Raw genomic sequence first — 144,179 nt, 5'->3', positions numbered from 1 at the left:
AAACGACGAGCCGCGAGCTGTGGTTACTTGCTGAGCCAGCCTGCCGCCTCTGCTCCACATCTGCAAATAAAGCCCTGAATTCAGCTGCGTTTTTATGGACTCTGCAGGATCAGGTTTCCCAGGGCTCTGAAATAATGTTCGAGCTGTACCCTAGAACCTAACTATCCGTTATTTCAACCTGGCGTGGAGAGCTCCGTATCATCACTCTTCGGACTGAACACCACAACAGCAAGAACATAAGAACATGGCCGTTACAATTTATAGGTGTGTGTGTGTGTGTGTGTGTGTGTGTGTGTGTGTGTGTGTGTGCGTGTGTGTGTATGTTCGTGTGTGTGTTTGTTTGTGTGTGTTTCCCTAATGAGGCCAGTATTACGTCTTAGGGAATTGGGTTTGACTCCATTCCAAGAGTATCCACGACGACTGGTGCTTGTTAATTATAGGTTACATTTTGTTTGTTTTTTCTGCAGGCAAACCGAGTAGCCGATCAGTCATTAGTAAGTAGAGTGAATGGTGCTTAGTACGAGACATTATGCTTAGAGATGGTTGACTTTGCCGAATCCGATTGATATCTTATATGGATTCGCTATGTCGGATGAGCCTTCCACATCATTCGGGAGGAAAAGTCTCGCCTCTGTGATGTGTGGAGCCGTGAGCAAGTGTAGCTGAATGTGGTGGTCATAATTAACACAGAATCCACCACTGTGGTTTGAGCTGTCACTCTTTCAGGTGCGTCCCCTGTGTCCATTGTCCAACAACTCGTTGTTTGAGAGCCGTGTCCTAGCGAGCATTGAACTTTGTCTGGGTACAAGTTAAGGTCTACATGTTCATTCTTTGTTGTCTGCGTGTTGCCAACGTCCTTGCCGCAGTGGTAACACAGGTTCCCGTCAGATAACTGAAGTTAATCGCTGTCGGGCTGGGCTAGCAGGTGAATGGGTGACCATCCGGTCTGCTGACCGCTGTTGGCAAGGGGGGTGCACTAAGCCGTGAGGGAAACTGAGGTGCTACTTGACTGGGAAACTGACATTCGGCCGGGAGAACGGAGTGCTGACCACATGCCCTTCCATATCCGCATCCAGTCACGCTTATGGGATGAGGATGAAACGGCGGCCGGTCGGTGCCGTTGGGCCTTCATGGCCTGTTCGGGAGGAGTTTAGTTTTTAGTTTAGTTGTCTGCGTATTGCACGCACATGTTCCTATCTAGGTATTTGGCTGGTTTGTCTTGACCATTGTCTGTCTTTAATATTCTCGTAGTGTGTTTTGATGTTACTTGCGTACTGTACACAAGCAGCGTGGCACTGTGTTAATTTTTGCCTTCCTTGAGAAATCTCGTTGTGAGTTATTCCTTAATCTTGTTTATATTGTTGAAGTAACGTCTGTATATGTATTTTAAGTGGTTGCGTATCTGCCACCAAGGGGTAATGTGCGTTCGCCATTAAGATCCGCTTTGCTCAGTGGGTATCGTAAGTTGCCTACAAGCAAACACAAGCAGCATCAGCTCTCTCGTCTCTAGCAGCGAGAAATCAGTGCCCAACGCTGACTATTAACAATGCTACCGCTTGTGCTGGTATACTTCTGTTAGTGTTCATAAGGCTAATAACTGCATAATTATACAGGGGTTTAAGTCCCTGCTCTGAATTGGAAACCTAATTAAGCTACGCCGATTCTAACTGGGTACATAATAATATCCGTTACGCATGTACTTTGTTGTGAATGTTGTTTCCTAAACATGGTATATTTTTCCTGCATATTTAATGTTTATTGAGGTCAAAAAGTTTGAAATCTCTAACGATTACTCAATGCGTGTCTGCTCCAGTTTTAAGGCATTGATCGATTCAGTGCTTTTATTTCGTGTAGCTTCAGATGTTGTCAGCCAGTGGTCGTGGTCGATGGAGTGAGAATAGTTCATTCAGATGTCTGTTTCGGATGAAGAGAGCTACTGCTCTCTACCGGTCTTATACTCTCAGCAGTTGAGGGGTGTGCGCCGTCCTTGCGACCGAAAGTGCGATGGTCGAGGTTGTTCAGGTTCTTATATCTCGGTCCGGTCTTTCTCCAACAGACACCGTGTGTTTCAGATCTGTAACAGATCTTAAGACTCGTGAATGAAATCTGAGAACGCAAAAAGGAAAAAACCTATTGAAACGAAATTTTTCAGCACAAGTGGGTCGCCCTTGCTAACAAATCAACGCTCCACTCACCAGTTACGTTCTCTGGTACAAAGCTTAATTCAACGTGTGGATTTCATGGTGGAAATGCATTAATGTAACTCTCATTATCGGAAACATTCTCTCTATTGGTGCCTGTAAACAAATAACTTCAAATATGAGGAATCAACCGAGCAAAAAGCGTATATGTGAACAATAGCAATTGCAACAATAATGTAGCTGTTTAAAAAATTAAATGAATTTTATTTCCTGAAATGTATCACAAATATTTACGTTTAATGAATTACTTTCAGTTGATGATTATGGTTCGTAACTGTATAATTTCATTTTATAATAATTGTTCTTAGCTTTTAATTTTCATTTTAGGTTTATGGTTCTTAATTATTTACTTTCATTTTAGGATTACTGCTCTGAACGTTTGACTTTTAATTTTCTATTTAGGATGGCTCGATAACGACAGACGTGCATGTACCCTTCAAACAGGAATTTCGGTCTCTTGGTACTTCAAGTCTTGTGACGAAATACAGCAAATGATTATCGCTCCTCTGCTATTTCGCTAACTATTTTAATCTCGACTTCAAAATTTCCACTTTCAGAGCTTAGAGAACTTACAAATGAAGAAGTAAAAGAACATTTTACTTATGACCGTATTTTGAATCACAACCTTTTTCAAGAAGATAAATTAATCTTAAGAAATAATAAATCAGTACTACATAGGAATGTGTGATGTTACAAAACTTAACTATTAGTGTACATGGTGAATTATATTTTGACTTACATCGGCTGTCGAGAACCGTAAGAGAAGTGGCAATAAATCTGTTACTTTCTTAAAAGTGCCTAATTACAACAATATGAATTTTTATCGTGTCATGGACTTGCAGCGTCTCCTCAACTTCTCATTGTAACAATTCATTTCAGTGACCTGGCAACTCTTTAAGGTACGTTACTTAGAACGCTAGGTAAAGAGAAAATGTCTGTGTTTCATTATATGTTTGAATAGGTAACGCTTCATGCAAATTCTGCAGTTTATTAGTATTTACAAATGGAGTTTAACAGAGAAATCATACTTGCGAAGAGAGTAGCTATTTATCTAGTCTGCGTCACCGAAGCAGATAATTCCATAGAAAGGCCTGGAGTGATAGTCTGATTAACGCCGCCGCGATATTGCTAAGCGCGAATCACCCAGAACTAAGCTTCGTGTGGATTCTCTGTATTCTCACAACCTTAACGCCCTTTTCACCTTCTCTCTACATTTAGTACTTCATTTAAGGTAGCACCATTGACGTTTTTCTTTGCTATGGCGGCGATTATCTGCATTTTCTTCTTCCCCTTTTAATTGTAACCACAAATCCTCTCAGTATTCAAGTTTTGAATTCAATGTTTGGTGAAGATAGCGGAATTTATAATGTGGTGTAACACGTGGAAGATACATATGCATGCCCTACTCAGGGATACGTAATTCAAATGCTTTCAGACGGAGAGTTGGTACCTGCATGTGGTAACTTAGAAAGTACATTTCGGTGTGTCGCAAGCACTTGTCCACTTACAGATTGGTCTTTCAAGATAGGAGTGGTGTTATTAAGGTAAATTAGGATACTGATGGTCTGGTTTCCTTTTCCCACTATTATTTTCTAAGCACATCACTATCATCCCTTGCTTTTAGTAATAAGTGTGAGCTATCACTGTACTAATTACCCACCTATAACATCAACCTTTACTCAGTTGTGAAACTAGACTTTCCGTCACCGCTCGGCTGTTTGCAGAGAATAAGGGTTGTAAAAGGCGATATAAAGTCATTGAAAAAAGGGGCATTTGCTGAACTTATATCCATTCCTGATCCAAGATCATCAGCCGTGAGTTCAGTACCTCATTTTCTGCACCGTCTCAGAATGACACTGGGCTAAGGTTCACCTAGATATTAGCATCGGCAACGTCAAAGAAGACGTAACATCGACTAACGATTAACTAACATTCGTCCTTAATCTGAGAATGTATTCCATCATATTACTGTTGCTTTCATTCCATCACTTTACAGTACGTATTTGCAATTACTGAAATTCGTTTTTAATACACCTACTAATATTAACCGGATGTAGTATTTCTAAGGAAACTTCCTTTTCCTTGTATCTCAAGTGTCTAGCTTAATAGCAGAACACTGAAAATAAAACAATGGTGAATGCAAGCAGAGTCTCTACGCTCATATTCAACACTGAAATACGTTTGAGTGATACCCTTTCATTCAAAGTGCTGTTACAAATTGTGTGTTGGACTTCCCACGAGGAATGTCAAGGTTACATAAATAAGAAGGGTATAATTGCTTCGCGCATATCCTCAGCTTACCGGAGATACTGTAATTCTTTATTTTTAAATGTATGGATCAATAATCAAACATTTAATATATCCTATAGTTTAACATCGATTTTGGTAACAACTGGAGTCTTTGAAGCTCTAGAAATGAAAGCGCATATGATGAGAACGAATCCAGAAAGACATGAAAGTCAGTTCGCATAATGATTGTACATTTATGTTGCTAGGGGTTTACATTCCACTTAGATGAAAAATATAGTGAATGGTGCTGAACTCCAGTAGTTTGTCACGAAGGTATATGCAACAACTTCTTCAGTTCTGGCGTTATAGGTGAATCCCACACGGGTAGACATATTTATGTTCTTGAAGCTGTCATTTTCTTACTAGTAATATCACACTTCATACTCTTCACTCCATTACTCTCCGCGTTCAACAAACCAACTTTGTGTCAAAGACCTAAGACGGAGAGAATTATTTAGTGTAGTTATGGTAACAGTAATCAATGCCACACATGTTTCTAAAAATTATAGCACCTTTTTTTCTTTTGAGTATTTTTACAAATCTGATGCAAAATACGAATTGTTGGAGTGAATATTATCTTTCTTTCCAATATGCGATAGTATTGCGACGGCAATTCCTCTCACTTGCAAGTTATCGTCAACACTGGGACGATTCATAATTTTACTTAGTTCATCTGTAAGGAAATTATACAGAAAAAAATTATCTATTTAATACACGTTCATTATACAGTATATTAATTTCCTTGAGATCTTGGAGTGGTTTGAAGTATAAATTAAGAATGAGAATGTGTTGGATGATAAATTTATACATAGGCATTTAACCTAGAGTTCAAAGTCTATGATTATACTTCTTGATTTCTCACCACCTCAAATTCATGTAGCTTAATTACCATAATTGATTAAAGAGTTAGGCGCATTGGCTGTCGAAGTGATATACGATATTTCTTTCTCTACATGTAGGAATCTAATCCTTACATTCTAAATCTGGATATATTTTTCTTAAGGAGGTGTTGAATATCTCCTACTCGTTCCGCGTAAATTCCAGGAGAGTTAATACGTTGTTATTGGGGTGAATAGGGCATCCACCCTTATGTGGTCGATATAGAACAAGCTCTTCTGTACTTCTTGCATGTAATGTATTTGTATGTATGCAAAATGAGTAACAGCCATACTACCAAAGTTGCGTGTTCATGTTCGATGTTTTATATGAGAACCATTGAATGATTTAAAGCTATAGGAGAGTCCACTTGCCGAAATTCACTGTTACGACAATAACTCAACTCATTTCAGGGTGGTTCACGTTTCCTATATTCTGTGGATGTACTGTAGTGATGTCAACATTAATTTTTGTCCTATAAAATAGTTCTGTAACTCTGGTATGAATACTGTATATCACTCAGTTGTCTAATTAACTTTGATAAGGGTCCGTGAATTGTCACTTTACAGAACTCAGAGTTTCTTACAGACCCTATCGTCTTCTCTGTGCATATGATCTAAACAGCTTCGCAGATCACAACATTATTTGTTGGATATTTGCACCTGAGCATCGTGAAATGAGATAGTAAACCGCTTTAGTTTAAACAGTTTTACTGGTTCGTATACGAGCGCTTCCGGGAATTATAAGCCTATCTTCAGGTGAACATGAACCGTAAGGCCCGCGGCCGCCGCACACTGGACATGAGGCTGTGGACAGATAGAGCAGCACCTGAAAGTCCATATACGGATACGGATATGCTTAAAATCTCCAGGAACCGCTGGTGATTGATCCAATAAAACTATTTAAAACTGAAACGGTTTATTTTCTAATCCCATATTCGTAAAAAAAGTTGTCTTCCATTCTTTCAAGTCAATGAAGTTCTTTCACAGTATCTGATGTTCCCTGGACACTCCTCAATGTACTGGATGAGCAGGGGATTACGTTCGGGACCTCTTTTGACGGATGATGTGGAGGTCCCCCAGAACGGAAATATTCGAATCGAAGGTGATCTGAAATTTAAAGAGAGTACTGATACTTCGGTCTGATATCTATGTTCGTCTAAGAGTCTAATGCAAGTGCCCACAAAGATGTTGATAGCACACAGTTTTATAGAAACAATGCTCTGCTAGCTGATGGCTACTCTTCATTTTAATTTTCAGATGGACACTTGTGCGATTGCCGCTATTTATCACGGTATGCCGCGATCCCTACTCACTGCATCATCCAACATTCCTTCTTCGCGACGAAAGCTACAGCTCACATTGTCACATTAACGTAACAATGACGATGCTGCCCAGTGCCCACATGGGAAATGCAAAGTACACAAAACACGTACTCAGCACTCGCTGGCTGAAATCTCCATATTGTTCATTTAGCACCTCCCATGCTAGACGCCTTCCAACTGATCTCACTTCGACTTTAAGTTTTGACTGCATTGTTCTTTACCTTAGTCTCTAAATTGTTAATCCCAAAGTTATGTGACCCCATTGGAGAAGTTCCATACCTCCTGAGATTGTGACAGATTCAATAATCGCAAGAACAAATAGTTGCACAGTCACTACTTCTGTAAAATAACTTAAGAACTACTGCCCATAATCTTACATTCCACTAGTTCACTGCAGTTCAGAATTTTGTGAAAAAAAAAAAAACACAGTTGATCTTGATATGTGGTGAAATTTTTGTAGATAAATTCAATACTAATATTTATTGACACATCTCAACTCAAATTCCACTACTTCAGTTCAGAATTATCATCAGTTTGTGAGAAAGAAAACCACGGTTGATCTTGATATGTGTTGAAATTTTCCATAATAATGCCAGTAGTAATGTTTATTGACACATCTTCTAGTACCCTCAAAAGACGAATTAGTGAACTATGTGAATTAGTTACCTCCTGCTCTCGGTGACACATGTCCATAACAGGAGCACACCATTCCACATGCCAATATCTTTGACGTTTTAAATTGATCTGCAGCTAAATCTTCAACAACCGGCACAAATTCATCATCAGTAAATTGTTGATTACGCTTAAATCTCTTTCGCAACCGCTCTGTTTTTCCAAATTAGCTGTTCCCTCTGTTTCTTTCGCAGGTTATTGAAAAAGACCTTTACCAATGAGGAGAAAAAGAATCACAAGAGTAGAATAAAAATTAATTCACTCATTCTGACGACACGTTCCACTCACGAGCTGGATTCTTCAAATATTCCACAATTTTATCGGCTGTTTATTAGAATGTTAAATATTTATCGAGATTCAGATATGTGATTCCGTCCTTTGTTAAGTGAATATTCGTAAGCCAAAACGCGCGACTTAAAGTAAGACTTAAAAAAATATCCATACAGTTATAATGGAACCCCCAAACTCTAAACCTATTTAACTCAATCTTTACTACCTTTCTTCTTTACGTTTCTTGCTTTTATAAGGTGTGACGAAATCATGAGGTGCCAAAACATATTTGGGTAATGCAATGCATTAAAAATCAATATTTTGGATAGAAGGCTAAAATATTTAGCAACTGCGTGAGTTACTAAAAGTTACTAGTTTAATTTAGTAGGTAGGAGGCAATACAAATAACTGCTAGCCTTAGTAATTATGGGATAAAGAATAATTCGTTGTCTTCAACCTTTTCCGGACAAATATTGTCCAAACAAGTCTCGAGTATGTGGTGAGTTGTTGTGGTCTCACTACCGTGTGTTAGGCACTTGAGGATACGTGTTAGACATCTCAGTCAGATACCTATTATACTCACTTGCAGCATGGCTTTCTGCCACGTTTCGTGCGAAGATGAAATGATGCACCCTCACTGTACTTAGTAGTTCGGATTTCATGGGCCCCGTATCTTGCTGTTTCATTTTCAGAGTGATCGCTCTCCATTACAATTCGGTTCTGGTTCCTAATAAAACTGGAGTAAACTTGTGTGTTTAAGCCATATATGAGCCCCGTTCTGAGGCTCGGTGCTCCGATTGGTCAGGCACCACATCGTTTTCGTCGGCAACGTCTGAATGTCCTTCTCCTCGTCACAGGCACCTAGAGTCCTACGTTTTAAAGCATTTTTTGTTGCAATAACGTTATTTATAACGGATCCAGTGCATGATTTTTTAAATAAACAATTACCATTAAACAGAAACATTCAAATCATTTCATAATTATTGGTCGACCATCTCGTTTTCCATCCCCATCTTTGATCTTGTTGTTGTTGTTGTGGTCATCAGTCCTGAGACTGGTTTGATGCAGCTCTCCATGCTACTCTATCCTGTGCAAGATTCTTCATCTCCCAGTACCTACTGCAACCTACATCCATCTGAGTCTGTTTAGTGTATATATCTCTTGGACTCCCTCTACGATTTTTACCCTCCACGCTGCCCTCCAATACTAAATTGGTGATCCCTTGATGCCTCAGAACATGTCCTACCAACCAATCCCTCCTTCTAGTCAAGTTGAGCCACAAACTTCTCTTCTCCCCAATCCTATTCAATACCTCCTCATTAGTTATGTGATCTACCCATATAATCTTCAGCATTCTTCTGTAGCACCACATTTCGAAGGCTTCTATTCTCTTCTTGTCCAAACTATTTATCGTCCATGTTTCACTTCCATACATGGCCACGCTCCATACAAATACTTTCAGGAACGACTTCCTGACTCTTAAATCCATACTCGATGTTAACAAATTTCTCCTCATCAGAAACGCTTTCCTTGCCATTGCCAGACTACATTTTATATCCTCTCTACTTCGACCATCATCAGTTATTTTGCTCCCCAAATAGCAAAACTCCTTTACTACTTTAAGTGCCTCATTTCCTAATCTAATTCCCTCAGCATCACCCGACTTAATTAGACTACATTCCATTATCCTTGTTTTGCTTTTGTTGATGTTCATCTTATATCCTCCTTTCAAGACACTGTCCATCCCATTCAACTGCTCTTCCAAGTCCTTTGCTGTCTCTGACAGAATTACAATGTCATCGGCGAACCTCAAAGTTTTTATTTCTTCTCTATCGATTTTAATACCTACTCCGAATTTTTCTATTGTTTCCTTTACTGCTTGCTCAATATACAGATTGAATAACATCGGGGAGAAGCTACAACCCTGTATCACTCCCTTCCCAACCACTGCTTCCCTTTCATGTCACTCGACTAATAATTGCCATCAGGTTTCTGTACAAATTGTAAATAGCCTTTCGCTCCCTGTATTTTACCCCTGCCACCTTTAGAATTTGAAAGAGAGTATTCCAGTCAACATTGTCAAAAGCTTTCTCTAAGTCTACAAATGCTAGAAACGTAGGTTTGCCTTTCCTTAATAAGTCGTAGGGTCAGTATTGCCTCACGTGTTCAAGTTTTTCTACGGAATCCAAACTGATCTTCCCCGAGGTCGGCTTCTACCAGTTTTTCCATTCGTCTGTAAAGAATTCGCGTTAGTATTTTGCATCCGTGACTTATTAATCTGATAGTTCGGTAATTTTCACATCTGTCAGCACCCACTTTCTTTGGGATTGGAATTATTATATTCTTCTTGAAGTCTGAGGGTATTTCGCCTGGCTCATACATCTTGCACACTGGATGGTAGAGTTTTGTTAGGCCTGGCTCTCCCAAGGCTTTCAGTAGTTCTAATGGGATGCTGTCTTCTCCCGGGGCTTTGTTTCGACTCAGGTCTTTCAGTGCTCTGTCAAACTCTTCACGCAGTATCATATCTCCCATTTCATCTTCATCTAAATCCTCTTCCATTTCCATAATATTGTCCTCAAGTACATTGCCCTTGTATAGACCCTCTATATACTCCTTCCACCTTTCTGCTTTCCCTTCTTTGCTTAGAACTGGGTTGCCATCTGAGCTCTTGATATTCATACAAGTGGTTCTCTTTTCTCCGAAGATATCTCTAATTTTCTTGTAGGCAGTATCTATCTTACCCCTAGTGAGATAAGCCTCTACATCCTTACATTTGTCCTCTAGCCAACCCTGCTTAGCCATTTTGCACTTCCTGTCGATCTCATTTTTGAGACGTTTGCATTCCTCTTTGCCTGCTTCATTTACTGCGTTTTTATATTTTCTCCTTTCATCAATTAAATTCAATATTTCTTCTGTTACCCAAGGATTTCTACTAGCCCTCGTCTTTTTACCTTCTTGATGCTCTGCTGCCTTCACTATTTCATTCCTCAAAGCTACCCTTTCTTCTTCTATTGTATTTCTTTCCCCCATTCCTGTCAATTGCTCTCTAATGCTCTCCATGAAACTCTGTACAACCTCTGGTTTAGACAGTTTATCCAGGTCCCATCTCCTTAAATTCCCACTTTTCTGCAGTTTCTTCAGTTTTAATCTACAGTTCATAACCAATAGATTGTGGTCAGAGTCCACATCTGCCCTGGAAATGTCTTACAACTTAAAACCTGGTACCTAAATCTCTGTCTTACCATTATATAATCTATCAGAAACCTGTCAGTATCTCCAGGCTTCTTCCATGTGTGCAACCTTCTTTCATGATCCTTAAACCAAATGTTAGCAAAGATTAAGTTGTGCTCTGTGCAAATTTCTATCAGGCGGCTTCCTCTTTCATTTCTTAGCCCCAATCCATATTCACCTACTACGTTTCCTTCTCTCCCTTTTCCCACTACCGAATTCCAGTAACCCATGACTGTTAAATTTTCGTCTCCCTTCACTATCTGAATAATTTCTTTTATTTCATCATACATTTCATCAATTTCTTCGTCGTCTGCAGAGCTAGTTGGCATATAAACTTGTACTACTGTAGTAGGCGTGGGCTTCGTGTCTATCTTGGCGACAATAATGCGTTCACTATGCTGTTGGTAGTAGCTTACCCGCACGCCTATTTTTTTATTCATTATTAAACCTACTCCTGCATTACCCCTATTTGATTTTGTATTGATAACCATGTATTCGCCTGACCAAAAGTCTTGTTCCTCCTACCACCGAACTTCACTAATTCCTACTATATCTAACTTTAACCTATCAATTTCCCTTTTTAAATTTCCTAACCTACCTGCTCGATTAAGGGATCTGACATTCCACGCTCCGATCCGTAGAACGCCAGTTTTCTTTCTCCTGATAACGACGTCCTCCTGAGTAGTCCCCGCCCGGAGATCCGAATGGGGGACTATTTTACCTCCGGAATATTTTACCCAAGAGGACACCATCATCATTTAATCATACAGTAAAGCTGTTTGCCTCGGGAAAAATTACGGCTGTAGTTTCCCCTTGCTTTCAGCCGTTCGCAGTACCAGCACAGCAAGGCCGTTTTGGTTAGTGTTACAAGGCCAGATCAGTCAATCAACCAGACTGTTGCCCCTGCAACTACTGAAAAGGCTGCTGCTCCTCTTCAGGAACCACTCGTTTGTCTGGCCTCTCAACAGATACCCCTCCGTTGTGGTTGCACCTACGGTACGGCTATTTGTATCGCTGAGGCACACAAGCCTCCCCACCAACGGCAAGGTCCATGGTTCTTGGGGGGGGGGGGGGTGTCTTTGGTATAATAGTCTTAAATATAAGATGGTGCAAGCCACTAAGTAGTAGTACATCTCTAAACGAATTAAATCATCTCATCTTCCACTTTATGAACCGCATAAACTTAGTTTCCTGGGTACAAAATTTGTCATATCGCGAAAATCAGAATGGAGGACATTTTACGTACGGAATATTTTACCTGAATGTATTCCTTCATCCTTATCGCATACACTAGAGTTTTATACGCTCTAAAATACGACTGTTGTAGTTACCCCTTGCTTTCAGTCGTCTGCAGCATCAATAGCAAAGACATGCTGGACAGTCTTACAAGGCCACGTCAGTCGTTCATCCACACTCTTGCCCTGAAACTACTGAAAATGCTGCTGCCCTCTTCAGAAACTATATGTTAGTCTGACGTCTGCACAGGCGCGGATCCAATGTGGTTGCATCTACGGCGTGGTTAATCATGCCGGTTAACTACGCAAACCGATAAACCACATCTATTTCATACTTATATCGAAATCTTTCAGTGATCAATATACAGGCGAAGTGTTCGCTGTTATGACTTTTTAGTTCATGGTAACTTTTTAGACAATCTCTTACTTATGATTTTTGCTTTTCAATTAAATTTCTTATGATATCAAAATGCCATCTGCTTAGAGATTTTTTCCATCTCTTCTTATCTTGTGCTGTTGAATCAGATTTGCGTATGTGCTAAACTCACCACTCTTTTCTCTATTCTACTCTAAATTGGTCACCCGCACGAAACCTTAAAACAGGGGATCATCCGTCACTTAGTCTGACAACTGGGGAACAGACAGCTCGTTTGCTTGACGCTTATAAAATAAATAAAATAAAATAAAATATTAATTATTAATTATGTATGATAGTGATTGGATGTAATTAATATTTGCTTATCTGGAACGTGGACGTTTAATTATTCGGTATCAGACGCTTCACAATGGCTTTTTCGTAAATATAATGTTATTCGTAGTTGACCGTGAAATAAGACTCAAATAATCGGACTTCGTATTTAAATCGTTTCCAAAGACTGCTGCGGTAGGTGCGGACTCAAGTCTAAATCTCAATATTAGAATAATTTGCCAGCCATGTCAATACGTCGTACAGAGGTGACTGTCTACTAAACGTAAAAAGTTTACACAGTTAGTTAAATCAGATAAATTCAACGAATAAGGCTACAGTTAAATAATTCTACTTACTTTCATAAATATAAATTCTTTACAGAATCGAGTACCTAGTAAGATTGCAACTCGCAGTGTTCTCATATAACATCAAATATGGCGGTGTGCCAGTCAATAAAATATACGTGCTTCCTGCACCAGTTGTTGCACAAGACCTCCCCTTGTTAATGAAACATAAGAGTATCGTAATTGTGTTTTGTTTTATCAGCAACACAGCGCTGCAGTTCTGTGCCATAGGCTTTATTTATTTGTCACAGATTAATTATTTAATTAAGATTTCGCGTTTCCGAGGAAACTCACGCACGGCATGCAAATGTGCCTTTATATTGCCACCTGAATTGCGAGGCGAAAGGACACACCTGCAGGCGAGCAATTCACCTAAAGACACAAGAAAATCTAAGTTATCTACAACTATTTACATGACTTACATTATACTGTATATTATATACAAAATTTGAATGACGCGCGTGCGCCGTAAAAGTTCTTATGTTGGCAAAATAGAGTGTGCGCATGCGCAGAAGCGTCTATGTGACTCCGGCACTGCCGTTATATCGTAAATTTAGATCACGCGGCACAGTATTGCAGTTCATATTGTTCGTGTGCGCGCGCATTTCTTAGTCGTTGCACAAAGAAAATATTCCACCAAGATTACATATGAAGACTACATTCTGTGACAGGTAACTTAGTTTTAAAATTACAATATTTGTTATAATACAATACAACTTTAGATTGTTGAATGTTCTTAGTTACATAGTATTGCATTGAAATGCTTCAAAGAAAAATGTCTTTTTGTTTCAGATGCGTTCACCTATACACATCGTGTCGTTATTACAGTTTATATTCATCTGCTGCACAATAATTTTTCACAGGTTAGTGTCGTCGTGGTAAAGTTTTTTGATCACAGTAACATCGCTGTATAACAACGTGATTGATACATAAGCATGTCCATTTCCTATTTCCGTTATAGTCGTTGTGATGCAGTTCGTTGTGACAAAAAGCATTGTTTATTACAGATCAGACGTGACCCGTCGAGTAATTGGTCCATATGCAGTTCGTTTTCGATATTCCGTGGAAGCTTGGTTGCAGAACCTCGGACAGCACATAGCTGGCGTCGATCCTTGGACAGTCCAGGTAAGTGTGTCCGTCACATTTCGAGAACATTCCATTCCCTGAAGTTCCAACCAAAATTCTTCCACTCGTCGTGTTGTTTTCTGGACAGGCACGTTGTGACCATTTAATCCAGTTAACATCTTGAAGTTAGATACTGTGGTAATGTCACTAGACGATGCACCAATTACGCACTTCACATTTTCAGTTTTTTGCTAAATGTAGCTCACCTAAATGTTCGTAGTTACTTATCAAAGAAATCGTTCATCGCGTTTACAAAAGTACGATGCATGATGAATGTCATTAACAGTTTCTTTCACATAGGTTTCTGCGTAGTTGCAGACTTAGTAATGTACGTTAATGTCCGTGAACAGTGGTTCACTACGCATTTTTTTTTTAAAGTTTTTCACATTTTGGCACTCGTCATCGTTCAAATTTTCACATAGTAACAGTTACATTATACATCAGTCACATATTTTCGTAGCATAAACATAATACAGTTACACATAAACATGTTTACATCATCATTACATAGCTATAAATTATTACATTGTGTCACATTTGATTACATGAATTGCAGATATTTACGTCCTCTTTAACGGTTTTGCTGGGATTTTATAGATGTTTTTTTGTGATGTCATCTGAAATGAAGATAGGTTAGACACAACATTCATTACATCAGTAGGCAAGACCAGGCGTTTTCACTACTCAATAAATATTCAAAATAATAAGAGACGGAAAGCTGTTAGATTCCTCGCGTTTTGTGCGTGTGTGTATAGTGTCTGCGTGGCCTTGGCTACTGGTAGATGCTATTCTTGCTGAGAGATGTGCGTCTAATCTATTTCTCGAAGTAAAAGATCGCTTCACAGATGACGTCTGTCGGTTCGTCAGGTGTCATACCAAGTCAGTGGTACCTACAGTCACAAATGTTGCGTGAAAAATTAATATATCATTCACTGCTACGTAATCATAAATTTTACTTTAATATTCAGTCTTCTCGGTGGTGCCGCGGCGTTGAAAGAAAAGTTCTTCTGTCTTCAACTGCGTCACTGGAACCGCTGAAATGAAAATTTCTGTACTACTTATTATCTGTGTTGTAGCAAACAGAGTTTTGCGAGTTGCTTAGCAATGTTTTCATGGGTATGACTTTGACATTATTTAGCATGAAATGCTCTAAGACCTCGGTGTGCGTATAGCCCAATAATTTTGTTAGTTCTAGAATGTTGTAACAGATACGCACCAGGATGCGGCATGTTAATAATTATATAAGGTCCTTCATATAGCAGACGCCACTTAGCATTGCGTCGTTTGAGTGCTACAGATTTATGATTAGTACGAAGTAGTACAAGCATTCCTACCTTGAATTTTTGTTTTCTTTTTATTATGTTTGTGTGATGTTTGTTTCGTATCTGTGCGTGATGTGTCAGTGTAGTCAATACTTCTTTTATTTTCTGTTCAGGTGTGATTTCCTTTTCTGACAACTTAGGTAATGGTTCTATCCATTGATCGTTCTGCTTGCAATTGAACATGATCTCGTTAGGTGTGTAATTTGTATTGTAAATATTTAAGTTATTGTGTACGTCTTCGAAAAACTTAGGTAGGGCACCCAATTAATACGTTTTGATGAAATATAGGTCCTCATGAATCGGTTTAGTTCTCGGAAAAGTCTCTCAGTCGCGTTACATTGTGGACTAAACCTTGAAATAAATATACTTGTAATGTTATTGTCCTTCAAGAAATTTCTCCATTTGTACCCAGAGTAGAATGCTGCATTATCTGATAGAATTGCTTTAGGTTTTCCCACGTGCGTCAGGTAATCACTTGAGAATCTTCGTATTATACCATTTGCAGTGGCGGATTTTAAAGCATAAAGTTTTACATGTTTAGAAAATATATCGTAAAAAGCTAAAATATATTTGACGCCTCCAGATCTTGCTGGATGCGGTCCACTGATGTCAGTACACAGAATTTCCAGGGGTTTTCTCGGTAAAATAGAATGTAAATCTGTTTTTGTGGATAAATTCTGAGGTTTTGATTTTTGACATATGACACATGTTTTCAGTTCCCTGTAAATTTTTCTTCTCATATTGCTAAAATAACAGTATGTGCTGAGCTTTGCCAAACACTTTTTCGTCCCATAATGACCCCGAACTAAGTGTGTGTGCCAAACCAAATTACGTTCAGACTCTTTGGGAATGCATACACACCAGTTAGTAGCATTTGGATGCCGGCGATAAAATAACACATCATTGTGTAACTTGTAATACTTAGTCAAAGGATGATTGTGTTTTTCTACCAGTAATGTTATTATCGTATACCAGTGAGGATCAGATTTTTGTAATTTAGCCATGTTTCTGCACATATCGATATAATATTGGTGATACTGCTTGTCTTGCATTAAGAGAATCCTGTAGTCATTTATGTTTTCTAAGTCACTGTTGGTTTCATTCATACCTTGTGGAAGTCTAGACAAAGCGTCGGCAATGGTGTTGTCCTTACCTTTTATGTACTTAATTTCAAAAGAGTAGTTCTGAAGAGTAACTGCCCATCGTGATAGTCTAGGATGTACAAGTTTACAAGTTAACAAAAATGTCAGGGCCTGGTGATCGGTATAAATTACTGTACGTTTTCCAAATAAATAATAATTGAATTTCTTGAATGCCCAGACTATGGAAAGTGTTTCTAACTCAGTAGTGGAGTATGTACGCTCACATTCAGTTGGAGTACGACTTGCAAACCCAATAATTCTTATCTGTTCCTTTTCCTTATTCTTTACAACTTGAAATAAGCAACAGCCCAAGCCAGTACGTGAAGCGTCACAAGTCATAGAAAAATCTAAATTGAAATCTGGATGGCTCAATATGTTTGCATTCACTAAAGCATGTTTAATTGTATTAAAGTCATTCTGACACTGTTCCGACCAGATCCAAACTTGATTCTTTCTGAGTAGATTTAGCAGATGTTTACTGTTCAAAAGTGGTTGTGGTAAAAAACGTCTGAAAAATGAACTTAGCCCAAGGAATGATTTTAACTGCTTTTTAGTTCTAGGGCTAGGAAAGTTTCTGATAGCATCTAATTTACTGCGATCAGGACATATGCCCTGTGAATTAATGATATGTCCTAAATATTTTATCTCACTGCAACCAAATTTTGATTTTCTAAGATTGGCTGTGACTCCAGCTTGTACAAATTTTTCTAAAATTCTTTGAAGTGTGTCAACATGTTCATTCCAAGACTGTGTAGCTATCAGTATATCATCTACATAGTGTGTGACTGTCTCAACTAAATCATCGCCAAGCACAGTATCCAGGGCTGTAATGAATACTCCGGAACTGACATTCAATCCGAAGGGTAGAACACAAAACTGATAGGTTCGCCCCCCAAACATAAATGCAGTATATTTCCGAGAATCAGGAGTGATACCTACTTGCCAAAATGAATTAGCGAGATCTATTGTGGAAAAATATTTTGCATCTAGAAATTTTTGTAATTACTCTTCTAAATTTTCGGGTTTTGTGTGAACCGGTAAAATTATTTCATTAATTGCTCGTGCGTCTAACACTAGCCTAATGCTACCATTTCATTTTTTGACAACAAGTAGAGTAGAGGACTACAGTAAGATGAGGTGGATGGTTCAATGACCTTCCAGTCTAACATTTGTTTTAATTCTTGCCACACAGCAGGTCGTTGAGATAACGGTACGTTATATGTCTTGTGGTAGAAGATCTTGTGAGGCTTAACTTCAATCTTGTACACATACGTGTTGATAACACCTAATCGTTTGGTAAAAACTTGTAAATATTTGGATAGCACTTCCTGTAGTTTTATACGTTCATGTACACTGAGAGCTGTAGCTTCATTTATCTTATGATCAAGCAGTGTTTTCAAGTCCATTAGCTCTGTGTCAGATGAGTGTGTTTGCATGTCTTGAATGTCATTGTCAAGTACTAACTGAACCTTGTACTCTGTACAGTGTTTGTCATGCTTTAGAGTTCTCCTGTCCAAATCAATAATAATTACACTGCTTTTATCATTTAAAATACATTTACCTTTGGAGAAGTCTATAATGCAGTCCTTCTCGCTCATAATATCAATTCCTAATATGCAATTTGTCACAAGGTTTTGTACAACCAGGAATGGCCATTGTACGGTTCCATTACCTATTTTAATGTTTACAAAAACTTGCTTCGTAACCCTACATGACTTATTACCTAGAGCAGTAGTTATTTTACAGTTTTGGACAGGAAACTCAGGCACAGGCTCCAATTCACACATCTTTTTATAGAAATTAAAAGACAAAACGCTCACAACTGCACCTGTAGCTAAGATAACAGTAGTTGGAATCCCACCTACTACACCAGTAGTAGAGGCTAAAACAACTTCATTTGTGTTTGAACGACATTGTGTACTGTCTTGCAAAAGTTCATTTGATATATTCTCATTGTGGTTATATCTTATAAATAAAACAGGTAGTTTTTGTTTAGAATTATTAGGTAAATCAATATTTTGTTGTTCAATGGTGGAGTCAAATAACTGAATAACATTGAAGTCGCCCCCCAAGAATTCTTCAGCCACGACCCGGGGCATAGAAGTGACTGTTTCTAGTTTGTTGGATTAGCATTTGTATTAGGTACTGACACAGATTGAGGTTGTGTATCAGGTGTCATTTCTATTATATTCACATTCGGATATTGCCTGTTGTGATCTCCAAACTTTTCCGATTGTTGTTGCTGTTGCGCATTATAACTTACGTGTCGGTCGTAAGGTATGCTCCAATTTTGTCCTGGTGGCTGCTGTGATAAAGCAGTGTTTGAATGAAAGTATTGATCGCTACGAGTCCAGCCTTGATGCTGTCTTGGCTCGTAGTTATTATAATTTCTACTTCTGTTTATATTTTTGTTGTTACATTTGTATCCGTTGTTACCGTTGTTGTTATTACCGCGGTGCCCTTTGTATGGATTGCCGCATGAAGTGTTATTACAGTTGTAACTGTTGTTTGTATTGGAATACGCGTGTTGATTTTGATTTCCGTATTGATACGGCATGTGAGTTTGCTGTTTTTGCTGTACCGCGTATCCAACTGTGGGCGCGCCAGAATTGAGTTGGCAAGCCTGCATGTTTTGCATACCACTAGTATAAAAACATTGTGGCTGCTGTTTTGCCGCGCGAAGCGCTGATGTTCTAGTAAAATGTCAACCGAATCTAAAGCCGTTAAAAAATAATCTGGATCGTCATCCGGAATATGTAAGAGCTTTACTATAATGTTGAAAGGCAATTTGGCCTTCAGCGCACGGAGTATATCACGTGTTGCGACTGGTTCGTCCAAAAAATGTCCCATGTTCAAGTATTTTTCAAAATATCTGCGTAAGTTACCATTTTTATTGTTAAAAGTTTCAGGTTCTAAAATTTGTCTTCTGAGTCGCTCCTGGACGGATTGCGACCAGAATTTGTTCAGAAAGGCACGCTCAAACTCACTGTACGTGGTACATACGTCAGCTTGACTGTATGCCCCGACAGATGTATCGCCTTGAATGTAACCGACAATATATGAAATCTTTTTACGGTCACTCCAAGTGCGTGGAAATGTGTTACTGAAAGATTTAAGAAAAATCACCGGATGAATGGTTCGTTTTTCTGGGATAAAAGTCTGAAATTGCCTGTGTTTTATTAAGCTTTCTTCTTCCTTTGCATTATGATATGGATTTGTTCCACTGTAATTACTGTAATGTTCAGATGGCGAGTAATTACGATAATGTTGCTGTGGTTTAGCATGATAATAGCTTGTGTTTGTGTTTGCACGACGTGGTATGTGTTGTTGTCGTGGTGTGTTTTGTTCTTGTGTGTTTGTTGTGTGCGGTATGTGTGCGTCATACTCGTATGTATATTGGTTTCTGAACTGTACATTTTGACAGATATTTTCGGTACATTCAGACTGTGGTTGATCCGTGAATTGTATCATTGGTGCACTGACGGATTGCACTGCGCCACTAATCAGCTGTTTGTTATTAGTGATGTATTCCGCTACGGTGTCGTGCACAATTGTTGGTAAATTTTCACGTATGCATCTACCAAAATGTTTGTCTTTGCTCTCTACCCAATCATGAAATTCTTTATTAATATTTTGAAAATGAGCTGTGACATCAGATTGTAATCTGTCAGTCAGTTGTTGTTCAACATCGCCAAATTTATTCTGCACGTCAGTAATTCGTTTTTCAAGGTTGTCATGTACTGAAGGATATGTTTGAATTTGTTCAGTAAGAGCTTCACACGTGACATTAAGGTTTTTTACTTGTGTCTGTAAAAGTGCCACGTCATTTGTAGTCTTTTCTTGTCTCGTATTAAGCTTGGAAAATTTCGTACTGAGTTCAGTCATCTGTTTGGTCAGTGTGGCGTCTATAAGTTCCACACGTTTACATAAAGTGTCATTACATGCCTTGATTGCAATGAGGTCAGATTTAATTTCGTCATTTTGTGTCTTTAAGATTGCCAGGTTTTCCGCGTTCTGCATCCTTAAAGTTGCCATATTTTCTGCGTTTTGTTTCATTAGCATTTGTAACATGTTGGCAATGTTTACTGTTTGCAAGGTCTCTGCCCTCGCCGCGTCATAAGACGTGACGTCATGTATTAACATGGGCTCTGACTGAGACTTTGAAATTTTTGTGGTGGACGGCCTATTGTCAAAATTTCCGTTAGCACATGCGTCAATATTTGATGAATCGTCACTACCGGTTGCTGTCGTAAAGTCATTTTCTAACATTTGTCTCTCGTCCGAGTCGGATTGCGTCTGGATAGTATGTCTTTGCTGTTCCATCTTTGCGTATTGTTTTCTAGTTATGACCATACCACACGTATGGTATGCTTCAAGAAAATATAGTTTGACACTGGTTTTAAAATAAAATGCAGTTGAACATGAATCGCTCGTAGCAACAATGGCTGTTTGTTAATTTAAAAATGTAAACTCAATATCGGATTATTCTTAATGGCTGCTGGCCATGTTACAACGTATCGTACAGAAGTCGGCCATATTGTACACTCGTGTATTGGTATTGTTGCAGAAGTTATTGTTTAAGGAAAAGCACTGAGAATGAAATTTATCACTGACAACTGCTACGCGCGAAAGAAATACTACAGAATCTACTGAAGAGCTAATACACTGAATTATGCGCCTGGTCAAGCCTGCCAATGCAAAGATGCTGCGTCTTACCTTATTTTGCTGGAAGCTTCATTGCGTCTTCCCGCAAAATTTTAGAATTGGAAAATATCTTCAGATTTTTGTTATTTCTCATACATTCACGTCCAGGTCCAGAAAGTTGATTTTTCACATGAAACAAAGAGAACAATGTAACAAATGACAAAATAACAAGTCCGACACGCAGTCGCCAATATAAAATAAATAAAATAAAATATTAATTATTAATTATGTATGATAGTGATTGGATGTAATTAATATTTGCTTATCTGGAACGTGGACGTTTAATTATTCGGTATCAGACGCATGACAATGGCTTTTTCGTAATTGTAATATTATTCGTAGTTGACCGTGAAATAAGACTCAAATAATCGAACTTCGTATTTAAATCGTTTCCAAAGACTGCCTTGGTAGGTGCGGACTCAAATCTAAATCTCAATATTAGAATAATTTGCCAGCCATGTCAACACGTCGTACAGAGGTGACTGTCTACTAAACATAAAAACTTTACACAGTTAGTTAAATCAGATATATTCAACGAATAAGCCTACAGTTAAATAATTCTACTTACTTTCATAAATATAAATTCTTTACAGAATCGAGTGCCTAGTAAGATTGCAACTCGCAGTGTTCTTATATAACATCAAATATGGCGGTGTGCCAGTCAATAAAATATACGTGCTTCCCGCACCAGTTGTTGTACAAGACCTGCCCTTGTTAATGAAACATAAGAGTATCGTAATTGTGTTTTGTTTTATCAGCGACACAGCGCTGCAGTTCTGTGCCATAGGCTTTATTTATTTTTCACAGATTAATTATTTAATTAAGATTTCGCGTTTCCGAGGAAACTCACGCACGGCATGCAAATGTGCCTTTATACGCTCTGAGAGTTTAGTATGTGTCAATACAGCCGAATTTTCTGCTTCGACAGCACTGTATAGGGATACATTGTGACATAGTTAAATGAGCTGCCCTGCTTCCTTTTATCATATTCTTTGGTGATGCTTTTGCTGTGCCTCCTAACATCTTGGCAGATTCGATTGTTCTCTTGAAGTTATCTCGTCAGATGGTTTCTTGTGCAGCGAGCACGAGGCTACTTGGGCTCGTCCTAGTTTCCGTCGGGTTCTCTTTAGAATATCGCCGTGGCTTCGTGTGGTGGCCTTCCTCGAGGTGGCGGGAGTGACGCGGCCTGCGACGACAGGTGCCGGGGCGGTCACGTGCAAAGTGTCTAAGGTGGCTGTTACCCGCGTAGCAGCGTGGTCCGGCTGGCCATTGCTAGAAGCACGTGTGTCTCGAAGGGCTCTTTTAGTATCCTGAGGAGCAGATCAGGAGGCTGAGTGCTATTTTGGAATTCTGAGAAGCGGGTTCTTGTGGTATCATCAATGAATTGGTGATATATTGGCAGACTATTGTGAGAGTGTTATCAATTATTCTTCCGCCTGTATTCTGTCACCACCATCTTAAATACAGGTGGTCTAGAGAGCTAAGCTATGTGCACATTGTTTCCTTCTACCGAGTGCTCCAGAAAGTGGCGAGAAGTTTTGTATTACTTATCCCGTTCCCGCGCTCTGGTTACATGAGAAAGCCAAGCTATATTTATACTCATGTAAACATCTGAACAGTACTGTGACCTCAACTTGGTCGTGTTTGTTAACATTCTAACCAATAGCTACTGCACATAACTTATGTATAAATGCCATCCCTGATGTTTTAGTTACGTAGGTCGATTGTGGTAACAAATATACGTTTGAGCTATTTCTATCCAGATATTCTTCTTTGTTAGCGAATTGTAAATGACCCCTTGATGATGATTAAGTGAGTCTGTCTAAAGATTTTATATTTTGACCGCCTTTTACTTCCGATCGCTCGGAATTAATGTTGCCCTTTTATCAAATCCTGCTTTGTTTGCTTTTATGGATTATGAGAAAGCTCATCAGCGTTTACCACTATTTCATTTCAGTTGCTAGATCAATCTAATAACCACTAATTATAATTGATTTTTAGATCTACTACTCCCTGAACTAATTTGTTAAGCCTTTTAATTTTCTATTCCTTTCGTTTCGCATCGTCTTCTCTACAGGCAGCAATCGGGATCTTCATACTCTTCAGTCAATGCATATCAAAGTAGTGGTGATCAAGAAGCTGTGATCTCGGAGGCACTTACAACTTTAATTAATTTCAAAGCAACCTCATAGCAAAGTTAGTGGATCAAAATCTTGAGCTATAGTGTGATACAGGAGTTATTACCATAAGCGAAACTGAAGGAGGTCATTGGTAAAGCTCGCTCGCATGTTGATTACAAACCCTGCAAAACCGTTTTCAAACGAAACAACCATGTCCTGATGCGCCTTTCAGTGATCTGGAGAGAAGAATTAAAATATGAGAGGAAATCGTACATTACGATACCACCAATTACGTACATTTTGGAAGTGTGGTACTGAGTGCTATTCGCTGCTGAATCAATGTCTACGCTAGAACGAGAGGATAACCATATGTAGTGTAATGTAATTGTAGTTTGGACACTGCTATCAAAAGACAGATATAGTTTTCAAAAACTATTCCTGAATTATCATTTCCTACTTGGCAGATCGGTAGCAATAAGGTTTGCAAAGGAAAACGTAAATATTACTTACCTTATTCGAAATCTTTATGTAATGATTACCGATTACTTCTTTTCGGAGTCTTATAATGACTGTAAAAACACAGTTATTTGCTGGAATTCGCCACCTCAAATACGCGAATAAATAACTTCTCTGAGTGTCAAGAAATAGGACAACAGTTTTAGTTTGATAACTATATTCTTTTTCAGAATTTCTACAATAACAGGGAAAAATTAACAGCTACGTGTTTGTTGTGTTCTGGAATTCTCTCTTTTAGATATCAACTGTCTTTTCCGGCAGCAAAGCTTTCCTGCTCTCGTCTCAGACAAGGTTTCAACCGATATTGTTATCGCATGCATCATTTAGAACAAGAAATTAAGAACACATTAAAAGATACATTTCTAAATATTAATATTAAACTTTAATGACCCAGACTAGACACGAATGTCGGAATAGTGGTCCACTGTATGACCTCATCGTGTACTTCATGCAAATTCTTGATACCACCGGGGAAGTGTTTAAGGTACTCATTTACAAGATGGCTCATTGTCAGAATATCACCACAGTCGCACGTAGAGTCGGTGCAAAAGCATTTCTTGTACATGTTGTGTTTGCACATATTTTCTTCAGTCCGCTATCTCTTAAGGTGTACCCACACCTCCCTAGTACGATGAAAGCCTGAAACTTTAAGAGTTTGCCGGCCGCTGTGACCGAGCGGCTCTAGGCGCTTCAGTCTGGAACCGCGTGACCGCTACGGTCGCAGGTTCGAATCCTGCCTCGGGCATGGATGTGTGTGATGCCCTTAGGTTAGTTAGGTTTAAGTAGTTCTAGGTTCTAGGGGACTGATGACCTCAGCAGTTAAGTCCCATAGTGCTCAGAGCCATTTGAACCATTTTTAAGTGTTTGTTTGTTAATAAGTTGGTGGTTCCAGATTTCGTAGCTTACCACTCAAGTATCCATTCTGTGGCACGTTAGAGTCCAGAGAACAGCGTGTGGACTACTTCATATGCTAGGTTTCGACTTACGAGGCGTTTCCTAAGTAGGGACAGTATATCTACCTGAAGAGAGATTGATTCATTTTTTGAAATTTGCTAGCAAAGGTTGCAGAAAGCCGTCTTTCGGCGAACGTATGCTGAGTAGGTAATCGATAGTATTTGTAACCAGCATACAGGTGTAGATTTTACTCTGCCGCTAATGGCTCACATGGCTGCTTTAAAATGAACCTCAGCTTTCTTAACATGAGCGCTGTGCAGCCAATCTCGTGCTCAAAATTCTGCTGCGCAGTACACCAATGCATAAGTTGCTTCACGAAGGAATTATCTTTTCTTTGTCCATGTACTACGTGCAAACTTCCTTACCAGGCTCACTTGTTTTTGTACCTTTTTAACTATGTTGGAAAGACTTTCACAATTTCTTGGCGTTCTGTCTAACGTGACATCAAGATATTTTGGCTCATCGTTGTATATGTCTACTCCTAGAGGGCCAAACCATGGGATGAGGTTTTCTGATGCTGTACAGTGAGAGAAGTGGAAAAGACATATTTCTGATTTAGAAACATTAGGTCAAGATGGCCGTGTCTGAAAATATTCATAGAGTTTTGTGAAGATGTGTGTTGGGTTTTTGTCACATTCTGAAAGTTGTTCGCTCTGATATGAAATTGAAAGGGCATCATGTATTTCAATTTCTGGCAGGTGAACTTCAGCAAGTCTGTTGCGTAGAAATTGAATAACACAGCAGCAATGACAGAGCCATGAAACAGGCAATAACTGAGTTCTTCCTATCTGCTCGTCTTTACGCCTTGGTGTAATTAAGACCGTCAAAAGCTTAACAGATTGCATTGATTTTTACGAGGTTTCTCTTTTTAGGTATTTCGCTATTTGACCATCGTGTCACCATCACAAGCTGCTGACATGTCAACGAAAACTTCCCCATCTGCTCTTATTTTCACCTTGGTGTACATAAGTTGGTTGCTCAGTATGTTGATAAGTGGTTACCTTGATTTTTACAAGGTATTTCTCTCTCAGACCTCGTGCCACCCTCTGTCATACGATGCAAACTGTTCAACGAAAACTAAGCCAGTCTTGAGTTTCTTGTGTTACAAGGTTTCTACGTGAGTAGTCCAAGATATCTCTTGAACTCTCCAGTTTCTAGGCTGTCTAAATCCGGCTTGTCTCGATGGCACCGGGGATTTAATTTGATTTTGTATTCGGTTAAGATCATTCTTTCCTAGAATTTGTAAGGACAACTATCTAGATGAATTGGACGGAAGTGTTCTGCAGCTGTTCATTCTTTTCGTTGCTACTTGATTCAGGTAATTTTATCTCCCTTAACATTTTCAGGTAATGATCTTGAGCTAATAATTGCGTAAAAATCGAACAGAGCTGAAATTATCGCTACCAGGGGTGTCTTGAGTATGACCTCTCAGAATGTTTTGTTTACATGGTCTACTCTGATGCATAATGTAATGCAATGATGATAAGCCAACTGCAGGTTATCCTGCTATGATTAAATGCCAGCAATTTTAATACGACTAACAACCACAAATATAGTAGCTCACTTAAATAGTGTTTTAAGCACTGACGTAGCGAACTACGTAAATTCCACTTACGTCTGTGTTATTCTTGTGAATCCATAATACGACACCGGAGACGCATTTCCTAATCTGTATTTATACCTGTACGTCTTCTTTGTATCTACGACAGAAATACCGTCACGGGTTTAATAACTAAATGCTTAATAGCGGAGATCGTTATTTCTCTTGTTGTTACATGTTCGAACAACCGTTAAAAGCATTACGGCGCTATGTTTTCGAAAAAGCCTTTCTAATATAAGGGATGATCAAAAAGTTTCCGTTAGCAGGCCGTACAGTTGCACTGTTCCTCCTCCCGTGTCATTAGCTACAGGCTGCCTGCGACGAATTAATTAATGGATAGGAACTTTTATCTCTCCTACAGTTGCTGTTGTGACCGTGTCGGCACGACGCAGATGCAAATCGTATTGTGATCAGAACCAAGACCAATTGGCAATAATACTCAAGCGATTCACATTTTCTCCAACAGCAGATCCTTATCGTTTACGAGGAGTATACGCACGGGTAATTTGGACACGGAATGTTGAGTTACGTTCGAGGGAAAATTTTCGATATTGTGAAACAGATGAAGACTCCAAAGATCAATGGTCGAATAACATGTTAATCTCTGGCGTTAAATCCTCTTTCACGAACTTTTGTAGTGAAATATTAAACGATAAGCCTTTTCTCGAATGCGTAAGCGTTTGAATAAGTCACTTCAAGTTTTACCATTAGCTGCACTTCGTTATTACAGTTTAAATATTAGTGTTCTTGTCAGCTATGAATCGCAGTCAGAGATAACTCACAATTAATCGCAATAATGCGTGACAGAATGTCACTGTGGTATTAAGTCTAACTGACCTGCAAGACACCAGTAACCCAGATAAGTCATAATTATATCGTATAAGTTCTTCAACAAGGTCCAAGAACCGTTAATATTTCTATTCAGTTCAGTCGGTGCAACTTACATCCAACAATTCACAACAATCGTATTATAATTCAGTGGTAATTTGTTTGTGGTTCGATCCTATGGGACCAAACTGCTGAGGTCATCGGTCGCTAGGCTTACACACTACTTAACTTAAACTAACTTACGCTAAGGACAACACATACACCCATTCCCGAGGGAGAACTCGAACCTCCGACGGGGAGAAGTCAAACGGACTGTGACAAGGAGCCTCACACTACGCGACTGTCCCTCGAGGCTATAGTTCATTGGAGGAAGTAAGGAAGGCAGATTGGGTTTAACGTCCTGCCGACATCGAAGCCATTAGAGACGGAGCACAAGCTCGGATTGTGATAAGGATGCCCTTTCGAAGAAACCATTCCACTGAGGGCCAAACCACACTATAACCCTGGCTCCGGTGTGGGGCGGCGGTGGGGTGGGTATACTGCTGTGGCCTGTTGTGTGGTTGTGAACCACTAAGGACTACGGCGGGAGCTAGCCTGTCTGTCGTTTCTAGGTCCCCAGTTTAATACATACAACACGCTCCATTTAAGTCGTAAACTGGCGTTCCTGGATCTCCCATAACAAAACTTGACATACATCATGAACCTCGCCCGGAAATGGAAATTCTATCAATTCAAAAACAGAATCTTATCATTCAACACCCCATAGTACTGCTTATTACACTGACATCTCCATTCCTGTACGTTTTGCATTAACGCAGTTGGCAGCTTCATAGATCATATCAGGAATGAAGCCTGATTATAAAAGGTGGCTCATGAGTTACGATTTCCGTATTTGCTTGTGACGTTCCGCCATCGCACTCGCTTCCTAGTAGAGAAGGCGAGGAAGGTAATGCAGACCAATCCAGACTTAGCGAGCCGTCGTTTCCGCTAGATCATAAAGGACAATTTGGAGAGTTTTCTTACGTCCACAATTTATTTGAAGTATCTATTGTCACCAAATTATGATAACTACATTATAATAATATAATACGCATTCATCTTTTGGAAAGAGGAATTCACCGAGTTAACTTGGTTGTAACTTGATCGAATAGTGACAAAATTAAGGGTCTCATAATGTCTTTGCCGCTGTCAAAAGAAGAAGTTCCACCAACGTCAACCTATTGTAGCAAAAAAAGTACACACGTAGCTGAGATACAGTTTATACCATTATCTGAGATCTTCTATTGTAGCGATTACATAACTTGGTCCTCAGTAGATTCAAACTTTTAAAATGTAAACCATATTCAGCAAGATGCTTACTGTTTTCGGTTGTGGGGAAAGTGTCCAAACTGTAGAGCAGCATGGTAATGTATGGTAAAAGGTATTGTAGTTGTGCAGACACGCCACGTTCTGTCTTTGCTATTAAAATGAAAAATGTCAAGAAATTGGTAGCATGAAGAGCACATTACGCCAACGAAAACAGAACACCAACTGATGAGAGAAATAAAACTTACTTACACACTGAACTAAAATTAGCCCACAAACCAAATGCCTCTACCAGGCAGAATTTACGCATGGGATAATGCTAATACTGCATTCCAAAAAATTTCATCTCTGCCACATTTCGCTTCCTCAGATGCTTCATGGCAATGACTTTCAAAAATGGTTGCCGTGGCCGAGTTCTGAATACGTAGGCTTCTAAGTGTATCAGAGTTTCCACGCAATGTTTAGTTTACGTATCAAAAGTAGTTTATGCTTCAGACACCTGTGACGGAAGCTACTGCATCTCTGGTAGCGTTATTGTGTACAGAAATCGCTGTTGTCACCGTGTCGACTGATTGTCACACTTACCCAGCCAGTTGCATCCCGAATAACGCCGAGTTGCGCGCTGTGGTTACTCGCCGAGCCAAACTGTCGCCTCTGCTTCACTACGTTGCTACGTCTGTCTGCAAAGCCCTAAATTCAGCTGCGTTTACTGTTACTTTGATGCATTATACAGGGGCAAATTGGCAGGGCGTGGAGTGAATATTTGTGCTGCACTGACAGGATGTTTCAAAAAGGAGTTTACAACTTTAAAAATTCATAAAAATTTATTGAAAGAAGATGTAGAGCTGGGTTTTGGGTTTTTTGTAGGGAAACACACACTTTTTTTTTTACCTTTTACTAAAGGCTTCAGTTGGTTGTCCTGCACACATCCCACCGAAAGTCAGTTTCTACCCGAACTCGCTGCAGCATTGTAGGTGCAACTTGCTCAGTGGCGGCTTAAATTCTTGATCTAAGTTCAGGTAGAGAAGCCGGTACATGAGGTACAAACACGATATCCTTGATGAATCCCCATAAAAAAATCGTGTGGTGTCAGGTCTGGGGAACGTGGGGGCCATGCAATTGGCGCGTCACGTCAATCCATTGACACGGAAAGCGTTCAGTGAGAAAATCCCAGACGTAAGCCAAGCAATGGGGTGGTGCACCGTATTGCATGAAGTAAACATTTCGTTAAAGTGGGGTCGTACACTTTGTTCTTGCACAAAAAATGTTCAGTTATGACTATCACGAACACGTTGCAATGTTTAATGTGGATTTTCACTGCCCCAAATCCTACAGTTATGTGTGTTAACATTGCCACTTCAGTGAAAAGTCGACTCGTCAGAATAGATTATTTTATCCAAGAAATGGTCATCCTCACGTAATCGATTTAACATATACGCACAGAAGTTCTTGTGAGCAATTTTATCAGTGTCTTTTATTGCTTATACGATATTCAATCTGTGCGGTTTCAAATGCAAGTGGTTGCTCAACACACGGCGTATCGATTTCGTAGCGCTGTTGACAAAACGTTGTCTCACTCCCTCAGTGACATAGTCAGATGTGCTTGGACGTCATGATTATTTCCCATGTCTTACAGAGTACGTAGTTTCTAAAAAACCTTTATGGCACTTATAAATTGTAGACCTACTAGAAGGATCTTTAGCGTACTTGGTAAGGAAATTACGCTGTTGTCGCCGACTTCGATTCCTCAAATCAAAATAGACAGCCATCTTTAGCCCAACTGCCGCACCGCTGCTACGAAGCGATTCGGCACTAGCGAAGTATGCGAGACAAAACTTGATGTATTTCCATACCAATTGATACTACAGTCACCTCTGTAAGTTTTAAGAATTAATTTATATGAATTTTCAGCGTTGTAAAGTCCTTTTTGAAAAACCCTGTAGTTGCTGTTTGTGTGTTCTTTAAATCTAGCATGGAGAGCTGCATAGCACCAGTCTCTGGACGGAAGACCACTGCAACAACAACAGGGCTATAACACGTTAACAGTGTGAGTACATGTGTGTGTGTGTGTGTGTGTGTGTGTGTGTTTGTGTTTGTGTGTGTGTGTGTGTGTGCGTCAGTGAGCACGTGGATGAGTGAGTGCGTGCCTGTTTACAAGTGGATGACGACTGAGTTGTTAATAGCGAGGAGGATGTCCCAAGTTGTACTGCTTTCCAAAGATTTCAGAATCCCGCCACTAACAGCTAGCGATGCTCTCTGTGAGTGTCGGGATCCCTGACGGCCGTTTTCGCTAACTGAGCTTTGCAGCGAATGGAGATGTGGCGTTTGCTATACTGACAAGCAGTAGAGCGGATCTTGCCAATAATATCGGCCGCCTCTAGGGTTTATGTGATAGGTTTTCCTCCCTAAATCGCTGGGGCGTGAAGTCACGTCTGCAGATGGTGTTGTTGCAGGTTCCCATCCCGCCGTCACGTGCAGCAGAGTAGAGTTGGATAGTATCCATTATCCGACGAAGAAGCGGAAATGGTTCGAGTATTTTACTCAGTTGTTCAATTGTATGGCTACTGACTTTTTAATTAAGAAAGCATTGTCTAGTTACGCTATATTCTACCAGTTGTAGTTAGTGGCTGACGTCTGCGTGGTTTCGTGGTGAGTTAAGTGTGTGTGTTCATGTGCATGCGTGTGCGCGCGCGCGCGTGTGTGTGTGTGTGTGTGTGTGTGTGTCAGTACCTAGTCATGCATGTATTATGTCTCTGGAAATTGGGTTTGGCTCGGTTGCGAGTGTTTGCAAAACAGCGCGTGATTGCTGATTAGGGACAGTAACGTTTTCTTTGTTTTCTCACACACATATTGGGTGGAGTATCATTCACTAATAGGGTGACTGCCTGGTGTCTTCTCTTAGCTATTCTTTTTTTGACTCTCTATATCAGATGCGTAGTCAGTTTATATATGGAAGAAAAATGTTTTGCACGTCATTCTGGAAGAAAGGATCTGGAAGTCTCGCTCCTGCAGTGTGTGTAATCTTGAACAAGTATACTTGAATGTGGCTGTCGTAATAAAAACTGACTGCACCACTGCAGTTTGAACTGTCACTCGATCGGGTGCTCCTCTGTATGCGTTGTCAGAGGACGTGTGGTTTTCTGCAGCCTTGTTCGGTGGACATTGGGATTCGTTTGGCTAGGAATTATGAGTTAATTTTAAGCTTCTTGGCTGTGTGTGCATTGCTCGCACGTGTATGTATCTTATGTTCTTGCTTTGTCCTGATTGTATCCGCTCTTCAGTATTCTCGTGGCGTATTATGGTGTTAATTGTGTATTGAATATATGCCTCTGGATCGATTTTAAGAGCTGCCATTGTGATGGTCACAGCTTGCCTTGAATATTCTCGTCGTATGTTATTTCTTAATGTAGCTGGTGTTACTGCACGAACTTCTGTATATCTGTTTTAAATGGCTACGTTCGTTTGATCAGAACCTGGTAATTAGGAGCAACGTGCGGTTCTTCATTAAAGTCCGCCTTTCTCAGTGGGTATCCTAACCTGTCACTCCAAAATTTATAGCAAGAACTGTTCCATCTCCAGAAGTGATTAATCAGTGTACATTGACGACTAATGGCAAGGCTTCCGCCGTTTTCTGGTATGCCACAGTTAATGTTCATCAGGCTAACGCCGGTCTAGGTAAAAAGCGATGAAGTTCCCATTCTAAACTGGAAACATAGATTAAGCTAGGCTTGTGCTGATTATCGTTTTTGTAAGATAAATGGTTGTTGCCATACTGTAAGTGACCTTGTCACTGAAGTTAACAAACAGTAAGGTACAGCTCTAGCCAAAGTATCTCTTTAAGGACGTCAGGTGTTCATATTTGCAGCGGTTCCCAAGTCTTGTTAACGAAATTTGAGTTAGCAAAATTTAAAAAAAGGCGACTGAAATAAGTTTCCAGCACAACCAGTTAGCACACGCTAACAAACAAGCGCCGCACTCCTCAACCACATCATCTGGCTCGTGGCTAAATTATGATGAAAATGCATTAATGTAATTATCATTTTGGGAATTATTTTCTGTCTTGGAAATATTTTCTCTATTAACCACATAAACTGAAAAATGTAGTATCAATTGGGCACAATGCATCTATGTGACTACCAACAATTGCTAAAATAAAACAACTGTTTAAAAATTTAAATCTGTTTTATTTCCTGAAACATTCCAGGACGAGTGAAATTTAATGTATTACTTCCATTTTATGATTATGATTCTTATTAATTTACTGTCACTTTAGGATTGTGAATCCTAATTATTTACTTTCACTTTAGGATTATCGATCCTCATTTTTAACGTTAATTTTAGGATTATGGTTAAATAGGAACACTCATGAAAGTATCCATGAAACAGGAATTTCGGCCGTTTAGTGATCCAAGTCTTGCGACAAAACACAGCAAATGATTACGGCTCCGCCATTTCGATTACATAGTTGTAGTACTCTTCAACTTGATTATCTGCTGCGGCTCGAACTATGGGCTCCGAATCTGCTAACAAACTCTGAAGCACTCCGGCGAGACGTGATTTGAATGTTTGCACTTTCAGAGATTTCAGAACCTGAAAAAGAAGAAGAAAAAGAACATTTTACTAGTGGCCATATTTGGAACAAATTCCGTCGAAGAAGATATATTTGAGGGTTCTTAATGTAAGTTTTTTAATATATAACCAAGTGATAAGTTATAAATAAACTCAACTTAAAACTGGATGATGTAATAAAATTTTGCTGTTATTGTATTTTTCTATATTATGTTTTGTGTTACACATTCTATAAAGGATCATGGGAACTATGATAAAGCTGTTACTATTTTAGGAACGCCTAGTTGCTACAATATTTATACTCTAAAGGATTTGCAGCTTCTCTTTAATTTCCTGCTGTGTCTGCTAAAAATCCATTACAATTCACTACTAGATTATTTGCAAAATGTAGAACTTTAGAAGAAAATATAAAGACACTGGAAAAAAGGGAATGAGACAGAAGTAATATCCAGTCCTGATTCAAGTACATTGTTTCAGTACCCAGTTTTTCAAATGGTGCACCATGACAGTATGACACTAAGCTGTACACCATCTGCGTTCTATAACTCCCGTTAGAATCAGACTAATTTACGTTATCAAGAAGAGTACAATGGTTCACTTAAGCGTTAGCCTCACCAATGCCAGAAGAGACGTAAAATTAACTAACCGTTAACTATCAGCGTTCCGTCATACGAGAAGCATGTGGCATTTCTGAGGCTACTGACTGAGCAATAACTCTTAAACTTTGTCTAAGCAGCGTTTGAACGAGTGATGGACCATCACTCCAACTAAAAGTCTGGTATCAATTACTTTCATTTGCTTCCGTACCACGACTTTAACGTAAGTAAATTATATTACTCGAATTTGTTACTTTCGAAACTGGTCTGTAATACAACTACTAACTAATACAAATTGGAAATAGTATTTTTAAGAAAACTTCCTGTTAACAGTAACTAAAGTGCCTCAGTTAATAGCGCAACGCTAAACATACGATAATCGTGTCAATGCAAGTAAAAATTCCCTTAGGCTGTACGTAAATATTCAACAGTAAACTATGATTGCGTGATACACTTACCTTCAAAATGCTGTTAGCAATCATGTGCCGGATTTCCCACGAGGAATGTCTAGAATACTTCAGTAAGACGGGTATAACTGCTTCACGCATGTCCTCAGAGAGTTGTGGATATGTGGAAACATCGATTAGTAAGCGAGCTCCCTTCTCTCGTGGGCCAGCCTATAGAAATGGACGTAATTTTCAGTTTTGTTTGATTGATCACACATAGTAAAATCTTGACGTTATGACTAAAAATTACTTAAACAAAAGGATTATTAACTTAGAACTGTATTTTCAAGTTTGCCCAAGAATGAATTTCGTATCACAGCATCTCTGAACCTACACCTCACTAGAAGTTTCCCATATTATGTCCTTTTCCTCCCGCAAGTGTCAACCAGTATAGTGTTTCATTAATACAAGGAGAAAACATCATCCAATATAATTTAATATGTGTGTCCCTGCATTTTCACAATTGTCGTATATGTAATGTATGTGGGCATACTGTCAGTGTGTTGGTTTCAGGAACGATACACGTCTAGCCAATGTCAGATATCAAGTTCACAACCAATTAACAATGCCACCCAGTACGGAAACTGGAAGCAGCAAAGAATAAGAAGAAGAAGAAAAATAAGAAGAGGAGGAGGAAGAAAATACTATCAGGCGAATTCCGTTTTCCACAAAGAGATTGTAGTTACGTTACGTTTAAATGTATGAACCAATTGAAACATTCAGTATATTCTGTAGTAGTTTCACGCGTATTTTGGTAACAACTAAATCCTTTGAATCTCTATAATTGAACATGCACTTGATTAGGCGGAATCCAGAAAGACTCAGTTGTCAGTCCGGACAGTGATGGCACATTTCTGTTGCTAGGAGAATAAATGCCACTTTAATGGACGAGAGGTCTGATGAATGGATCTGAACCCCAGTAAAATATCACGAAGGTATCTGCACTGGCTTTATCAGTTTTTGCATAGCTGGTAAATAACAAAGTGGTAGGTATATGTATGTTCTCTAAGCTGTCATTTTTTTACTAGTAATACCATATCTTCTACTATTTACTCCAATGCCTTCAGTGTTCAACAAACCAACTTTGTGTCAAAGACGGTTTGTGGAAATAACTATTCATTGTAGTTATCCTAACAAAAATCAATGCGAGACATGTATGGTGAAATTATAGTACCTCTTCTTCCTCTGCGTATTTCTCCAAAGCTGATGTGAAATACGAAATGTAGGACTGATTATCCTCTTCATTTTCAGAGTAAGCTAATGCAGTGGCAGCAATTCTTCTCACTTGCAACTTATAGTCCACAGTCAGACGATTCATAATTTTACGCAGTTCATCTGCAAAACAAAATTTCCTAATGAAGTACAGCACTACAATTTTCTAACACATTTGTTATTAGCCTCAAAAGATGAATATATCAACTATGTGAGTTACTTACCTCTTGCTCTCGGTGACACACGTCCATAATACGAGGACGCTAATCTACATGCCAATATCCTTGACGTCATAAATTCCTCTGCAGCTAAATCTTCAACAACCGCGACAAGGTCATCATCAATAAGTTGTTGATTACGGTTCAGAGTCAAATCTCTGTCGCAGTCGTGCTGTCCCACCAGCTTAGTTGCTTCCTCTAAAGGATTCGCAGGCAACTGAAAAACGATAAGGACAAATAAATGAAAAATATGATCACAAGAATAGAATAAATATTAATTCGTTTATTCTATTGACACTTTGTACTCAAGAGCTGGACTCTTCAAGTTTTCTGCAATTCTACTGGCTATGCAAAATGATTCTATGGTTATTGCAACGTCAAACAATATATGGAATTTCAAAAATATGTTTCCGAATTCAAAATATAAATTTTGGTAAGATGCAACATGCTGCTTAAAGTATGATCCAGGAAAACATCTATACAATGAATTCCACAAACTCTAGACCCGTCTCACTCACTGTCTTTTTTTCTTTATATTTCTTGCTTTTACAAGATGTTATGAAATCATGAGGCCTGCCAAAACTTTACTTGGATAAGAGTTTAAATTTACTATCCATATTTGCAGAGATGGCAGGAATGTTCGGCAGATTTCAAAACCGTTAACATTGAGAAAAACATGAATAGTTGGTTATTGTAATGAACAGATGTATGCGGAGACGATACTCACCAGTAGCAACAAACGACCAGATTTACAAGAAAATCAGTTCATCTGTTGCTACATGTGAGTATAGTCTCGTCATTAATCTGTTCAGTATAGTAACCGTCTTTAACGATTTTTCTCTATGTTAATGGTTTTGAAATATTTTGAGGTAATCATTTGATTTTCTGATGAGGATACGCGAAGTCACTGCCGAAACCAGGTTAAAGTGAAATATAGTAGCAACCGGTTGGCTATATTATACAACTCATATTGTAGCACGGTTGCCGTCTCATAGCCATGTTAAAAATTGTGTGCTTAGTATTTGTTGTTTCATGATTCATAGACTCTGTATTTCCCGCTCCACAGTTCGGCTCTATTGTATGAGCCTGCTGGAATAAAATAAACTTGGCTGCCTTACATTAACACAATGTTAGGCTGGCAGCACGCTCTGTGTCAACGAGCCATCCTTGTCAGGTTCGGTGATGCTGTTGATCAGCCACTATATCGCTTTGGACGGCGACACCAGAATGTGCTTCTCCTCGTCACATGTGCCTGGAGCCTTATTTCACTTTTTTTTCCTTTTATTAATAAACGGTTAACACTGCATAGAAACGTACAAATCTACTCTTGTTTATTTTTCGATCATCCGGCTCCCACGCCTTACTTGTGTCTCGTCTTACGTCTTAAGTCATCACCAGAATACTGTGTTTATTCTCTTATTTATAAGCTAGTAAGAGCCACTGAGTTGTAGAATAGAGTATCTTTTATCTGTTTAGGGAAATGTTCCGTATAGTTTTATTTTCCTGCAATCTATTCTCATTACCTGGAAGGATTTGCAAGGGAGGTTACACCCCTGGCTTAAGATGTCTTGTTTCTACATTAATCTACCAGCTACACGCAGCCATTTGTTTCAACAATATTAATAGTGAATTAGTCTATCGTGTTTACCATTAGTAGTTACTACTCAGAAAAACTGCGATGGTGTGACGCCTGATACACTGATTGTGACTTACGACATACAAATCTTTCTCTCGCAGGTTATCAAGTAGGGTTTCGTCACATTGTCAATTAGTGTCGATTCCCAATGGCACAGAACGAAGACGCAAAATGTCTTTCGACATGCAGTGTAGAGACTGTCTATCGCAATTGCAATAGGGGCTAAGTGAATACCCCAGTTTCCAGTAAGCAAAATCTCTGTTCAATAGTTGGTCCTTGCACTCTACCGATTGCGCATGGTATCTCTGCGTCAGCAGATAATCGGATATCCCGTGTTTGTTAATACCTTGCTCGACTTCTCTATACATTTATGGATTGATTGACTGATTCATTCATTTATTCGTCCACTTGATTATTTTTCCAGCCCAAGATTCTTAATTAATTTTTTACAGTGACAGCAATACCTGTACATAATTCGGCAAAGTAAAAGAAAATGAAGGGACGCTAAGGCTGTATGAAGTCCTTTGCTGCATTCCACACATTGTGACAGTCAAATATTTCCATACTTGCAGTTCCACACCGATTTAAACTGAGAGTATAAATTTTCTGTATCAGTCTAAACGTAACGGTGACTCACTCGCACCTAAGAACTCTTAGTTGTCCTTATATGTAAATAACAGTCCTTATTGACACGTTTGTTTAATTTCCTGTCTGACAATGTGAAACGAGAGGTATATTCAGTGAAACCTACATCGACATATCCTCATATACCGTAATTTAAAGATTCTCTACGCTTAGCTCGGTTACGTATGATGAAATAGCGTCGTATTGCTAACCTGTGATTCCTCTCTCTTCACATCCTTGAAGTAGAATTCCTCTTCCTCTGGTTCTTTATCGGAAGTACGCCTCTTCCTCTGGTAGAGGCAGCCAAAACAGCAGTCCAGCTCCTTGCGGAACAGACGGCTCAACACACGACGAAACATCTGATACAGAAAAGTAAACAGTCATACGAAGCGTTTAACAACACTTAGACATATCTGATCTACAGTATCACAACGCAGAATTAGTTCTGTTACCTCTAACAGTGAAATACCGTGAGACATAGTAATAACCAGAGAAGCTAGAAACTTGTTCCTCTCGTGATTACAATCTTTAGAACGATACAGGTATCGTCACTCTGTTAAAGTAGTCACACAAATGACGAGATTCATCTAATTACGGTATCCTATCAAATTGTTGACACCAGTTTATCCAAGTCTCCCAGTACCTAGACTAACTCTCCCAGAGAATGTTCGGTCTAATCCACATATTTCACTGTTGTGATAAAATACGAAATACAACTAATAACACACGTCTGCGACTAAAAACTGCATAGAATATCTTAACATTTTGTTATAGATTTTGACCTCCCAATAACAGGAAAAAATTCAAAAAATTCTATCACATAGGTTTTTATGTATATTGCAGTATTTATGTTCATTAGTAATAAACCTATGTGGTTTTTTAAATCTAATAATTATTAAAATTATATCAATTATAATCGATAAAATAAACTAAAATTTATAATATTACAGTGTTAACTATTCCTTGTTACCACTTGCAGGTTTTAGCGTAAACTCCTGGGCGCCAGAATCAAATGCCAACAATCTTATTGTTCAGTTTTATCGTGTTGCGACAAGTCAAGTGACGATTTGTATAACGCATGAAATGTTGAGAAACTCTCAGTAGACGTATTGCTATTCAAGTGAACAGTGCTGTTGTTTCTGTCTAGTCATTATTGAAGCAACAGAAGTAGTTTGCAAGGAACCATGTATGAACCTGCTGGAATCAACAATAGAAATTGAAGTGGAAGTAATCATCAATAAAACCAAATACACGCGAGTAATTCGACCAGAACTAAATATGGGATTATAAATTATCCAAGCACCAATAGAATCTGTCAGAGAATTTGTCTATCGGCGTAGCCACCCGCCTAATAAATCCTTTTCTCGACTGGCCCACTACTAAAAGGTTGTGCTATTTCTCCAAACAGTTTTTGTCACATCTGTGGTGAATACATTATTAAAAGTCAACAGAGAAACATAAGTGATTTTGTGAGGTAAGTTTATTTTTCTTACTTTAAATTAAAACTTTGTGATCAAGATAAACCATGAGCCCCGCATAAGGTGTGTAGAAGATGTGAAGAAGATCTTCGTCTGTGATTTAATGGTAAGAAAAAAGCATTTCGATTTGGAATTCCTATGATGTGATGTGAGCAGAAAAACCATACCACTGATTGCTACTTCTGTTCAGTTGACGTAAAGGGTTCCAATTCCAAAAACAAAAGAAGCATAAGTTATCCTAACCTTGACTCAGATATACGTCCAGTACCCCGTAGCTCTGAAATACCTATCCCACAGTCACCTTCCAGTTTGGATGAATACTCAAGAGAGTTGGAGGACGAAGTTACATTACCTCTTCAGGGTGAATGAAGCTCAGATTTTTCTTCAGACGAAGATGTAAGGACGCAACTATTTTCTCAAAGTGAGGTCAATGATCTAGTAAGAGATTTAGCTCTTTAAAAGATGCAGAAGAACCGTTAGGTTTCAGATAAAAAAATAAAAACTTTTATCTTCTGGCTTCTCATTTTCGCGGCACAGACATCGAGAAAAATAATTTACTCAGTTTTTCTCAAAAGAAAGGAATTTAGTTTTTTTTCCATTGATGTGGAAGGACTCATGCATTGCTTTGATATTCAGTATGACTCATCTGAATGGATCCTATTCATTGATTCATCCAAAACTAGTCGTAAGTAGTATTATTGCACAATGCAAATAAATTTGCATCGCTTCGCTTCCCATGGAACATTCTGTGCACATGCACGAAAACTATAACGATTTGGAAATTATCCTGGAAAAAATCAAATATCAGGACCATCAATGTATGGTTTGTGGGGACTTCAAAATACTCACGATGCTTTTGGGTCAGCAGGAGGTAGGCTATACTAAATACCAATGCTTCTTGTGCTTGTGGGATAGCAGAGCTAGAGAACAGCACTGGACTAAAAGTGATTGGTCACCCAGAGAAACTTTAAAACCTGATGAGAAAAATGTTATCAGTACTACTTTGGTACCACCAGAAAAGGTTTTATTGACCCCTCTCCATATCAAATTGGGGTTGATGAAACAATTTGTAAAATCTCTACAGAAGGGTGGGGACTGTTTTAAATATCTTTGTACAAAATTCTCGAAGCTGTCAGAAGCAAAGTTGAAAGAAGCGGTTTTCACTGGCCCCGACATAACAAAACTTTTAACCGACACAGTTTTTGTAGATAGTATGAATGAGAAGGAAAAAGACGCTTGGGTGTCGTTCAAAGGTGCAGTGCGAAAGTTTTTGGTAAATACTAAGGATCATGACTAAAGGCCATTGTTCAACGGATGCTAGCAGCATACGAAGCTCAAGGCTGCAAGATGAGGTTGGAGTTCCATTTTTTACACTCCCACATAGACAGCGGAAAAGACTCGGTGAAGTATCAAGGAAAGGAAGAAAAGGTTTCATAAAAAACATGAGTAAGTATAATATTGTTACTATATGTCTCAAAATAAAGTGTCATTGGTCGTAAAAAAGTATTATGTATAATACTTATGAATAAACGAGTGCTTTCACCAATTCTTTGTGTTTGAATTTGCAAAAAACGTGTGACAGAAGAAAATGGACATCACTTCTGAAATCAGCGCATTCTAAAACATATAATTCTTTAAGAATATATCATGCAGCTGACAAAAGAATTTTTTTTTCAGACCAGTGTAATCATTCATGGAAGCTTACACTATTTCAGTGTTACCAGCGACGCGAGAAAAGTTCGATGATTTCCATAGTTTTATCGATGGGAACAGAGACACTTTCCCAATGCACATTTAGAAAACACTTGCGCCAACTATACTACGGTCTCTACAAATGTCTCTTGTAGCTAGCGGACTACCGAGATCGGAAACTAAGCTGTGTATTCCTCAACAGCATCGTTTATCATTCAACTCTGAGCGGGCTCCGTCTCTTTTCAAATTTCTGGACTAAAACAGAGAAACAAGTAATGACAGTATTAGCCGGCAATAAAATAAACGGCAGATGTCGCTTACCGCGTAAGAGACGTAGTCTTTCCAGGCAAGCACGAACAGATTCGTAAGCAGCGAATCAACTCTTTCGTATAACGCCTCAGACTGTTTCCTAGCAACGTCACCCGTCGCCTACAGCCATTTCCTATTGTTGACAGATTTGCTGGCCACCGATTTACGTAGTGGAAAGCGTGCTTTTTCGTAGCACGACGATCTTTCAATCCACATGTCACAAACCATCACTGTTTGAGATCGTTATATAAATGAGGTGAACGGAATAAACAAGAAAATGTAGTTTCTTTGTCATTCCTATTTGAAATGCACAGTTGGTGTTAGATTAATGACTGCATTAAGTAATCATATTTGTGACCCTTCAATTGACATCATTCATCTTCAACAGCAGTATCGGTTGTTTTACTTGCTAGTTTATAATTTTCCCGTGTTTCTGGTTTTATTCGAAATAGTGAAACCATGCAAGGTGAATACCATTGCCCGCAAGAAATAAAATGAACTGTACAGGGTACCTTCCAGGAACAGAAGTGTCCTATGTAATACAACGGCCAGAATAGTGAACTCATATTTGCTGTGCTATTTGTAGTCAATCAAAGCATTGAACATCTGAGAAAACTGGCGACACTACAAAATGATGTTAGTATGGAAATTAAGTGGGGCATCTATCTAGGCAATAAATGCTACTATGGCCACGCCCCTCCACTTACGTCTAGAAATCTGTCACGAAGAACAAAAAGTGAACTGTAAAAAACTTTAAGAAACTCAGTGTTAACATACGGCCCAGAAACCTGGACACTGACACAAAGAGCTAATATGGTGTTTTGAACGAATCTATGATGTTTTGAACGAATCTATGAGGCGACTAATGAAGATGGAGCATGGTGTAGACGATATAATTTTGAACTCCACATGCTATATAAGCTCTTAAAATCATAAAGTTTATTAAAAAGAACTGCCCTAAAGGTGTCGGCCTTGTTTCTTCTCATAGAACATGAGAAACTCACAAAAATAGCGCAGCTACAAACTCTACTTGACGAAGAAGGAAGACGAAGTCTTCTATACGTGGATGACATACTATAAGATTTAAAAATTATTGGTGTCTTGGCATGAAAACGGAAGATTCTGGACAGGGGCGAATGGATTCGTGTCCTAGAGCACGCCAAAGCTTATCCAGGTCTGTAGACGCAAGAAGAAAGAGAAGGCAAGTTCTTCGTAGCTTTTTCTATTAATATTCAAACAACGTCTCTCTTTAGTTTCAGTAAAGATCAGGAACGTTCCAGAAGTCGGTCATCCAGCAGTCTCATTGGGTCACGGCTCTAATATTTTATTTTATTACTCGGATAAAGCAACAGAAAGAAGTAATGCGGGAGTATCAGGTCGTTGTCAAAAAAAATACATTGCCCCAGAAAAAGACAATACGGCCATACCGCAAGATGATTTGCTACTGTATAGCTCTGTGATCATTTCAGCGGCTCAGTTAAATTCCCATACAAGTAGTGTTCTCAATATGCGTTTTGCAATAAAGCCTAAAAGTTGGTAATTAATTGTTTGTTAATTTGCTTGATCGGAGTTCTACAAACTTTTGTATATCGGCGAAAGCGCTCTTCAGGTCGTCAGTGCTAGAACCACTTGTTAGGATATCAAATTACAGCAGCATAGCATAAAGGTAGCAAAGTTAAGTCGATCTGCTATGATAGTTCTCTCGGACAACGCAATTTCTTTCTCGCGTTACATCTGTTCAAATGGCTCTGAGAACAATGGGACTTAATATCTGAGGTCCTCAGTCCCCTAGAACTTAGAACTACTTAAACGTAACTAAACTAAGGACATCACCATATCCATGCCCGAAGCAGGATTCCAACCTCTGACCGTAGCGGTCGTGGGATTCCAGACTGAAGCGCCTAGAACTGCTCGGCCACACTGGCCGGCGTTAGATCTGTATTCGTACCATCTATTTCTATCGGATAATCAATTTATGGGGATCATAAATAAAGCTTTCATTAAAGCGTTGCCCGAAATACTAATAACTCTCGTCAAAACCTCCTCTGATACACTACTTAAATAAGTAAGAACACTATTGTACCCTTCGGGCACATTACCATTATTATATGTGGAACTCGTCTCAAAAATAAATACCTACCTACCTACGTACCGTGTGACGAAGGCCTCCCGTCGGGTAGACCGTTCGCCTGGTGCAAGTCTTTCGATTTGACGCCACTTCGGCGACTTGCGCGTCGATGGGGTGAAATGATGATGATTAGGACAACACAACACCCAGTCCCTGAGCTGAGAAAATCTCCGACCCAGCCGGGACTCGAACCCGGGCCCTTTGTATTGACAGTATGTCGTGCTGACCACTCAGCTACCGGAGGCGGACTCTAAAATATATGATATAACATTAAAGTATACGGTGAGTAATTCGCTTCAGTCTGGAACCGCGTGACCGCTACGGTCGCAGGTTTGAATTCTGCCTCGGGCATGGATGTATGTGATGTCCTTAGGTTAGTTAGGTTTAAGTAGTTCTAAGTTCTAGGGGACTGATGACCTCAGATGTTAAGTAACATAGGGCTCAGTGCCATTTTCTTTTAAACTAGTACCCAACCATGCAAGATCAGGCATTTACCTACATCAATTTTACCAGGGAGGCGAGAAACGTATCAAAGATTCCCATTGTTCCATCTATGGGAACATTTAAGCTCTTTCGTAACAAACAACTAACAAATACTTCAGCCAACGATACTGCAGTCTCTACGAATGTCAGACGCAGATAGTGGTCTACCAAGACAGGAAACGATGCTGTGTATTACTCAACAGCGTCGTGTATAATTGAACCTTAAGCGGGCAGTGTTCCTTTTCAAATTTCTAAACTCAAACAGAGGAACAAGTAATGTCACCATTAGCAGGCAATAAAATGAACAGATGGCGCTTACCGCGTAAGATACGTAGTCTTTCCAGGCAAGCACGAACAGATTCGTAAGCAGCGAATCAACGCTTTCGTATAACGCCTCAGACTGTTTCCTAGCAACGTCACTCGTCGCCTCCAGCCATTCCCTATTGTTGACAGATTTGCTGGCCACCGATGTTACGCAGTGGAAAGAGTGCTTTTTCGTCGCACGATGATCTTTCAATCCACATGTCACATACCTTCACTGTTTGAGATCGTTATATAAATGAGGTGAACAGAATAAACAAGAAAATGTAGTTTCTTTGTCGTTCGTGTTTGAAATGCACAGTTGGTGTCAGAATAATAACTGCATCAAGTAGTCATATTTGCGACCCTTGAATTGAAATCATTCACCTTCCACAGCAGTGTTGGGGTTCTTTTACTTGCTAGGTTGTAATTTTCCCGTGTTTCTGTTTTTACTCGAAATAGTGAAACCATAAAACGTGAATACCATTGCCCTGCAAGAGATAAGATGAACTGTACAGGGTACCTTCCAGAAACAGAAGTGTCGTATGTAATACAGAAGCCACAATAGTGAACACATATTTGCTGTGCTATTTGTAGTCAATCAAAGCATTGAACAACTAGTGACAGGATTTAGAACAATATGCCCAAGGATACATCGTATCCTAGTAAAAGGGAAATACCTTAACTATAGTCCGCTAAATGCACCTACCACGCCACTATTGGCTTGCCGGTGAAGAGAAGAAGGCCTTGTACGAGAAACTGGAGCTAGCTTATCATCAGTTTCCAAGAAAAGATTTTCAGTTGGTGGTAGGACACATGAATGGTAAGGTAGGGGAAAAGCGAGACTTCCTTCGTGCTATTAGTTTACACAGTCTCCCTGCAGAAACTAATATCGTCTGACTACGGCTCATAAATTATGCTGCATCACTTAACATAACTGTTTGTAGCAGAGGCTGCAGCATAGCAATGACATAAAATGGCATTTGTGTAACCAGATCACAATACTAGGAACCCAGTTAATCTTCTGTTAATATGTACCAGTCATAGATCTGATAGGGAGTAACTAGCCTACACCAAGTCACCTAGCAATCACATCTTGCCAGCGGAGTTTATTAAGTGTGACTGAGAACTTCTAATTAGATGCATGCACGCCCACATCGCAGATATATTGGCGTAAATAGTCACGCCAGGTGAATGGAAAAAGGTAGTCACATCACAAGAAAGGGACATCCTGGAATGTACAAACTATAGGGGAATTATATCATTGTACACCGCATATAAAATATTATCCTCGCTGCTCTGTACCTATGTAAAATCTTTTGTAGATAAAGTAATTGGGTGACGTCAGGGAGGCTTTACATCCCGTAAAATAGCTATTGAGCAAATACGCATCTCGAGGCAGATTCTAGAAAAAAAAGGGAATACATTACAAAAACACATCACATTTCTGTTGATTTTAAAGTAGCATATTACACCGTGAAAAGAAATAAACTATTGACGTCACGAATGATCTGAGCATACCACGACAGTTAATACACCTCATAAGTTTGACCATAGCAAAAGTGGTATGTACAGTACGGATACAGGGGAATTTAACACTAAGTTTTGAAACTAACTGTGGGCTGAGGGAAGGGGTTGCACTCTTATGTATGCTTTTCACCAAGCACTGGAGAAGGTAATAAGAACAGCTCAAATCAACACAACAGGCACAATATACAACAGAATGGTGCAGGTTCAGGCCTAAGCGGATAATGTGGGTATTATTGCAAGAAGAGAACTTTCTGCTAAAGAAACATATAGGGCACTGGTGGAAGCAGTAAGAGAAATTGAACTGGGAGTGAACATCAATAAAACTAAACGAAATACAGTATTAGAAACTCACCAGGTGCAAATAGCATGTTTTAGTGAATTTTTCAATTTGGGAACGCTGATAACATAAAAAATGATATTAGTATGGAAATAAAGTGGTGCATGCGCGTTGGTGATAAATGCAATTATGGGGTGGCCCCACAACGTAAGTCCAGAAAGCTGTCCCCAAGAGCCAAATGTCAATGTATAAAACATTAAGGAGTTCAGTTTTAATATATGGCTCAGAAACCTGGACATTGATACAAGATTGTGAAGAGGTAATTGGATGTTTTGAACGAAGAATGCTATACAAAATCTATGGGCCAGTCCATGAAGATTGTGCTTTACAGGCTACATAAATACCTTGAAATCTCAATGTTCATTAGCCCCTTCAGGTCTTCTGCCTACAAACGTGTAACTTTTACTGTGTCTTAGCTGCAGCAGAAGAATTTTTTTCCAAACGGAAAGCTGAGGTACACATTAGTGAATGTTCAACATTTTCATCAAGTCCAAGTCTTGCCAACTGTTGGATATCGCTATGAAAATATCAACAAATCAATGTAGCAGTGCGCAGCTGCTCATGACCACCAGAATACAAGGTTGTGATTGATAAGCTATACTCCACTGTATAGTTGAATGTTGTTACTTTTGTTTCACTTGGTAATTATTGAATGATAATTTGACTGTTAATTACAATAGATGATATTTTGTAATTAGTTATTTTAGTCCATTAAATGAAGAAAAGTGTATAACGTATATTTTGAAAATAGGTACATATTTCTGTGTCAATCTGGCGTCTAAAAATGAAAGCAGTACCAGAAGCGGGAAACTTCAATTGCATTTTGGAATTAACTGTAACCTATATCGGAGTAAATAACACAGTGAATGAGGGAGAAATTAAAGGAAATATATATTGATGGCGTTTTTGAATAAAATTTAGTGTGAACATAACTTTTTGTCGCTACACTTTGTGGTAAAAAGTAGCCGGACACCTGGCTGAAAATGAAAGTTCGTGGCGCCCTCCATCGGTAATGCTGGAATTCAGTACGGTGTTGGCCCACCCTTGGCACAGCTGCCTTGGCCGCTCGGGAAGTTCCCCACTGTGAGGATGTCCCATTCAGCCCCACTGCCGTCTGGTGGTCTGCTGCTCCAGTGTCTGACACTGGCGCATGCCGAACTGCACGACGCTTATCATAACAAATACAACATAATCTCTGTCTTATCGAAAGAACAACCGGAAAACAATTCAATGAAATCTTTCTGCTTCTAAAGATAGATACCATACAAACTAACAAGCCAGACAAGTACTGAATGTAACATTTATCTTCATAATATTCACAACATCTTTTCTGTTGTTCTTCATTCTGCGAGCTCTACAAAAAACACTGACATACACTATGTGGTCAAAAGTATCCGGACACTCCAAAAACGTATGTTCTCATATTAGGTGCATTTTGCTGCCACCTACTGCCAGGTACTCCACATCAGAGACCTCAGTAGTCATTAGACATCGTGAGAAAGCAGATTGGGGCGCTCCATGGAACTCACGGACTACGAATGTGGTCAAGTGATTGAGTGTCACTTGTGTCACATTTTGTACGCGAGATTTCCACACTCCTTATAGTCCGTCTGTAAACTCAAGAGCGAGCAGCGCTTTTGGTGGGGGAAGCGGCCTTTCCCGGAAGAAAGCTGTCTAGCGGCGTAGATCGGCGTGTAGTGATATACGTCGTTTCTGTTCGTGGGTTCTTAGTTGCCAGCGTCAGTCAGTTAACTTTGTACACTTACTGATATACTTCGATATGCGGGAGTGATGGATAATCGTCTAGCACTGCAAGAAAAAGTGCAGAATACGAGGAAGAGGAGGTATTTGCGGAGTGACGAGTTCGACCGTCTCTAATGTAATTACAGCGTGTATTAGAGAGGCGACCGAGAAGGAACTATTGGCTAATATTACCAGTCCCAATCAAAGGGCTGCAATTTATGCAAATGTCAGCCTCGTCCAATAGAACGCGAAAAGAAGCCGCATGGTTTAGTGGAATCGACACGAAGGAAAACTAATAACCTTGGGAGGAAACCGATCGTTATAGACAGTTTCAAAATCACGGAAGACCTTTGATGCTTAAGGAACACTAAATCTCTATCTCGGTCACTATTCACCTGATTCTGAGGCATATTGCATGAAATATGTGCTCAATAGCTATTCTAAACATTGCTCAAATTTTTTTAGAAACATGTACATCGATTCTGGACTTCTAAGCAAAAAGCTTAACGTACGAGGTGCGTTCACGCATTAATTTTTGTTTTTTGGTAAGAACTTTATTTCTTAATCTACAGCAATGTTATCCTCTTCAAAATATTCCCCATTACATGCTATACACTTGTACCAGTGCTTTTTCCAATTCCAGAAATTCTTTAGGAACTGTTTCTTCGGGATAGTATATAGGTCCCTTAACTGTGCATTATTAATCTCATCCATGCTTGTAAAACTGCTGTCCTTTGAGGCTTGCTTTGAAATGTTTATATCACTTGTATGTTCTTGGTTCACTCATAACAGGCTCACCAAAAGCAATATTTAAAATTTCTAAACATTTCATACACTTTATTCCATTCCTATAACAAAATTTAATACAGATTCTCTAATCTGTTTTCATACAAAACAAATAATCGTCGATCCTACAAAAATACATGTAACCTATTTGACAGCTGACAACAGAGTAATTACCCAACATGCATAACATTGTACAACTACTTTTGAGACATGTTCATGAAGACAGCGACAAAAAAGTAGTGCAAATCAGACTAATACAACACACAAAATTATAAATTTTGTTACTTTTTAAACACTCTTCGTGTTGCAAGTCCTTCAAAGAAAACTTCTCCCTTTTGGTATAAACACAAAGTAAGAACAATCCTTAAATTCTACAGACTGATTGCATTATGTGGGGTTCGTTTTACGAATAGACATTGAGGAACATACAATACATTCACATGAACATGCATTCGGTTCTAAGTTTGTAGTATAATCCTGACTTCCACTGTAATATTATTTACTCTATAATGCTGTGTTTCGGAAGAAACTATCGGTTTTTGTATTCTTATGGTCTTAATGCATTTGTCTAAAAATGAACGCAGCCGAGATGTATCTGTGCACGGCGTTGCCACAGATTTAAAGCGCGCGCCGCGGCAGGGCCGGTACTACGTAGTGAAACAGCCTGTAGAAGCGCCTTGTGACGTAGCTGGGTTGGCAGAGTGGGGAATCGCTCGCTCGCTCTTCAGTTTACCGACAGACTATAACAGCCCTAGGTCCACTGTTTCCGATGAGATAGTGAAGTAGAAACTTGAGGGGACACGTACAGCACAGAAGCATAAAGGCCCACCACGTCTGTTGACCGACAAGAGACCGCCGATAGTTGAAGAGGGTCATATTGCGTAATAGACAGACATCTATCCAGACCATCACACAGGAATTCAAAACTGCATCAGTATCCACTGCAAGTACTATGACAGGTAGGCAGGAGGTGAGAAAACTTCGATTTCATGGTCGAGCGGCTGCTCATAAGGTACACATCACGCCCATAAATGCCAAATGACCACTCGCTTGGTGTAAGGAGCGTAAACAGTGGACGATTGAACAGTGGAAAAACGTTGTGTGGAATGATGGATCACGGTACACATTGTGGTGATCCGATGGCCGGGTGTGGGTATGGTGAATGCGCAGTGAAAGTGATCAGCCAGCGTGTGTAGTGCCAACAGTAAAATTCGGAGGCGGTGGTGTTATTGTGTGGTCATGTTCTTCATGGAGGGGGTTGCACTCCTTGTTATTTCGTGTGGCATTATCACATCAAAGGCCTACATTGATGTTTTAAGCCCCTTCTTGCCTCTCACTTTTGTGCAATTCGGGGACGGCGATCGCATCTTTCAACACGATCGAGCACCTGTTCATAATGCACGGCCTCTGGCGGAGTGGTTACACGACAATAACATCCCTGGCATGGCCTGCACAGAATCCTTACCTGAATCCTATAGCGTCGACTTCGTGCCGGGCCTCACCGATCGACATCGATACCTCTCCTCAGTGCAGCACTCCTTGAAGAGTGGGCTGCCATTCTTCAGGAAACCTTCCGGCACCTGACTGAACGTTTGCCTGCGAGAGTGGAAGCTATCATCAAGGCTAAGGGTGGGCCAACACCGTACTGAATTCCAGCATTACCGATGGAGGGCGCCACGAACATTCATTTTCAGTCAGGTGTCCGGCTACTTTTTATCGCAAAGTGTAGCGACAAAAAGTTATGTTCACACTCAATTTTATTCAAAAACGCCATCAATACATATTTCCTTTAATTTCTCCCTCATTTACTGTGTTATTTACTCCGACATAGGTTACAGTTAATTCCAAAATGCAATTGAAGTTTCCCGCTTCTGGTATTGCTTTCATGCACACTCTATAGTTTTCCTCGTATATGAGCTAGTTTTCTTTAGTCCGGTGATTCTCACTATGCTATACCTCAGAGCAAAAAGGAACATATTTGTTATGCTGTGACAGATTTCCCGTTATCCACATGTGTTCCGTTTCCAACTGCTGCATGCGTCGCTCTTTCGTTTTGATGAATTACTCTGTTGCCTGTGATTTCCATCTATTGCAAGGTTCAGTGACTGTAGTAGAATTGTCTTCAGTGATGAGCCTCTATTCGAACTGAGCTCCGATGACCAGTGAAGACATGTCTGGAGACGCCATGGTATGTAGCCCGCCATACCGTCGGACGATCGGTTGTGATTGTCTGAGACGCCATTTCTTTTCGTATGAGGACACCTTTGGTTGCTATCCGCGGTTCCTCTACTGCACAGCTGAACGTAGGCGATAATCTACACCTCGTTTTGTTGCCCTTCACGACAAGTCATTTTCGGTTTTCATTTTCAGAAGATAATGCCTGCTCACACACGACGAGAGTTTCTGCGGCTTCTCTTCATACAAGGTCACTGGATCTCTGCCCACCTGAGAACTTTTGGAGCATTATGGACAGGGACCTCAACCAAGTCTGGATTTGATGATCTGATGCTTAAGGTGGACAGAAGTTCGCACGATATCCCTCAGGAATACATCACACGACTCTATCAATATGTGCCAAGCTCAATAAGGCTGCCATTAGGGTAAGACCAACGTGTCATTGATTTGCTAAATTTATGAAATTTTTTCTCTTGAAGAAACCACTCAATTTTTGGGGAACTGTGACCATATTTGTGTGTGAAAATACACATCACAGATACAAATTTTTGTTCCATTCGGATAAATCTTTCGTGGTTCGTCATGGTTTATGCTTTTATTTTTCTTATTTTTTCGTACGAGCGTATTTCCTAATATTTTTTTAAACACTGCATGTCCTTCATGGTTCTTCGCATTTGATGCTTCGAAATGACGTCTTCTCTTTAACAGTTTACTTCTTCTTTTTTCTGATATGTGTTTCTTTCGTTACAGTTGCACATGGAACGTACGTAAAACGTACCGTTTGTAAACACACCTCTTGATCAAAGTCGTAGCAGTGTGTTACGGAAATACGGAAGATGCAGAATTTTTCGACGCTTGATGATGTGCATAAATTACTCCGCTGGTTTTGTACCCTTCTCCTAACCTTCGCTTCAAATATTGAAGTATCCACCAACTAACCCATCAGGCTTCTTCGAACATCAGTATACATATATCGACACAGGGATGCCGGGGGCTGTGTGGATGGAACTGAGCGGGTTTTTGGGTTGGAGGGTCTCGGGAAAGGTCGTCAGTCTCAAATGGTGCAAGGCAAACTACCAACAGTCGGTACTGTAGCTGTGAATGTCGTAGCTTTGTTGGAAAAGAACCATAGTTCCAAGCACAAATAGCAAGCGCAAAAGCTCAAATCTTTATAGGTGTGGGAAGCTGGTTACCGCTGGAAATTTGTGGAAAGGACCTCACTGTGTTCAGAAAGTAAATGTATCAGTTGATGGTGGAGTGTTTGCTGCTGTCAGAAGTAGTTTGACTTGTAGTGAAATTGAAATAGATAATTCAATGAGTTGGTATTGGTACAGGTTATACTTGACTACCGGAATAAATTAATGATTGGTTCCTTTTACCGACCCCCAGTCTCATACGATTTAGCTTCTGAAACAGTTCAAAGAAACCTTGGGTCTCATTTCAAATAGCTACACAATTCATAGAATTAAAGTTGGTAGTGGCTTCAATATACGATCAATATCTTGGCGAATATACAACTTTGAAGTAGGTTCAAATGGCTCTGAGCACTATGGGACTTAACTTCTGAGGTCATCAGTCCCCTAGAACTTAGAACTACTTAAACCTAACTAACCTAAGGACATCACACACACCCATGCCCGGGGCTGGATTCGAACCTGCGACCGTAGCGGTCGCGCTGTTCCAGACTATAGCGCCTAGAACCTCTCGGCCACACCGGCCGGCTTTGAAGTAGGTTTCAGGCATAAAGTGTCATCTAAAATCGTTCAATGAGTTCTCAGAAGATTATTTTGAAAAATTAGTTTAGGATGCGCATTCGAATCGTAAATTATTGTGAAAGATACTTGCTCCCTTTGCAACAAATAACCATGTGAAAATAGGGAGCTTCATGCTGAATACAGGGACTAGTGACCACAAGGTTGTTGTAACGAGACTACCTACCGTAACATCAAAGACCACCACAAATGAATGCAAAATCAATCTATTTAAAGAAACAGATGAAAATTCGCTTGACACCTTCCTAAAAAATGATTTCTTTTCCTGCCAATCCTACTGAGCGTAGACCAGATGTGGTTTAAATTCAGAGATGTAGTATCGATGTAATTGATAGAGAAATACCATATAAACTAATAAGAGAAGATACTGATCACACATTGTACACCAAACAAGTCACAGTACAAATGCAGAAGCAACGAAAAAAGCATGCCAAATTTCAAAGAACGCAAAACCCTCAGAATTGGCGGAGTTTCACAGAAGCTCGAAATTTAGAGCGAATATCAGTGCGATATGCTTTTAACAGTTTCCAAAACTTGGCTCCGTCTTAAAATCTCACGGAATATCCGAAGAGATTGTCGACTTATGTAATGTACACAAGTGGCAATGCACGATCAATATCTTCACGATAACTGTGGTGAATTTTGTATCCCGCCTCGTAGGATGCTAGGAGGAGCTGGTGAGGGAAAACACTTCATACTGCAATTAAAAGTGGTTTTACTTTACTTTGGCTGAGATGAGCAGGTACATGCGAAGCTATACATCAATCAAGTTACATTTACAAAATCTATAGTGGCTCGCCCACTATGAAATAGAAACAATGTTGCTTGGTCGTCTCCTCGGAATCAACTGGGCGGAATCTGGAGCGGCGCTCGTAAAGTTGCACAGCGCCTAACACTCCAACAAATTAGGAACAAAGTCATACAAATCAGTTAAAAGGCTTACTTATCTTTGTGACTTGCTGAATAATGACGTCTGCAACACTGCATTTGCCGCGCGGACTTAGCCGAACGGTCAAGGCGTTGCAGTCATGGACTGTGCGGCTGGTCCCGGCGGAGTTTAGAGTCCTCCCTCGGGCATGGGTGTGTGTGTTTGCCCATAGGATGATTTAGGTTAAGTAGTGTGTAAGCTCAGGGACTGATGATCTCAGCAGGTAAGTCCCATAACATTTCACACACACACACAACACTGCATTTAACGTAACACAAGAAAAGGCCCACAATGGCTAAGTGCAAATAATCGTAGGTAAACTTCACAGTATATAGCAAATGCAATTTACAACAACTCCTGTTCACTTCTAAGAGTTCACTAAACGACGTTCCCTCTCTAAGTCAGCCCTGACGAAGATCTATAACCAAGTGGGTGAGAGCTACTCTTCTGTCATCCGGGTAGGCTTCTGTCTGTTGTCGTTCGGTCATTTGCGGACTGTACTCGAGCGGCAATTGGCCGAGGCGAAGTCAGTATCTTCAACCTCAGTGCTACTCGCGGTGCCGGTGTAACTCGCGCAAGCGGCGAGTCTCCATGGCACTGGCACCAGCTCGCATCTTTGCACCTGTGGTCTTATCTTGTCTGTGTCTTATTCCGACGACACAGAAGTTTATTAAAATTCATTTATCTTCTTTGATAAATTGTGGTTCCAAATACCGTGATTAGTAAGATAATCTTGTTCTCTTCTTTTTTAGGTTCTTAAACCTTTGACAGCGCAGACACTCAAGTGACGTATTGTTGGAGTGCCTCAGAAGTTGTTAGTACATTCGGAACCCATAGTTCGTATGACAGCAGAGAACAAAATTGGAGATTATTACAATTATCTAATCGAAATACCAGAGAAGCATTATCTTTTGCTGGATTTTGTTGCACAAGATTGCTCAAAGAACGAAATTCTTGTATTAAGAACACATCCACATCTGTTCTTTTCGAACCATAATCTTTAAATGAAAGTAAACGGTTAAGAGCTATCAGCATAAAATTAAAGCAAGCACTCATTCTTTCATTCTGAAATCTTTCATAATATAAAACAGATATAGTTTTTTAAACAGTTGTTTTATTGTATAATTGTTGTTGAACACACACATACTCATACACACACACACACACACACACACACACACACACACACAAACACACACACACACATACACACAGACACACAAGGCTCACATTCACACACTGATGAAATGTTGGTAGTATTGCTTCCAAGTGTTGCTGTTGTTGCTGTTATTCACTTCAACCCAAAGATTGGTGCCATGCAGCTGTGAACGCTGAAGTATCTTGTGCAAGTCTTCTCCTATCTGTATAATTGCTGCAACCTCTACAGACTCTGACAGATTTATAGTGTCATACATAAACCTGAAAGGTTTGATTTCTTCTTCTTGAACTTCAATTTCCTTTACGGTATCTTCTTGCTTTCCATTAATATTTGTTTAGTGTACAGACTGAATAACATCTGGAATGGGCTACAAACTTGTCTCATGTCAACGTTTATAACCGCGGTGGTGCATATCTAGAAGCTGTACATACCTTTTCATTCCCTGTATTTTATCCCAGAGACATGCAGAAATTGAAAGTATTCCAATCAATATTCTCGAGATCTTCCTATAAATCTACTTTACTAGAGAGGTCCGTTATATTTCATCGATCTGTATTCTGATATATGTTGTAGAACGTAGTGTTCATACATTTATCTGATCAAAACCGGTCTTACCGGGAGAGGCTGCTATCAGCTTCTCTATTTCATGCAGATAACTTATGTCAATATTATACAGTCATATTCACAACTTTTCACGTCAAAATTTCTTGGAGTTGTAGTTGTTACAACGTTGTTAAAGTATTATGGAATCTGCATTGTGAAATGGGTGTTACATACCAGTTTGATTCTTTAGTCATAGTATACTCTCAAAATGAAATCAATAATTTTGAGAGAAAGTAGTCGATTCCGCCTTCCATGGTCGACTGTTTGCGATATCCGAATACTTAAGAACAAAAAACATGTTTTTTACATCGTGTACTGCAAGAGTTCTGTTGTGCATCAGTAAATTCTGATACTGTGGTTAATAATGGTCTACCAAACATAAATGCAACCGGTGAGATCGGTTTTGATCAGATAAATGTACGAACACTCTATGTTCTACAATACATGTCACAATATATATACAAAACCATAACCAATGTAAATAAACTGGCATTAGCTGTTACCCGTGGCTGCCCTCGCATATCAGTAGTCTTTTTATTTCTTTTGTGAGTGATGGTGAGTAAGTAAACTGCTGCCCGTGCAGTAACATCAGCTGTGCTCATACGTCTGCTTCTTCAGCTAAGCATGGCTCTCGACCTGCGTCCCGCTCTCCCTCCCCCTTGCAAATTCTCCCGATGCATGATGCCCCCGCATGTCGCCAGCGAGCATTGCGTATAGCAGTGCATGGACCGGAGTTGGCATTTATACATCATACTATTCATGCAGCTATACTTCATACAACGTGTACATCATGCATCCAGTATGTGGAAGTATGAATCGAACACATTGAAATTATGTAAACATTGTATTCATTAACTTCAATTGTATCATGTATCACATACTTCATTACACAATCAGAGCATTTTCACAAAAATGCGTTGAAGAGTAACTAGTTTTTTTAAAATAGTGGATATTTTTGTCAATTAACGTAATATTTCTCAAATAAATAAATGTATTGTAATACAGACTTTCTAAAGTGTCGTATATTCTTGCTACTTGTTCAAACTATCTTCTTACCAAAGTTCATCAAATCGGTTCAGCGAGATAGTTGTGAGAACGTAACACAATGACTTACTTGCATATTTATAAACTTACAGTTACTACTTCTTTCTTCTTGATCCGATTGTGATGAAATAAAGCCTTCACGGTGCATGAGGCTATGCCCAAGCTACCAATGAAATCCCCGTTAACGATATTAGCGTCTTCAGGCAGGGAAACAGACAGAAAAGACGGTTTTACATAAAACTTCAAATCACGAATCTTTTTTCGGTGATCCAGTCTTGACGAAATGTTGCATATACAGTGGCCAACCTATGCTCATGTTCGTCTAGTCTAGTAGTTTTGGAGATTATTTTTGTGATTATCGTGTTGAAATAGGCAGACAGACCAGACGGTTTTAGTAACACTTGAAAGCAAGATTTTTTTCAATCCAGTTTTGATGAAATAAAATGCATACTGTGCCCCAGGAGACGCTTAAGTTACCTACAAAATTCGATTAAAATTTTGTCTGGTAGTTTTGGGGCTCATACCGACAAAGAGACACGTTTGTATTACAGATTTGTTATTAGTATAGGTATGGGAAAAGGTGAAACAGTATTCCCACCTGTTAGGCTTGAACAGGAGTTCACAGTAGCAGACTTCATGATGTGTAAAGGGCTCTCACTGTCTAGACAAATCGAGAAAGGTAATCTGGACAGTTTTAGGCAGCTTGCTCAGTTGTGCAAGGCGGCCAAACACTGGCTACTTCCACTGACCAGATCAGCGTTTCTGGTACCTTTCTAGTGTGCTCATGCATGAAGGACCGTTCAAACTTAGCACAAAGGCAAAAGGAAAAGCCCATCTTGATGAAAATTACTAACTTCTGAGTCTATTGCAATTACAACAAAAATATTATGATTTACATCTGCATATCTGGAAATCATTAACGTCTATGTGGTATCACTCGTCTGAATTCGTAACAAAAGTAAAATCACGAATCAAAGTTATAGTAAAGTTTCATTCATATAGAAATTACAGTGTTACCTGGAGGGGTTTGTGAATCACAAATTAACTTAATTCTGATGTTAAGATAATAGTCTGCCACATGTTAAGTGTGTTAGGTAACTGACTGGATGTAAAACTGAATAGACAAACGACAGTGCAGTGCAGATGTGGAGATAACAGTTCGCCACACCTTGTGAGTGTTGCTTGATAAATGCTGCAACAGACTGTATGTAAAAAGAATGGACACACAGACACTACAGCGGAGTTCGAACACTCCTCGAACCGCTACAGAGCTGCCTCTGCATAGTTCTTCAGAACGGCAGTGAAGGCAGCTGCGTACAGGGCTTTGCTGAGGGACGTAGCAACGTAACGAAGCGGAGGCGGTAGACTGGCCTGGCGCGTGTAACCGATTTGTGGAAGCAACGGACCGGCCGGCGAGGCGAGGCCAAACAACCAGACTGGACGGCAGATTGCGATCGCCTGCAAGGCCCGGAGACCCCGGGCACCTTGGGGGCAGCGAGGCCTGGGCTGAGCGTCTGAAACTAGCCCCCAGCATGACTCAGCACGTTGTCAACGTGCTTTTCTGAGGATCCCAACGGTAGCCCAGAGGTGTTTGGCGCAGCGGCCTGAAACGCTTCAACCATAGCCAACGCAATCTCTACTTGTCTCTCTGCTGCGACAATTTCATTTGTGTTTTTGCACCACAAACAGCCGCTATTCACGTCATCATGCACCGAAGTGACAAGTCATGAGATAGCTATATACAGGCATACAGATGGTCGTAGTATCGCATACACAAGTTATAAGAGGGCAATGCATTGGCGAAGCTGTCATGTGTACTGAGATGGCCGGCGGAAGTGGCCGTGCGGTTCTAGGCGCTACAGTCTGGAGCCGAGCGACGAATCCTGCCTCGGGCATGGATGTGTGTGTTGTCCTTAGGTTAGTTGGGTTTAAGTAGTTCTGACTTCTAGGGGACTGATGACCTCAGATGTTCAGTCCCATAGTGCGCAGAGCCATTTGAACCACTTTGTACTAAGGTGATGCATGAGAAAATGTATCCGACGTGATTATGGCAGCGCTACGGGCATTAACAGTCCATGAACGCAGAATGGTAGCTGGTGCCAGATACCTGGGAGATTCCATTTGGCCGGTCGGGATGGCCGAGTGGTTCTCGGCGCTACAGTCTAGAACCACGCGACCGTCAAGGCCCATAGTGCTTTGAACCATTTTTTTTTCATTCCGTTTCGAAAATTTCTAGGGTGTTCAATATTCGGAGATCCACAGTGCAGTGTCAAGAATGTGCCACGAATACCTAATTTCAGGCGTTACTTCCCATCACAGGTAACGCAGTGACCGAAGGCCTTCATTTAACCACTGAGAGCAGCAGCAAAATGAGTAGAGTTCTCAGTACTAACAAGGGGAGGCCGCCAATTGTGAAATTCAGATTCGATTCATACTGCGCTTAATAAAAGCTCATGGCCAGAGGTGTAATGTGGCAAAGCACCAAGATGCACTTCTCAGCCGTTGTCGAGAAAATCGACAGTTAATAGAAACCGTTGCGGTGAAATACTCTCTACGATTTATAATTTCCTACAGCGTCGTGGCGCAGCGGAAGCGATCGGGTTCGTAATCCGAAGGGCACCAGATCGAATCTCGCGCCATGCAGCCTTTTTTTTTAGTATTTGTTTTTTGTAATTCATATATATATATATATATATATATATATATATATATATATATATATCGTGGGGTCTCTACTCTAATTCGAACGTTTGACTTACACTATACGTACTCGTTTCGGAATATCGTTTCTACATCTTCCGTTAACTACACGTGTAAACATTATGAACACAATGAATAACAATTGTGAAATACAACTTTGTTTGCGGAAAACATAATCATGTTCGAAGTCGCCAGTTTTTCCACGACAAACGGCTTTCAACAACTTATTATATGCATGATTGTTGCAACTGATTGCCTGGAATATATATATATATATATATATATATATATATATATATATATATATATATGAATTACAAAAAGCAAATACTAAAAAAAAGTTGCATGGCGCGATATTCGATCCAACGACCTTCGGATTACGAACCCGAGCGCTTACCGCTGCGCCACGACGCTGTAGGAAATTATAAATCGTAGAGAGAATTTCACCGCAACGGCTTCTTTTAACTGTCGATTTTCTCGACAACGGCTGAGAAGTGCATCTTGGTGCTTTGCCACATTACACCTCCGGCCATGAGCTTTTATTATGCGCAGTATGAAACGAATCTGAATTTCACAATTGGCGGCCTCCCCTTGTAAGAGCCAAGAAATATTGCGTGAAATAAGCCCAGAAATCAGTGTGTGATGTGTGACGAAGATATCCGATAGGATAGTGCGGTGAAATTTAGTGTTAATGAGCCGTGGCAGCAGACGGCCGACGCGAATGACTTTTGGTAACAGCATGATATCGCCTGCAGCCACTCACCTGGACTTGTGACCGTATTAGGATCCTGCACCCGCAACACTTTCGCAATTATGGACAGCTACAGAGGCAGCATAGCTCAGTGTTCTGCAGGGGACTTGTGGAGCCCATAAAACGTTGAGTTGCTGCACTATGCCGGGCAAAAGAAAGTCCGATACGATAGTACGATGCATCCCATAGATTTTGTTACCTTAGCGTATAAGGAGCGAGGGCCTTGCTGTAGCGTTCATGCAACCCAGATGGACTTTAGTAGGGGTACATTAGCGTGCAATTAAGGGGAAACGTTAGGGAAAACTGCGACATGTGGTACTGGCTGCCTCAAGACGACTAACGTCGACATGTCGCAAATACCGTAAAACAGAATTTACGTCAACTCAATTGTGAGAGACTCAGACGTCCTCCCCATAGTCCTTATCCCTCCCCATGTGATTATCGAGCATTCAGTCCCTTAAAGAAGGCCTCGAGGGTTCGTCGATTCCCGTCGGGTGAGAATATGCAGTAGACAGTTACGGACTTCTTCGCGAAGTACGATATGGCTCTTTACAATACGGGTATCTTGAATCTGGGCGTAAGTGAGATGATTGCTTCTACGCTTACGGAAATCTTGCCTGTTTGTCTTACCGGTTACGGACTTAATGGCCTTAGAATGGAAACACTTTGATCGCAGTTTATATCTAAAAACGGTGCGAAAATGGAAATACATAGCAGCGAGTGAGTAATTGAGAAAGAAGAAGCGGAGGGGACAAGGTACAGAATTAGCCAACTGTGGCGCTACCAAAATTTGGGTAAATGCAACAAGTAACCAGTAAAAGAATAACAGAAAAATAAACAAAATGAAGCAAAATACAAAGACCTGCAAAATATAGCCTGCGAAGTTAAATATGTGAAATATACATAAAAAAATCAGCTAGTGTTCACTTCTATTCAGAAGCTCGTAAGAAGTATAGAAAATGAAACGTCGTGTACGAGCTAAGAGCTGCTGGTGCACCTTCTGTAAGTTCCGCTCTCTGCTCTCGATCAGAAATGGACGTCATGTATATTTGCGAAAACAGATTTGTCCATATTTCGTAAACTACGGTTAATCTGTAAACAAATGTTGCGTCGAAAATCCGGATCACTTTGCGTTCGAAGCAGACACCATTCGGGGACAAATACGAAATGCCTCCTACTGACAACTGGACTGCGTGCTAACATTGCTGAATATATACGTTACAATTAGCTCTGTATTTGGCATTTTTATTCGTTGACATGTTTTACTTCTCACGCTTCCGCTTCACTCAATTTTTATTTCCTGTCTTACGAGGAAAGGGCTTGAAGGGTGGTCGTGGTCAGGATACCTTTCACGATATAACAGCAATGCTGTTCTATAACTTTTCGATCAGTTGAGTACCTAATGTTTTCTATACTTAGGTGAGAAATTCGAATTGGGGGTCTAAGTTTTCTACTGAATAGGTCCTTAGATGGACAATTTTTTTCGTTGAATAGCATGTTTACTTTACAGTATATACAGAATACGCTGACGAGACAAAAAGTAATGGCCACCTGTTTTATAGCTTGTGTGTCCCTCCTTGGAACCAAACTACATCATTCATTCTGCGAATCAGGCATCTGACAGTTTTCTAGGTTTGTGGAGGTATGCTGCATTAGATGTCTACGCACAGATCATGTAATTCGCGCAAATAACGGGACGCTGAGTCACTTACGCGCTGATGGCGCCCCATAACGACGCAGTGGGGTTCCATAGGATTTACATCAGGCGAATTTGGTTGCTCCGGCTCCGAGACATGGACATTTATACTGTTGAAAGGTGACATCACCGTCGGGGAAGACATCAAGCAGGTAGGGATGGAGGTGGTTCGCAGCTGCCAGCGTGCATTAGATTGCTACCACAGGTCCCAAGTAAGCCCAGGAGAATATCTCCCACAGCATAATACCGATCCCGCCGGCCTGCGTTCGAGGCGCGCTGCGCGTTTCGAGCCGCAGTTCCCCTCGACGTCGGCGTTTGTGGAAATGACCATCGACATAATGTAGAAAAAATGTGATTACCTAGAAGTGGCGACACGTTTCCACTGATCGACGGTCGAAACCCGATGATGACGTGCACACTACAATTGTAGCTGACGATGCCGTTGGGCCAAAAAGTGAACACGTCGGGATGGTCTGCTGCAGACAATGCACAATGAACGGCGTGCTCCAAAACACTAGTTCCTGCACCAGCATTGTGCTCTTTCGACACAGATGCCACAGATTACCACCTATCCTACTTTTCAGAGCTGATAACCCACGTTCTGTGAAGAGTAGTGGACGTCCAACGATTTACCACCTAGTGGTAGTTTCTCTGTTCTTCCGTCTCTTCCCATAGATACTCACGACAGTAGAACGTGAACATTCGACTAACTTCTTCATTTTCGAGGTACTCGCTCACAGGCACTGTGCAAAAGTCATCTTCCCTTTATCAAAGTCGCTTATCTCAATGCATTTCCCCATTTCCAGCACGTATATTCGTTAAAGTAATTCCCCGTCAGTGTCTGCCCGCTTGCATACTTTTGTTACCATGTCAAGCACCAGCAACGCCACCAGGAGGCAAACAACGTCGCGGTGAGAAGTGGTCACAATGTTTCGGCTTATCGGTGTATATGGTTCGGAGATTTCAAGTTTATCTAACAACTGTTTCTTTTAGTGTTGCCCAGGTGCACGTGTAGCCTTCTGCTACTATCACGAACTAGCTTTACACCCGGTTCCACACAGGTACACAATTTTCGCCATCGTTTTGCACCCATCAAAATATGATCACCTCTCTGTTTTGTATTTCGTAAATGGAAAAAAAATGGTTCAAATGGCTCTGAGCACTATGGGACTTAACATCTGTGGTCATTAGTCCCCTAGAACTTAGAACTACTTAAACCTAACTAACCTAAGGACATCACACACATCCATGCCCGAGGCAGGATTCGAACCTGCGACTGGAGCGGTCACGCGGTTCCAGACTGAAGCGCCTAGACCGCACGGCCACACCGGCCGGCTCGTAAATGGAACATTTCACCGTCCTCCTCTCTTGAAAATTGAAAGCAGCCTCAGTGCATGTAAAGCAACTATTTCTATTTGGAATTTACGAATTCCCAGTGAGGGAGCATTTTCAATATGTTCCTCCAGATCTTCTTACTGCAAAATCTCCAGTACCACTTTACACATCAGTTTATGAGCATGTTCCTGGTCTACTTACTTCATTGTTAGAGAGTTTTGAAATTATATCAATTAAACATTCAGCATTACTAAAAACAATTACTAGGAGTTCAGCTTACCTCTATATACACAGAGCTGACAGAATCAAATGAAATGAACAGCATTTCTGGAATGTCTGGTGTTCCAAAGCTTGAAAATATTGACCATATGTAATGCTAATATTTGTATGACCTAAACTGCTGAACAGGATGTACTTTTCCTTTTATGAGTTTGTTGCTACACTGCTAATGGGCTCATGCCAATCTTCTGCCTCACATATGAGAAATCCTTGCATAGGACATAAAGGAAGGTATCTGAAAACGAGATTTAGAGAATATACAAATCTCAAGGGTACATAGCTCTCTTTATTCAGTTCACATACAAATGGCTGGAAACACTCAGCCCATAACATAGAATATATGTTGTAAATCTTAAACAGTGCTACAAAATGTTTCAGAACAAACAGAAATTTTCGTTGTTTGATTAAGGATCCCATCACTGTTGCGAATGGCCATGTCATACATAAAACAGAATATATATGTATGTATATGCGTATGCCTCACATTCCATTACAAACACTTGCATTTATTGGGTTTATAACCTCCTGGCCATCAATAGCAGTGGAGATTTTCTCCAGCCCCTAATACTTATGTTTCCCAACACAACCGGGGTTTTGTGAGGGAACAGTATCAGCTTGCTAAGTCAAGCTGCTTTCTAGAACAGTCTAAGTGTCAGGGCCAAGAAACTGTTTTCTTGTCCCCAATATGCCGGCTGCACCAAATGACAGGTCTGCTTTAGCACCTATTTTAATCTGCCTTGCCTGACAGGTGTGTTGTGGGAGTACTAACAATCTGCTTTTGTCACCTGTATTGCAGGGGCAGCACTTGCAAATGAACATGGGTGGGGACAGTTTGAGATGGATAGAGAAGGGAACGGAAATAGCGAGAGGGACAGGGAAATGGACAGAGAGAGAGGGGAAGGGGGAAAGTCATAAGTGAGGAGGAGGGCGTTGAGGAGAAGTGGGTGGATGGAAAAGGAAGAGGAGAAAGGGGAGAAAGATATGGTCGGAAGTGGCAGAAGAATATATGGTCAGATTCAGGGGATGGAGCAAATGGACAAAGGGAAGAGGAGGAGGAGGAAATAGACAAATTTTGGTAGATGAGGTGGACAGACAGACAGAGGAAGAGGTGGAAAAAAAATGGCCCTCAGCACTATGGGACTTTACATCTACGGTCATCAGTCCCCTAGAACTTAGAACTACTTAAACCTAACTAACCTAAGGACATCACACACAACCATGCCCGAGGCAGGATTCGAACCTGCGGCCGTAGCAGTCGGGCGGCTCCGGACTGAGCGCCTAGAATCGCTAGGAAGAGGTGGACACACAGAGGGGAACGATTAGGTGTATTCAGTGCTTATGTCATCAACTTATGTGGGTGAAGCCAAGGGGAGAATTGTGGTACTGTAAAACAAAATCGAAAGTTTCATGAGTATTGTTGTGACCATCTAGGGGCCCCACACGAACGATGGATCACTGCCAATGACACCACCTGCAAATTGCCTGTTCATCTGAACACAACCAAATAGGAGTTGTCTATCAGGCAGTGTCGACTGCACTGTCGAGCGCTGTTGTGTGATTAATTTATGCCATGGAAACTGGGGTGTTGTATTTAGTGGCGGCTGTAGTTGATCAGCATGAGCGCACTAACATCTGTAAAAGAAAATTCCCTACCAATTGTTGGCTTTTAAATGGACAAGAGACATGTCATTCCAATTTGCAGAAGCAATTACAATTTAACTCTAATAGTTATCTGCATACAACTGAAGGTATGCATCTGAGTTACTAAAACTTGTTCCAGAGAAAAGAAAAGCTACGCACGTATAAAGCAGTCAGTGTTGGCTCACGAGCTCCTGTATGTAAATTTAAGGTCATTAGCAACTGGGAGATATTTTGAACTCGAAATTTCAACTGTGATACCACCACGGCATTTGGGGATAACCGTTCCAGATACATGTGTAGCCATTCAGAAAAATTTAAATAATTACTACAGCATAGAGCCAAAGAAATAGGCACATCGGGCTAATACCGTGTAATGCACCAGCGAGCAAGCAGAAGTGCCGATCCACGACGTGGCATTGGACTCGACTAATTTCTGAAGTAGTGCTGGAGTGAACTGACACTAAGAATGCTGCGAGGCTGTCCATAGCTCAGTAAGCGTACGAGGGGTGGGAGACCTCTTCTGAACAGCACGTTGCTTGGAATGCTAGAAATGCTCAATAATGTTCGTATCTGATGAGTCTCCGGGCCAGAGGGTGTTTGAACTCAGAAGAGTGTTCCTGAAGCCACTCTGTAGCAGTTCAGAACGCGTGGTGTGTCGTATTGTCCTGCTGGAAGTGCCCAAGCCTTTCGTAATGCACAACGGACATGAATGGATGCAGGTGATCAGACAGGATGTTTACATACGTGTCACCTGTCACAATCGTATATAGACGTATGAGGGGTCACTCCAATTATACATGCCTCACACCATTACAGAGCCTCCATCAGCTTGAACAGTCCACTGCTGACATGCAGGGTCCATGGATTCATGAGGTTGTCTCCATACCCACACACGTCCATCCACTCGATCCAATCTGAAACGAGACTCGTCCAACCAGGCAACATGTTTCCAGTCATTAAGAGTCCAACCTCGGAGTTGACGGGCGCAGGTGAGGCGTAAAGCTTAGTGTCGTGCAGTCATCAAGGGTACACGAGTAGCTCTTCGGATCCGAATGCCCATATCGATGATGTTTCGTTGAATGAAGTTGCTAATGAGCTTCATTTTACTTTGAGGAGATCGTGAGCCAACATGCATTGCCTCATATTTGTGAAGCTTTTCTTTCTTGTGTAACAAGTTTTAGTAACTCAGATGCATACTTTCAGTCATATGGAGATAAATATTCGAGTTAATTTGTAATTGATTCTGCAGATTGGAATAACATACCTCTTCTTTCTTTAAAAGCCAACATTTGATAGGGATTTTTCTTTTACAGCTGATAGTATGCTCATGAAGATCAACTACAGTCACCACTAAATACTACTGCACTCCAGTTTCCATGGCATAAATTAATCACACAACAGCGCTCTACACTCCAGTCCACTGACACTTGTTCATGACGTAGCATTGAAATCTGCCGCAGTTTCCGGAAGGGTTGCACTTTTGTCACGTCGAACGATTCTCTTCATTCTTCGTTGGTCCCGTTCTTTCAGGATTTGTTTTCGGCCGCAGCGATGTCGGAGATTTGATGTTTTACCAGAGTCCTGATATTCACGGTACACTCTTGAAATGGTCGCTCGGGAGGATCCCCACTTCATCACTACCTCGGAGATGCTGTACCCCATCGGTCGTGAGCTGATTGTAACACCAGGTTCAAACTAAATTAAATCTTTATAGCCAGTCATTGTAGCAGCAGTAACCGATCTAACAACTGCACCAGACACTTGTTGTCTTATACCTCTGTATTTGAATACGCTTGCCTATACCAGATTCTTTGACGCTTCAGGGTATAAGCTAATAAGACAGAAAGGAAAATAGTAGTTTCCTAAACTTTTGTTGTAAAGATAGGCAATTTAATAAGGAATGTTATGAAGATGCATTAGAAGTACACAAAGCTTTGTGGTGCTGTGGTTAGCGCACTGGACTAGCACTCTAGAGGACGACGGTTGATATTCCCGTTCAGCGATCCGCATTTAAGTTTTCGGCAATATCCAGAAGAATGCCAGGATGGTTCGTTTGAAGAAAGGGCATGGCCGATTTCCGTCGTCATCCTTTCGTAATCCGAGTTTGTGCTCCGTTCCTAATGATTGTGACGGGAAATTCAACTCCAAACTTCCCTTCCTTGCACTTTATTGGTGACTATCTGCGAATCATTTGTTCCGAGTTAGGAACTGAAACATGATTTTTCAGTATGGCCCTCGAACAAAAATGCATTTATCAGTATTTCTGCATAGAGCTGCTACATATTGTGCGTAGCCCCCAGCTTACAAGCTACGTATTTACCAAATATATCGGCGATATCGCCTTTTTGTATTTTTACCAGAGTTTCCTCAGTTGCTTCAGGCGCTTTCTCCAATGCAGCGCGTGCGGTTCTAGGCGCTGCAGTCTGGAACCGCGAGACCAAAATGGTTCAAATGACTCTGAGCACTATGCGACTTAACTTTTCAGGTCATCAGTCGCCTAGAACTCAGAACTAATTAAACCTAACTAACCTAAGGACATCACACACATCCATGCCCGAGGCAGGATTCGAATCTGCGACCGTAACGGTCGCTCGGTTCCAGACTGTAGCGCCTAGAACCGCACGGCCACTCCGGCCGGCCAACCGCGAGACCGCTACGGTCGCAGGTTCGAATCCTGCCTCGGGCATGGATGTGTGTGATGTCCTTAGGTTAGTTAGGTTTAACTAGTTCTAAGTTCTAGGGGACTAATGACCTCAGAAGTTGAGTCCCATAGTGCTCAGAGCCATTTGAACCATTTTTTCCAATGCAGCGACCCTCTTCCTCTTAAATAATCCTCTACTGCTCTAGCTCAGAATAGTCTATAAGGTTTCTTCTTATTATTTTTCTTCTTCCCGCTTCAAGTGAGTGCTCTGGAGTTGTGTGGTATCTTGTTTCGCTTCTTGGAAGATGGAACACCCGGAAGTAAACCGTGTTGTTCAGTATTTGTTACGTTTCCCTTCTACAGGGAAAGAATGGAAAGAAATCGCAAAGATATTCGAAAAGAAATTAAATTTTGCTAACTCTCTGTTTGTAATCCACGGAAAAAGTGTCCTTTATACTGGCACATGATGCAGGATATTATTTTTTCGGCTTCATTGTATCACAGATGGGAACAGAACTCACCTAGCATTTGGAGACGACCAGTCCATACAGTATTACGAGCACCAGCTGTTACTGTGTTACAGCACACAATCAGATCGGCGGGCGAAGCATTATGGTTAATTAGAGCAGCAGGGGCAATATGACGGTCGTCCCTTTCTATGGCCATATTGTGCGGTACAATAACCGCTCGTCACTATTCATGTCACTTTACGAAGGGTTAATGATGGGAGCAGCTGTTTCAAATCCTTTCGATCGTAGCTGACAGCTCTTTCAGCGCTGGCGACCTTGTCAATCATAGTTAGCAGGTAATAAAGTGTCCAATGCATCTACTAGCTCTTGAAAAAAACACGGCATAACTCTCGTAGTTAGAGAACACTGATATGTTATACGTAATGAATTCAAAATGGTTTACTTTTTACATAATAATCTTCCCCTACGTTGCGGAAAGCTAAGGAAAAAAGTGACTATCAGTCAGTCAAACATCTCGTTTGATAGAGCTACTCTTGTCAGGCAACGCTGTATACCTCTCCATTAAGTGATCACGTAATATCTATAAGCCTCATTTCTACTCGTTCTTTCGTCATACAGCGTAACATTGTAGCAGCTTGCATAATACAGTTAGACCTCTCAAGCTCTGACAAAACTATTTAAAAATGTTTCTGCCCCGTTGGAGTTTCCTAACATACTGACACGTGCTCTTTAAAGTCCGTGAGACATAATTTCTCATGTATTAACGTTTCCAATTCTTTCTGTAGCTCTTTACAGATTGGGTTTGGTATAACACTGACGTATCTCGTTACTCAAGAGTGTTACTGGTATTCGTGTGGGCAATTTCCGCGCTGCCAGTATGTTCGCATTTAAGGGAACTGACTTGTTGTAGAAACTAAAATTTAACCGTAAGGGTTTTCACTCTCGCCACCCATCCCCTTGCATCCCTCTCCAATTCCGCCGCCCATTACGCACCATAAAAAGGTATGAAAATCATTCGTCTTTTCTTGATTTTCTGCGAATTTAGATTTCATTTTGTGGAAGGAATTTTAACGTCTTGTGACTGAGCATTGAGGCATTAAAGTAGGTGTGTGTGTGTGTGTGTGTGTGTGTGTGTGTGTGTGTGTGTGTGTATGAGTGGGAGAACCTTAAAAATTATCTCCATTTTCAGTGCCCCTAAGATGTCCAACAGCTGTTTTATTTCTTAATAAATTCTTTAAATCAGAAACGTCATGCAACTGCAGCACTTTAGTAGCAGTTTTTGATGCTTTTATATAACTGCTTTCTTAATGGGCAATTAGGAAGTTCTATTCAGAGCTCAGGGTCCTTGCGAAGAGATAGCAGCTTCTGAATAGAACGCTTTCTCTTCCGAGAAAGCAGCGACGTTTTCATGCAGACAGTCTCATCAAGTCGTTTCGCACAGCTTTATTGTGAACTTCAGGCTTGGAACACCTGATCCGCACGTCTTGCTTGTCTAATCAATATTGTGCTCTTTTTTTACTAATAGCATAGTTCCTGCAAAAGAGCCCCATCATCAGTGAACAAGAATCCTCCGTAGGCGACACAAACAATGTCACATATTAAAAAAAAAAAAAAAAAATGTACTAACGAAACAATGTTCGTCTACTCCGACGAATAATAACACAAGATTGACAACATGTAAGCCACTCAGTAGAATGAAATACCAGCGAAATTTCTCTTCTTTTCATTCATTCGATGACTAGTTTAGGGCTGAGATAAATTTTCAAATCATGATAGCGAAGTCGAGAATGACATTTCCGAAGATGTCAAAAAAGTGCAAAGAACATTCACGCTGCATACAGATATCTGTATGCAATATGAATGTTCATTGCACAATTTTGACATCTTACCTTTTCTCTCTCGCCTAATGGTTCTCGGAGTTTGTTACGCTGCCGAACAACACTTCCTATGACTATATTGACTGCGTGCTGGTCTGATGTACAACCTCAGCGTGCGCCCTATTGTTTCCCATACACGCATTATGTTCAGAGTCCAGCCTATTAAACCTATTGTTTCATTTATAACTCATTTTGGATGCCAACTCCTCTGGAGAGTACTCCAGACACCAGTATGCACCTGTGCGTGGTACTCACTCCCCGATTTCAATGTATCCAGCCACATCGGTAAAATTAAGATGTGGCGACAGAAAGGAGAATGGAAAGAAATACTGCCGGAGAGGCTGTCAGTAGTATAACGTGCAACCTGCTCCTTACAGAAGATCGGTGTATATGGATTGAGACTGCGACAGAACATACCCATGTCCATTATGGATGCGACTCCATCACGGGAAATTACTGTAACTGATTCTCAATGCGAGGTAGTTATTTAAAACACATATACCTTTAGAGTGGATCGTATAACGATCAGAAGTAACTTTTTTGAAGAAATTAAATTGTTGAATATGTGTTTTCCACTATACTCCTCACTACCCTCGTAACTGCACATTAAAAAACTGAAAGAATCATTATGGACTTTTCAAAGGCTTATTAGGCCTGATTCCCATTGAGGCAACACAATGCGCGATTCGGCTCATGATATGTCACAGAAGCAACCAGCACTGCTCCATTCCATAAATCAATAGTTGAAGCGACTTCTCTGGTTTACACTGGCACTGACACGTACCTCTGTCATATTGCCCAGATTAAGAGGAGCCCTAGTTGTTCCACGTAACTTTGTCATAGGATACAAATTTATAGCCAGAAAATGTGCCTCAAAAGGTACGTCCACTTCTCTACTTTTTTTTAGATCTGGATGTGATCTCCACGCTATGTAGTCTATTTCATTTAATTCTAAGGGAGTTATTCGCCCCTGCCACCCCCCCCTACAAAAATGATAATACTAGATTTTGCCGCATCACGTTGTTCCACAATGGAGCTTCATAGTGAACTGATTTTAATTTCGCTATTAACCACACCTTTGACTCTGGAAATAATTAAGCCACTGGCCGTATTTTATAAAGTTTGCAGTGAAGAAGGTAGACGAGCGCCTGTTACGTTTGGTGACTTTTAGGTGATACATTGCTGCATGCGAAATATAGACAACCCATGGAAATTGTTTTGGACGGTGGACGGACAGCCATACCTTTTTACTTTCTCTAGAAAATACATGATGTGTGTTGGAAGTTGTCTGCGATGAGGTTGGCAGCTATTCGTGACACGAGGATAATGCTGCATGCTATGGCTTTTTATGCGAGATGCGAAACTTCCTCCTCTTCATCACATGCCGCCGATAGAAGTCAAAGCCGGAAATGAAAAGGTTTTTTCATTGTATGCTCCCAGATTTCTGGAAACTTGGTGACAGGCGTAAAAGTGATCAGAAAACTAATTTCCTGTTACATATCAATGAAAAGTCGTACAAGCCGACGACATCTCTTGATTTTTCGCTATCGTCATCAGCTTCGTTTATCTCTTAGAAAACATTCTCTACCTCCTACCCGTTGCCATATCTTAGATCGTGCCTCGCCTCACTTAAAACGAAGCGTTGTTTCCTCTGAACACTTTGAAAGCTGAATCATACACGACTTTGCAAACTGAACGATTTGGAGAGGTTATCCAACCTTTTTTAATTTGTAACCATTACTCATATATGTACCACACTGATTAAAACAGAGACTTTCCCTAATTAAAGATTCAGTTTCGGGGCGCTGCAGAAATAGAACACTGCATGTTATTGACGCCGGGGGAAACACCGTGGAACAAAGAAAAAGTAACGAAAATTTGACAGTATTGTAAGTAGGCTGTTTAAGTTTTTATGTTGGTAACGCTACGTAGTGCTCTGTATGAAAATCACTGACTGCGCTGTGTACAGTCTGTGGCTGGTTGGGCTCATTGTTGGAATATTCGCTAGTGTAGTGCTGGGCGGTTGGATGCGAACAGCGCGTAGCGTTGGGCAGTTGGAGGTGAGCCGCCAGCAGTGGTGGATATGGGAGGGAGAGATGCTAGAATTTTGATATATTAATATGAGTGGATAATCTGGACATGCGTCCGTCAGAAATAGGAAATTTGTCAAACTGGATGTTAAGAATTGATATACAGGGTGGTCTATTGATCGTGACCGGGACAAATATCTCACGAAATAATCGTCAAATGAAAAAACTACAAAGAACGAAACTTGTCTAGCTTGAAGGGGGAAACCAGATGGTTCTATGGTTAGCCAGCTAGATGGCGCTGCCATAGGTCAAACAGCTATCAACTGTGTGGTTTTTTTTTTTTAAGTAGGAACCCTCATTTATTATTATATATTCGTGTAGAACGTAAAGAAATATGAATGTTTTAGTTGGACCACTTCTTTCGCTTTTTGATGGATGCCGCTATAATAGTCAAAAACATATGGCTCATAATTTTACGCGAACTGTTGGTAACAGGTAGATTTTTTTTTAAATTAAAATACAGAACGTAGGTACGTTTGAGCACTTTATTTCGGGTGTTACAATCTGATACATGTACCTTTGTGAACTTATCATTTCTGAGAACGCATGCTGTAAATATCACATTAATGCAGTAAATGCTCAAAATGATGTCCGTCAACCACAATGCATTTGGAAATACGTATAACAACATTCCTCTCAACAGCGAGTAGTTCGCCTTCCGTAATGTTCGCACATGCATTTACAATGGACTGACGCATGTTGTCAGGCGTTGTCGGTGGATCACGATAGCAAATATCCTTTAACTTTCCCCACAGAAAGAAATTCGGTGACGTCAGATCCTGTGAACGTGCGAGCCATGGTATGGTGCTTCGACGACCAGCCCAACTGTCATGAAATACGCTACTCAATACCGTTTCAACCAAAAAGTACATCGCCATTCTGTCATGCTGTGAAACATCTTGCAGTAACATCTGTAGAACATTACGTAGGAAATCAGCATACATTGCAGCATTTAGATTGCCATCGATAAAATGGGGGCCAATTATCCTTCCTCCCATAATGGCACTCCATACATTAACACGCCAAGGTCGCCCATGTTTCACTTGTCGCAGCCATCGTGGATTTTACGTTGCCCAATAGTGCATATTATGCCGGTTTATGTTACCGCTGTTTGTGAATGACATTTCGTCGATAAACAGAATGCGTGCAAAAAATCTGGCATCGTCCCGTAATTTCTCTTGTACCCAGAGGCAGAACTGTACACATCGTTCAGAGTCGTCGCCATGCAATTCCTGGTCCATAGAAATATGGTACTGGTGTAATCGATGTTTATGTAGCATTCTCAAAACCGACGTTTTTGAGATTCCCGATTCTCGCGACATTTGTCTGCTACTGATGTGCGGATTAGCCGCGACAGCAGCTAAAACACCTACTTGAGCATCATCATTTGTTGCAGGTCGTGGTTGACGTTTCATATGTGGCTGAACAATTCCTGTTTCCTTAAATAACGTAACTATCCGGTGAAAGGTCATGCCACTTGGATGATGTCGTCCAGGATACCGAGCAGCATACATAGCACACACCCGTTGGGTATTTTGATCACAATAGCCAAACATCAACACGATATTGACCGTTTCCGCAACGGGTAAACGGTCCATTTTATCACGGGTAATGTATGACGAAGCAAATACCGTCCGCACTGACGGAAAGTTACGTGATACCACGTACTTATACGTTTGTGACTATTACAGCGCCATCTATCACAAAGCGAAAAAAGTGGTCGAGCTAAAACATTCATATTTCTTTACGTACTACACGAATATGTAATAACAAATGGGGGTTCGCATTTTAAAAAACGCAGTTGATATCCGTTTGACCCATGGCAGCGCCATCTAGCGGGCCAATTATAGCGCCGTCGGGTTTCCCCCTTCAAGCTAGACAAGTTTTGTTCTTTGTAGTTTTCTCGTTTGATCCTTATTTCGTGAGATATTTTGCCCTGTCACTGTCAATGGACCACCCTGTATATAACGACTTTTGAGCATTGTTTGTTCTCTATCAAAATCTTTCATTTGCTAACTATATGCCTATCAGTAGTTAGTTCATTCAGTAGTTAGAATCTTTTATTTAGCTGGCGGTATTGGCGCTCGCTGTATTGCAGTAGTTTGACTCACGATGATTTTTGTGAGGTAAGTGATTCATGAAAGGTATAAGTTATTGTTAGTCAGGGTGATTCTTTTGTAGGGATTATTGAAAGTCAGATTGCGTTGCGCTAAAAATATTGTGTGTCAGTATAGTGATGATCAGAATAAGTAAAGAGATAAATGCCTGAGTACGTTCAGTTTTACTCAGCTGTTTGAAAATCAAATAACGTAAGAGTTTTTCCAGCACTGTCATTCTTTACATACAAAGGGGAAGTTTCAGTATGTGGCACCGTAAGAGTTAGAATATGCACACTAACAGAAGTGTGGCTCACGGCTGTTCTTCAGTGTGCATGAAACACGCTCAACATCACTATCTCCACGAAGAATCACGCGCTGCTGGTGAAGCTCTTTTACAAGAACGACGATTGTGCACCAGTAGCCGTGTAGGAGTTCCGGACATTCAAGGTTCTGCAAAAAGACATTGGTGCGATGTTTGCTAAGGGTCTGGACAAAATGACTACAGTTACGTTCCTTTGAAGTGCACTGTGGGAGTAAAGCAGTTGAACAGACCTCTGTTGAAGATGTGGCCACAGCACTGCAGGAGGGTTCGAGCGGTCGAGTGAGTATAGGCAGTGCTCGGCGAATTGCCACAACTCTCACATGGCTGCGAGCATGGTGCATAAAATCGTACGGAACATCCGCCACTGCCATCCATACAAAATCAGGAACTGCTTTCTGCTCACCTGCCAGCAAGACAAACGTTCTCCCTGTAATTTCATGCTCAAATGGAAGTGGACAATGAATGGCCATGTAACATTCTGTGAACATGCAAAGCCAATGTCCATCTCCGAAGACAAGCCAATAAGCTGAACTGCAGAATACGGGGAACGGCAAACCTGCACGAAAGTTAACCGATACCAATTCATTCTGCAAAGGGGACTGTGCCATGCGGGTTGACAGCATCCTTTATCGTAGGGGCATACGTTTTCGAGGAGATGAGTCCTGCGGATTCTGTTACCTATACTGTCACTGATCAGCGCTATGAGAGTTTTCAGGGCATCAACGTCATTCCTTCCCTTCAACAACGTGGATGTGTGGGTAGAGCCATTTTTATGCAAGATTTTGTCCCTCTGCACATTGCACAGCCAGTGAGACGGCTGCTATAGAGACATTTCGGAAATGTTTGAATTATCGAGCGTCATTATCCTGCAGCCTGGCCGTCAAGATCACCTGATCTTAATCCATGTGACTTCTGGCTGTGGGTTATCTGAAAGATGTTGTGTTCAGTGCTCCAGTTACGAACGTAGCTGATCTGAAGGCATTCATTACGAAACAACACTCGGACCTGTTGTGAAACATGCTGTTCCTCGATTTCAGCTTGTGGTAGAAAACGGTGGACAGCATATTGAACAAGTCTTGCCCCAGCCTCACAACAGTTAGAAATCGATGTTATCATGATTTTAATGCGGTTTTTTCCCAGGACAATTAAAAAAAGATTTAATTTTGCTTTCTATGGGGTTATTGGCTCCAGAAGAGATTAAAAACCGATTTTTCGCCTCCTAAGTGGTACGACCTTGCCGTGGTTGATTGGCTTACCTAACTAATAGTGCCACAACTGTTGGCTGCCGAACATATGCAGTGATTCATATCGAACAGTACGGATGGCGTAACGCGCAGCCCAAACAATAACCGTCGTATTGCTATTCAAATGCCATTTGTAGCCTATCCCACTTACGTTAAAGTGCTTACAGCACCCCCTGCTACCAAAATTTTCGTTAAAATTTCTTTTGTTCACGAGCTTTCCCTCAGCGTAATTAGCGTGCTATTCATATTTGATGACATTCTGAGCCGTGTTTCATTTTGTACAGCGTTTTGAAAGCAGAACTTTCATTATGGACATCCAGTAATATTCTAGGCTGTATTAGAAAAAAAAATTCACCAACATACCTCATTTTAATAAGTAGCTTCTGAACAGGGCAAATATCAAGTCAAAAACTTGTGTTCCAGTTCGTCAGAGGAGCTGATACTAGTTGCTCCAAATGACGGTAACTGTCCATCTTCATGCTGTAGAATTTGTGAAAATTTTGTTCAAGCTGAGAGACCTAATAGGAAGCCACAGCCAAATAATGTTAGATATTACACCCCGTTACTTCCTTTCCTTTTTCAGTTTTTTGAGCTTGCGACAATGATAAGCCACAATAACTTCCTCTTCAGAAGACCTCATAATGGCAGGTGTAACTGAATCAGAAACGTGGTCCATGTTGTCTGGTTGCTTGTCACATCATGAACCACACAGCGTATCCGATGGAATATTGCATTACTGAAGGGGAACACGAGTGTGGCATCAATAAGCGTTGCGTCGCGCAACCTCTATCGCAACATTTCGTATCGCGTATTACACCAGCTCCGTGAGAATTGCGGCTTAGCTGTACGTGTTATTGTGCACTACCATAGACTGTAACCCAAATGATAGTGCACATCTGCCAACTACGTTACATTTATGTTACGGAACCCTTTGTTTAATCATCCACATCGACATCTATTCCTACATCCCGTAATCCCGCACACGGTGTGTGGCGAAGCGCACTTATGATACCACTAACTACGTCCCACTCCCCTTCCCCTTCCTGCTCCATTCACGAATGTCACATGGACAGACTGACTGTCGGTATAGGTGTAATCTCTCGAATCTCCTCTGTTGTGATTATTTTGCAGCAAATCATTCCATGGCGCAGCACTTCTCTTGTAGCGCCTGCCACTGCAGTTTGTTCAGAATTTCTGTAGTGCTGAGACGAAACGTGTCGCTCTTCTTTGGATCTCCTATATCTCTCCCATTAACTCAATCTGGAAAGGGTCTCAGACTGATAACAAATACTGAAGAACAGTGTTTTGCAAGTCACTTCTTGCGTGAATGAATCACATTTCCTTAAGATTCTTCCAGTGAATTTCAGTCTGGCATCTCCTTCTCCCAGAGTCCCTTTTATAGAGATACTCCACTTTAGGCCACACCGCTTGGTTACTGCTAAGTATTTTACGGTAGTTACTGTTTGCAGTCATTTGTCATTTATAGTGTAGTAGCACAGTAGCTATTTTCTTCTCCTATTCGTTCGGATTACATTATTTATTTAGGTTCATGGTACATTGCCAGTCCCTGCAGCACTGATCGATCATCTGGTGGTCTGTCTACAATTCCTTACTACCATCTGGCGTTGCTAGATCTTACAAAAAGTCACATCACCTACGAACCAGAAGGAAACGTTGCAATGTTAACGAATATTTTCTTTCTAGAGTTACCAAATTTACCTCAGTAATCTAGAACAGTTTTATTTCTTGTTGGTCACAATGACGTGTTATTATGATGCAGCTTCAGCTGCAGTGCTATTTTAGGAATTTTTTTTTGATGTACAGTTTACGTAATACAAACGTCGACTCGACGGCTAAAAAGCTGGACACCACTGAATTCCGATGTGTAGACCGCACCTGAATGTATGTAACCAACATAGTATAGCTGTGTTGCATGTCCTTTAAACCCTCTGCAGTAGAGTCGTTTGATTATAAACAGTGAATACCATAAGAGACTATGGGAGTCCAGATGCTCTTTATGGCAATATGTCCAGATGTAAACCAATGGCGTCATACAAGTATCAGAAAACACTCCTTAACGCTTCTAAATTAAACTTCATAACCATAAGTGAAAATGCAGAAGTCTTATGACACTCATTAAATAACGTGATGGATTGTTGCATTTGATAAAAAAGAAAATGAACCCACCTATAACCAAACAAAGCTTGCTTATCTGGCTTATCTGATCAAGACCTGACTAGGCATAAAGAGACATAATTATCGAAGTGTTCACCACTATCAGCTTACAACGTTGAATGTCCGAAGCAGGAAATAAATGACGATACATGTAGCACTGTACTGGGGGCCCCATGCAGCTTTTATTGGCCCTGAGAAGTAACTACGAAAGATGTGTAATAAAGCTGGAGACAGCGTCTGCCGTAAAATACCTTAAGTGGAATGACCACATAAAACAGATAGTGGGAAAAGCAGACACCAGATTCATCGGAACAATCTTAAGAAAATGTAAGTCATTCACGACGGAAGTGACTTATAAAGGCGCTTGTTCGCCGGATTCTTGAGTATTGTCATCTATCTGGGATCCATATCAGATAGGAATGATAGAGCACATAGAGAAGATCCAAAGAAGAGTGCCGCGTTTCGTCACGGGATCGTTTAGCTGGCGAGAGAGCGTAACGGAGATGCTAAACGAACTCCAGTGGCAAACTTTACAAAAGAGACGTTGTGCATCACGGAGAGATTTACTACTGAAATTTCGGGACAGAACTTTTCAGGAGTAGTCAGACAACATATTACTTCCCCCTCACATACATCTCGCGTCGTGACCACGAGGAGAAAATTCGAGAAATAAGAGCCAATACAATCGACAATCATTCTTCCCACACACTATTCGCGAATGGAACAGGGTTGGAGGAATCAGATAGCGGTACCGAAAGTACCGTCCGCCACACACCATTAGGTGGCTTGCGGAGTATGATGTTGGTCAGGATGAAAGTGCAATACACAAGTGTGAAACATAATGAAGTTATGGTGATAGATGGGGAGTAGAATCCAGTACCTATAAGAATTTTTAACGAAGCACATTCAGATGTCATATATTAAATACGTCCACCTATAGCATGAAACGGCGATACAAATGATTTTTGCCTGGCAGGGGTCGAACACAGAACCTTTCGCTGTTTTGTTACAGCTACAAGTAGATATGAAAAATTTATTGTTTCTTCACCAGTTAATCTAAAGTGAACTTAACAAACAGTTCTATACGACCTGGGACTTCGACCTTGCGAATATCTTCTTCGTTGATACTACATGAAGAGGTGTAAACTATCAAGTTCCCTTTCACTAGTAGTTAGGATCGCGCCGTTAGTCGAAACCCGAAGGGGACTGGCGTTGTGAGGAAATAACGAAATGATTGGACACTATCAACTAGAAGGGTTCAAATGCGGAAAAAAATTGGAATCTGAGCTAGACTCCCAGTGCAGTGCGAATATTTTCAAAATCTAAAGGTCACTTGAAATAAAAAATAAAGATCCTGTGACCCTACATGACGAATGATTTGTGAACTAAAATACGAGGTGCATTCAAGTTCTAAGGCCTCCGATTTTTTTTTCTAATTAACTACTCACCCGAAATCGATGAAACTGGCGTTACTTCTCGACTTAATCGCCCTGCAGACGTACACATTTTTCACAACGCTGACGCCATGATTCCATGGCAGCGGCGAAGGCTTCTTTAGGAGTCTGTTTTGACCACTGGAAAATCGCTGAGGCAATAGCAGCACGGCTGGTGAATGTGCGGCAGCGGAGAGTGTCTTTCATTGTTGGGAAAAGCCAAAAGTCACTAGGAGCCAGGTCAGGTGAGAAGGGAGCATGAGGAATCACTTCAAAGTTGTTATCACGAAGAAACTGTTGCGTAAAGTTAGCTCGATGTGCGGGTGCGTTGTCTTAGTGAAACAGCACACGCGCAGCCCTTCCCGGACGTTTTTGTTGCAGTGCAGGAAGGAATTTGTTCTTCAAAACATTTTCGTAGGATGCACCTGTTACCGTAGTGCCCTTTGGAACGCAATGGGTAAGGATTACGCCCTCGCTGTCCCAGAACATGGACACCATCATTTTTTCAGCTCTGGCGGTTACCCGAAATTTTTTTGGTGGCGGTGAATCTGTGTGCTTCCATTGAGCTGACTGGCGCTTTGTTTCTGGATTGAAAAATGGCATCCACGTCTCATACATTGTCACAACCGACGAAAAGAAAGTCCCATTCATGCTGTCGTTGCGCATCAACATTGCTTGGTAACATGCCGCACGGGCAGCCATGTGGTCGTCCGTCAGCATTCGTGGCACCCTCCTGGATGACACTTTTCGCAATTTCAGGTCGTCATGCAGGATTGTGTGCACAGAACCCACAGAAATGCCAACTCTGGAGGCGATCTGTTCAACAGTCATTCGGCGATCCCCCAAAACAATTCTCTCCACTTTCGCGATCATTCCGTCAGACCGGCTTGTGCAAGCCCGAGGTTGTTTCAGTTTGTTGTCACACGATGTTCTGCCTTCATTAAACTGTCGCACCCACGAACGCACTTTCGACACATCCATAACTCCATCCCCACATGTCTCCTTCAACTGTCGATGAATTTCAATTTGTTTCACACCACGCAAATTCAGAAAACGAATGATTGCACGCTGTTCAAGTAAGGAAAACGTCGCCATTTTAAGTATTTAAAACAGTTCTCATTCTCGCCGCTGGCGGTACAATTCCAACTGCCGTACGGTGCTGCCATCTCTGGGACGTATTGACAATGAACGCGGCCTCATTTTAAAACAATGCGCATGTTTCTATCTCTTTCCAGTCTGGAGAAAAAAAATCAGAGGCCTTAGAACTTGAATGCACCTCGTAGCATCACTAATATAAGAAAGCTTACTAGAGACAGAGTTTTTGTAAGCAGCGACATCTGTCTCTGGTGGCCAAAATTAAGCCAATTTCGTCCCAGTCAATATTTGGAATTTGGAACCGCCGCACACTCCTGTGTTCTTTACTTGGCGTTACTGGAGGTGAAGAGGGCATGTTTGTGGCTGTTACAAACTGGTACCCCAACCAGGTATCGAACCTGCCTTAGCCATGGCATGTTAGCCTCAGTCCAACCAACCACTGAATTTGACATGTGTTATCAGCATGTTTTTGTCATAATGGGGTACGCAGCATACGGTACAAGATGCGTTCCAATTTAGCTCTTGTTATGAATAAGCTATTCGTGGTCTAGTACTCAATATCATGCCGTGTTAAAGCAAAGCAGTGATGCCAAACTCATCGTTTCCCTTTTCTATTAAAGCCGTCTGTCTGCTAAGAGCATCAGTTTGATGGAAGGTCAGAGAGAGTTTCGTTCATTTTCTAACCAGGCAGTAATAGAAAAATCTTATGAAAACTTGTGAAAGGGCTCGTGGGTGTGTCATGTTAAGGCCAATTTCAGCACGATCAGCCAGCGTCAGCTTGATACAGACAGGTGTCCACCCAAGTGGTCGCGACGCATCGGGTACAGAGCCTATGATATCCAGCAGACATTCTGTGCACGAATTAGCGGGTACAGCGTTATGTAAAGTTGCGCATGATATAATATTTGTGTGGCATGCTGCTATAAAAGTATTTAACTATGATCTTCTTTTGTATAAGATATTATATTATAGCTCGTGCCATGATAAATTGATTATTTTTCGTTTTTCACATTATGAGCAACGTCATTTATGCGTTAGTAAACGGGTTCTAAAACGGACTAAAGGATGGCATTTGTGACATTGTGCTCTTTTTGTCTTTAATAAAAGGGTGAAAGCAGTGGAGGCAGCTCGAAACACCTGTGTCCTGTATCGAGTGAGTGCTACCGAGTAAGTCAGGTTGTATTCGTTCAAGTACAATCATCTAGGTAAATTAATCATCACATTCAGGAAGAGAAACAGGCGTTGATAAAAGACGTTTCTGTGATTTACAACTATTATCAACGGCAGTGGTTGTGACAAATGGCAAATGTGATGACCAATTAACCTTCGTGTGACACTGGCCTTCAGTAGTCATAGTGAGTTTAAAACAATGGAAGGAGTATTATGGAATAATGTCTCGGCGAAAATGAGATTAGACGTGAAGCAGAATCTTGAATTGGCAACGAAGGCGATGGACGTCATTTGTGTCTTTGAAAGGATTGATCCTGTCATTTGCGGTAATAGATTTAAGGAGGTCACCGCAAACCTAAGTTAGTGCTGCCTGATGGTAATCTGACGCACTGTATGGTAACTCCATAACGAGAAAATACTCGGAAAACCATGACAAAGATAAAAATTTATTGTTATTGATATACAGCTGGTGGTACAAAGAATGAGTTTTGTATTACGAATTGTTTCACAGGGACGTGTCCTTCGCAGTTGACATTTGTTAGCAACAAATGACAGACTAAAAACTGTGACCTGTAACACAGCACCAAGGAGTTTGGGTGCAAAGACGCCCAATCCACGTCTTCTAATCTGGTACCAGCATGTGTTTACCTTTAACGGCCCTTATCGATCAGCGAGCATGAAAGTTAGTTTTTTGTGTTTTGTTTCAGCACCTGCGGTTTAAACGTGGCTGAAGTCCTAATCATCTTTTCGCTAGATGCATGGGATCGAAAAACTACCTGTGCATCACCAGTTGGTTTTTGGTAACGATGTGGGCTATATTGTTAACAATTTGTCTAATATTAGTGTCTATTTCGTTCAATAACCTAACAGGAAACGCAATTAATACGCACTACACCATACAAATGGTGTCTCATCATAATACCATACAACGAATGGCTACCTGAATTAAACGTAAGGCCTTTCGTCATACTCACGTAGACTACAACATAAAAATGGCAATGTGGCTGTTAGAGGAGTTGCTTAGTGAAAAACAGTTACCAAAGTAGTCATTGATACGATTTCATTAACAGATTTGTACATTTCCAGCAGCGGTTCCTCAGTATTTTATGTTTCTTACCTCTGTATCTACTGATTACTGAACGCAGCGAAACGTCTTATGATGACAAAATTTCAAAAGATGTCGTTCTGAATTCCATGTAGCTGTTTGTAACTCTGCCACAGAAGAGGGAAAATATTACTCTGAACGTCAGTTTGGAACTTGGTTGTTTTAGGTTAAAAGCAGCGTTTTGTTTATAAAACTGGTGTGCAAGTTATTTACAGTGCTTCTTTACATATTTTGCTTTTCCCCTCCTTTCCAGCAGCGGTTGACGTCGAAAGACATATGCACTTGACAGTTTTTGCCATTCTGCAGTATTTTTGCTTTGCATTGTTTACACTTTACTTTTGTGAACTGTTTCTCACTCCGCACAGTAACAGTGTTTGTGTCTGTTCCTTTCTTTTCGCTCACGTTGTGAGTTTTTCCAAGCTGTGAAACTCTTGTGTGTGTGTGTTCGTGTGTGTGTGTGTGTGTGTGTGTGTGTGTGTGTGTGTGTGTGTGCGCGCGTAAATTAGTGAAATTGTCATCTGAGAGGAGATGGGTCGGGTGGTTGATTGCAAATATTTTAGGAGTTGGGGAGCGGACCTGGTTAGTGATTTCAGGACAGAGTGTGGGAGGAAATGACGGTAGTAAAAGGAGCCTCTGGTTATAATTAATGTTGTATTAAGTTGTCAGTCAGTTTATATATGATATATTACGACTGATAGATGAACCAAGCAATAAAATGAGCCACTTACACAAAGACAAAAATGCTGTTCATGAAATTTTGTAATAGAGAAAGACCAAAACAGGCAGGTTAAATTTCATGGACATTACCATAAAGATTCAAAAGAACCAAGACACAATTGATACGTATTGAAAACCATCAACACAGAAACAGTTATATATAAGACGTCACAAGACGCCAGTCCTCAAAAGCAGGCAGCACTGAGATACATCCTGCACAGACTAAACACAGTACCATTAGATACAGTCAATTACAAAAAAAAAATATCATAATACACATAACCACAAACAGTGGATACTAATAGAACTTAGTAACATAGCTGAACAAGGTAATCAAGAAACAGAAAAGAACAAACACCCAGCTGTCACCAAAACAAGAACAAAATCATATACAAACAAACACAACAAAATACAAGGACAGGAACAATAAAAAGTGTGAAAGAAACAGAAAATAAAAGTTGTTACCCAATGACATACAACCGCAAATATGCATAAAGGACAACCAAAATTTTCAAAAAAGCAAGGCACAAGAACAGCCCACCAAAACAACAACTCAGTTCAGAAACACTCCCCCCCCCCCCCCGAAAAAAAAAGAACAGGGCAAGCTGCTCTATACCAGAAATCGGGAATATACCAAGTGAAATGCAATACATGTGGTGGAGGATAGATAGGTCGAACCATGAAGACATTAGATACCAGACACAAGGAACTTGTAACAGCATGGAAGTACAGGACAGTCATTCAGCATAAAGTTATCTCCAGAGACACAGACTTGGAAATCATAAAGATAAGCACCATGAAAAACACCTTCTAACCTTACAAGAAAACTACCACATTCAAAAAACAATAAAAGAAAGGAAATAATTCATAAATCATCATACCAAGTTGACAAAGTAGACACTCTTTAAACTGATTGATCCCTCAATATGACATTAAATATCCACATACAACAACCGGCTCCATTTACCACTACCATCTCCTCCTATTCTGTTCTATAATCACCATCCACACTCATCCCCCCCCCCCCTGAAAAAAACTGTAATCAATCTCCCTCCTCCACCTCCTCTCACATCTCTACCTAACATACAAGGCAATTTTAACTGATTTACACTAACACACACATACACACATGAAAAGAGTTTCCCAGGTTGAAAAAACTCACCACGTGAACGAAAACACACAAACAGGCATAAACGATGTTACTGTGCAGAGCAGGAAACAGTTTACAAAAGTAAAGTGTAAATAATGCAGAGCAAGTAATACAGCAGAAAGGCTAAAACTGCCACGTCAACGGCTGCTGTCAAGGAGAAAAGAAGCAGAATAAGTAGATAAACACCATAAGTAACTTGCACACCAACTTTATAAACAAAATGCGGTTTTTAACATAAAACAACCAAAAATGTAAAAAACGTATGTGTCCAGTTAGCAGAATAACCATGGATGATGCTTTATACATAAAAGCGAAACACGTTTGCTGTAATTTTCTTGAATTAAAATTGCAGTAAGGTCAAGACAGCTAACCAATAGTAACTAATATATTTGATAAGATGATGTTAAACGAACGTGGATTTCATTCAGAATCTTTGTTTGGTATACCACGGATATTTCGAGTGAATCTTGTGAGATGATTCTCTGTCATTCCAGGAAGTATCACAACCGTCACAGAGTCACGACACATGTTCCACTACGTGGTCATGATCCTATAATAGCCGTAGCAGGATGATTATGTTTCTACATGCCATGTCTTTCTCGAGTGGGCTAACAATTTAGGAGTGTTTCTAGTGCATAATCGATGCAGCAGCTTTTACTTTTCCTATGACCTCATGAGGAGTATTGTAGTATTTATGATGAGGGAGAGGAACGGAAAGTTGCACAGAACACTGCAATACATACGAAAGAAAATAAATGTAATGAACTGAGTTACAGATCAATGTCATTGACATCGACTTGTAGCAGGACCTGTATACAAATACTTTACTTCAGCCTTATGAAACACCTCGAAATATATTGCCTATTGACATCGAACTTGCATGGATTAGGAAAGCATCACTATTGTGAGACAGTTGGCACTATATTCGCACGGTGTAATGCGCACAGGGGCTCTCGAATTCATTCCGTAGTTAAAGAGTTCTAGAAAGGCTTTTGATGTTGTTCCTCATAAAAAGCTACCAACCACATTGCTTTCCTGCGGACTATCGTCTCAGTTTTGTGTCGCGACTCGTAAATTCCTGTCTGAAAGGTCACAGTTCGCAGTAACTGACAGGATGCCACCTCGTCAAATGGAAGCGATGCGTGTGATTCCGCAAGTAAAGTGATGGAGACCTTCTGCTACTTCTAATTTATATGAACTATTTAGCAGACAAGCAGAACAGTTCCGTTAGATTTGTGACAGGTAATGCTGCCGTATAGTCAACTCCTCAGAAGATCAAAGCGAACTGCAAAATAATGTTGAAAATATATCTTCACAGTGCAAAACGTTAAAATTGACCCAAAACAAGAAAATGTGTGAGGTTGCGTCAAAATTCAAGAAACTGATTAGTAAAACAAATCTGAGGGTTTCAGATATAACAGAAGTACCCGCCAAGGTAGCCGAGAGTGCTAACGCGCTGCCTCCTGAAGTCGGGGAGGCTCGCCGGCTCTGGATCGCATCCGCCCGGCGGATTGACGACGAGGGCTGGTGTGCTGGCCAGCCTAGATGTCGTTTTTAGGCAGTTTTCCACATCCCACCAGGTGAATACCGGGCTGGTCCCAACGTTCCGCCTCAGTTCCACGACTCTCAGACATTTGAAACACATTCGCACTATTTCATGATTTGCACTCGACGCAGACATCTGGAGTACACTGTTTCCGTCTTGGGGTGCATGGGGTGGCGAGAAGAAGGGCATCCGGCCACCCCTTCAAAGTTAACCATGCCAGATCAGCATTTATAAAGCAGAACCCGCAAGTCGGGATAAATGCTTGGATAGAGAGAGGGATGTAACGGAAGTCCTGGATGTTACGAGCATAAATAGCGTAATTGGAAATATCTTAGAAGATTCCTGTGAGTCAGCTAAGGAGGCTATCAGCGCTACACCTAATCGACCTCTTCAAAAATATTGTTGAGCACTGTACTATCATTACTTTGACAGTATTGACGTAAGACATCGAGAGCGTTGAAAGAAGCAGCTGATTTTGTAGTATAGCGAATTACGGGAGAGAATGTTGCTAATGTCTTTCTTCTTTTCCCATGCGTTTGGAGGGAAAGGGAAGCAATATTAAAACGAAACACTTTTACACTGTCGCACTTTATTCCCACGACACTTAAACCACCATCTTTCTCCTCTGAATGCAAACAGTTTTTGTTGCCACCGCCGTACAATAGATGATATTACAACTGTAATAACATAAAGATTTTGGTGCTCATTTTTCTCCAGCTTCGTACGTCAGAACGATCGAGGAATTGAATCAATTCCGTGAACCATTTACGAAGCACTTAACTATGAATTACTGAGTAGTGTTGTAGCATTGCGATGCAAATGAAGCGCCTCATCAAAATGTAACTTCCGTTCTGCAGCTGTTATTGTTTCAGCGACACTGAGTACACTTTAGAAGAGCTCAAACTGAAAATGACATACAATGTATTACATTTATTTGGGAAGGTTGCAAACCAAACTGTTTACTTTTGAAATCCGCTTAGGTGTATTGGTAGAAGGGATATTTTTTAATGAGAGATCTAATGCAGAGTGCTTACAAAAATGAATAGTTTCCTGTCTCATGCGACTGCTAGTTAGTTGAAATATTTTTTGGTAGCTATTTCTTTAACGTACTGTATTCTTTAACTTATTTAATTGAATGAAACATCAAAAGTAGATGTTCCTGCTAGTGTTACAGAAAAATAGCTCTGCGTTAATTTACACTACAGACCTGTGTAGGGTAAATGAAACGTGTGATCCATAAAGGGGGGAGAGCGGTTGTGTGGCTTTGCGATCTTGGCCTGTATTAGACGTGGTTCACGAACTATGAACCAACCGGTGGTGGCCGGCCAACAGTCCCCCCCCCCCCCCCCGCCCCCTCCTCATCCACGACGGGTCAGCGTGCCAACAGTGCGTGGCTCTGTCCTCGCGACTCCTTTTGACGTAAATACGTAATTTCCTTTCCGGTATAAGAGCGCCAAGCAGAAGTAAACATCAGGCGGTCTGGTCTGTTGCAATGGCTCACTAGGACAGATCGATTTGAAATAGACTCGTCAGTCTTTGAAGAAGGTGCATGTTCCACCAGAGAAGCTGGAAGAAGGTACAACTACAACGAGATGGTGGAGGAATTACCTTGAAAGAGGCACTACCAATATACCTCCTGGCTTAGGTAGGAAGACAGTGAACTCACAGCGAGAGGACAGTGCGCTAGTGTCTAAAGCAGACTAAATCCCTTTCTGAACGCGAAACAGTTTCGGCGGGAGACCAACATCTCAAGCTCCAGTGACACAATTCGTCAAAGGCTGAGGCACGCTGGACTCCACTATCGATGATCCGCCGTGAAACAAGAGCTCTCCCAAGACAGTGTTTTACACCGCCTTACACTTACAGAGCTCCATCTGATTGCGTCGTCAAAAAACGTCATTTCCTCTGACGAAAAGGTGTTTTCCACCAGAAACGACCGTCCGAGAGTCGTTTACAGGCCTCTAGGAACTCGTCATCGACGCGAAAATGTAACCATGATGAGGACAAAAACATTTGTTTCACTTTCACCACAATATGTGATGTTTCTAATTACGTTGTTTATATTTGTAACACGCAGGACTCTATTTAGACCTGAAAACCTAAAATTTTCTCTACTTATCGATTTCTGAAAGCTTGAGAAACCTTCTTAGTAATCACGTGGAGAACCTTACACATTTTATTGCTTAGAGTCAACTGTCACGTTTTTCACTATGAAGATACATTTTTAACATCATTTTGCAGTTCGGTTCCATCATCTGAGGAGTTGACTAAACGGCAGCCTTACCTGCCACAAACCTAAGAGAAATATTCTAACTGTCTGCTACTTAAATTTCATGTATATATTAGAAATAGGGAAAGGTTTCCATCACTTTACTTGTGGAATCACACTCATCATTTCCGTTTCATTAGATGACGTACCGTCAGTTACTGTGAGCTGTCACTTTTCAATCAGGAAATCACGAATTCAGTCGCAGAACTTAGACGATGAGACTATAGTCCGTAGGAAAGCTATGCGGTTGGAAGGCGGATATCAAAAGCGTTTTTGAATCTCTATAAATACGGAATCAATTTGAGAGCCACTTTACACAGCACATCGTGCGTAAAAATTGCCAGTTGCCTCACAAGAGTGATGCTCTTCAAATCCATGCTCGTTTGATGCCAACAGGTAATATATTTCGGGTATTTCATAACACTGTAACAAAGAATTTGTTCACACGTCCCGCTCCATTTCGGTGTCAATGAAATTGATTTGAAACTAAGTGGATTATGTTTATATTTTCTTGTAGTTATTGCGGTGGTCTGTGAAACTTTCCACTCTTCTCCCTCACCATAAATACTACAATACTCCTCATGATGTCGTAGGAAAGTAAGTAAGCCCTGCATCGTTAATGGATGAGATGCACCACTAAATTTTTTGTCGACTTGAGAAACACATTGCCTGTGGAAACTGAATCGTAATGCTGCGACAGTAGGCGTCTTTGCCAACCAAGTTCATTTGTCCCGTCTTCCACATCGTATTTGCTAATTTGTAACTGCAAGTCATCTCATTTGTTGGCAACAAATCTCAACTGCGAAGGACACAGTCCTATCAAGCAGTTCATAACAAAAGACACCTTTCGTTATGTATATCCTAACAATAAATTTTACGATCGCACAGAGACTGCTTGAGATAATGTTTGTCATGTATTACCCACTATTTTCTCTGTACGAACTTACTACACAGCATTTCAAACCGCCATCAAGCCACAATAACTAACAGTGGCCTACTCTTTTTGTCGTCAACTGTACATCAGACCCAAGTGCGAATAACATCGAAAAGAGACTGTCACTTCTAAAGCTTAAGTAGTGCAAAAATATTTAAAATGTTGCGTTTCCTCTTCTTGTGAAAGGAAAAATTTTGAAAATTAACGATTACTTTAGTCATAGCTATCCTGTTTTGAAATGTGTGTTTTGAAATGAGTGTGCTGTTGTCGCAGAATTAACCAGTGTCCCAGTTCAACCAGGTGGCAGACCAAGTCTCCATATTTAAATATAATCATCAAAATATATTCGTTCTGATTATTGACTCCGGAGAGACAAATTAACGCAATTTTGTACTATGTCTGAACGTAACGCTCCATATTCTGTCCAACAGAGATGCCTTTTGCGGTAATTAGTAAGATATTTTCAATATCATTAAATGTAACATAGTTCACCTCGTTACAAAATAAATTTGGTTCTCGTAACCTGGTGCTTGGCAACAGAAGGCAATGTCTGTCTAAAATACATTGACATAGAACAGACGAAATTTTTGGTTTCTTAAACAAAGTTTCTCTAAATGTTAGCTACAGAACTAGGCTCATAATATATAGTGGTATAATTTTCCACTTAGGATTTACTTGCACTTCATAACAGAATAGTGCTGATTAAAACAAATATTTTAAGATATTCGCACGTAATATATCCGTCGAGTCTATACAGGAAGTCTCTTGACAAATATCAGAAATAATGCAGTGACACGTTTCAAGAGAGCGCTGCCGCATGGGAAATGGATTTTTAAATTAATCGCGCGATTAATTCTGCGCACTGTTTGATGTTAAACAAGTTTTAAATAACTGTGAATTATCGATAATCCGCTTGTGAAATAGGTCGTTATCCGGATGAATTACAGGTATGGGATGTATCCGTTCCGGCCGGTGTGGCCGAGCGGTTCTAGGCGCTTCAGTCTGGAATCGCGCGACCGCAAGTTCGAATCCTCCTTCAGGCATGGATGTGTGTGATGTCCTTACGTTAGTTAGGTTTAAGTATTTCTAAGTTATAGGGGACTGATGACCTCAGATGTTATGTCCCATAGTGCTCAGAGCCATTTGAACCATTTTTTGATATTTCCGTATCATATACTACACCGCGAATGTGTCGTGAAATTATCAGAAGTACGGAGGGTTAACATCAATATTCCTGGGCCCAGCACATTACCTAGTCATCTTTGATTGATTTTTGTCTGTTTTTAAGCGGATTCCACTTTAAGAGTTCCTGTGCATAATCAGTGAATAGTTGGATGTGAAAATGACGAGGCTCTGCTGTCTTGTGTTGACTTCATCCAATGGTAGGCCGATGGAGCGACTTTTGGAGTCCTTCGTTACCTAGAATAAGACTTGCAAGATTTTCAGCGCAGGCTCTAAGGACGACAGCTTTCAAGCCAACCTTTTTTCAAGAGTCACTGGTATGGCTGTACAGTGTAGTTGGTGTCTGTTGGTCCCCAGAACAGTTCGACTTAAACTTCCTATTCATGTTGAAAGTGATGCACAACTCTGATTCATGGTTGTGTCTGTTTATAAAAGAAATTGTGGAGTCCCAGGACGCGACTTTTACCGGAAACTCACGCTCACCGGCCGGTATCTGCATGCAGTGATCTGCCTTCCACACCACGAATGTGCTGAGGTTGTGAGGGGTCCACTTGTACGTGAACCCTTATTGTGATACTGACAACTTGAAAGAAGACGATGACTCACGTTATGTGTGTATTCAAGTCAAATGGTCACTCTGATAATTTTTTCTGTCCTTGAGTTTGGGCCATCAACGGAAGTCGAATACAAAGCAGCTGCCTTCCATCCTTATGTTGAGGGTGTGTCCTTAAGGACTGGAAGAGTTTTAAGAAGGCTGAACCCCAAGCGTTGTCCCACACCCCAGGAAAGGCTAGAACGCTCATTGACTCCGTATAGGATTGTTGTGATTTAGGAAAATTCGGGGTGCACAAAACTGTGTTTGACAGTTCTTACAGTTTAGACTTTAGAGCATATGCTTCGAATATCGTTGTCACTAAAGGCTTCAACAACCGGAGAAACACGCGATAGCCGAGTGCTTATTACCTGAGGAGCAATGGATGAAATGTAAGGACACAAGCAGATATTTACCAGAACGTCTTAGAAATGGGGACGGTGTCCTTATGGAGATGATGGGTAATGTATTGGTAGATAACCGCAGGAGACGTTAGAGATTGGAAACAACCATATTATCTTTTTGGAGTCCAAGGCCGAGCAAGTATCGAGCCACAATGGTGTATTCAAAAGACTTCTTGCTTACTTTCTTTTGCTTGTGCCCTTATCCCGCGGTTTCGCAGGGTCGGCATGGTTAGGAACGGATTCGGCAAGGTTAATGTTAAGGGGTGGCCCGATGCCCTTCCTACGGCCACCCCGTACCCCCAGGACGGAATTAATGTACCACAGCTGTCTGCGTCTAGTGTAATCCATGGAATAGTGCGAACGGGTTCAGATGCCTGCGAGTCGTGTAACTGAGGCGGGAAGTGGGGCCCAGCCAGTTGTTCACTTAGTAGGATGTGGAAAATCGCCTAAAAACCACATCCAGGCTGGCAGACACAATCGACCTTGTCGTTAATCCGCCGGGCGGATTCGATCCGAGGCCGGCGCAGTTAGCCGAGTCCAGGAACCAGTGCATTAGCGCTCTCGGCTGTCCTGGCGGGCATGAGTTCAAAACACTACGCCCGAGTATAGATCGGGTCGTGATTTTCTCGCCGCGCGAGAATCCTGTCGCTCGAAAACTGGACTCTTTTGGTATAGAACAACGTACGGACCTCTCGATACCTGTATCTTGACAGGCGCTGGTCCGTGTTGTCAATTTCTAGAACTGTTTCGAGACAAACATTAGCGAATGTAACAGTAGTTGCCGCAATTTACTGAGCCAACATGATCATGTTGGCGTAATTGCCTGGGTGTACTCGTTAAGTTACGCAGTTGGTTGTAATTATGCTACAAATAAGTCACGTCTGTTCATATCTAAATAATTCTCATATAGCAAGAAATTTTGGAAATTCGGGAGGAAGAAATTTCTCAATATCTCACCTCACAATTCTTTTGGGAGAATAATTATACTTTCTGTCTTCGTGTTTTAAAATATTTAATCTACATAAGAACTGAAGTAGATAAGAAAACTAAATATTGAAGCTTGGTCTTTTTTATTATGTGTTACTCATGAAGGTATATCAGTTTCTTACGTACCAGTAAACCTTCAAATAGCAACATAAATAGCCGGTTTTATAGCTCCGAAATTCTACTAAGTGACCGGTTGTGAAGGCCTCCAAGCCATTTTGCAGGACATAGAACCCCGTTTGCATCGCCTCAGAAAGCTTAGGAGGCAGTCTACCAGATCTTAATAGCGTTGCGCCATGGCTTCACAAGGGATGATGAACTGCTCCTGCATCGATCAGCAAAACGACGTCATAGAGGGAGAAGCGCCCTTCAGGGCTATTGCACAAGAAAACGTATTCAGGACGAAATAACATTCATAACATTCTTTCCCCAAGCATGGAAAGGGCTACGCAGCGTCCCTGGAAGCCAAAGTTGCGACATTTTACAGCTCCAGTAGGGCCACTGTCGAATTTGACTAGACAAGAAAACTGGGGCAAATAGGGCCATCCTGCCAAAAGGCAACTCCTGGCCACTCCAGTCGGTTTACTGCTTCTGGGATAGGAGTGTTTCTGTAGGGGAAACGCAAGCCAGCCAGCTCACATAGCCTATATACCACTCTCAGATATTTATTGTACACTGCAGTACCCAGGTGTATATGGCATGCCGAGCGATTACTGTCTATGAAAGCTGATGACTACGAGAGAAAGATCACAGGTGGTACCAGATGAAGCACACAGCCGTCACTCATAGACTTTTGTCACTAGTAGCTACTGGCTTACACCTGGATAGAAGTCAGCATGTTGTTAATTTGATGCCTTTACACAACTGAGCCACCTGTTGGATGACTACCTTCTACTGGCGGCCACTTCCTTGGTGAGCCACGGGTTCGAACCATGGCCAGCTAGATAGCAATAAACACTGTCGCTGGCCAACTCCAGTGGGCACACGCCATCGCCTAAGGTTATGTTGGGCACTACTGTTTAGAGCATCGACTATTCTGGTGTGTTGTACGCTGCGGCCATCAGCGACCGAGCGGAGAGGGGCTGTACATGTCACCCACCGCTTGTACCACAGCCGCAACCATTGCTTGCTGGCGAGAATTCCCCGACTCCTGCGTGCCGTGCGACCGAGGGTTACTATAGCGCAAGTATTATGAATAAGAGATTGCTGAAGTTACTACAAAGTATGAGCGTATAGGAAATTGAATTTTAAATAGACTTTCTTTTTCGTGAAACTCGATACAAGGTGGTGAACATGACAAAAAAAGAAAAACCACAAGGTTTCAATAAACGGTTTTTCGGAAATAAATAAAAAACTATAGTTTCCATCAAAAAATTTTAAATGAGAAATTTGTAGGGCTTCAAAGGATCTACCAATAGTTTTCTTTAAAAAGTATCGATTGCTTTCTTAAGTTTCGAAATATATCGAAAAACCCTTAAAAATCAGAATATCTACGTATAACTTTCTAACACTGGTGCTGCCAAGCTTGCTATATTCCGGAACATTTGTAATTTATCCCCAGTGGTGTGCTGGAGCGAAATGTTGGCATCCCTGCACACGCCTGTGTTTAATGTGTAACTGACGGAAGTTTCATTGCTGTATGTCTGTTAGTTATTGTTCAGTGCTGTATTGAGTAGAGCGCTGTGTGGCACAGTTTGCGAATTTCGAGATGGCAGAGTTTGAGTAGCAAAGCGTGTGCATTAAATTTTGTATGAAACACAAGAGAACCCTCAGAGAGACACATCAAATGATGTAGGTAGCCTACGGTGTTGAGTGCTTAAGCTGTACTCGGTGCTATGCTTAAGCCGTACATGATGCTGTGAATGGTTCACGCCATTTAAAAATGACCAGACGTAAGTTAAACGTGACCCTCATTCAGGACGCCATTAGACGTCTACCGACGTCGCTCATGCTAGGAACGTCAACGAAACTGTGCGAGCCAATCGAAGACCAACTCCTCGAGAAATTGCAGAAGAAGGTAAAATTTCAGTTTGATTATGTCATGATATCATAACACAGCATCTTGGAATGCGTCGTGTCGCCGCCAATTTCGTCCCACGCCTCGTGTAAAGGCCAGGAAGACCTTCGCCTCGCTATCTCTAAAGAGCTTTTGTATCTCACGGATCAGAACGCGATTTTCCTTAAGAGAATTGTAACTGACGATGACACGTAGGTCTACAGGCTACGATGTTGAGACCAAGGTTCAATCTTCACAAAGGGGTCGCCCGCAATTTGTGGTCTAGTGGCTAGCGTTGCCGCCTCTGGATCACGGGGTCCCGGGTACGATTCTCGGCCGGGTTAGCCATTTTCTCTGCCCGGGGATTGGGTGTTTGTGTTGTCCTCATCTTTTCAAAAATGGTTCAAATGGGTCTGAGCACTATGAGACATAACATCTGAGGTCATCAGTCCCCTAGAACTTAGAACTACTGAAACCTAACTAACCCAAGGACATCACACACATCCATGCCCGAGGCAGGATTCGAACCTGCGATCGTAGCAGCCGGACGGTTTCGGACTGCAGCGCCTAGAATCGCTCGACCACACTGGCCGGCTCATCATTTCACCATCATCATAATCATTCGTGACAATGGCTAGATTGGACTCTGTAAAAGAAAAATGGACTGTGTAAAAATTGGGACTTTATATGGCACTGATGACCACGCAGGTGAGCGCCCTACAAACGAACCATCATCATGATCATCTTCAAAACGGGGCGGAAAAGGATGTCCCAGACCAAAAAACGCTCGTCAGGTCTGGCCTAATGTGAAACTCAGGCAGAGAGTTTTCTTTGAATTTGAAGGATTAGTTCATCATGGATTCATGCCACATGGACAAGCCATTAATAGATGGTACTATCGGGACTTGTAGCGACGCCTGCGAGAAATTGTGAGAAGGAGACAGCCTGAAACGTGGCGAGACAAATCATGGGTCTTACATCACCATGACCAGCCCTCACGTTTATCAATGGAATTGCATGACTGTTGCTCGAAAAGCGAACCACCGTGGTGCCTCTTCCTCTGTACTCTCTAGATCTGGTCCCTGCGGGCTCTTTCGATTTCCAAAGTTGGAAACCCCGTTGAAACGATGACTCTTTGCAACGATAGACGGGATAAAAGAAAATTCGCAGACGGCGCTTCGCACAATCCAGCAAGAGGTGTATCAAGGCTGCTTTCGGAAATGGAATCGGCGTTGGGAGCTGTGTATCAATTGTGAAGGACAGTACTTCGAAGGAAGCCATTCACATGAGGTAAAAGGTAAGTGTAGAAAAATTTTGTGGGCAAAGTTCCGCAATTTTTTCAACAGTTCTAGTACTTTAAGCATCACCCGCTGTAAGTCAAAAAAGTGTTGAGTGAAAATTTTTTTTTATATACCGATTTTTTGAAAGAAAGGTGCTCTTGAATTCTAGGTCTTCTCACCAGATGGCTCTATAGTAATGATTTTTTGCTAATTTTCTCCCGCGAGGAACTGGACTATCTTGATATCAAATATTTTTTTACGATTTTATTAATGGTAGGGAACAAGAAATGATTTCTAATGACTTACCCCTTTGTTGGGTGTGTCGTCTTACTAGCTACATCAACTTTAATTTCACGGAAATAAGTTAAAAAAAGAAATTACTGAAACCTTTTCACTAATTAAAAAAGAAAAGGATCTGTGACCTTCTCAAGCCGATTTTTTTTTTTTTTGTGTCTGGTAGACGCAGTTAACATTTTACAGCGATCAGCGATGCGCTTGATGGAGGTTGTTATTGAATACTTATATTTTCAAGAAAAAAATTGCTAGTGCCTGATTCACTGAGTTTTAGTTTTCGCAGTTGCGTCATAAAATGAAGAATACAAGTGCAGAATGAGTCGAGAATACAACTTGCACTCAGTTTGAAAAATGATTCTGAATGGCATGTGCTTGCATAATCTTTGTTATTTCGGCCTCCAGACAATGTCCGAGAATCCTTTTGTACATAGTCTAGGGTAGCTTGTCGAGATAAACGCGAGAATTATAGTCATTTTCACATTAGAAGTAAAATATTTCCAGAAAGATATTTTTTTTATTTGCATTTTGCTTGCGTTTATCTTCATTTCAATAATTTTGTGTTACTGCAACAGTATTTTTCATGTAATATTTTGCTTAATTAATATTACTTGCGTTATACTTGTTGCTGACTTCTTACACCTACTTCAAAACTATAGTATTTGGTGACTTTTAGTACATAATTGAATAAGTGAAACAGACCAGGATAAGTTTAAAGAATTTCATTTGTTTACATAAATATTTACTAATACACTATTTAAAAATATGTACAAAATAATTATAATGAAGATTACATCGCACATGTGGCCTAAATGGATAAAATTATTTTTTGAATGGACTCCTTCCTTTATTGTTAGATAATCTTTTGGTTCATTTTCTTGTTCATCCTCTTCCACATTTTCCTGACGGAATTTGCCTGCTTTTCAGTAACGTCTGTATCACGTAAAAGGTTAACTGCTTCCAGAATGTCTTAGAATTTTATTTTAATTTAGAAGAAAACGTCAGAAAAACATTTCTTTCACAGTTATTTACATAAAATAGAAACTGAGATATTTTGTTACGAAAAATACACTTAGCGAAGCTTAAGTCTTTCGAAGTCTTTTCTGATTATGCAGTACCATGGTACCACAATTCTTTGGGAGGAAAAAGGGCTAAAAAGCGCTACAGTAAGGCTATTAGCGGAGAAAATCTAGCCAATTATCGACAGCGCCCTCTTAAAAAAAAGCGAAGTATCACTAAAAATAATCAATATTTCTTTTAAATTTTTTAAACAAGTAGTTTTCTGTTTACCGCTTTCTATATGTACAGTAAATAGTAAGTATGTGAACGTGTATCTCAGTTAACATTTTTCGATCGCAGCTATAGGTTTTTGCTGATTACTGAAAAAAGTCTTTTTGCAACTTTGCAGGATCTTTTTGACCGTTTTCGCCATTTTGGATCGATTTTCACGAAAACGAAACACTATTTGAAGTTTAATTTCCTATACTCCTGCATTTTACTTTCCAGGTAACAATTTTTGCAAATTTCTCTCCAGCTATGTTTCCGTCCTTGTAAGTAACGTGAAGAGAAAACCTGCTTAACGGAGGATGTTGTACGGTCCCCGGTACAATTGCAGTCACGACCACCTCTGCACGTCACGTCCGCGTGGAGAAATGGCAGTCCGTCCTGACTTACCAAGAGCCGATTCACCCGCCGCAATAGCGGTCACACCTCAACACGTACCGCCGCAGTTGTCTCGACCACGTTGCGTCGTTCCTCCCAGCATTTACCACTGCTGGCTGTGCTGAAGCGGCGTCAGTGGGGGCTTTGGCGCTGTGCGGTGAACCCTAAGCTTCACTCCAGGTTGTTCTCGAAATCTCGAAATTAACCGACAAAATTTCTTAGTCTGTTCACGAATATTTTCTGAGTTTACTTTTCCTTTACTTTTGGGCTTAAAGGACCCATTGTCTTCGGTGCGTCGTTACAGAGCAGTTGAATTTAGTTTCATTTCTTACTCCCATTTAGCTTTGTATCTGTACAATATCCGTAAAGTTACGCTCTTATTTCAAAAAATCGTAGCTTAGATATTATTACATGCAGAGATTCGTAAATTGGAAATGTGTGATAAGGTGTTATGGGACCAAACTGCTGATGTCATCGGTCCCTAAGCTTACGCACTACTTAATCTAACTTAAATTAACTTACACCAAGGATGACACACACACCCATGCCCGGGGGAGGACTCGAACCTCCGACGGGGGGAGCTGCCCGGACCGTGACAAGACGCCAAAGACCGCGTGGCTACCCCGCGCGGCCAGAGATTCGTGGTTTATTATAAAATGTTTGGCAGTTTTCGAAGTTTTCTTCCTTTGGCATTTGTTGCAGATTTAACTCTGAGTGCATCATAATGACGACAGACCAGTACAATGGTACTGTGGAATTTTCGACACCAGTACGAGAGGCACCACTGCCGGCCTGTCTGGTTCAAAATGGTTCAATTGGCCCTGAGCTCTATGGGACTTAACATCTGAGGTCATCAGTCCCCTAGACTTAGAACTACTTAAACCTAACTAACCTAAGGACATCACAACATCCATGTCCGAGGCAGGATTCGAACCTGCGACCGTAGCGGTCACCCGGTGCCAGACTGAAGCGCCTAGAACCGGACGGCCACTAGTGGCCGAACGGTTCTAGGCGCTACAGTCTGGAACCGCGTGGCCACTACGGTTGCAGGTTCGAATCCTGCCTCGGGCATGGATGTGTGTGATGTCCTCGGGTTAGTTAGGTTTAAGTAGTTCTAAGTTCTAGGGGACTGATGATCTCAGAAGTTGTCCCATAGTCCTCAGAGCCATTTTTTGAGAGGCACCACCGGTAAAAACAGGTATTAATGAGTTGGTTCGAAAATATTAAAGAGGCAGCCCATGTCAGAAAGCTTCATCGAAGTGGACGTAACACCGTATCTCATCCATTTGGGTGATGGTGCAAGCGGTCCCAAAAAGTCAATTCATCGTTCACCACGCAAACTGCAGGAGGTACGGTCAACCCTCAATAAGCTGTTACATTAACGGTTACGCAGTTTTGCATACAAAGTGCAAGCATTTCCGCCAAGCGATCATCTTCTGCGGTATGAATTCGTGATTCTCCTGTTTCCAGATGAAGCAAGTTTCCACAGTTCTGGACATGTGAAGCGCCACAACATTAGTAATTCTGCTCCGAAAATCCACAAAACCCAAGTCAGCATATCCCCCATAACCCGAAGCTTGATGTTTAGTATGCCTTTGAGCACGATAGAGTGACTTTTTTTTCCACGAAGGAGAACATAATGGGAAATTTTTAACCAGTCACACTCGAACAGGTCCTGATACAATAGATGAAAGAGCTGCAGCCATTCACTATCTTGTCATTTGATCATAAACCCCCCATTGAAGTTCTGACGTGGGGGTGTGCTGAATGACACATTTCCTGAGAGGTGGATTGGTCACGATGGTCTCGTCGCATGAGCTCCATGCTGTCCCGGTGTCACAACATTAGACTTACTTGAGTGGAGATACGTCAAAGAGCTACAGTCAAAGACACTACTACGCTTCGTGCACAAATCAGTGGAGGAAGTACAACTGCCGATACCGCAGTGCTGACCTGTACGTGGACAGACCTCGGGTATCGGCTTGTCGTTCTACAAGCGGCGAGTGGGGCACACACTGGAATTATTGTACAACAGAAAAAAGAACTTTGTGTGCTTCTAAACATTTTACAACACCCCACGACGCTCGGTTTCTAATAATTTTGAAACTATGGCTTTTTAAAATGATAGTGCGACGTTATGGGCACCCTTTGTTACTCTGAAATCATCTGCACAGCAACAGAAGTGTCAAGAGCATGAATTGTGTGGCTTGTTTGGAAACACACTTATTCCACTCGCTGGCGGTTATTGCTGTTGGCAAAAATAATGTACACTTTACTCTTCGCACTGTAACTTCATTTTAGTACTATCGATTCTGTCTCGGGTTTGTTTTCTTACAGTGATAGTTCGTACGTTAACCCTTCTGTAATAAAAATTTATTTTACGTGTACACGGTGTTCACTGCAATTGAAGACATTGAAATACATGGAAATCTACACACATGGGGTCAAAATTTATTATAAAATCAGTGAAAAAAAACAGTCTTGAAGGCGATGGTTATTTTATTGAATTGAGCGGTTTCGACAGAGGCTTAGGACTAAGAGCGATTTCAGCGACTGAGGTCAACTGACTGTTCCACGCATCGAAAACTTCAGCTGAAGTGCTGTCTTCAAACAGACGTAACTTTGCCGGTTTTTTCCCATCTTGTTTTGGGGATTTGATTTCTGTTACCTCCTACATTTTTGTGGGCAAGAGCTTTTCCTTTCTTGTTTACTTTTTTTGTGATTTTCTTTTTTTTTTTTTTTCATTGCTACAAAATTGTCGGATGTTATATTTGTTGTCGATTGCTTTCGTTTGGATTGCTTTCTTTGAGGCAGTAAAGGAACAGGTGAAATCTTTTCCAGCAATTTTGATGGAGTCTCTCCATGAAGTGTCATTCAGTTGCCATTTACACAGCAGCTGCCTTGATCAGATGGTCGCTGAGTAGCCAAATTTGTGCGAGGTTTGCAGGTAGGAGGGTGTTCTCTTAACACATTTGTTTCAGACCTTGATGCTGATGGCTCATCTGGAGTCAGATCATTAGACACATCTGCGGTATATGGGAGTTCAGTATTATTAATGTCTGAAACAAAGGTATGGTTTGGAATTATTGCTGTGTCAAGCGGGATAATTCCAGTAGCTCTAAATCCGGATACACCAATCTGGACAGTGACAGCACGACAGCAACTCTACAAACTGCTGCCTTGTAATTCTTCTGTCTTTGCTTGCATTATCTACAGTCCGTGAATGACAAGCCTCTTTAAAGTAGGATTTCAGCGGCTTGAAATATGATCGGTCTAGTAGCTGTAAAGAGTAAGAGTGTGCCGTGTGGCTAGGCAAACAAATTATCGCCACTTCATTTAAAACAGCTATATGCAAAAGGGTGACACAATTCATATGAGAAGCATGACCATCTAACAGAATCAGAGCAGGCCCAGGCGCCTTTCTACGAAGGAAATGGTTTTGGAACCAATCCCTGAAAATATCACTGTTGACATTAGCGGATTATCTCCTCGTAACAACGACTGATCCTGGAGGCATGTTGTCTCCTGCGTCTTGTTTTTTATTCACTCCTCGCCATTACAGCATGCAATAACAATTATTATCTCTCCTCTTCCAGCAGATGTAATGACATGGACATCTCTGCTTCCTTTTGCGGCAACAACCTTCCCATGCTCATTGTTTATCTGTAGACCAGTTTCGTCTACGTTGTGGATACTACTTGGTTTATCCAAAAGCCCATTTTTTGTCAACGTTTGTGTTAACAGATCAAAGTAACAATTGATTTCGTCTCTGTTCATTTCAGTCGCTCTGGCTACAGAAAGCCCTTTCGCTCTCCTGATGCTTAAGCCTTCATTGCGTTCTAAAAATGAGAGAAAGCAATATTTCCCTGCGAGTTTCTTTTCCTTGTTGAATTGGTTTTTCAGTCCCATGTGATCAGCTAATTTGAAAGCTATTTGCCTGATGTCTGACGGTTTGGGAGCAAAGCCAGATGATTGCAATTTCTTTATATGGGCAACTAATTTTCTTTCTGCATCTTCACCGAAGTATGATGATGTCCCTGCTTTCTTGAAATTGTGCATAGCAAGTCTTCTCCTTAATGTTCGTTCTGGTATATTTTTCATTTGAGCTGCTTTCCTTTTAGCATAACCTTCCTCTTCGACTAGTTTCACTGACTCTAATAGATCTTCTGCAGTCCATTTTCCCCTGTCTGTTGTCCTAATGGGTTTCATCGGCATTTCTCCGTGAAAAAAAGATGGACTCCTGTTACCATTGCAAGCATTGAGGTGTCTGTCCCACAGTAATGGTGCGTCATCTGTCCGTTTTCGTAGGAACAGATGCCACATCCCCATTTTTACCAAAGGTGTTATCGGAAGAAGCCATTAATCGCCCAACATAACCTCCAATGTTTCTACTGCACAATCAAAATACAAGTTATAAGCTACTAGGCGCGTATCTACTAGTACATACTATTAAAAAGGAAACGTGAAAAATTTCCTTGATTTACCCTTATCTCGAAACACTATTTTCTTAAATTTCTCCTCTGTTTTCCGCCCCTGAAGTACAAAAACTTGTGAGTAAACTCACTCACCAGCGGTTGCAGCAACAATGAGCGTCGCGCGCACAACAATGTCTGCTGACGAATTTCTTGGATGTGTGGCGTCTGTCCTCCCGCGTCATCTGTTCCACTTTTACCTTACTTATCCACCCAATGTTCCGTAGTATTTTTCTTCAAGTTATGACAGCTTCTCGCTGCATGGTGGTGATAGATATGTTGATACGATGCAGGTTTCCCGAAGTTCACAACTGTGTATTGATTTAGTTGATTATATTGGTTCTCATCGATCACGATGGGTTAACAGTGACACACTGAATATGGATGGGCCTATTGAAGACAAGTTGGTCGACATTTGTCTCATGTTGGGTTCACTGAACAGTTACAACTGACATAGCTCTAGCACAAATCGTTACGGGATCAAATTGTTTCTGGCAGCAGTTGTCACGGACTGGTAGCCCAGCGAGCGTCTGGATGGTCCAATAGTGATTGAAATCGCATGATGTTGGGATGACGATTCAGGAAAGTGAGCAAGGTGATGGGAATGAAGTCCCAGGTCTCTGGCGGTCGTGAGAAATGCAGCGAGACAGACTCCACAATTTACACTACTGGCCATTAAAATTGCTACAACAAGAAGAAATGCAAGTGATAAACGGGTATTCATTGGACAAATGTATTATACTAGAACTGACATATGATTACATTTTCACCCAATTTGGGTGCATAGATCCTGAGAAATCAGTACCCAGAACAACCACCTCAGGTCGTAATAATGGCCTTGATACGGCTGGGCATTGACTCAAATAGAGCTTGGATGGCGTGTACAGGTACAGCTGCCCATGCAGCTTCAACACGATACCACAGGTCATCAAGAGTAGTGACTGTTGTATTGTGACGAGCCAGTTGCTCGGCCACCATCGACCAGACGTTTTCAACTGGTGAGAGATCTGGAGAATGTGATGGCCAGGGCAGCAGTCTAACATTTTCTGTATCCAGAAAAGCCCGTACAGGACCTGCAACATGCGGTCGTGCATTATCCTGCTGAAATGTAGGTTTTCGCAGGGATCGAATGAAGGGTAGAGCCGCGGGTCGTAACACATCTGAAATGTAACGTCCACTGCTCAAAGTGCCGCAATGCGTAAAAGAGGTGACCAGAGCTGTAACCAGGCGGAGGTACGACAGGGGGTTGAGTTCCCGGGGCCAGTTCTTGCCGGGTGGTAATCCCTGCTAATCCCGGACCCCTTACCATCACGCCGGGTGATACGCCAATATGGCAATGACGAATACACGCTTCCAATATGCGTTCACCGCGATCCAAACATGGATGCGACCATCATGATGCTGTAAATAGAACCTGGATTTATCCGAAAAAATGACGTTTTGCCATTCGTGCACCCGGATTCGTCGTTGAGTACACCATCGAAGACGCTCCTGTCTGTGATGCAGCGTCAAGGGTAACCGCAGCCATGGTCCCCGAGATGATAGTCCATGCTGCTGCAAACGTCGTCGAACTGTTCGTGCAGATGGTTGTTGTCTTGCAAACGTCCCCAACTGTTGACTCAGGGATCGAGACGTGGCTGCACGAGCCGTTACAGCCATGCGTATAAGATGGCTGTCATCTCGACTGCTAGTGATACGAGGCCGTTGGGATTCAGCACGGCGTTCCGTATTACCCTCCTGAATCCACCGATTCCATATTCTGCTAACAGTCATTGGATCTCGACCAACGCGAGCAGCAGTGTCGCGATACGATAAACCGCAATCGCGATTGGGTACAATCCGACCTTTATCAAATTCGTAAATGTGATGGGACGCATTTCTCCTCCTTACACTCGGCATCACAACAACGTTTCACCAGGCAACACCGGTCAACTGCTGTTTGTGTATGAGAAATCGGTGGGAAACTTTTCTGATGTCAGCACGTTGTGGGTGTTGCCACCGGTGCCAAACTTGTGTGAATGCTCTGAAAAGCTAATCGTTTGCATATCACAGCGTCTTCTTCCTGTCAGTTAAATTTCGCCTTTGTAGCACGTCATCTTCGTGGTGTAGCAATTTTAATGGCCGGTTGTGTATTTAGCAACAACTCATACATTTACCGCTGGCGGCGTCTCGATGATGTTTGTCGACCCCAAGTGATTCAGTCATTGTCAGTATACCACATGGCGGTGTGTTGGCACCACCACAGACGCCGGCATGCAGCAAAGCAGATTCGGTAGAGTCGCTGCGTCAGTGGCCTTACGAGCGTGTTGCTGCATCAGACGTTGTACCGCCAGCAAGACGAGAAAGCATTGGACAGGCAGCAGCTGTCAGCAGTAGATTAGGTACGTGATTAACCAAAGAAAGTGAAACCAGGATCACTCAGCTGTGTCAGTTGATGACAGCCGGGAGGAGACCCACTCTGTCAGTACATGCAGTATATGATAAATTGGTACTTTAGGGCGCGGGCGGCTCTCTATCGTAGGCGGAAATAGACTGCAAAAGTTAGAATCAGAATAAAGATGGTACCTGAAGATGAGATTCCTATAACCATGATTTTGTGATGGTATGTAATGCAATATTTTTTGAAATTTTTCAAACGTTTGCCCTACACCAATGTGCCCTCTATGCGGTGCTATAAGCATGTCCAGCAAAATGAGTTATGTGCGATCCGATGTATTGTTCAGGAAGATCAGGTTCTGGGCAGGTAATATTTTGTCGTGGTACGTTGGGTTCAGAACATAGCCCATGTTATGGTTGGTAGAGCCCTGGGACTCGGCTCCGAAATGTCACAAGTCATACATTTTATCATTGTATTAATATTCTGCTGCTCCAAGAGCCCTGAACTCTTAAATCGCCCTAGCTCTTAGCATTTCGCTATAACCACCACTGGATCATATTCACAGTTGGAAATAAGGCTGAAGAGCGAGGATGTCCTGTCCTGTACCACCTACAACGAGATATTATCGCCATCTGTTTATGTGCATGTCGCTGTCCCATGATTTTTGTCACCTCAGTGTATTTCACTTGAATCTTTAACGTTTTTCGCCCTGGAGTTTCGTTTTCCCGAATCTCAGTCTTCATGATGTCATGCCCCCTCAACTATGTGTATTACAATTACATATTTTTGTAAATATATCATGTGGTAGATTTTGTGGACTGGCAAATCAGCCAATCCAGTAGGACGGGAGGCCGAAGGGCACGCGTTTAAGCTCACGCAGGCTGGCGTGATGTCTGGAACAGTTAAAGGAGTTGAGTCTAGTAAAAAAAGTACGTAGCTTCTGGAATACTTAACTTTAATCCATAATTGGTGAACATCGGTCTGACGGTACATGCATCACAAGATAAATAGCAGTTGATAATGGCGCCTTGCTAGGTCGTAGCAAATAACGTAGCTGAAGGCCATGTTAACTATCGTCTCGGCAAATGAGAGCGTAATTTGTCAGTGAACCATCGCTAGCAAAGTCGGCTGTACAACTGGGGCGAGTGCTAGGAAGTCTCTCTAGACCTGCCGTGTGGCGGCGCTCGGTCTGCAATCACTGATAGTGGTGACACGCGGGTCCGACGTATACTAACGGACCGCGGCCGATTTAAAGGCTACCACCTACCAAGCGTGGTGTCTGGCGGTGACACCACAGTAGACATGAACACTATCTGCAAAACCTGTTGAGAGTAGAGTTAGTAACAAAAAAGTAATAAATTAAAACGACTTGAGTATATAATACCTTTTCAACTCCACTCACAGTGATTCTCTCCACACTGTAAGCGATATATATATAAGTTTGGACAAAATCCTTCCGGCGGTCTATGAGGAGATGTGGAACATACATATATACACTATTATAATATATATGTATTCGTGTAGCTCAGGGTCGGTATACTGTAGTGCACAAATGGCTTAGGAGAGAAAGACATTATTTACTGCAATATTGACTATTTTGTTATGTAGGCACAAGAGGAAAAGAAGGCAGGTCTATCGCTTTCTCGAAGGGTGAAAGAAGGATGTTGGTGAATTTCTCACTGTAGTATCCTAACCGTGAGATTTTCTGAAAAGTAAGGAAAAATGGGCAACATAATGAGCACCTGGACATAATATTTTGCTGTAATTTGTAGGAAAATGTGTGTACTGAAAATCAGACTATTGAAAGGTTCGATTTGAAATTGAGGCCTATTTTAACTTACATGATGTATCATACAAACGGGGAAATGAATTATTCCTCCAATGATAACAAAACTATTAAGGAGATTTTGGGAAAAATAGACGAAACGTTCATGAAAGAATATGCCGATTCATGTGCAGGAAAAAGCACACTTGAAATATATTAGAGTATAACACTGCCATTTTATTATGCCCTAAAGAGAGAGTTATTTTCCAATTCTACTGCCGATACGTCAAGACAAGATAGCAGACTTAAAGAAAGAAAGACTTAATACTCTTCATTAGGACAGGTAATGTAGTTTTAATATCGAAATATTAAACAACTTGCTGAACACCCGGATGTGTCCACGTATGTATTTATTCCAATCTCCTTTTAGTCCATCTCCTTCTTCTCGCTGCCACTGGATACCAGAGAAATACAATCTCCGTATTTGCGCGCCGTGGGCTACAGTTCTCTTCGCTTCCATCTCCACCTCTTTGTTAGGTAGGTGTTTTTACTCCACAGCGATTCTTTCGCGATTGTAAGTGATACGTGTACCGAGTTTGCCTGAAATCGGTCTGGAAGTTTAGGAGGAGATGTGGAACATACATACATACATACATTTTTACAATGTGTTGGGATGTTCATATGTATACAGTGAACAAGAAAATGAATAATTTTTAATAATTTTGTAAGGGCCGAATATCCTCCATTTAACATAATGCATATAATTTGTATTCCCTATTTTGCTCCTAAAGCGATTCACATTATACCGATTTGCACTTATTTATTGCGTATATGCTCATGTAACAACTGAAAAATATACAAAATATCCATTAAGCATGCCCTCTAAAAACAGAGGAATAATTCAGGGACAAACTATCGGTATATGAACTGCTCTCATGTAAAATTTGTTCACATCTAGTTACCCACTTTTGACCAATGGTTCAAATGGCTCTGAGCACTATGCGACTTAGCTTCTGAGGTCATCAGTCGCCTAGAACTTAGAACTACTTAAACCAAACTAGCCTAAGGACATCACACACATCCATGCCCGAGGCAGGATTAGAACCTGCGACCGTAGCGGCCGCTCGGTTCCAGACTGTTAGATTAGATTAGATTAGATTAGATTAATACTAGTTCCATGGATCATGAATACGATATTTCGTAATGATGTGGAACGAGTCAAATTTTCCAATACATGACATAATTAGGTTAATTTAACAACATACTTAAGTTAATATAACAACTTTATTTTTTTGTGTTTTTTTATTATTATTTTTTTATTTTTTTTAATGTTTTTTTTCTTAATTTATATCTAAAAATTCCTCTATGGAGTAGAAGGAGTTGTCATTCAGAAATTCTTTTAATTTCTTCTTAAATACTTGTTGGTTATCTGTCAGACTTTTGATACTATTTGGTAAGTGACCAAAGACTTTAGTGCCAGTATAATTCACCCCTTTCTGTGCCAAAGTTAGATTTAATCTTGAATAGTGAAGATCGTCCTTTCTCCTAGTATTGTAGTTATGCACACTGCTATTACTTTTGAATTGGGTTTGGTTGTTAATAACAAATTTCATAAGAGAGTATATATACTGAGAAGCTACTGTGAATATCCCTAGATCCTTAGATAAATGTCTGCAGGATGATCTTGGGTGGACTCCAGCTATTATTCTGATTACACGCTTCTGTGCAATAAATACTTTATTCCTCAGTGATGAATTACCCCAAAATATGATGCCATATGAAAGCAATGAGTGAAAATAGGCGTAGTAAGCTAATTTACTAAGATGTTTATCACCAAAATTTGCAATGACCCTTATTGCATAAGTAGCTGAACTCAAACGTTTCAGCAGATCATCAATGTGTTTCTTCCAATTTAATCTCTCATCAATGGACATACCTAAAAATTTGGAATATTCTACCTTAGCTATATGCTTCTGATTAAGGTCTATATTTATTAATGGCGTCATACCATTCACTGTACGGAACTGTATGTACTGTGTCTTATCAAAATTCAGTGAGAGTCCATTTACAAGGAACCACTTAGTAATTTTCTGAAAGACAGTATTGACAATTTCATCAGTTAATTCTTGTTTCTCAGGTGTGATTACTATACTTGTATTATCAGCAAAGAGAACTAACTTTGCCTCTTCATGAATATGGAATGGCAAGTCATTAATATATAATAAGAACAACAAAGGACCCAAGACTGACCCTTGTGGAACCCCATTCTTGATAGTTCCCCAGTTTGAGGAATGTGCTGATCTTTGCATGTTACGAGAACTACTTATTTCAACTTTCTGTACTCTTCCAGTTAGGTACGAATTAAACCATTTGTGCACTGTCCCACTCATGCCACAATACTTGAGCTTGTCTAGCAGAATTTCATGATTTACACAATCAAAAGCCTTTGAGAGATCACAAAAAATCCCAATGGGAGGTGTTCGGTTATTCAGATCATTCAAAATTTGACTGGTGAAAGGATATATGGCATTTTCTGTTGAAAAACCTTTCAGGAAACCAAACTGACATTTTGTTAGTACTTCATTTTTACAGATATGTGAAGCTACTCTTGAATACATTACTTTCTCAAAAATTTTGGATAAAGCTGTTAGAAGGGAGATTGGACGGTAATTGTTGACATCAGATCTATCCCCCTTTTTATGCAAAGGTATAACAATAGCATATTTCAGTCTATCAGGGAAAATGCCCTGTTCCAGAGAGCTATTACACAGGTGGCTGAGAATCTTACTTATCTGTTGAGAACAAGCTTTTAGTATTTTGCTGGAAATGCCATCAATTCCATGTGAGTTTTTGCTTTTAAGCAAGTTTATTATTTTCCTAATTTCAGAGGGAGAAGTGGGTGAGATTTCAATTGTATCAAATTGCATAGGTATGGCCTCTTCCATTAACAGCCTAGCATCTTCTAATGAACACCTGCATCCTACTATATCCACAACATTTAGAAAATGATTATTAAAAATATTTTCAACTTCTGACTTTTTGTTTGTAAAGTTTTCATTCAATTTGATGGTAATACTGTCTTCCTCTGCTCTTGGTTGACCTGTTTCTCTTTTAATAATATTCCAAATTGTTTTAATTTTATTATCAGAGTTGCTGATTTCAGACATGATACACATACTCCTGGATTTTTTAATAACTTTTCTTAATATAACACAGTAGTTTTTATAATTTTTGATAGTATCTGGGTCACTACTCTTTCTTGCTGTCAGATACATTTCCCTTTTCCGGTTACAAGATATTTTTATACCCTTAGTAAGCCATGGTTTGTTACAAGGTTTCTTACGAGTATATTTAACTATTTTCTTGGGGAAGCAGTTTTCAAATGCATTTACAAAAATGTCATGAAATAAATTATATTTTAAATTGGCATCAGGTTCACGGTACACCTCATCCCAGTCTAACTGCTGTAGGCTTTCCCTGAAATTTGCAATTGTTAAATCGTTGACTGAACGTACTACTTTGGAGGACTGTTTAGTATTGCTGAATGGAGCTATGTCATATATTGTAACTAGCTGTGCACCATGATCAGAAAGACCATTTTCAACAGGCTGAGCATTTATCTGGTTAAACTTATCTTGGTCTATAAAGAAGTTATCTATCAGTGAGCTGCTATCCTTTACCACCCGAGTAGGAAAATGAATAACGCCTAGAGCCGCACGGCCACTCCGGCCTGCCCCACTTTTGAGCATATTATCTTCATAGGAATCAGTATGTTCGCATGAACGTATTTTGTCTGTGGTTGCCAATGAAAGGTAGACATTGAACGAATTTAATGTAATATAGGTTGCTCATGTTTGTAGGTATCGATCTGTCACTGACGGATAGGAAGATTCTCTGCAGCCAAGATCGCTTAATATTTTTGTTTTATTTCTCAATGACCGATTTCGACAGAATCTTGCGCTGGCTTGAAATATGATTGAGCTTAGTAACCGAAATAATAGATGGTGCGAATTTGCACCAATGCAATTTTTTTCCAGTAAGCTTGTAAACAGGAGAAAGATCTAATTACCTCCTCAATGATAATTTGCACGTCCGCTCACTGTGGACAGTGCTGGGGAAGCGAGGGATAGGCTATCGGAACTTTTCCCCATACCCAGCAACCCACCCACACACCCACTCACCCACCCACTCTCCCACCCGCACACACACGCACACACACACACACACACACACACACACACACACAGACACACACACACACACACTCAAGCACGCAGTGGCATCGCTGGTAGCGTGTAGCGGCCCGCAGACTGATCCCCCAGCCGTGCGGCTTATCCGGGCTCACGTGTAGCGGCGGTCAGCTCCGCGTCCATCTGCAGTCCAGTGCGTAGAGTGCAGAGCCCGCAGTCCGCACACGGCCCGGCCCAGCCGCGCAGAGCGCTCAATAAATCGACTTTTCGCTCAAGCGGAGACGTCGGAACGCTCTCCAAGAGAGGGCCATTCAGCAGAACAGTTCGCCGTAATGGTTATGTCTGCCGCTCCCGCGCGACGCCGTCGCGGTACCACAGCGAACGGTCCCCTCAACCCATTCTCGTCGTCCTCCTCCCCGAGAGAACGATAGGAAATGAGACGATTTACAGTGAGGCAGTCACATATTTATCCACGTACACCTAACACCAGCGGTTTCAAACCGTTTTATAGGAAAACCTCCCCCTCTAATACTACTTTCACCGGGAGTTTCTTGCACGTTGGTACAGCAACAGTTTTTGCTTAAGCATTTGGTTTGAGTGCGGCCACATTTGGAAGAAGAACCTCTTTTTCCTGGCAGTATTTCTGTTAGCAGGAACTGCAAGTGTTGTGTGTTCGCCGTAGCTCAATTTGGCAATTATCGAGATATTTCCGGGAACAATATCCTGGTATTTGTGTCGCTGCAGAGACTTTTTTGCTAAGATTGGCCGGATATGTGACATATCGAATAACTAACAAATAAAAATCAGAAAATCAGTAGGAACACATATTTTGTTGAAATGATGTTTCGGTTACGCAAAACTGACGCACCCATTCATTACACAGCTTTTATTCTACTAATACTTGACATCAGTACCACAAATGCTAGGAGTCTTTGAATATACAGACAGAGAGACGAATAATACTTAGCAGCAATGGACTATAGGTCTGGAAGGTAGGGAGAGAGAAACATATGAAGAAGCTTAATATTATGTGATTACTGCAAGAAATTTAAAATTTAAATGACATGAGGAAGAAAGTATGTTGCTAAATTGTATTACCTCTCATATCAGGCTTTATAATGAAAAAGATGTTAACGACATAACTATATTCAGTGACTGGAAAGTCCTTTGAAGTTAACGAACATCTTTCAAGGGATTTTCGAGAAAACAATATGTGAATTTTGACACAAAAATCTGAAATCATATAATAGCTGTAGAATAATCTTGCATCAACAAATATCTTTCCTTTATTAAAGATTCAAACGAACTACCTGAAAAAGAGGCACGTTTAAACAACTTGCACCAGTTTGCGACGAGTAAGTTTTGAAGTGGCCTGAATATTTATTCCTAGTCACTTAGCTGAAATGGTCGGCGTGGTGTTTTCCCAAAACAGCGAACTACATTTCGTAATCCAGTCGCGACGTCCTTTCTCGACACTATAAAGGTAGTAGCACACTAGAATGCTGATATGTAAGGACGCGATAAAAAAATTGTTGTAGCTTTCTGGTCGGTTCCAGTCGTCACTTTTTACGGCGGGGGATTTATGTGCTTGGCCAGAATAACTAACAGTTTAACAACGTCAACAAATGTTTATCTACGTGATTAAACACTTCGTTGTATTACAAACACACTTCATGGCCAATGTGTCATAGCAAAAAGGGAAATAGTTTGCATAACACGTTGTTAACTTCGAAGCCATGTACTACGTACAATCCCATTCATTTAAGTGTGGCACAGATTAAAAGAGCACAAAAACACAAATAAACTTCTGAGCTGCATTTCGTTACACCATGAAAATAGTTAATTTGAAAAACATTTTTCAATAGAGACTCTATATGTGGTATTTCTTATATTCATTATAGTAACTATCACACAAGATAACTACCACAAAAAACACGTGTAAGTATCCTATACACAGTTTGTGGCACCTCATGACTAAACTCATTTGAAAAACGTCTTTTAGTTTACGATTTGGCGATGTGTACTTTAATACTACACTGTGCCCCAGAAAAATGTATACACACATTCTGTGACTGTATTACTAATGTACATTTAGGTACAGAAAAATTTAGAAATTGAAAATAAAGTGAAGAAATGCAGAAACCAGCCATTATAGAAAGTGTTCAAATTGTTGACCACTGTCGTCGGACATTGCTGATAACATTGGCCGATGGATTTCAGCGCGTTCTTCACTGTTGAGGCTGATATTTTGGCACATTCGTTTTTTCAGTTGCTGCTTCCAACTTATTGATTGTAGCTGGTCTTGTGCTGTAAACATTATGCTTTACACCCTCCCTGGAAAAAATTCACATGGGTCAAATTTGGTGAACATGGTTCAAATGGCTCTGAGCACTGTGGGACTTAACATCAGAGGTCATCAGTCCCCTGGACTTAGAACTACTTAAATCTAACTAATCTAATGAGATCACACACATCCATGCCCGAGACAAGATTCGAACCTGCGACCGCAGCAGCAGCGCGGTTCGCGACTGAGGCGCCTAGAAGAGCTCGTCCACAGCGACCAGCTTGGTGAACATGTAGAGTACTCGACATTGTCTCTTCGTATTTATCTATCTGTCCGGTAGGTGTTCAAGACAGTCCTGTACGTCGCGATGGTAGTGTGGAGGTGCTCCATCCCGCTGGAAGTACCACTCTCCATCCTAAAACATCTCTGATATGCGTGACATGGAGTATTCCTGTAGTTAGCTCGGGTAATTTTTACTAGTCACTGTATGCTCAGTGCAGAAAGGTCCAGTCACACAAAGTGCTAGTAAACCACGCCACTCGACTCTTAACTGCCCAGTAGGAACAATATAGACAATTAACTGAAACAGTTAACTTTAAAGTCCCTTAATTACTCCAAAATAGCCCTCTACGGCAATTGCTTGTTCTTTGGACATCTTGTTTGACACCCCGCACAAAATTTAATTTTTTTGTCATGACCATCTTCATTTGGAGCGTTAGGTAGTCTAGGAATAAAAAATTTCCATTGGGCACACTTGAAAATGCGACAGTCTCTCGTGTTTGGAACTCCTGTATCCCGAGCCGCTTGCGGCACAGACTTTCGAGGAGACTGCTGAAACTTTAGATGATTCTCTTTCGTTTGTGAGGCCGTTGGATGATCGTTTCCTTCCAGAATGGGTCTTGTGGGCATTCTGGACAGTTTATTTTTCCTAAAACTTATCGCACAAACGAGTAATGGTGAACTGAATTGGTGCATCTCGTTGAAACTTAATTCTGAACTGTCTTTGCCCGTCAATACGTTCACGGCCTTCTACCACCTTTTGAGAATAAACTTTCTTTGTTACCTTCACCCGTTTTTCAAGCAGTCACACCTGAAAAAGGAAAAAAGTAGTTCTGTAGTTATTAGCAGTAAAAGTGTGTGTATGTTTTTTTGGGACAACCCGTATTGCTAGCAGTTACAGTATCTAGTGTACGAAACACAAGTGACAGCAGCCAGTGCACGAAAAACTTGCCAATGCCTAAATCGCAGTTTATAGAACCATATATAAGAATTTGTTTAAAATTCTTTCATTGTGTACTCCGTATGTCAATTTATCGAAACTTCGAAAATGGTAAACAGAGTAAATTCACGTACATGCCTTCAAAATACAGTTGGTTGCAGGGCGGATAACCGTCCACTTAAAAATAATTCAAGAACGCAGAAACACACTTAACAGTCGACTTGTCATTCTGTTCTTCACGTAAGAAATGGGCACTCTCTTACGCTATTACTCCTCACACACCATTCCTTGTTCTCTCACGACAACGGGGTCTCATCACCTCTGTGCAGATCGCTTTGTTACCGCTTTACAAATATTACAAAGTCCGTCTTTCTCGAATAATAGTATTTAAATTCAAATCCCTTAAACGTCTCACATGAACACATAATTTCGTGGACATAGAATCATTCTGACCATAAGTAAATTGTTTAATAGTAAATATATAAGCACACAAGAACACAAAATGAAAAATTATAATTCTATAAACAGCGGTTACGGTACATATATGGAAGGAAACACAAAACCTGACGTACACTATTGCAATTTTACTTTTGATGTAAAAGAAAAACACGTAAAGGAGAAGGAAAACACATTTATCCTCGACTAGGGACCAGCGCCTTCTATGGCCTTACAACTTGTTCATGTTATAAAGTATGTAGTGATATCAACATTCTCTCATTCTGAGTGGTCTAACAAAATCTCTATTGCACTTCGTCAGATTAGCCTTCAAATACAGACGAAAAGCTTTAATTCGTAATATGTATAGCGCGATCTTGAGCGTTGTCCTGCAAAATGATGGTAAGGTCCTACAGAAAGTGTCATCACTTCTGCCTCTATGCTGTTCATTTTTGGATCACAACCTACGACCAGCTTAGAGACAGAAGTGATAACACGTTCATTTTGTGCAGTGCAAGCTGTTACTGATTTCTTCGACTGATGGGGCTGCTAAGTGTTATACCACCTACTGCACTAATCTTTCTTCATTCCTCGTGTGTTAAACTCGATTTCTAAACTGAAGGAAACACTTCACAGCATTAGCATCAGAACCGATAAAAATTTGTCGGACTGTAGACCGCGCCGCTCGAACTTACAACTGGCACTGCTAAGAGTATCCTACGACTTCCACAGCGCTGGCAACGGGTTAGACACAATGCTGGTGACTAATTTGAAGGTCAATAAAACTTTGAAACACGTATCTATTTTGTACGAGCTGTAAATAAATAGTTGGCACATTGAAGTTCCAACCCTCGTATATCGAATCGGTAAAGCAAGTTGAAGGCAGTCGCAGCAATTTGTTTTTGGATTATATAAAAGCTGGAGCTGTGAGCTCTCTCACTCCCTCTCGATTGTTTTTCAATGGTTGTTTCACAAAATGTAAGTGTCGCTCTCGCATCTGTAACTTTTTTTTGAATAATTACGCTAATTTAATTATAATTGTCTTGTTTGAATTCAGAACGTACTTTCCTCTTCTATTAACGCCAATCTCTAGTTTGTAGTTTAAAACTTTTTCAGGCTGCAGCAGAGGAGAATTGCCGACGAATTGTTTGGTGGCCACAGCGAAACACTACTAGTGATCAATCGGCTTTTACTTTATCAAACTTTTGTTTCATCGACCCTGAGATCTCTGTTACCGATTTTTTCTATCAGTACCCGGCCAATGTAATTACGCAAACAGCATAGTTTAAGGGGAGTTGGAATGCCCTATCTCGCCAATGTTAAATTTGCTAACTTTGTGTACCTTTTTCTTTGGAACTATTATCTTCAGAACTTTGAAATTCTGGCAGAGGTTTTCAGCATATATTGTGAGCCCACTGAACTAGAACCAATGTTTTCTTTTTGTTGGTATAGTATTTGTGAATTTTTTACCATTAAGCCATTTTTTATTGGAAAAAGTATAACATAAACTTCCCTAGTTCAGAGAATAAGCCAGTTCTTGTCATGATTCTAGTTCAGTGGCCTCTTTGAACTGTTTTGCAGCATTTCTGAAAATTTGAATGTTGTTGGTTGAGTGGTTTATGAGATAAAGGTACATGTAACACTAAAAATGTCAAATGCCAGAAAATGCGATTAAAGTAATTTATTATGAAAATTCACAAATACCTTTTATTCTATTATCAAAAGTGTCCAGCAGAGTAATCAGGGTCATCTTCTAGTTCTTCTTCTTCACCTAGAAGCTTTCTTCTCCTTGCTGCCCTTGCTTTTTTTGTATTAAATTCAGCTGCATACTGAGCCTTCCTTACTCGCACGCTGTCCAGAAGCTGAAGACCTCTGATGGTGTTGATACCAGGAGCAATGCCGAGCCTTGCCATGACCTTTAGCCTACCCATATGACCATCATTGAATGAAATAACAGCATCACTGACTCCCCATTTCAATGTTTTTATCCCAACAAATACATTCTTAGGTACACGAGTCCAAATGAGGTTGTTGAACGACTCGTTTTGATTCTGGGTACAACCATGAAGACATTTTCGCAGAAGATCAGGATGCCCCAAGTCTCTATATATTGGTTTAATTACTTCCATAACAGCCAATGGAATATAATTTTTATGGTGATAAGGATCCCCAGTAGCTTGAGATTTTCTATAATTGCACCATGACTGAGGACCATCTGGACAAGCAAAATGTTGAGGATTATCATCAGTTGATGATCGATGTAAATATGTGGCCCATACAGCTTGTCTCATTTCCTGCAAATTATTTGCATTATTTCTTATTGCCATACCATAGTATTGTTGTAATTCATTTATAATTTTATCTGACAGGCGACCTCTAATGGTTTTACCATCTGACAAAATTTTGTCCTTCAGATTCTGTTTCAGTTTCCTTAGACGAGTGCCCATTCGTTTCTGAACATGACCGACACATTCTAGTTTAGTTATTGTCTTATTGACATATGGCATGGATTCTGTAACACTTTTGTATGCCTTGGAGTCCCCATCTCCAAGGAATTTTGTGTAAAATACTCCCCGTTCTTTTTCTGATCTGCTAAACATTTTCACAGCAGCGGCAGCCTCCATGCCTCCACTCGTACCTTCATAATTCTTGCTACATATGTGAGCTGCTTCTATCTTACCAGATGCACAATGGTAACAATGTTTAGTGAGCACTTCATAGTCCAAAACTTTACCGCTGTCCACACTAGTAACAGTAGCAACAGCATTTTTGGATGTGTGACCCCTTTTCTGCCAGGTTCCATCAAAAGCAACAGGGATATCTGGGTTTCCTTCATTTATATATTTTGCTTCACTGGCAGCAGCTTTCATTGATAAATCTGCTACAGACTGAACAGCATCTCCTATCACTTCAGTGTAATTGTCAATTTTAGCAGGTGGAGGTGGAAGATTCATTATGGCACAAAATGTTTGAGCAGCAGTATGTCCTTTACCAATTGCTCTCATTGCATACATTAGCCTGATATTACTCTCAAACAAATTGCTACTGCATGTTTTAGAGCTCCAAAAACAGGTCTCATTTTCACAACTGGCACAAACTATAGCAATTTTGCAGGAAAGTCCTATAGATTTTGTTATGTTCATATCAAAAGAACCTCCACAAAGATTACAACACAAACATTTCTTCATAAACTCAGTAAAAACAGGAAAGTCGACTAAAACATATTGTTCATTAGAAGCTTCATCTGTAATTTCACTTGCACAGTTTGATAACTTCTTTTTTGATGCACTGGTGGGCGTGTCTCCTTCACACATCTCAGCTGTACAAACGTCAGAACTTTCACCAGCATCAACAGGTGCTGAAGCAGAATCACTTGAACAAACGTTATTTGTAAATCTATTACCGCGAAACTTCCGCTTTTTAAATAATGATGCACTCCTAGGCATCGTAGAAACTACGCACTCACCACTGAAAGTCAAAACAAGACAGATAACAAACTCCAAATGAGCGACAAACTAAACTCGAGGCTCAAAACAAACACTCACAGATCAAAAACTGAACAATAAACACAGCTAGTCGTAAAAACAATGGTACCTATGGAAGGATCAAAGATTCTACAACTGAAGAGTGAAATCCACAGCCTTCTATATGTAATGTTTTCGGAAATGCGAAGATTTAAATGTGTACAAATCACAAGATGGGTAACTTTGCTGGGCGCACATGTAATTTTGAAAAATTAAATAAAAATACTTCCAATTGGAATTTCTTAACAAATTTTGCACCATTTTAAGCAGAAAATTTCAAATTAAGTTATAAGGTTAAAAACTGAAAATGTGAATTTTTTCCATTTTCCGGCATTCCAACTCCCCTTAAAGGTCGGTCACTGGCCTCTAAACAATGTCGTCGGTCAACATTTTCGTCAGTCTGATGGGAATCTGATGCTAGGTGGCGGAAAATAATGTCCTTACCAATAAGTAAAATTATTCTATGCACTATTTTATCATTTCAGAAGCTTTGCCACCAGCAAAAGTGATAAACATAATTCTCCATTTCTTTTCTTTCAATACCAGTAATTTTATACTTTCCGGCAGATGCTTTGATCTTGAACTCCTTGGGACGAGGGGACGCTGGATGACAACACGGGTGCGTTGATGTCTTTGTCCCTGTACACCTGAAATGTATTCGCAGTGACGAATATGGACAACCATCAGCTGTATAATGGAATGACGACGGTGAAAATTTGTGCGCGACCGGAACTCGAATCCGGATTTCCTCTTTTCGCCAGCGGTCGCGGAACCATAAGGCTGTTCAAACACGACTCACGGTCACATTCAGTCTTCCACATGTCAGAAGCCATGCGTCTACAACCTGGACTCTTAAATTCATTACGTATATCCTGTACAGGGGAGACACTGTAATCGAAAGTCGCTCTCGCGGTGCCGACAGTGAATACGAAATTGTCTGTGTTTTCCAGGAGAACAATGCAATCTCCCTTTGGACATGCATGTATGTTAAAAGAATCATGGCATCGTTATTCTGAAAAGCACAGGCATTGCAATATTGTTAATATCGTACTTTTGACTCCGGTCCCAGTGGTAGCCCCATCTTTCGCCGTCTGCAACAACAGATGAGGGCAGGCCGATGTGGATGAGCGGTTCTAGGCGCTTCAGTCTGGAACCGCGCGACCGCTACGGTCGCTGATTCGAATCCTGCCTCGGGCATGGATGGTTGTGATGTCCTTAGGTTAATTAGGTTTAAGTAGTTCTAAGTTCTAGGGGACTGATGACCTCAAATTTAAGTCCCATAGTGCTCAGAGCCATTTGAACCATGTGAAGAGATGAGGCTGACTTCCAAGACCGATAGGCTGCTTGTCTCGAATCGCGACCAGCACGGAACGTAATGCACCATTCCACAATAGTTGTTTACGACAGACACGTTGTCCGATATACGTTCTTCTTTGTCCGATGGCTGTCTATCAGTGTTTGTTCTTCGGCAACGAAGATAAGAATAACAGTACGTTGGGGCTCTATGGACGGTTTAGGTAATAACGTCGCCATAGTTCTCATTTCCGCATATTAACAAAGCCACGCCGGAATGAGAGCAATGCCATAGTGATCCCTTGTCTACATGTCAGTACTTATACACCCGCTTCGGAGTCGTGCTATGTTGCATATGCGCTGCAGCAAAGGCCACAAACGGAAACTTTTTGATCGCCGACTATACATTATAATATGTAAAATTATCATAATATGTAAAATTATCATAATATGTTCATGTATGGAGAACTTAGACACACAAGGTGAACCAATAGTATCCAGTTGGGTGACAGCTGAGAAGTCTTCCTTCTCTCTGCTTGTGCTAGGCAGTATGTGTAGCATCCTTATAAGATGTTATGACGTTCTCGATCAACTTTTACGTAAATTAACATCATGCTGTTTGTTTGACAAGTGGTGTTTTTGAACAGGATTTGAAAGCAATCTTTGTAAATTTCGGCAGACAGTGATGCACTGCGTCTAACTAATATGACTTAAATCATTAGGAAAGATTAATTGTTATTGGCGTAAGACATCGGAGTAAGAAACGTGAACACGAGCTCTGGCCTTCATAATGGCAATTGTTTGTCGAGGAGAAGCTACGCAAGTCTCTCAGGTACTTCATATACGAATGATACAACTCACTGATCATTAGATCCGGTGACAGTATCAAGTTGATTTGGGTATTTCACACGCTGTTACATATAGTTCCGTAATTTTCCTATGCGATTAATATCGAGTAATTTAGCGGCCCATTAGAATATGCCTGACTTTTCGTCACACTAGGAAATTGTGCGTGCAGTCCAGCGACAAAGGTTGCTGCCATTTTGCAAGATACGAATGCCTACGGAGTGCTCATCGTGAAGATGTAGTAGAAAGAATAACTTATCGAATCGGTTAACATACAGAAAGGTATCAGTGACCATGTGAATGCGGGAATTACACAGAATGTTAAGAAAAGTAGGAAATTGTGTTTGCTTAGCAACGGTGACAGGATACAGATTGCAGAGAATCTGAGTGGTCACCATCACGTATTCAGTGCTGAGAGTGAAGCTGTTTAGCACAACTAGAAAAAATTCGAAAGCATCGATCAATATGGCTTACACAAGCATGTTCCGAGTATGGTCTTCAGAGATGTGAAAGACCCATCGTAGTTTAACAGCCGTACTCGAATATTGATACGTAAACAAAGGCAGCTTCATTACGGATTCAGAAAAAAGTCAAAATTGAGCTAGCAAACAAATGAGAACGAAGCAAAATTAATCGTAAGGAGAGTAACGAGAGCAGCGTTCAGTGACCTTGAAAGCAAAATTTTTGTCAACCACTCTGAGCAAAAACCCTTAAAGGTTTTGGTCTTACCTAAAGTTGGTTAGGTGTTCGATATCCCCTTTTCATTCACTCAGTGACTAAACTGGCACCGAAACGGAAGATTACAGGGAGAAGGCCGTGTTACTGTATTCAATCTTCCGAAATATTTTCACTGCGGAAAATAACACGGTACCGCCTTTCAATCATCGTAGCGACGTCGAAATGGCAGATATTGAAATAACGATTTGCGGAGTAGAAAAGCAACTACAATACCTTAGTAGTGGAAAGGCAGTAGGACCAAATAATGTTCTACAAATATTATATGAAAGAACTTGCTCCCGCTCCCCTTCTAGCACCAGTTTATCGTAGATCGCAGGTGCAACGAAGGGTACCCAGCGACTGGAAAGAAGCGCAGGTCATCCCCGTTTTCAAGAAGGATCGTAGGCTATAGGCCAAAGGCACTGGTGTCAATGTATTGTAGAATTATCGGATTTGTTTTTTCGTTCAAAAATTATAACGTCTTCTGTAAAAATCAATATGAATTCCGCAAACAGAGGTCTTGTGAAACTGAGCACGCTTTGTCAGTGCGTTAACCACAAAGCTGTAGATAACGGCCCCGAGATTGGTACCATGATCGTTGACTTTAGGAATGCACTTCACACTGTCCCGCAATGACAGTTAGCCAAAAAATATCAAGTATCGGACCAAATTTGCGAATGGATTCAGGACTTGCTTGCAGGTGGAATTCAAGGGAACGAAGTCGACAGATGCAAAATCCCGGAGTGCGGTAGTACCGTTACTGATAACAATGTATACGTATATGGTCTACGAGAAAGCCTAGCAAGCTGTTTATGACTGTGTGCAGATGATGCGGTTGTCTGTAACAGAGCATCAGCGCCAGAAGAAAGTATGTACCTGCAGAATGATCTGCAGAGGATTGGCGAATGGTTCAGACCCTGGCAGTTGGCCCTGAACATAAAAAATATGTGGCATATTGCGCTTACATAGGAAAAGAAGTCTGCTAATGTAGAATACACTATCGCTAACAAATTGCTGGAAGCAGTATCCACCGTAAAATATGTAGGATAACCATCCTGAGCAACATAAAAGAAATAGTAGGAAAAACGGATGCCATACCGAGATTTATAGGAAGAATCTTGAGGAAATGTAATTCACTGAAGTAGGAAATGGCTCACAAGGTGCTTGTTCGATCGATTCTTGATCATTGTTAGGCAATATGTGATTCTTGCCACATAAGTATGACAGAAAAGGTAGAGAGCTTCCAAAGAAGAGCAGTACGTTTCGTCAAAGAATCGTTTAGTCATTGCGAAAACGTAGCAGAAATTTTCAACAAACTCCAGCGCCAGACGTTACGAGAGCGGCATTGTGCGTGCATCACAGAGAGGTTTGCTATTGAAATTTCTGCAAAGAGCCGGATAACATATTACTTGCTTCGACATACATCTCGCGAAATGACCACTGCAAAAAAATTTGAGGAATTAGAGCTAATACAGAGGCTTACCGGCAATCATTCTTCACACGCGCCATTTTCATGGAACCGGGACGGGGTGTGATCAGTTACTGGTACCAGAAACACTCTCTGCTACACCCCTTTAGCTGGCTTGCGGCCTATGATGTAGATGTAGATGTAGACTAGGTCACCGAAAGACAATATATAAACATCTTGGTTCGCTCTGAAGGTAAAATGAATGAGAGAGTGCGTATCACAGCACGAGAAGCACACCCTAAGCACCACAGATCTCCTTAAGCCATAAATACACCCTCCACGCACTGCAGGTTAAACGACTCACAGGGTCGGTGGTGCATTCAACGCATAGCATAGCATCATTTGAAAGAAAAACAATGACAACTAGCCGAAACACACTACAGGCCTATGGCATGCTGTCCGCTACTCTCCATCTTCAGTGTTATTTGGTCAATTGCGGAAGTGCTGCTTTGCAAGCCACTGAGAGGAATGGCCTTCTGCGTTATTCCCAACGCCAAATGTCTAACGACTACTGTTTCCGTAGCTCAGAAACTACTTAAGAACTACCTACAATCACCAACAGCAGTAAATTCTGTTCGCTTCCCGACCAGTCATCACCGTCACTTCATGAGACCTGTCTCTGATTACTGTCGATTTCGACTTTCTTCCGATCGTTGTTTTACACCGTCTTACATGGTTGCGGGTGGTAAACCCGCCTTTGTTGACATATTGGTAGCCCGTGTTGATATATCAACAATCTGCGATACTTCAGTCATGGTATAGTCATAGATATGTCCAAAACGACTGCCATTATGTCACTACTCGACGTGAACCCTACAGCGCTGATTCCATTCAGTGGCCTGGCAAATACACACCTCTTGACTGCCGTGACTTACCCCGGCGGTGGAGGGTCGTATGGCCCCTTCGTATGAGCTCTACAACGTTCCGACACTAACTATAGCCTTAGACGCAAAACATATTACATAAATGAGAGTACCATAAGTGTATGTGTATATGTATGTTCCTCATCTCCTCCTAAACCATTGGTCAGACTACAACCAAACATGGTACACATATCACTTACTGTCTACATATCGTAGCTGTGAGGGTAAAAACCATCTACCTGTCAAAGGGGTGGGGGTAGTGGTAAAAAAGCAGAGAAGCCCACGACGCGCGAATACCCATATTTTACTCATCCAGTATTTGAGAATGAGGGCACTGAGAGTTTTGCAACAAACTTTGCACGTAGTCTGAAAGAAACTTTTTGTCGTTGACGATCTCCACAAAATGACAAGTGGGAGAAAATCACTTACTTACTTTTCGACGTTCATACAGTAAAAATGCCACATGTAGCATGACTTTTAATTCATTACTTCTTTACTAGTGATTTTGTGAGACAGTTTTCAGACAATATCCACACATGCTGCTGAATGTAGCTACAGAAATATATCGTTGTACGACACGTAATTGAGGTAATATGATGTAAAATACTGACAGGCGTGGAATACTGCCACGTCATGTATGAAGTTTCAATTTATTATTTATTTAATACTGACTCTGTTCGCAAAAAAATCCGTATACGGTATCCACATATGTTTCTGTATGTACATACAAAAATACGTCGTTGTACGACAAGTAGCTTAGGAAATTTGGGGTCAAAGACTGATATGCGTGAAAGTTGTTGCATAAGGCATGAACTTTTAATTAATTCCTTGCTACAAACTCTTTTCGCAACACATTTTGCAGAGAGTAGCCACATATACAATTGAATGTATCTGCGAAAGTATGCTATTGCATATTACATAGTCACGAACCTGTTACGCTGTCGTAACAGGCGGAGTGGTGCTACTCCGGCGTGGCGCGTTTTATCGAAAGAACCTGGCCAACCGAAATTCAAGAAGAAATATAATATAGGAACACTGAACATTAACTCACTGATCAAAACAGAAAAACATCAAGAACTGACTCAAGCACTTGAACATCATAATATTCAAATTCTGGGATTACAAGAAACTCGCTTTACTAATGAAAATTCTTTTGAAACGGGAAGTTACAGAGTTTATAAAGGTAAACCAGCAGAGTATATCTTTGGAAAATGCCCTCTGTTAGGTACAGCCTTTATTGTTAGAACGAATATAACAGAGTTCGTAACAAACTTCAGCGCTCAACATTGACAATCAAATGTAAAAACTAAATGTACACGCTAGTGAATGCTCATGCTCCAACAAATATTGACAATACAAAAATCCGAACAAAGTACAGACTTTCTGCGAAGAACTAGAAGAAACGATTCAGAAGATTCCAAATGAAAATGTTGTCATTATGCTCGGGGATTTTGAACCATAGCTCGGCAAGGAGAAGAAATGCAAAAATATCATTGGAGAATACCCAGTGCATAAGAGGACAAACAACAATGGAATAATACTTGTGGAACTCTGCCAAATCTTCAACCTCAAAATTATGACTAAGAACTTCAAGAAACATCCCAAGAAGATGAAGACTTGAAAAGCACCAAAACAACTACTTAGAGAGTTCCAAATTCACCACATAGCCATTTCTAGAAGAGAATTTAAGACAATTCAAAATAATGAGATACAGAAAGGAGCAAAAATAGATACGGATCACTAGCTTGTTATGTCTAAAATCAAATTCATCCAAAGTTAAGGAAGAAAAAATAATAAGCCTATGAGAAAGCATTTTGAAACAAGGAAAACTGAGAAATCAAAATTACAGTGTGAGACATGGGACGAAATGAAGTCTCAAATAATGCAAGATGTAGAAGAATCTCTTCCAACCAAAATCAAACAGAAGAATATATGATAGAATAAGAAAGCGCATTGAAGATTTGGAAAACAGACAAAAGCTTTGGCAAAACTTTAAACCGAATCCGACACAAAACAACCTGGAAAGGTTCAGAGAAGGTAGAAACATAGCCTCCTACACAATCAGAAACGAAAAAGAGACTCTGTGAAAGACTATCCCCTCAACAAAGAGAGACCTGAAAGGTTACGAACCACCCAGTTAAAATTTTCGTGACAAGTCATGGAAGTTAGGTACAAAAGACCAAGAAAATTGCAACATTTTAGCATACTACGTGTATTTCTGAGACCTTCTGACTGTAAAGCGCGTCCAGAGAAACCGGAATTCAAAACTCTAGAAGAAATCCCTGCAGAATCACATCCACCAACTCTAAACGAAGTCCGGTAAGACACAGTTTCACTCATGGTAAATATACTACAACAGCCAAATGGTTACGGCAGGATATTTAAATTGTGATCACTAGCAAAGAATTGGAACTTCGCCCATATCGAGGTTTTCAACCCTGCTGCAACTAAATCAAACTCAACTAGTTCGATTCGAGTTACGCATGGAGATATTCGTGTTATTCATTGGCACCACGAAAGCCTCCTAAATAACAGTAAACAAGGAGACAAACAGTTTTCCAAAACAAGATAAAAATTGAATTACCATTAAAACATAGAACGGCTGGACTAATTCTGTTCTACTTAATGACTTAATGAGCGAACCGAGAAACCAACTCTGAATATTTGCCTCACATGTAAGGAGTACCTTTTAGCAAGTAAAACACTTGTGGCTTCCTGAAGTCTCTTTCACGTGCAACAAAAATTGGTATTCCAAAGTACGGTGAAAATGATGGTCCCCTCCCAGCAAGTGCACCGGTGATATTGTTTCATGATGACACTCATTTATAGAACGGTCTTTGTCATTTTCTACACTCAAGTATGGAGTGTTCATAAATATTGTAATGTTATCAACGGATCCAGAGACACTTGTATTCCGGAGCAAATTCTCCAACCTTTATTGATATCTCTTTTCCGCATATTAGCTGAATACCTGGCATTGCTTCTCTTAGTTCACCTCCTCCTTCCTTCTCTCTCTGTCCATTACTTCCTTCACCCCCTGTCTGGCCATCTCTTCCACCACCTCTCACTGTCTACCTCCCTCTCTGCCCATCTGCTATATCTTCTTTCTCTGTCCACCTCATCCGCTGCCCTTCTCTGTCCATCTCCTCGTGCCCTCTTACAGTCCCTCTCTTCCTACCCTGCTCTCCATCCACCTCCTCCACCCCTCCCCCTTCTATCTGTTCATCTCCACCCTCCACCACCTTCCTTTCTCTGTCCATCTTCTGGTGTAACCTCTCTCTGTCCATCTTTCTCTCTGTATTTCCTCCTCCCCGTCTGTCTCTTAATTTCTTCCTCCCCCACCCCCCCCTCTCTAGCTCTATCGTCCTCCCTCGGTCTCTGCCGATCAGCTCGTGATTTCTTTCTCTGCTCATCTCCTCCTGCCCCTCTCTCAGTCCGTTTCTCTTCCACTCCCTCTGTCCATCTCTTGCTTGCCCAGTATCTGTGTCCGTCTCGTCCTACCCCTCGCTGCCTCTCCATCTCCTCCTCCCTCTTTCTCCCTGAAATAATCAAGCTCACTGGTGGTACTTAACCCCCACTGTTTTTTTCCAGATTGTAATGCATACCAAATTAGAATGATATTCCTCGCGGTGACTTTGCCCATGTATGGATATGTCAAATATATTTCACATATGTTTAACATATTTCACACATAGCTGCATATATATTTCACGCGTAACTCTAGCGAATTTCGCCATGTGATTTCATTTCCATACAGCTCAATGTTCATTATGTCGTATCTTCTGAGATTTATTTATTTACACGATTTGGCCAACTAAGAACCGCGTTACAAATTCTGTTTCATGTTCATTTTTTTCTATCTCTTCTCTCGGGCTGCTCTTCTGCCTGCTGCCACTTTTGTCAGATGTTCAGCTGTTATTGCCTTTCTGTACTTGTCCCTATTCACTGCGTCTATATCTGTAAGTTCACGTTCTCTGGGGTCTGTCTTTATTCCTTTCAACCAAGAGTTAGCTGTTTCCCCTCTTTAATTATATTGAAGATTTTCTTCGTTAATCTGCCATCATCCATTCTCACCAGATGACCAAAGAACATCAGTCTTCTCTTTCTCATTTCCGTTGTGACTGGTTTAATAAATTAGTAGATCTTCTCGTTGCTCATCTTTACCCAATTTTCACCAATTTTTGTATCTATGAAGAATATTCCTCAGAATTACTCTTTCCTTCTTCTCGAGCTCATCTATTAGTCCTTTGTTCTTGAGTGACAGTGTTTTTGCTCCATATTTAACTTCTCGTCTCGTCACTGTATTGTAGTACAATAACTTTGCATTTTGAGATAGGCACTTTTTGTTGTACAGCTTCTGTGTAAAATTGTGTGCCCTCCTAAGTTTAACTATTCGAAGTCTGACAGCTTCGTTTTCTGGTTTTCTGTACCAGTATCCGTTATTTTTTCTCCCAAACATTTAAAGTGTTTGACCCTTTCGTTACATCCAATAATTGTGTGCAATTCTTTGATTTCCCTATATTTGTAAGACATGAGTTTAGTTTTATCTGTTAACCGAATTTAGCTGCATGCATTACTAAGATTTCAATTTGTTCAATTGCAACTAATATATTTGTGGACGGGAAAGCAATATCATCTGCAAAAGTTAGTGCATGTATCGTAAGGCCTTTAACTGATCCTCCAAAAGAAATTCCCTTTACTTTTTGTTGTGTGTATTCCTCCAATGTTTCCTTCATACTCCTTTCCAAAGTGATTTTGAATAGAATTGTCTCAAACCCGTTTCGATTTTAAAGGGTTTAGAAATCTTGCCTCGAAATTTGACTGGGTATCTGTCAGTGTTTGCTTTACTATCTCCCTAGTTTTTCTGTCAATTCTAAATGCCTCCAGAGACCTAATGAGGCTTTATTGTCTATGGAGTCATACGATTTTCTAAAAATCAACAAACGTCTTAACATGTTGTTGACCAGCACATGTTCTAATTATGTTTTTAATGTTAATAATTTGCTATGAACAGCTGCTCCCTTTTCTAAATCCACCTTGGTATTCTCCTATCTGTCCATCGAGAACTGGTTCAATCATATTTAGTAATATCTTGGAAAGGACCTCGCATGGAACGAATAGAAGGGATGTTGTTGACGGTCTAATAACCCAGAAGATTTTAATTTCAATGACAACGGCCAAGAAAGCCTGCAGACGTACGTAAGTGAAATCATGTCACTATGTTTTTCATATATGCTTCGTTTGTGCGTTACTGTTACCATGAGGATTCGAAATAATGGTATATCATTCTCAATTTATCTGTTTGTCACATTTATGGAAAATGAATCTCAGTTTAAAGATGTGTTCTTCGACTCGGTCTCTTTCGTACACTTTACCCTCAGGTCCAGTGAAGCAACTGCGAAAGCGCAGACTTTCCTCAGAACCTCCGCAAACAGGAGGTGGGGGCGGTATCGTGAACTGTGTTTCGTAACGCGGCATCCCGCGCTTGTTGTTCTGGCCTTATCTGTGAAACGGGAACTCGCATAATGTACAGGAAGTGGGAGGAACTTAATTAAAACTTGAGAAGTTTACCGGGTTCCGCGATTTGCTGGCTGTCCCAGGAGTGCTGTTGCAAGTAAACGATTCCGTTGTGGGAGCATGTTCTGTTTCACTAGGCGACGCTGCTGAGGGAACATTTGCTGATGATCGACAGAGGAGGGGGAATAACAGCGTTCAACCTGTCTAACTAATCTAAATATTAAATAACTGGAAACTTCATTCCAGTGACCGCAGCATTTACACGTAATTGGTAGGAAAGACACAGAAATATGGGGAATGTTTGATTCATAATTGCTGCAGTTCGGTTACAATTTATGTAATTGCATCATTTTTCACGTCATTTTACTAATGCGCTGATTATTACGAAAATATTTTGGTGGAACTCTGACAGGGACATCTTGAAGCATATAGTCTGTACATAGTGTATAGTCATAATAAGAGTTTCTTGTACGAGTTGCTGCAGTTATGGTCTTTAGTCAGAATACTGATTGACGCAGCTCTCTATACTAATCTGTCTTGTGCATAACTATTCATCTGTACACAATAACAGCAACAGCAACAGCAACAGCAACCGACAGCGTTTTATCTGTTTTTGTAGTATGGGCTCAGTCTCCCTCTATAAATTCTACTACCCACGATAACCAATCTGAAAATTCCCTGATATGATATATTACGCAATTTCCTATATATTAAGCAATTTCCTCTTTTAGTAAAGTTTTGCTATACATTTCATTTGTCGCCAGTTCCCTTCAGTACCTCTCCATTCCTGTGTGCCAATCAAATCTTCAGTGTCTTCTGCAACAACTCATTTCAGGAGCTTATATGTACTGACAGCAGTTTAAATAACTGGCATAGACTCTTCTAGTTTTCATTTATTCGTATGGCTTACATGCAATTTAAAATTACAGGTATATAATCTTAGTAATACTATATATAACAGGAATATGAAAATAAAGAATTACGTATAAAACTAACTAAATGTCAATATCTATGCCAAATCTAAACGCCAAATGTCAAACATCTAAATGTCAATATCTATCTATATTATATTTTCCTAATCATATAAGAGCCGTACCATCAGCTTTCATGAGGGGTCTCCAACTCCTCTGGTAGGAACTCAAGGGGCATTCATCTATAATGTGCTTGACTGTCTGCGTCAGAACCGCACAGCAACAAATCTGAGTTCTTGTTTGGTTCTGTGTTTGAACTGTGAGTAAAGTCGATCACGAAAGTGATAATAGTCATCATAAGACATATTACCCATGAATTTGTAACAGTAATTGGTTAAGCTATACCTTCAGCAATAGAAATTGAGTCACAGCACCCTTCCCCCCCCCCCCCCCCCCCCGCTTCACCCCCCACCCCCCAGGTTTTCTATATGCATTTCTGTTGATTTTACTGGATAACGGGTAACGATTATTCTATTCTTTTCTTTTAATTTTTCTGTCCGTATTAAATGTTGAATTATTGCGCGGTGTTTTGAAGCATGAGCTATGCACTGCTGTGTTGCCATTTTCTTGACCGCATGAGGGTACCATTCAAACCGACTGTTGACTGGGGAGAATAATGAAAACGCTTTTTCACACGTTTCTAGTATACTACCATATAAATTAAAATATAAAAGAATCAGCAAATGAAGAGGTACACGAAGTGCGGCTATAAAATAAGGGACTAATGCTGTCAAAGAGTAAGTGCGCATACTATAAAGGTGAGCGAGCATTAGCTGTGATGCGTGAAGCATTCTCAGTCGCTTATAGCATCTCTGGCGTCCTTAGACAAATCGGTTTGGCCGTGGCTTTCGTTGTGTAAGACCCGCTTTTTTGTTTTTCCAGAAAAATGGGAAGGTTAATAATACAGCAAGAAACTGAAAGCTATCTTTTGCGAAAAGAAGTATATGGTGAAGTCTGTTTATCATGTACACAAATTTTTGAGTGGTTCAAGCGTATCAAAGATGGACGAGAAGGCGCTGAAGATAGCTCACGTCTGGACATCCTTCAACTTCAAAAACGGATGAATATATCAATAAGTAGGTAAAAGTATTCGATCCGAACTTCAGCTGATTACTCGGTAGATTACTGAAACTGTAGGAATTCACGAAGAAAGCTTAACGGAAATTTTACATAACCAGTTTAACATGGGAAATGTGTGTGCGGAACCGGTGCTGAAAATTCTCACGATCGAACGAACTTAAACTCGTGAAAAAGTTTGTCCTGACAGTTTCAATAACGTTGAAGATGATCCTAATCTATTTGAGAAAGTGGTAGTAAGTGATAAGTTCTTGGTTTTTCGTCTGAGATCTAGAAACTGGAAGGGCCCAACTTCACCGACAGCGGGAAAATGTTCGAATGATCAAATCAAGATTCAAAACGATGATGATTTTTTTTTTATATTAATGGAATTATGTGTCTTCCCTGTGTTCCTGATGGTCAAACTAGTGACCAACATTACTACGTTGAGGTCCTTGCTCAACTCTGTGAGGAAATACGAAAGAAAGGCCCACTATGTGGAAGAACAAGTCATGGGTTCTGTGTCAAGAAAACACGCCGGCACGTACTACATTGTCTGTTAAGAGATTTCTGGCGAAGTACAGCAACCCAGTGTTCGACCACCCACCTTATTCGCCTGACCTAGAACCAGTTGACTTTTATACATTGCCCGAGGTCGAATCTGCAATAAAAGAAACAACAATTCAGACTGTCGGAGCAGTGAAATAAAAAGCGGCACGCGACATCTGGGAGCTCACACATGAAGACTTCTAGCACTGTTTCCATCAATAGATAATTATACTGCAGCGTTGTAGGGGTAGAGGAGGGAAGTATATTGAGGATGGCATTAGCTCCGTAAATATGTATTTTCTTGAAATAAAACGTCTTACAATAATATTCCCGTTATTTTACACTCACATTTCATATTAGAAAGGGACAATGATTATGTCTAAAAGCTTGTATTAATCAGAACTATGAGGCTTTAAAACAATACAACCTGAAACGGTAACATGAAAGTTAATATGTAAAGACGAATGAATTACCCATTACAGGTCGTCTTCTTTGGGATAAGCTATCTGCCTTGGAACAAAAGGGTAGTACTATCGGTAGAAGTTGATGGCGTGACATGGTAGAGATGTGTCGACGCATCGCGATGGTGCGAATGAATACGCAATTCGTAGAGTGACAGAATCTAGACAATAACCTCATAAATAGTTGAAACTATTTACATGTACATCACGTTGGACAGAATTGTACGACTAGCGACGTGGAGAAAAGTCCTTTGAGTGTACGTAGTTTGTACATTAAAAGGTTTATTTGTTCATATTATATGTTATAAGACAATTTACATTGGTAATAACTTTACTGGTATTGCAACCTACTTTAGAAACCTTAAATATATCGGAAGACAGGCAGTAAATATAGTGGTTACGTGATTACCACTGAAGCTGTGAAACAACCTGTGGACATTATTATTTTCCGGTACTCTCAGAAGAAATCGGGGAAAATGATGAGCAGAAGACTTCAAATCCCTCTTAATTCTATACGTTTTTGGGGAGCCATGGTACATCCGTTGCAAGGGGACAATGTATTTGCTATGTCCGCGGACCTAACCGAATCACGCGCGCCCTGCCGTCGCTCAGGCCGGCCGCACAAACGCGGTGGTCGGCCTTGGCTTCACGTCGCGGCCGCCGGAGGTTCATGGCGTTATGTCCGGCTGAAGACGTCGCGCCATTCAATAATTCTTGCCCGCAACTCCCTTTATGGCCACAAGATATAATAAGAACACAGACCTGACGCCACGGCCACTCGCTCTTCCTCGCTAGCTGTGTTAATATCCAAGTGTTATTCTACCGATCTCATATGGGCTTAGAACTTAGTTACGATTTGGATTGGACTGTGGATTAGTGAATTATATTGTGAACTTAATTACGTAGCTACTTTCTATGAGAGCAATAGACGGTGCCTACTTCAGTGTGGAGAATAAAGGTAAGTAATCTTCCTGCACACTGGCGCCTTACTTTGAGACTAATCTTTTTTCGGCCATCAGACCTTGCGCCACACCCCGGTCACGTCCTGCTACCAGTTCCAACTTATGTTTGCCACTACAGGCAGGCATAAAAGTATTAAGTAAGCGTCGAAAATACCGTGGATCCTGGGGTCGATTCCAGCCACTGCATAATCTTTTGATAAGAATCATAAGCAATGGTGGCCGAAGACTTCCGGTGTACGGAGTCACTCTCTATCTGCCAGTCGCCATTTTAAAAAGGTTGGGGTAGCGACAGAAGTACAAGGTACCGTCTGTAGAGAATAATTGCTAGGTTTGGGCGTAACTGCTAACGAAAGCATCATCATTCCTGGATCTGATGACATTATCATCAGCTTTCCCCGTACGGCTGATGCGAAATCCAGCGCTGAGGCAGTGACACCATTCCCTGAATTTCCCATCACTCATACGCGGCTTATTTACCTTGATGAACTGTGGATTTGACTTTGCATCCCATGAAAGCTCCGGCACAGTGTAATTGAATACTGCATCCAGAGTGTATGTGCACAGGTAGACACTAGAATTTCTTAAAAATTTCTGCGAACAAGCACACGTCTGTCTACATGTATAACTTACCATAACTGTTGAACTCCTTCCAAAGATTCACTTGATGCTTTTACTCGACATCGATTGTGACAATATGTGTGAGTTTGCTGGTGAATCTGGTTGTATCAGGCAGTGTGTGTTCGCAAAGTATCTCCATCGAATTCATGAATTCGTACGAAAATGCTGAAGATTAGCATTATTTTGATATGTGGATCTCGTGATGTGCATAATATCCTCCCAACTCATTATTTCAGCAAGTTTGTGAAGCGACGGTTGCATGAAACGAGACGAACACAGAAAGAACGCTGTTATTGGCGTGATTCCTCTGGAGAATAAATTGTTGTGTTCAGTACTGACGGGTACGACACTACCCACGTCATTTTACATCTCAAAATCTCCTAAGAGCTCAGGAAGAAACTGAGCATCATACCCTCTCAAATTATGGAAGAAGTATGGTATGTGCCATGAGAGACGATATTTCAAGTTGCATGCACTGCAGAACTTCCGCATTAGATGATAGTTGTCTCTACCTGAAGCTCTGGATTCTTTATTCAATCACAGCGCTCAAGTATGACATTCAACTGCATGGTCATAAAGGCCACCTTTCTCGTGTGATGCGGTCATTGGAATGTTTTCCCCTTAAATGACAAGCTCAGAGAATAACCTTCATGCAGGATTATTTCCAGAGTATGATTCCATTTTAAAACAGGAATCATATGAGCACACAATCTGACGTAGTGACACATTGGGTACATGTCATTCCATGAAAGTGGTATTAAAGGCTGTGGGATTATCTTCACAGTGTCACACACTAACTAGTAATGACTTGGAGTCTGCATATACAATGAAGGGGCATCAACGCTGGTGGTTGGCGTCCTTATACTTCAAGAAATTTTTATCCTCAATGAGCATTTCCACATACAACAGTTCCTAAATAGAGCAGTCGGTTGGGTGTCTTTCTAAACACCCACGCTTCGTAAAAGTTTTGAGCCATTGTAGAAAAAATACAATTCATGGTCATCTTTATTCAGGTGGGAGGAAAGTACGTGGGACTTGTTCTTGATCCAGATGTAGTGACGTTTCTCGTCTTTGGAGAACAGCATTAAATCTATGGATGGTGACCGGCAACTTTGGAAAAGGAGAGGGGTGTGACAGCTTTGTGCTCCACATCTTCTAGATTGCTTTTCTCCATCTCCCGCAGCTCGCCTTTTTTTTCCATCAACATCCAGATCACGAATGCGAACCAAATAATTATGGTTCAGCCTCTAGAATTTTGGTAGGTCTGACATTTTAGTTAGGAATTAGATACATTTGAAGCTATAAAGCTATCAGACGCTAGTTTTTCTTTTTTACGTATGTGTAAGATTATTGTGAACATTAATACATGTTTTTGCAGCAATTTCATCTGGATTAAGGATGAATCAGGACTCAAAATTGAGTAGATCAAAACTATGCAAGTACATTTTAAGGTGCAGTACAACTACTGTATGTCAGAAAAACAGCTTAGTATGACCTCTTATTAAAAGTTCCATTTATCTCTGCAATTGACTCATCCCCAGATATAACGCCATCCTTCCCCAGATTTTGACAATGTTTTTCTCTGTAGCATTACTGTCTTATTTGGAGATGGGGGATGGGAGGACGGGCGGATTGTCAGCTCACAGCGCCGAATTCTTACGCACATGGTACCTGGATGCCGCTGGACGTTAATGGTTTAAGGGGCTCCTTCTCCATCACTGCTTCGCAATTACGAAGGAAGGTAGCTGGATCTGGATACCTCATTTTAGTTTTGCCAATTCATTATTACAAGATCCCATCCATGAAAACACTAGTAACCACAGAGTAGACTAATCCAGCTACGTGATTTGCCTTGTGTTCACTTACAGGCAGGCCCAGAGACTCCTGGTGCTAATAGACGTTGGACATTGCCGTGACGACTGACTGCAAAGTGATCATGGTAAATGTGAAACTGGCTAGGATCGATGATCCACAACAATCTCATGCTCTGAGCTGGGGCTACAGGACTGCCATATGCCACGTCAGTGGCTGCAGCAATCCGTTTCCAAGCGGTGATCACAGTTAGTGCAATGGCCAGGGGAAAGACGACAAGGCTAGCGCATGTGGTAACTAATTTGACAGCCCAGGCTAGAGTGATGATGATGGGCACACCATCGGTCTAGGCTGAAATGGTGAGGGTACTGATCGTGGTGCTTGCCACACCAGCCCAAGGATCTAGGTTTGGGTGACGACGATAACTACATCGACATTGGTGGCATGGTAAGTCTTCCCCCAGGAAGGTTGAATATATCTGCAAAGGAAGAAGTGAAATTGTTAACTATCATGAAAACACATACACACACACACACACACACACACACACACACACACACACACACAGCAGGTATGCACATATATCAATAATAATATTTGATATTTGTAATATCTGATATTTAGGTTGCAGTTCACCAACTCGAATAAGTGATTTTAGCCATAAATCTTTCCCATCAGTCACAATATTACACATGTATTTCGATAATTTCCCGTTCAATAAAATATTCAAACCCGTGGCTATGTTGTTATTGAGCGTGCCTAAAAAATAAAAGAATAACACCTCATAAGCACGCTATGAAAGCATAAATTGCTATAATTATTATTTGTAGCCTGAGCACTAATACAAATGTATCCATTACTCAACATCTGGTGATATTCCTCATGGGCTCTGACTTGAAAAAGCCGTAACAGCCTGTGGCACCTTGGTGGCTATGTCATCAAGTGCATTTAGAAAATAAGACAATGCAAAATCATCACAAATCCTTCATAAAGCAATAATTAGCAACATGTATCACTCCTCAACAACCCGTGACGACCCCCATGAGCTCTGGCTACGAAATGGCGTTGTGGGCTGTGGCACTCACAGAAAAAATAGCATATAAGCACTGCATGAAAGCGTGAAAAAATAATTACAGCACACGTTCAACAATATGCAGAGCATAAATTAGAAAAACCATCGTTTCTTCATGAAGCGGTAGTGGCACCATCCTAATGTCCTGCTAGCACATACATATGAGACCATTCAGATCATCTAGGAAAAAGTTAAGTAATACATATCGTCTACAATATGTTTACAAAATGATGCATAACACATAAATATTCCTGTGCCACCCCTCAGGAACTATGGACCTTACCATCGGTGGGCTGGCTTATTTACCACAGCAATACAGATAGCCACACCGTATAATGTTAATTAAAGTTAAATCTCATTCAACTATTCAACTCCAACTAAACAAATAGTGAAACTGTAATTACTACTTTCATCAACGTTTTCTCTCTCTCGTCATGTATGGTAAATGTGTAGAGACAAATATTTGACTTTGTGACCCATTTAGATGTCTATCTCCGACGACATTATTATACATGAACTACCGCAATTTTCGGTACATGGGATATCTTTCTGAAAATATAAATAATGGTGAGTTCATACGGATCAGAACCAGCTACCATATAAATTTATTAATGACTCTTTCCCATTGGTGCTCAGTTTGCCGACATTCTTACGTAAATGCCTGTGTTCCTGATTTACCAGAAAATTAGACAGCTCTATAATATAAAGACAGGACAAGGGCAGGAAGTATGTTCTACATTGGGAAGCCTGGAAGGCTGACAATCCGAACATTGATCAAACCATGCAAGGAATGAAATTGTAGCAACGATAGGTTAAACACGTTCTTGTTCACCTCTAAATCTGAACAACATGTTTCTGGACGCAAATGAAATTAATATTCCAGAATAATAATTATCGATACTGACATGATATAACAATGCCCCTTAGGGTTACAAAAATGACATTTGCTCGTGCAGAAATTTAGCACAACATATTTAAGATATATATTATTTGGATGAATTAATCACACCAATCACATATTTACACACCTTGTTCCTCAAGGAACACCGCCTGCATTAATATCATTTATAGTATTAATTGAAACAATTAGAAATATTTCTGCTTTGGTTCACTCTTCTATTCTTGTTACTGCTGGGGTTTATTTATTAATTCGTTTCAGAGAGTTCCATGTATACTGTTAACCACTCTTCATTATTTATTGATAACTTTAGTCTCAGTTTTTAAACTGTTGAATGAAATTGCAAAAATTACACATGGCTAATCACTCTCACATTGCATTACAGTATCCATTTACATTTGTGTGTCCTAGGAGCAACAGTGAAGACGTTACACCTGGTAACTAGCAATGTAGCATGTGGTGTACTTTATGGTGGGCCTATCTTAACATCTAGATCGAAAAATAGTCAGACACATCAATGGAATCGAAATGAAGTCCCATGCGTGTTGACAGTGGAACGATGCGGGAGAGCCGCACCGCCATACTAGCCAAGGTTGTATTAGAGATGGTCTGCCGTTGCCTTCGTCCGACCGTCATGGGGCATGAATGATGATGATGATGATGAAGAACACCCAGTCATATCGGGGCAGGTGAAAATTCCTGACCCGGCGGAGAGTCGAACCCGTGACCCCGGGCTGGGGAAGCGAGAACGCTACCGCGAGACCACGAACTGCAGACACGCCAGAACACACACACACACACACATACACACACACACACGCACACACACATACATACATATCCAAACACACACACAAACAGTCTCACTCTCACTCGCTCCCTCTCCCCCTCTCTATCTGTCTCTCTCTCTCCCTCTCTCTCTCTCTCTCTCTCTCTCTCTCTCTCTCTCTCGCTCTCTCTCTCTCTCTCTCTCTCACACACACACACACACACACACACACACACACACACACACACACACACTATCTCTATCTATCTTTATCTCAATACTTAACATAATAAATGACAGACACAAAAACGGTCCTACAGAAAAAATGTAAACGTAACAGCAGTATAGCAAACTGTGAAACTTACTTAGCGTACCTAACTGAATTACTAAATAGAGGAAATGTGCAAACGTAGTTTGCATAGAGAAAAATATTTACATTCATGACATATGTTTTAAATAATGTGTAACATCATATATATGTATTTACATATAACTTGCAAAGACATTAATTTATTAATTTAACAGGGTAATTGAGAGAAAAGGTAATACATGTTTTAGCCTCCCTAACACGAGATATGTGGACTCGTATTCCGGGAAGAGCATTCATGATCTGTCACGCACAGTGATTCTTCGAGGCTGACATGAATTCAGCGCAGCGAAACAGACGCTTTCCGGTAGAGGCAGTAATTGATTTCACAATTGCATCGAACCAGGACAGGCGGAAAATAGAATAGGTTTCCGCTCGGTCCCGATAAATTAAAGCATCACGGTTTGTGTGTTTTTCCTAAATCGAATATAAATTGAAACAGTGACGAGTTATAGCTTGCAGATAGATGATCGGTATTCATACCAATATTTTTCGTTTAATTTTAGTGCCTGGAAATGAAACGCTCACGAAAACGGCCAGTTTCAATTTCATACGACACAAACAATTTAAACAGTAAAAGTAATTATAAAATATTATCGACACCAATTAATTCTCATTCGTGTGAGATCCATATTCTAAGCGGTCTGGAATTTCGAGTAATATTTCAAACTACTGAGAAAGAGAGAGAGAGAAATCTAATTTTTTTTCAGCGTTTCAACGCCTTTCGAAATATTTTCCGATTTCTTTCATGACATATATATTAACAACACAGAAATGAATTTTGGTATGAGAAGTATCGGAAAAACGGTCCGATTCCAATAGCAAGGAAAATAAACACGACTTACGTTACTGTCTCTAATGTTCTTTTTGATCGTGCTTTTAACGTGTTCTTGTTAGGCTAGCTATATTTGGGATGATGTGTACCATCATGCTAGACACTACCATTAATTTCAGCACACCACTGGTATCAATTGTGAGCGAGAGTCACCAATGGTCCTTCTATTCCTGCGTTCTAACCTGTTCCCTAGGTAAAGGTAACAAAGGTCTTATTTTCCTGGGTGAAGTATCGATGTTCATGGAAAGATGTCACCGAGGATTCGAGCGTGCGTTTGTGGTTTGTGGACGCTCAACGGCGATGTTATCAGTGTCCTTACAATCAACGGTAGGAAGAAATGCGCTTAAAAGAGCATAAAAGAATGCAGAGTACGACGTCGACACAAAGGGCGTTCAAAACGTTTTGCAGAGTGGTGCCTTTTTTTTGTTTTTTTTTGTTTTTGCAAGAGGAGAATGAAATTTTTTGTGAACGTACTTGGAACATGTAGCTTAAGTTGGTACAAAAAAGTAAGAACTTTTAACTTTTATTTCATTCACAGGTGAGCCATAATGTTCCGTGAAGTAGATGTCAGGTTGCGACAACGCTCGGTGATAGTGTTCCTCTTCAAGACCGGTGATGACTCTGCCACATCGATTCATGGGAAGTTGCTCCCTGTTTATGAGGAAGACACAGTGGATTGCAGCAGTATCCAGCGGTGGTTGCAGAGGTTTAAAGAAGGTGATTTCTGTCTACTGGACAATCCACGATGCGGTAGAGCATCGACGGCAGTGAGTGATGTAAATTAAGGAAACCATTGATCAAATCAACCAAAATGATAGATGTGTGACACTGGACAAGCTGCGACGTGCCATCAAGATCCACAGACCATAACTTAGTGTGAGCTCGTCAGACTACACCATGGCAATGCCAAACCCCATGGAGCCCTTATGACGCCGGAGAAAATCAGGAAGATGCGTTGGAAAAGTGATCCTTATCGTCACTACAGTCGGAATTGGCTCCGTCTGATTTTTACCTCTTTGGTCGTCTGAATGCCCACATGCGCACTAAAACATTTGATAGTGAGAAAGATCTTATTTCCTGTGTAAAGCGATGGGGTAAAATTCAATCCCCAGAATTTTAGCAAAGTGCATTTACGTCATGGAAAGAACGTTGGACCAGATGCGTTACAGCTGATGGAGACTACATTGAGTAGGCTCAATGTATAGCTTAATGTTCCAAGTATGTTCACAAAAAATTTCATTTTCCTTCTGCAAAAAAAAAAAAAAAAAAAAAAAAAAAAAAAAAAAGTTATGGACGACTGTGCAAAATTTTTGGAACGCGCTTTGTAAATTTGTTCACTCTCTCCCAGTCTTACTCACGGTCATCCGCGAAATCACACTAGCTAGTATCCCTTAAGAAAGTATTGTAAAACTGGGAGTTAAAACGCAGATAGTGCAAAAGAAAAGCTACAATAATTTCACAGGGAAATATACCTAGCTGACCATTCACAAAAAGCACGGATGGGCCGACCACCATAATAACACAGAAGAAACTTCTCCCGAAAATTTTAGGGAACAAGTCGAACAATTCAGAAAACCTTCAAAATCGAAGCTCATCCATTTGCTTTTCATCTAAAATAGGGGGCAAGTCTGTCTTGCAAATGAGCTGCTCCACTCTGGCCTCAGTATAAAAATGAGTCCACCAAAATGTGACACAGGCTGGTCTGTACGCCATATGCATCAAACTTTGGACGGTTCTCTCTTCGAAGCAAGAATCCACGCATCATCTGAGAATTCGTCAAGAAATGTGTGTCACCGTGATTGCGCGCCAGTACATTTTGCACTTTTCGTGGGAAACCATCTCGGTGGAATATTCGGATAAAGATGGACGTGGCTAGGTGTTCCAAATGCTTTACAGTACTCGGTTTTTATTTCTTCAGGGATTTTATTGTGGCGTTAGAAGAGCAGATGGGCAAGTTGAACTCTTGTACAGGTGGAGATGGATCTGATTTTTCGGGTTATAGGAACGTCAGTCATTCGACCGATTCTTGGCCATTGATTGTCACTCTACAACGCATTGAATTAATAGAAGACCCAACACTCAACGGCATGTTTGGTCAAGAGTTAATTTAATATGTACAGCGCCACTGAAATTTTCAGTAATCTTGAATTACATACTTTACAAGAAAGGTGTTGAGCTGGACAGAGAAGTTTCAGAGTTAGAATTTTGGGACCGTACGTACAAACAAGAACCAGGCAAGGTATTACTCTGTTAAAGGTACGTCTTACAACATATCCACGACGAGAAAATCAGACGAATAAAAGCTGTTATGAAGGCTTGCAGCCAATCGATCTTCCCTTCCATCATTCGTGAACGGAATAGGAAAAAGGGAACATGATATGGGTGTTCAAAGAACTTCCTCAGCATACCGTCATGTGGCTTCCCGAGTGTAGCTGTCTGTGGAGACTGACGGTATCAGAAAATATTTCACAAATTGAAGTTGTGCAATTAACATAACGCTTCTTATCTCTAACTGTATGTAAATGGGAATGTTACAGGTACAAACAATAGTCGTTAGTAGAAAATAAAGAAACTAACTCTTAAACCCTATAACCATAGCTCCGGAAAGCATCAGTTTCACCGCTACGACATATTATGACTAAGATGAACACCTTATAACAGTCCACGAAAATCCAAATTGTAGATATTGGTTCAAATGGCTCTGAGCACTATGGGACTTAACATCTGTGGTCATCAGTCCCCTAGAACTTAGAACTACTTAAACCTAACTAACCTAAGACATCACACACATCCATGCACGAGGCAGGATTCGAACCTGCGACCGTAGCAATCGCGCGGTTCCGGACTGAGCGCCTAGAACCGCTAGACCACCGCGGCCAGCCTTGTAGATATTCTCTTGAGGACAAGAACGTTACAAGTGTTCCTTGTGGCCGTCGTTTACTTTAAAGCAGCCTTCAGCACGTCTCCTCAGTAATGCTTCTACACGTTCAGGTATCCCAGGCGTGTCCCGAATGCATTGACAACCAACCAAAATACGTCCCCAAAGTTCATAGACGTTCTCAACAGAGCTGGAATCCTACAAAGTATTGTATACCTACCCACAAAAGTGCAATGTCCAATTTTAGGCTGTGCATTCTTTTATTGGTGTTCATAATACCTCAACCGGTAAACAAGCTTCGCGAGTTTACTGGTCAGTTGTTAGAAGGCTACTTTGGGATGGAAAGTCAGGCGTAGCGAGGGCTTGCGCTGATTGTGCATGATATGGCAACTGTCCCTCATGCAGTACGCGTCATATGGCGGAGTGCAAAGGGCGTTGCGCTGCAGCAGTCCTTCTGGTATTTGTGCCCGGTGTCGGGTACAAATTTTTTAACACATGGTCCTCCATTTTTTGTGACAATGCTGTTCTTGGTCTACTTCCAAGTTGCGTGCTGGATCCGAAAGACCCAGACTCGCACAGGTGCTGATGGCGTAACGACCATTCGATGTGATTTCCCTAAATAATGTGAATTTTTATCGTCTATCCGGCCGTTGTGGCCGACTGGTTCTAAGTGCTTCAGTCCGGAACCACGCTGCTGCTACGGTCGCAGGTTCGAATCCTGCCTCGGGCATGGATGTGTGTGAAGTCTTGAGTTTAGTTAGGTTTAAGTAGTTCTAAGTCTAGGGGCTGATGACCTCACATGTTAAATTCCATAGTGGTCAGTGTTGTGTCTAGACAAGACAGCCTAGACACAATGAGAGGAAGCCGAAAGGCACGCGCTAAGCTAAAGCAGGTCTGAGGTCTGAAATGGGATACGTAATGAATGCTATAAAGAAAAGTACCTAGCTTCTGGAGTACTTTAATCCTTCCTTGTGGTACATCTGGAGATTGTGGCGATACAAGTGAGACTCTTTAGATACATGAAATGTTACTAATGGCGCCTTGCTAGGTCGTAGCCATTGACTTAGCTGAATGCTATTCTAACTATCTGCTCTGCAAATGAGCGAGGCTCCGTCAGTGCGCATCGCTAGCTACGTCGTCCGTACAACTGGGGCGAGTGCTCGTCAGTCTCTCGAGACCTGCCTTGTGGTGGCGCTCGGTCTGCGATCCCTGACAGTGGCGACACGCGGGTCCGACATGTACTAATGGACCGCGGCCGATTTAAAGCTACCACCTAGCAAGTGTGGTGTCTGGCGGTGACACCACAGTCAGAGCAATTTTTTATCGTCTGTTTTACAAAAGGCTGGTCTAGCCCGACAAAATGCGTGACCTTGCTACAACCATGCATGATTTTCAAAAGTTCATACTGCGAACTCGCTAAGACTGAAAATCAAACTTCGGGAAATGCCTGTAATGTACATGACATTTTGGTTAAAGCCAACTCTGCATTACCTGTTTTATTATTTATTTATTTACATTTTATGGCCTTCATTGGACCACTCTAGCCAACTTTATACAGAGAATTTTTCAGTTTCCTGTCAGCCCAATACTTCTTCATTCTTTCGGATCTCATCCTTCTTTCTTCATCGGAAATCACCCTTCCTATTGCCTGTTTGTTGAGTCTCGTTCACAGTTTGGTTTGTTTGTCTGTGAGTTTCCTGATTTTGTGAGTTTTGTTTCTTAAGTCTTCCAATGCAATCTGTAGCTCATTTGTTTTCTTATTATTAAACCCATCGTAATTATTCTGGAGCATTTAGTGGAATTTTGTGGGGATTGTTATCTCTAGATAAATCATTTACCACTTCACTTCACTCTTACATTAGGTACAGTTTTCATGACTCGAAACTGCCCACTAAAGCATAGCGCCAGCACTTAAACCTGGGCCAGTACAAACAGTGACGTCAACTGTTTACAATCTTTTTCCACTTTATACTTTACTGTCACAGTCATTCATGGGGGCTTTTTTTCATGTACACTTACCAGATCATCACTTTTCGTCATTAATTATTTGTACAATTACCTCGTCACCCATTGCTCTCCTCTTTCGATTAATATATTCAGCGGATGAATCATTCAACCATTAGTGAACAATCTTAATACTTGTGGCACGGATTTCAAAATCCCGCGACCCACTGTGTCGGAATAGCGCGCAGATGAAGCCGACGCCTGGCAGCGCTACAGCACCTGAGGAGAGGTTTCAGTGGCGCAGCGTGGATCTCTTGGTATGCAGCAGTGAACGAGGAAATAACGCCCGAGTAGGCAGAGGTCGCAAGAGGCA

The sequence above is a fragment of the Schistocerca americana genome, chromosome 6 (assembly GCF_021461395.2).
Source record: "Schistocerca americana isolate TAMUIC-IGC-003095 chromosome 6, iqSchAmer2.1, whole genome shotgun sequence".
NCBI classification, from domain to species: domain Eukaryota; kingdom Metazoa; phylum Arthropoda; class Insecta; order Orthoptera; family Acrididae; genus Schistocerca; species Schistocerca americana.
Note: the sequence above shows the minus strand (reverse complement) of the source record.